The sequence below is a fragment of the Xenia sp. Carnegie-2017 genome, unplaced genomic scaffold, assembly GCF_021976095.1.
Source record: "Xenia sp. Carnegie-2017 unplaced genomic scaffold, XeniaSp_v1 HiC_scaffold_6, whole genome shotgun sequence".
Lineage (NCBI taxonomy): Eukaryota > Metazoa > Cnidaria > Anthozoa > Malacalcyonacea > Xeniidae > Xenia > Xenia sp. Carnegie-2017.
In genome coordinates this window covers 9,176,367-9,320,545 of record NW_025813526.1, presented here as the reverse complement: position 1 = coordinate 9,320,545, position 144,179 = coordinate 9,176,367, and the positions used below count along the sequence as shown (strand labels likewise).

General features: G+C 32.7%; 1 protein-coding gene and 3 long non-coding RNA genes across 4 annotated transcripts; 3 read left to right on the top strand and 1 right to left on the bottom strand.

Annotated features, from left to right (window-relative positions):
* Nucleotides 1-48,758: 48,758 nt before the first annotated feature.
* Nucleotides 48,759-133,579, top strand: LOC124458480. The gene is made up of 7 exons (XM_047008491.1): nt 48,759-48,830; nt 62,352-62,950; nt 89,302-89,433; nt 89,922-90,020; nt 93,242-93,729; nt 126,207-126,692; nt 133,213-133,579. Exons 2-7 carry the CDS (start codon nt 62,356-62,358, stop codon nt 133,423-133,425), a joined length of 2,013 nt encoding a protein of 670 aa, XP_046864447.1. The 5' UTR covers nt 48,759-48,830; nt 62,352-62,355; the 3' UTR covers nt 133,426-133,579.
* On the top strand, nt 74,926-76,587 carry LOC124458482. The gene is made up of 2 exons (XR_006953210.1): nt 74,926-75,998; nt 76,442-76,587. It is a non-coding gene; the product is annotated as an uncharacterized LOC124458482 (long non-coding RNA).
* LOC124458481 lies at nt 108,892-110,020 on the top strand. The gene is made up of 2 exons (XR_006953209.1): nt 108,892-109,050; nt 109,483-110,020. It is a non-coding gene; the product is annotated as an uncharacterized LOC124458481 (long non-coding RNA).
* Nucleotides 133,580-135,746: 2,167 nt separating the features above from the next.
* LOC124458483 lies at nt 135,747-136,106 on the bottom strand. The gene is made up of 2 exons (XR_006953211.1): nt 136,007-136,106; nt 135,747-135,927 (listed from the first exon to the last, which is right to left on the bottom strand). It is a non-coding gene; the product is annotated as an uncharacterized LOC124458483 (long non-coding RNA).
* Between the last annotated feature and the right edge of the window lie 8,073 nt (nt 136,107-144,179).

The window sequence follows — 144,179 nt, the reverse complement described above, 5'->3', positions numbered from 1 at the left end:
CTGAAATTCTTGAATGTGCTCTATGAATCAGAGGTTCTCTGCTGTCAACATGAAAATATGTCAGCAGTGCTTTAGATATTTAAGATATGAGTTTGTTATACTTATTAAAATATACAAAATGTGTGTTGTTTATAAAAGAGGAATTATCATTAGTTTTGAGGGCCGTTAAATTCTTTAACAATTGAAGTATTAAAACCCAGTTCATAAATTACAAGATATGGTTTATTTATTTGTGTAGCAATTTTCTCCTTTCCGCGTTATTACAAAGCATTTATGTGTCTGTCGATTCAATTTTGGGACTCTATACTATCCTACTGTACGCGCAGTCGACACAGTTCTCAATTTTACTCAATATAACTTTGCAGCATCACAGATAATCATAAAAATTTCAAGATTTTACATTCACAGCAATGAGAGAAGCACCTAACTTTCAACGTGTCATTACTAAAAAAGTATTAACATAAGTTTCTATTTCCGTTCTTCCATAAGTTTCTAGTATCAAATGAAAATTATCTAGTACTTATTTACACAAGTTCCGGCACATTCCCCCTTTTTGAGCGTTTAGGGTTGAACAAAACTTTTAATCGTCAACATACATCCAAAGCTGCTGCTCTTCTAGGTCTCCTTTGACTTTCTACACTGCTACCCTTTTTTGAAACTTTACCTCTGTCACTACTTTCTTGTTTCTCTATTTTTACATATCTGTCTTTCTTTTCCTTTGCATCCATCTCTAGTGGATACAGTTTCTGAAGAGGCCTGCTTATGTGCAGTGGCCTTCCATTGCTAACGATTTTGATTTCCGCTCCTCTGACTATATTTTCTTTTCCTATGATTAATCCCTCGATTCTCGCTATTTTCCAAAATCCTCTTTTTCAAACTTTCCTCAAACACAAGAACTACATCACCTACTTTAGGATCCACACTACCATTTACTTTGCGAACCTTATGACACTCTCTTAAACTTGTTAAGTATTCCTTGCTCCACATGCACAAAAAATGCTTTCGCAATCTCGCTACATACCTAAACTTACGCTTGACCTCTCCTGCATCTTCGTCATTAATAGTATGTAGAATTCCTTTGTCTCATATAAATGTTAATATTCTTCCAAACATAACAATTGCAGGAGTCAGTACATCATCTTTATGTACATAACTCATTGGTCTAGAGTTAAACCTACCTTGTACCTCAACTAATGTTGTTAGCAAATCTTCCTTGTTTAATTTAGCGATACCCAACACCTTCCTCAGACAACCTTTCACCAATGATATCATTCTTTTAAAAAATTCACCCACCAGGGTGTCTTCGCTAAATTAAACTTCCATATCAAACGATTACCTTCCATATATTATTTTCCCTCCTTACTTTTATGAGTCACCTTCAACGCTTTCTTGGTTGTTTTAATTATTTTGCCGTTGTCCAAAACTATTAGCAACGTGCACTTAAACTACCAGCTAAATCAAGATAAATTCCTCTTGTAAGTAGTTAACTAGTATATATATATATATATATACTAGTACCCTATATATATATAGGAAGTTTATAATTTAATTTCCGTATTAAACAGTGCTCGATGCCCGAGAGCAGAGCGTAAATATTGATAAGAAGAAGAAAATACACAAAAACTACAATTTCATCCCGACAAGCCTGTTTCGTGATTTCTCACTATTCAGGGGATTTAATGAATAAAATACTTAAATGCTTAAAATATATATACAAGATGATGACGGAAGTTAGTGTATTAATCAAGGTGTATAGTTTCAAGTTAGATGACGGAAGTTAGAGTATTAATTACGGTGTATGTTTACAAATTACATAGGAGTGTTTTGGATCTATGGCAACAAGAGGAAACAAGCTTGTTGCGTTTATTGAGGGATGATTTGGATGGTTGGTAGAGGATGAAGAATTTTTCTTTAAGGCAAAGGTTGCATCTTTTTATCGATTGTATCATTTTAGTCATGTCTTTCTCGAAATCTTTTAGGTCGTCGATCGGTGGAGGGTTTTTAGTACTCTTGAAGCCATAGGTGTCTTTATAATCGGTGGTATTATTCGGGTTGAGGAAGAAGTAAGCTTTCCAGCGCATATTACGAAGGAAGGTCTCAGATTTTTCAATAAGTATTCATTCGGTGATGGTAGAGGAATGTTCTTGATGCTGTAGTTGAAGTTGAATTTCTTCATAGCGGATTATCGTAGAATGCTCAACAAAAATTTATCTTGGAGCTTAATAGGAAGATTATAATTTATGATTTTCCGTATAAAACAGTGCTCGATGCCCGAGAGCAGAGCGTAAATATTGATAAGAAGAAGAAAATACACAAAAACTACAATTTCATCCCGACAAGCCTGTTTTCACCCCTACGACAACATCACAAACGCCGAAAAAAACATCATTATACACGCTAAGAATTCATTCCTTATACACAACCAACAACCCTGGAAAAGAAATATAACTCAACATTCGACGTCACAATGGGTAGCTTCGACGGAGCTGAGACATGCGAACTCGTAGGAAGCTACCTCCTTTCTCAACTACAAAACATCACAACAGACATAGGACTTTATCGAGACGACGGACTTGCCATTTCAAACACCACACCACGAGAAACAGAGAACATTAAAAAGGAAATATGCCGAATATTCAACAACAATGGACTACGCATAACTATTGAAGCAAACAAAAAAATCATCGACTTCCTTGACATCACCTTCAATCTTAACAATTTTTCATATCGCCCTTACACAAAACCCAACACTTCTCTGCAATTCGTCCACAGCGAAAAAACCATCCACCAACCATAACGAAGAACATGCCCAACGCCATTAACAAACGTCATTCTTCACTATCATCCGACAAAGCATCATTTCACCAAATAACTGCACCATACCAAAAAGCACTCGACGAAAACGGATACCGATACACACTAAAATTCGACTATAAAAGATTTCGAGAAAGACATGACGAAAATGATACAATCGATAAAGTTTAAAGACGTGAACAGCTCATTCCTTAACAAAATGAAAGACCACACCACTACCATGAAACACGAAATGAAGCTACTAATCGCTGCCGACAAAACAACAAATTTCTACAAACTAGACAAGCCATTAATGGATTAAAGGTGAGTTGGGTGGAGAAGTTGCTTTGTTTAAGAGCTTGGTTGTAAATTGGTGCGACATTTTCGAAGGTGTCTTTGCTAGATAAGAGTGTGTTAATTCGGTTGTTGATGGATGTGGGTAGTTGGCGTAAAACTGATGGTCGGGAGTTGGACGATCTGTGAATGTAGAGGGGCTCGTCGTTGGGTTTTCTATATGGTTGGTAGGTGTCGTTGCTAAGGTCAAAGGTTACGTCAAGGAAGTTTATGCGTTCATGGTTTGTCATCGCTGTGATTTTTAGTCCAAGCTAGTCAAATAGGTGTGAGAGGATTTTTCTTTCTTTGTCACAGACTCTTCCATATTTGGTATTTATGACTGCAAGGCCATCGTCACGGTATAAGCCGACGTTGTTTCCGTATCGGTGCTGTAGTTGGTCGAGTAAGAATAGCCCTACAAGCTCGCAAACTTCCGCTCCATCATAGCTGCCCATGGAGTAGTTAACTAATATATATTTATATATATATATATATATATATATATATATATATATATATATATATATATATATATCACCGCAAGCTCAAGTTTTTTTATTATAAAATGTATTATGTCTAAAAATAGTCATAATACATCTTATAATAAAAAAATACGGGAGGATCGTTTTTGAGGCAGTCAGCGGTAGTAAACATAAAAATAGAGAAGGGTGAGCCTGTGATAATATACATATATATATTAGAAAAGTGAATAAGAGTAATACAAAATATATAACAAGAAGATTTCATAAAAAAAAGATATATTAAAAAGAACAATACAAAATAATTACATTGATGAAAGTCCAAAGTCCAATTTTTAAAAAATGATAATATGGAAAGTCCAAAGTCCAATTTACTGAAGATACAAATTCTCTTGCTTCAATGCTTCATCTACAATAAAGAATCGATAAAATGAATCAACCTTTTCACCAAATTCTTCATCCCAAAACCAGTTAAGCCAATCTTCTATTTGTAAACAAAGACATGGATAAAAACTTGACCCAACTCGTATGTTACACATTCTAGATTTTCCCAAAGTCCAATTTACTGATGATATAAATTGTTTCGTTTTAATATATCATCGACAAGAAAGAATCGCAAATATGATTCAGTCTTTTCGCCAACTTTATCGTCCCAAAACCAATTAATCCAATCTTCTATTTGTACACAAACGCATGTAAAAGAATTTATAGAAGATAGTATGTCACACATTGTAAATGAGGGTTGTTTTTATTGCTTTGAGTTATTTCTTAAAAAACGAGTTCAAACGATTGCAAACACCAACTTATTCACATTCTAAATGCATTAACCATAAAAAAAGAATAGGGAACATATTTAACTTGACCTCTATTCGATTCATATGCAAATTTATAAAGTTGGTCTTCTCCATCATAATAAAGTTGATTCTGTTGAATTCTTTCTTCTCGATTATGCAACCAATGAACAATATTTCCTCTCCAAAGAAATTCATTTGCATTGTAGCTGTAAATACGACTTCTATTGGGATATTTCTTAGAGTTTTTTTTCAACATAGTTAATACAGTTCAGCGGTTTAGTATTTACTCTTGTATTTAGTCTTGATGCATTTACCAGTTTCTTTGACATCATGTAAATAATACCATGAAAGCAAGCTTCACAATGATTATTAGTAAGCAATCATTGCCACGCTTCCTTTTATGGTTTTTTTTTTATTTTTCTTTTTTATAAGTACAAACATTTTTACCCAAATAATTTTATTTTAAATTAATAAGAAATCTTTTTTTGTCTTTTTTTATTCTTTTATATCTTTTATATTGAACTCAAATTCCAATCTTACAAGATTTATAAATTCATCAATTTTCTCTGTAAGCTTTTCTTCAATATTTTTTATTTCCTCATTTATTAATGGTATTATTTTGTTAAATTCCGAAAAAACTTTTGATTCTACCGAAGATTCAATTTCACAATAGATACATTTTGTACATAATGATTGCTTACATCTTTTTAAAGGAGAAATATGATGTGAAGTAAACTTATGAAATTCACGAAATGACGACTTTCCAAATAATCCGCCTTTATTTTCAGAGGGGTAATACACATCATTTTTTTCCATCTTTCTTGTGTTTATCTTCCCTACATTGATATTAAGGATTTATATATTACACTTTTTTAATAAATAAATAAAAAAAATTCAACTTTTCTTATCTTTTATTGTAAAAAAACATATTTCTTATTTTTATAAAAAATTTCGAATTTCTCACTTTTTTAATCATATTTCTTTTTTCTTTTTTTAAAAAAATTCGAATTTCTTACCCTTTTTATCACTCTTTTATTGTAAAATCTTCAATAAATGATTTATTTTTCATTTGAATGTTTTGCTGTCTAATTGATAATGGTGAAATCCTCAAATCAAAGTATTACTTTTATATTTGAGCGCCATGAAGATTTTGATGAAGAAAAAGATTTAAGTCGAATTATTATGAAATCAGAATATACATCTAAATTCATTGATGGTGGTGGAATGATTATTTTTAATAAAGAAATTGAAAATGGAAGAAAATTTAATTTCAAATTATGCGATGAAGGGATGATAATCAGCGAAAAGAATAAAAAGATAGTATTGACATATTTATAGAAAAATTGGAAGACTACTCTTATTATCATGATGAAATAGAACCTTATAAGCATATTACACAATTGGATTTAATTAAAGTCTTTTATAAAAATATTATTGAAAAAATTGTAATAGTAACTATATGATATATATAAGATGGTAAAAGTACCGGGATATTGCATAGTATAATTTCTTACTGGTAATATGAGTGTTTTGTACAGAATTATTTTATTAATTGCTGAAATTTTGGAAAAAAGGGTGCGGTCTTCAAATGCAAATTTAAGATGGATAAAGTATTATATATATACCCGTAGTCATCAAGCGACAACCAGATCGCTTCAGTTTTTCAGATGACGTAGAAGATATATTTAAGAAGATGAAGTCTGATTGACATTTGAGTGTTAGATGTTTAGTATCATTTCTTCCTGATAATAATGGTGGATTGGCGAAGCAGAACTATAGTATTCTTAACTGATGATGAGTTCATTTCGAATAAAGTGTTTCTATCTTCAGATGTTATTTTGAGTTGGAAAAAGCAATTCGGGGTTTTTAAAATTATTGATGAATGTCAAGAAGATCAAATAAGAATGATTCTTGATGTATGTGAAAATAAATATGTGATTGAACAAAAATCTCTTATTGAAGCATTTATTAAAGTATTAAAAAATATTAGGATGAAAATGATGATGATCACCAACATTTTGAACAAATAAAAACACTTATGAACAGTAATGTTGAAAAAATAATTCTTTATATACCTGAATACGTTGAAGATGTGTGTGTACATATATAACTTATCCTTCCATGTAAAATCAGATTGATGGAAAAATGTCTAGTATACAAAAGTATCAATGTATGTTTACAAATTGTATACACTCTAAAAAAATTGTTCTTTTTACTTTAAATGTTGTGAAAGATTTTACCCATGTCATCATTGTCATAATAATAAAAATCATATATGCAATAAAAAAGTCAATCCAAAAGATATTTCCTGGATAATGTGTAATTATTGTGGGTATGAGCAAGGATTTCAACAGCATTGTATCAAGTGTAAGAAAAAGTTGGCTGACTATTTTTGTTGTAAATGTAAGGTTTACGATGATTATTCGAAAGATCCTTATTATGGTGTAAAATGTGGTGTTTGTAGAATTAAATTACATAGATCATATCATTGTGCTGCTTGTGGATCGTGTTTCGAAAAGGAAGAAGGAAAACATCATATATGCAAAAACGAACATGTTCAATGTATAATATGTTTGGAAGATACATTAACTGGAATCGGAATGTTAAAATGTGGCCATAAAATACATTTTGATTGTTTGACACAATTATTATTACAAGGATTTTCTAATTGTCCAATATGTAGAGCTGATTTATTAACATCAACAACCATCCCTCAATTAAGCGAACCTCTTTAAGACCGGTGTATGGTACAACCTGATACCACCCTCAATAAAATACAAAAACATGAATTTTTTATTATATGAAGTATTATATGAAGTATTAGATGAAGTATTTACAAATTTATGTATATAAACGAATTTTTAAGACATTTTTCTAAAAAAATACTCCATTGTGTTGTTTAAATTAATTCCTTGGTTGAGTTCTTTTAATTTATCAAGTAATTTTTTTCTTCTATCAAATAGATCAATTACAAAATTTGCCTCTTCCCCATTTTTACATTTGATATTTCCTTTTATAAGTGAATAAAATTGTCTATTAACACAATTTTGACCGGTGTTAAAAGATAACATATTACAAGAGTATTCAGGATTTTTACCGATTTCGTTGTTGTATTCTTCAAGTTTTTTTTTGGTCGGACGTCCTCTCTTTTTTCTATACTTTCACTACCATGCATTAATTGTCTTTTTTTTTCCTACCCATTCATTAAGATTATGAGGAGGACTTGTAAATACTAGATTGGGATGAGCAAATACTTGATCTTGATTCATTTGTTCAGGAAGAGGAGATGTATTTCCTTCCTTTTGATTCACAGTATTATTATTAGGAGGAGTTGTAAATCCTTGATTTTGTTGATCTTGATTAAATTCAACGTCTTCAAGTTTTCTTAAAATAATGCGCGGTGTGGGGATATTGTAATTTAAGAAAGACATCGTGGTTGGTGACATCATACTTGTAGTTGAGATTGGAGACATGATATTCATAAGAGTTGTATTTTTTTTAGTACGAGAATTTTTTGTTGAATATACATTATTAATTACGGGTAAAGGAGATGATTTTTGAATATTATCATGATAAGCATTCAAAGGGCTTTTACCATCACTCTTTTCTACTGTATCTTCATCCATACGTTGTGGGGAATCTGGTGATGATGATGCACGATTTTGATTTTCGATACAACTTGTCTCAGTATTTGTCCAATTCGGTATGGGTGTTTGTAGAGAAACATATTCATTATTCTCTTAAAATTGATTTTCTTCTTGAAATTGATTTTCTTCTTCATTTTCTTTTGCTTTTATTTGTTTTTCTTTATTTCTTTTTATAAAAATATCGAAGCGATTTTTGTTTCTTTTACCTTTCAAATAAAGTAAACAATCTTCATATGACACATTTGATGCCATTTTTTCTTTATAATACAGAAATTTTTAACGAACAAGCTCTTATATACTACTGGAATTTGATATAAAAATTGTATTTCCTTTCATTTAATCTATTTATGGTATGATTACCCTTGGGTGAACTTGCTACATACCCTTGATTGTACTTGGTACAATATGATACCATTTTTTGCTTAAATTTAGAATATAACCTTGACTTTTCAAGTTGATTGACATCACTGAGTGTCTAGAAGTTACTAATTGAGATGCTATGCATTTTTTGACGTCAATGAAGAATTACTACATGTTTTTATTACTATATATGGTTATTTTATGGTTATTGCATTGCTTAAATTTTTTTGATTTTTTTAATACAAAATTTTAAGAAATTTGTTGTTTTGCAAAAAAATCATTTATTGTTGATATATAAAAGACCTGTTGTTTGAAATTATATGCATTGAAGAACTAACGTGTAATATATTTGTTAAGTTTGTTTTTTAAAATGGAATCACCAGGATCAAACGCAAATACATCACACATTTCAACTCCAAATACATGTGAAGATGAAAGCCCAAACACATCGCATTGGCTCAAAAGAAAATTTTATTATTTAGCTGATAATGATGATGATGTAAATATCGAACTTAGCGAAAATTATAAAAAACTTGCCGAATTTAGAGAACAAATACTTGACTTGCAGAGTGAATTAGAGAAACGTAAGAGAAGCTAACACAAAATGAAGCAAAAATTAACGAATATTGAAAAGAAATTCAAGCTTTAAAAGATGAATTGAAAAAAAAGAAAGAGCAAAATGAAGCAAACCATATTGAATATTTAAAAGATGTTCGTGTTTTACAAGATGAATGCGATTGTTTAAACAATTCGTTAACTGATTATGAAAAAATAAAAGAAAATACTCAAGTAAAGCTAATATTAGCAAAAACTAAGTTGGATGAAGAACTTCAAAGTGATGAAATATAGTTCATATAAAAATTTAATATAACTCATCAAAAATTTTGTTTAGACGATTAGCATGCAGTTGTTATTCATTGTCAGACATGTCAACATCTAAAATATAAAGTCTAAATAATCTTTAGATTTTCTAATTACTTTTTCTTTTTTTCTTCTTTCTTCTTCTTCTATTTGTTTTTTATTTAGTTTGAAGATTTCTCAAAATTGTTTTGTTTCTTTTTCAATAAACTCTACCATCTCGTCGCAAACCTCTTTCCAAATATGACTGTATATTTTAATATATTTTATATGGCGTTGTTTCTTTTTTTCTTCGCGTCTTTTGTATCGTAGAACTCTTTCTTTTTGACATTTTCCCATCTTTTCTTTGTTTCACCGTTTTTTCTCACTGTCTTTGCGATAAGTGTATGCTTGCAAGTGAAGTAAACGAAACAAATACTTGAATTTTATAGATCAATTTTTTGCGCAAATATAACCTTTGACCCAGTGAAACATACTGTTGTTGCGTTTACTTGTTTCACATATGTTAAAACTTGCGATTTTTGTCATAACATAAACCGCATGGAGTATTCAATACATGAATGTGTTGAAAAAAAATTGGTATTTAGATTTTCTAATAAAACTTATATTTTTTATTTTGTTGAAGTTAGCAGTATCAGAATCCATCATTACCCATAAGATAATTGCTTAATAGATGTGATGACAGCAAATGGATTTTGTTTCAGTTATTATTAGTATTGTCTAAAATTTACATAATTCTGTTTTGGATTTATTTGTAAAAGAATTGTTTCTTTATATATTAAAACTTGCGTTTTTTTGTCACAACACAAAATGTATCGATTGTTGGTAGTTGAAGGTTAAAGTGTGTTTTGTAACTCGTGTATCATAATGGCTTTGACACCAGACGGTGATTGGTACAATATAATAGATGATAAGATATATAAATGTGAACATCGCATCGACACTCTCAAGGAATTTATAGAAGACATATTATAGATGATGTACTCTGAATTAAAAGAACAAAATTACGATCAAGTTAAAGTACATCGATATTTTCGAGTGTGTAAAGATGAAATCAAAGCAATCAAAGAATTACAAAAAGAACGCGAAAATCTGATAAATCTGATAAAGTTGTACAGAAAATGTTAGAATTTTACTAAATTTTAATACAAATCTTATATTTCGATTTTGTTGAAGATAATAGTTTAATAAATGTGATGACAGCAATGGAACATAATTTTTTAATAAATGTGACGACAGCAAATGGTCTTTGTTTGAGATATTATTAGTATTCTGTTTTGAATTTAGGTGTGATTCTATGTATTAAACATGCGTTTTTTATTATAAGATAAATCGTTTTGTTTATTAAAAACATTAAAGCGGTGAAAATAATTTTTTGCACCTTTTTTTAATGCAAAATGCATATTTTCGATTTTGTTGAAGTCAGTGTCAGATTGTACCAGTCACAGGTATTGAAGATAATTGCTTAATAGATGTGATGACAGCAAATAGATTTGTTTGTGATATTATTAGTATTCTCTAGAGTTTATGCAATTCTGTTTTGAATTTAGGTGTGATTTTATGTAATAAATCTTGCGATTTTTGTCATGGCACAATTAGCTTTGATTATTAAATACATTAAAGAGATGAAAACAATTTTTGTATCTTTCTTTATTACAAAACGTTCATTTTCGATTCTGTTGAAGTCAGTGTCAGATTATACCAGTCACAGGTATTTAATTGATATTTAATTGATATGATGACAGTAAACGGGTTTGTTTGTGTTCTCGAATGTTCAAGGGCAACTAGCAAACAAAGACACTGTGTATTAAGATGTAGATACGAACGTTCAAGGTGAAACGGAAACAAAGGTTATTTTGTTGTAACGAGAGTATTTAAGAACGCATAAATATCACAACTGCACCGAAGTTTCTCAAGCTCTGTTGAAGTTATCTTGTTGGAAATCGTTGACTACTCGTTATTTGTTGAGGAAAACGTGTACAGGTAAGATTTTAATATCATTTGCTAATTCTTACGTTAAAATCTGTTTATTGGAGACTCTCCTAAATACTATCCCGAAAGACTATACGTTGTTTGCAATAAAGGTAAGAATTTAATACTATTTGCTTTTATTTACGAGCTAATTTATTAATATCACAATTGCGTTAACGCTCTCTAGCTACGCTAAAGTTTGTTTATTGGAGACTCTTCCAAATGCTATTCCAAGGAGTATACGTTGTTTAAAATAAAGGTAAGAATTTAATACTATTTGCTTTTATTTACTTGCTAAATTTATTAATATCATAATTGCATTAACGTTTCTCTAGCTACGCTAAAATCTGTTTATTGGAGACTCTTCCAAACACTATTCCAAGGACTATACGTTGTTTAAAATAAAGGTAAGAATTTAAACTTTAATATTATTTGATTTTTTTTACGAAGTATGATTGTAAATTATTTTTTAGAAAAAATTATAGATGATCACACGGTATAGAAAACGATTAATGCTTCATTTGAAAGAGTATTTGTATCATACTGATGAAAATTTTTTTGGAGGGTGGGAATTTATCATAAAATTTTATTCTAAAGACTTATAGCAATTACCCGCAGAATTTTTAATAGCGATACAAAAACAATTTTTTTTAAAAGTCAGACAATATAAAAAGAACTTTCTTGATATTAAAGATCTTGATAAAGTTTTAAATATTTTTATTTGCATCATCCAAAAAATCAGGGTACGGGTCTTAAAAAGGTATAAGAGATTTTTATGTTAATTTTTGCTAGGAAAAAATTATGGTCTTTTCGAAAATAATAGAGTTATTGGCATATTTAAAGAACTCTGCCAAAATAAATTTCAGAACTTTCAAAAGTGCAATTATTGTGTAAGGTTCAAGTTAACCTTAGCAAAATTAATAGTGGATTATATTGAAGCTGATTTTTTCCATTTTATTCGTGGAAAGATACAAAGAAAGATTATTTTCAAATTAAAAACAAATTTCCGTTAAAAATATTGCGAAAAGGAAATATGGCTTGTACTTTATTAAACCCAGACTGATTGTTGGATAAAGTTTATATGAATTTAAAAAAAGACGGTAATGATGATATTGAAGAAGAAGAAGAATATGACAACAATATAATTGATTTTAATAAAAAGAAAGGTCAGAAACGAAAATTAATATCTGACAAAAAAGTTATGAAGCTAGTCAAACTAAGTTAATTACATTTTTTTATTAGTAATTTTTTGGAAATTGAATAATGGAAAGACATTACATCAAAAGTCATGTGCTGTTATAGATCATAATGGATATATTTTTTGTCGTGTCGGACATTTTGGTGGACATACTTGTAATTTTTATTATAATCAATATAAACCCAAGGTTGATATTAACTCTAACTATACAATGTATATAAATAAATATGCTATTAAAAATCAATTATTTCAATTTTCAATGGTTTTTTATTTTTTTTATAAGTATTTTTTGCAGATAACATAGTGACAAAGAATTTGGTTATATTTGATAGCGTTTTTTGTGGACTTTACCCATTACATAATCTCCAAAGAATTAACTGTTATTATACTTTTTTATAGCTCATTGATAGGGATTTTTTATCTATTCAAGTATTTGCCATTTCATTGAAGGAATATCCTAGACATCCATTGTTATATCCGTTGCATTTTGTATGCAGTTATTTATTAAAATTGAAAAGAAAACCCTCGCTAATGAAAGTGCTTAAAATTAAACCAACTGTAGAAGATTTAAAATATTCGCTTTATTTTAAATCTTTTTCAAATGATGAAAATTTCAAAACCATCTACAAAAATGTAGATTTTATTGAATTTCTATATGGTACAGTAGGGATAATACGTTGTTGGGAGAATGAAAATGCCGAACAACTTTATTTAATTTCGACTTATTGGCTACCCAAAGTTTATATGCAACATAAAAAATATTATTATTTAATGAAAATTTTTGTGTGCAGATATCATTATTTTAATGTAGATAAACAAACGAATAAAATTTTATATGATTTTTTCAACATTTATTTGCATGATTCTCAGGTTGTAAAAAAAGATAGTTTTCATTTAGGTTTAGAGTGTAATACGTTATATAGATATTTTATTTAATATGTTACCGATGTAAAAATTTATATATCTTGTAAAAAATTTTTTAATACAAATGAAAAAATTAAATTGAAAAATGTAAACAAAGATGTAATTTACAATTTTTTAAAAGAAAACGAAATTTATACAGATTATGAACGACATATATTATCTTGTAAATATTGTAGTATATTGTTTAATGACTTTATAACTTTACTTGTTATAAAATGTAAACAATTATAAAAACATAATTTTACATTAACAACGCGTAGTTATTTAACATTTGAACAATTGGGTTAATATTTGATAAAGACCCTAATTTTCATATATCAAATTGTGACGACATTTTATTTATTTTTAAAAAAAATGGTCTTCATAGATACAAATTATTTTTTCAAATTATAATGATTAATTAATTAAATACAAATTTTATATTTTTTCTATTTTCATTGATCATCGTCTTTAAATATCCAGTTCCCTTTTGTTTTATTTTTTTTTATTGATCCTCTTATACAATAATTTTTCCTTATTCTTTTTCTTTTACACATTTTTTGTCTCACCAGAAAAAAATTATTCCTTATTAATTTATTATTTAAATATTTTTTAACTACCCCGCCGGTTATAGCTTGAACAATTCCCTTTAATGCCAATCCTGCTAATCCACCAAAAATACCTCCTTTTCGTGCTTTTTTCCTATATTTTCTTTTTTTAATTCTATTTTGTTTTTTTTTATACATTTTTTTATTTTTATTTTTAAAAAATGACTAAATAAGTAAAATAAATAGTAAGCAAATTCAATAAATATATGCATGGAAAGCAATATCTGTTTATTTATGCAGAAGTTGTACAATTGTTATAATATATATGTAGATTTTTTTACAAAATCACAATTTAATTTTTGAAATAATATTTTTTTAAAATTACAAAAATAATGGGGAGACATCAAAGAGGAGGAAGACGACAAAAAGGAGGATTTATTAAGTTTTCTAAAACTCGCAATAAACTTAAATCTGGATTTAAAAAAGCATTAAGTAAAAAACATTTGGCGTTAAAATCTGCAAAAGCTGCCAGAGCTATAGCAAAATCAGGAATACTGGGTTCTAAAGCAAAAAAATTTGTAAATTCACCCTTAATGGATAAAGCATTTGAAATTGCAAATAATCAATTGGGTAAAGGTGCATATAGAGGGCAAATGTATGTAAGGAGTAAAAGAAGGAGGGATCAAAAAGGGGAATATTGCCTTTGCTAGCACCAATGTTGGGATCAATTTTTTAGTTGATATCAATTTGTGTACTTAATTAATTAATTAAAAAAACATTTATGTAAAAATATGTTTTATTCAATAATAAATATTATTTATTTACAAAACAATTTACTTTTTTACTTTTTTTTCCAATATTCTTTACCATAATTAGTAAATATTTCTTGGTGTGGTTTAATGTTTTTTGATGATTTTAAAAAATAATTAAATTTTTTCCCAAGTAAAAACGAGTTCTTTTTAAAGCGTGAGCCTCGAGCATCATTTGCATATCTCGGTGCGCCATCAGTTGCTTCATTAGCATCAACACATATTCCTTTATCGTAAATTGCATATTCTGCTAAACCATCACCATATTTTCTTATTACCTGACTTGAGGTAAGATGTCTTCCAGTATAATTTGCAATTTTTTTGTTTTTTGGAATTGTTTTTTGTATGCAAATAATCCTTTACCTCCGTTTGAAATGTTTGAAGTTTTAATTCTTAAATTGAATTTTTTTCCCAAGTGAATCCAACATAAATTAGTCATTGAAGTCTTTTTTCGACATCTTACATTTTTTAAGGTAATTCCATCACATTGTTGTATTTTCGTATACTTTGTTTCATTTTTAGTAAATTAATCTTATTCCAGCATAAAGTTCAATATTTGTTTCATTATATTCAATTAATTTCTCAATTTTAAAACAAATATCAGAATGACTTGATTCCAGATTATATATTTCTTTTTTTAAAAAAAGAAAATTCTTTTTTAATGAATTGACATCATAATACCTTACAGAATTATCGTCATTATCATCTGATTTCCAATCTTGAATTGATTGTTGAAATAAGAAAGGTGAGAATAAAATACATTTATCATTATCCAGTATTTGATAGGTACAATTAATACTTTCTCTTTCATTATTTTTTCTTTTTTCTTTTTCATTTTTATTTAAGAATAAATGAACTTCTATATAACATAGTGTTTCTCCAGCCATTTTATTAATTAATTTTAGCAATGGGTAATTCTATGTGTAAACCATCCAACGATACACCGCTTATAAAATTAAATCTAAACTGCATGTGTATAAAAGGTTCCGAAAATGAAATTGATTATCATGATAATGTAGACGGTGAAGAAAAAAAGATAAAGAAAAAGATAAAGAAAAAGAAAAATCATGTCAAACAGAAAAAATGAAGAAATTGAAGAAGAAAAAAAATGAAAATTATTTCAAATAATGAAATAATGAAAATAGTTAGTATGTTTCATTTAAAAATAGGTGAAAAAATTGAATACATCAAAAAAATAAAAAATAATAGATTTACAATATAAAAATACCATTTTTACATTAAATGGTGAAGTTAAGGATCTGATACATCAAATTTTTATAAAAAAAAGCAATTTCAACAATTTACCAGATTTTTTGAAACAATTTTCAAAAATATTACAATATTTGCTCAATATATAAAATTATCTGTAAATTCTGAGATTGATTTAATTAGATTTTTTTTCGAAAAAGTTCCGTTAAAATCTTTTTCGACATCCTTATTACCTTTAAAGGAATTTACTATAGAGAGATTATTAGATACTTTTGAACATAATTTACAAAGTAATATTTCAGAATTTTTAAATAATGTCTGGGAAACTAATGTATGTATTATAATTGTTCCACATAAATATAAAAATGAGAAAATCTCATTTAGGAAAAAAAGACCAATTCGGAAAAACAAAACAAAAAACGTATTTATAATTTAAATCCTGATGATGATAGTAGAGGGGGTGGTGGTAAAACAAATCGTCCAGTATTGAAACATCAAAGAGAAGTTAGAAATGGTATATTGCAAATTAAGTGTGACAAGTTGCAAGGTCAAGTTAAGAATTGTTGTTGTTCTGTGGCTGTATTACTTGGGAAAATATTTATTAATAATGATGAGAAACTAACTATTTAAAAAAAAATTTAAAGAAAACAGTTGATGAAATAATTACTCTAGACGAAGTTAAATCATTTTATAAAGAAGCTAAATTATCAGAAGGAAGTGTTGCCATTAACCAATTAAATTTAGTTTACGAAAACTGCTTAAAAAAGATAATTTTCATTTGGTGATTTTTTCTAAAGATAAATTAAATACAATAATTTATGACTCAAGAGTGAGTAATCATGATTCCTTTCACATAAGTGATAAAATTATTTTTTATGGTTAAATGATTCCCACTATGACTTAATCTTAAATTCTAAACTTTTTTCTAATTAAAAATTGGATTTATTTTGCTTTAAATGCATGCATTATTTGAAATTTGACAAGTATGCGGATTCTCATATTTGTAAAATGAAGACACGTGTTTAAAATTTCATTCAAACTGTAAAAAAGAAGCAAATTTTTCTATTCAATGCACTGAATGTTATATATTTTTTAAATCATCAGATTGTTTCCAGAAACATCTGTTTAATAAATTGTTTGAAAATAAGAATAGTATTAAAGTCAAAACATGTCAAAAATGTTTTTTTTGTAATACATTTAATAAAGTTGTTCCAAGATTTTTCTTTGTTAAAAAAAATAAGGTTGTTTTACATGATTGTTAAAAAAACATATTGTGCTCATTGTAGAAAACACTTGGACAAACAACATAAATGTCATATCAAACCCTTAGAATTTAATAAGTATAAGTCTACACCAACGTAATTTTTCTTTGATTTTGAAACAAAAACAGATGAAAATAATTTAATGATACCATTCTATTGCGTTGTTCAAAAAGTATGTCGTAAATGCGAGAAAATTCCTTTTCATAAAAATTTTGAGTATTTTTTACCTGATATGGATTATATTACTGAATGATCAGTTGATCCCTTTGGAAGTTGTGGTTATCGTCAATTTGTCTTTTATTGTAATAATGATGATGTAACATCACGATTAGCTCAGTTTATGTTAGAACAAAAAAATTCTGTTTGGACTGCACATAATGGTGGGAGATTTGACACAATATTTTTACTAAAATGCTTATTGACAGAAAAAAATTTAATTCCGGAAACTGTTATGAACGGGAATAAATTTTTATCTTTAAAAATAAAAGAAATTAATCAGCAAAATTATTGATAGTTTTCCATTTTTGTCTATGAAATTAGCAGACTTTCCACAATCATTTGAAATTGATAATATTGTAAAAGGATATCACCCATACAAATTTTTCGATCTGACGTATAGGGGAAATATGATTGATAAAAAATACTTCAATATTTCAGAAGATGATGAAAACGATTTTAACACATGGTATGACAAACAATGTGAAAAAGAATACGTATTTCGAGATGCAATTTATTATTATTGTAGTAATGATGTTAATATTCTAAGGCTTGGATGTATAAAATTTTCAAATTTAATCTACAACATTACAAATATTTTGCCTTTTTACGATACAACATGTATAACAATTGCTGGTTTAACACTAAAAATATTTAGAAGTAATTATTTACAAGATTATAAAATTGCACAAATTCCATCATTTGGGTACAGGATTAATACCATACAAAGTTTAAAAGCATTATGTTGGTTAAGTGAAGTTAAATCAGAATTAGATGAAATGGATTACACTTTAGAATACAAACTATTCATTTATGGAGAAAGGAAAATTCTAGGTAGATTTGTTGAAGGGTATTGTGAAGAAAACAATACTGTATATCAATTTCACGGATGTTTTTTCCATGGATGTAATAAATATTTTAATAATGATGATTATAATACATTGAAAAAAAAAAATGTATTTTTAAGAATGCAAACAAAACAGTTTTCAAAATAATTAATTCAAAATAATTATAATGTAGTCGGAATGTGGGAATGTGAATATTTAAAAGATAATAATATTAGTGACATAAAAAATAGAGGAATTTTTTTATTGTATTACCGTTACACCCACGTAATGCATTATATGGTGGTAGAACATCACCTTCATGTTTATATTATGAAGTGAAGGAAAATGAAAAGGTTAAATATATTGACTTTAGGTCGTTCATAGGTTAAAAAAAAGTATGATTATCCTCTAAATCATCCTGAAATATATTTAGAGGAAGAATTTTCAAATATTGATGTCGGTAGTGTGTTTGGGTTAATTAAATGTTGCATATTACCCCCTACTACACTTTTATTTCCTGTTTTACCCTCACGTATTGATAATAAATTGATATTTACACTGTGTTACACTTGTGTTAAGGAAAAAAATCAAAAATGTAATCATAATGATGAGAAGAGAGCATTAAGGGGTACATGGACTAGTGTTGAAATAAATAAAGCTATTGAATGTGGATATAGAATAATTAAAGTATATGAAATTTATCATTATAAAAATAAGGGAAAATTTTCGGGGGATTTGTACACAACTTTATGAAAATGAAACAAGAAAATAGCGGTATTCCTAAAGAATGTTATAATGAGGATGAAACTGTTAATGAAGAAAAATTAAATGAATTTATATTAGATTATTATGAGCACGAGTGAATTCAATTAGATAGAAGTAATATTAAGAAAAATATATGTATTCGTACCATTGTTGAAATGATTTTAAATTCATTATGGAAAAGTTTGCACAAAGTGATATTGCAGTTACAGTATTCTTTATTAATAACTTATATGATTAACTGTATTTAGCAAACAATCATACTAATGAATTAACTTCTTTAAATATCGTGTCTTCGGATATTTTAAGAACAACACATAAAAAAAATGAAACATGTTCGTCAATTTTACCCAATCGTAATGTTGTTATTCCTTCTTTTGTAACAAGTTATGCAAGATTAGAGCTTTTAAACATATTACATAAGTTACAAGACAAATTTTTATATTTTGATACCGATTCAATAATTTATATTAGTGTTGATGGAAATGATATTAAAACGGGTAATTACCTAGGTGACCTTACTAATGAATTAAAAATGGTGAACACATTGTATCATTTTGTTCTACAGGACCAAAAAGTTATTCTTTTAAAACAGATAAATATAATAAAATAGTGCATGCGAAAAGATTTTCTTTAAAGGGTGATGGGAAAAGAAAAAACACATTTGATTCGATAAATGAGTGTGTAAAAGATAATGAAAAATAATTGAAGTAATTTATAAAGAAAAAATATCACGTGATAACCAACAAAATGTATTTTTAAACAAAGAAGTGAAAAAGTTTGCATTCACTTTTGATAAACGTATTATATTAGATAATTTTTTTACAATTCCTTATGGTTATTTTTTAGATTGAAAATATGATATATAAACCAGTTGTAAAATTTCTACATCCTTTTATGATCATTATTTGTGGGCCATCACAATGTGGAAAAACACATTTTATAAAAGAATTGATAAAATATAATGATGAAATCTTTGAACCTCTATTTACAAAAATTTTATATTATTACTCGTCTAGTTATCAAGAAATGTTTGACGAAATAAAATCTATTATTAATGAACAAAAAAATACAGCACTGCAAAATTAGGAATTTATCAAATGCAAATTGCACATACCTTCTGTAACTGACATAAAACAAAAATTAGGAAATCTAACATTAATAATACTAGACGATTTGATGATGAATGCAACGGATAATAAAGATAATACAAAAAAATTGGATGAAATTGCTACACGAAACTGTCATCATGAGGATTTTTTTATCATATTTACATGTCAAAATTTAAATTACGGAAATACAAAATTAAAAACAGCCAGAACGAATAGTCAATACATTATTGTATTCAATAATGTAGGAGATAATAGGAATTAAAAAAAAATATTGTTTAATAAGGCTTTATCAAAAAATTTCATGGAATGTTTACTAGACGATATGAATGAGAATGATCATGGTTATATTGTTTTCGACAATCATATAAAAAGTAAACATAATGTAAGAATTAGGAAAGATATTGTTCCCAATGAACTGACAACAATATATGATGTAAATATTTAATTTTATTTTCTGAAATATATTTTTTATTAAATAAAGATAGTTCTTTTCGCTAAAATGACTTGTATAAATAGACAGTAAATTTTCCAATTATGTATTATACTTCTAACGAAAAACATCTTATTTAAAAAAATGATTATAACTTTTTTTCAGCATAATTACACTATTCCCATTTTTTAATTTTGGTGTAAATTTGATGTTTTTGAAGGCATAGTAAATGAAATAGGTAAAGAAAATGTAGAAGTCCCATTTGTCAACGAAAGGGAGGAAGATATATATATTGATGAAAACTTTGTCACATAAGTTTGGAGTTACTTTTTTCAAAATTCGTTGATTCCTGAGCGAGGTAAACATTTTGTTTGAATGTGATGAAAGATTTGAATTGCTTTCTTAAATGTTTTTTTTCTGAAGTTCTAAGCAAGTCTGATTTACGAATTACCGAACTTCGTGATTCATATAAAGATTTTGAAGAAGAAGAAAGGGAAAAGTAATGCCTGTCATAGTATGTTACAAGAACGATTATGAAAAAGAGCGTTTTACAATGAATGAAGTTGTATTCTCGCTATTTATCAGATTCATGATGCATTCCAAATTCAGTGATTATACAATTGATGAACTTTATGCTATGAAAGAGTTTGTTGAAAAGTTTTGGAAATTATGTATTAGACATGGTTATCTATGCAAAGATATTGATGTAATTCCTGATAAAATGGTGACAGTATAATTATACTTTTCAAATATATTTTTATAACTACAGCATATTTCAGTATTTTTCTTCTCATTTTTAAATTTTCGTGCATACAATTTTTTAATTTTTGGAAAAAACATTTTCGATAAATTTAACAATTTTTTATCATTTTCTAAAGTCAAATTATGATTAATTACGTTTAAAATATTCATTTTTAAACATTTTTGTAACAAAAAAAACAAACACTCCACAAGTGGTTGTATTAATATTTTGACGTCTTTCATAAGAAAATATTTCAAAATTTAATTTTTTATCAGTTGCAAATTTTTTCCATCTTTTATTTTTATAATGTTCTGGAGTTAATCCAAAACTATCAAAAAAATATAAAATTTTCTCATTTTTCCACTCTGCTACCAAATGTTGACCTGGTTTATTGCTAATATCTGTATTCCATATCCACCCACCTTCTTTAAAATTTATTTTCGGATAATAATCCGCTGGAAAAACACCTTTGAATTTTTTTTTAATAATTTCATTATTATTCCCTAAATTTATTAAATTATCAGTAGTTAAAAACTTTTCCAACATACAATTTATATCCGTTTTTTATATATCAATTTTTTACTTTCTCTCAATGATTTTCGTCGAGAAAAATTAGAAAAACGATAGGGTGTATAACTCCCTAAATTTACGGACGGATCAGGAGTTAATAATGGTGGTATACGTGTAGATGACGATGTTGATTTAGGATATAGTAGTGACGAAGGAGTATTAAAAAAGATAATCGTGAACTTCATCTTCTAGTATTGCTTGCATCAGAAATTATATACATCTCCTTAATTTTATTATTTTTAATATATGAAACTGGCATTCTTTTTCTTTTCAACTCAGGTAAAATAGATCTTAATTCCTGTTCTTTGAGATTTAATGTTTTTCTATTAGATATTAAATCATTAACTAAGTCAAAGTAGGCAAAATTAAATTTCTTCCCATTTATTTTTAAATCTTTTTTGTTTATGCCCTGATTATTTAAAATCTTGAAATTAAATTGTGATGTTGTGCTTTTGAGCCCCTTATTATTATTGGTGTTTTAAAGGGAGTACCCCACCATCTATATTTAGAGTATCACCATCATCCATTATATCATCTGTATCTACAGCGTCCTCGTTTTCAGCTAGTCTTAAATCACTCCCTTTATTCAAAAAATTAATTAAATTTCCTTTTCTTTCACTTTTTCTTTCTTTTTTTTAATATATTATATGCTTTATTACTTCATGTCTTTTTGTATTATTAGTTATCCCATTAATCAAATCATCTTCCTCGCGTCTTCTCTTCAATTCTGCTAATAATTTATTTATTTGACTTGTGTCAACAAGACCAAATTTCTCAACACTATCATTTACCATTATTTTTAATTATGTCATAAGCATCTTCTAATAAGTACCCTGTTTGAACATCTTCACATAATAAACATTTTATATCGTCACTATGTTTTTTTTTAAACTTCTTAATAACATTTTCTTATGATATGGATTTATTTCTTCATGCAAAATTATTTTATCATTTAAAATATTTTTTAAAATAAAAATCAAATTTTTAAATATATTCTTACTTTTAATTAATTTTACTCTATTTTCTACTCTAGAATTAATATATCGTTTTAAACTTGGAATAATGTCATTTTTTTCACTTTTTTTCTTTTGTTTTGAAAATTCAACTAATTTCACAATCGCTTTTAAGACCTCTTCATTTAAAATATTTTCTTCATCATCATCATCGTCATCTTCATCATCATTATTATCATCATCAAAATCATATTCATCATTATCATCAGAATCAAATTTTTCTTCATCAAATTTATTTTTTTCGTTAATTAAATTCTCTTCGTCTTTAACAATTTTTTCCACATTTTCTTTATTATCTTCATTTTCCATATCATATCTTCCCCATTCATTAACATTTTCTTTATCATCCATCATAAATAATTAGGATTTATTACTGGATCAACGTGTACAATTTGTTTTTTTAATGGAAAATCAATATCGATTACTTTTAAAGTTTTTCTTTTTAAATTTGTTTTATTTTTCTTTAATTTATATAATTTTTTTGTTCTTCTCATGTTGAATACACAACAATAATAACAAAATTAAAATCGATATTCAAAATATATAGGAATTTTATATCCATAATTCATTTGATTTCTAAATTCTCCAAAAAATATCATCGTGTGTGCTTCAGTCAATGCTGTTTTTAGATTAATATCAAATCCAAAATCCCCTGTGTTCTGACCCGATAAAATTTCGTTGAAACTAACTTGATTAGGAGATAAATCAAATCCAATAATTCCACATTCAGACTTAAATCGGGAGTAATCAAAATTCTTTTTTTCATTTTTTTTTATTTAAAATTTTCTTTAAATTCCAATATGCTTCTTTTCGCCCACGATACTCATGTGTTACTGCACGATTAGTACGTGCACAACAATAATGGAAATTCAATAATTTATATAAGTGACAATTGAGTTGATATGAAACATTAAATCTTGTTGTACTTTGAAAAACTATAAAAACTCTTGATGGTAATCCCCCTGTGATGACATCATAACAGTTGATTGCTCGGGATCCAATAGGAAGAGTTTTTGTAACAACTCTCATATTATTTACAAAATAAAGACACATTTTATTCTCTTGTATCAGTTTATTATTTATAGCTCTACTCAATTGTTCGTTTGTTTTAAACATTCTAGTATTTATCTTAAAATCTTTAAGATGAATATCGTAATTTTGGGGATTATTACCAGCTAATTACATCAAATAATTTGTTTTTTCTGCTCTTCCAAATTTAAATTTCAAATCACTAGCTGATGTAATCCATGTTGTTTTACCATATCCATTTATCAAAGTCATATCAAGTTGATCTATAATTTTGCAAGTCTTATTATTTATAAGCTTTACTCGTGCATTTTTTCCATTTAAATCAGCTTCCTCTTTTGCTGTCGTATTTGCCGCCATTTTATTTACTTCATCCATTTTTCCACTTCCATCCAATATATCTAGATTCACATCGCCTAAATCGCCACGTTATTCATATGGTGTATATAAAATATTTTTTAAATATGAAAATGTATTCTATATTGTATATAAAATATTTTTTAAATATGAAATCCATTACTGATTAGTAATGTTATTTACTAAAACATCTTTAATATATAAATTTATATTACACCACATGTTAGTTAGAGGCCTTGGATAAACGCATATGTTTAAATTATTAAATTTAGTACCACCAGCCATTAATTTTATTCTACCACTCATATCAAAGTCATCAGTTCTCAATAAACCATATTACGATTTTGACATTATACATTCGAATTTTTTTGCATAAGGTTCGTCAGTTTCGGGATTTAAATAGGCCTAAACTCTAAAAATGTGTGATTTCGAGGAACTGGTTGAAATAGATTTAAATTACTGCTTACAACATGATCATTTTTATCAATTTCATTTTCACTAATGCTTGCCATTTTTTTATTATTTTTGTTAGTTAGAAGTTTACACTACCAACAAAAGATATAAAATGAAATCATAATTTTTTAATAACTGATAAATATATATTATTTACAAGAAATTCAATTTATTTCTGTAAAAAATTCAATAAATCATCATCAATTCTTTTTCTTTTTATCTTTGGAAATCTTTTTTATTTTCCTTTTCTTTCTCTTTTACAGTATATTCTGATAATTTTTTTTTTAATAAATTATTAAGTGCAACATCAGTTAAGCCCGTGGGTGGACAAATTCCTTTTTTTTCAGTGATAGAACTAGATTTATATTTTATATAATCAAAATGTGGATTACAATATTTCATTCCATTATCCTCTAATACATTTTCATAATATTTATACAAATTATTTTTTCTTTCTTCATTCATTTTTTTCTTCAAATTTTAAGTCCAAAAATATATCTAGTTCTTTGTCGGTGATATAGTTATTATCTGAATCATCGTACGCCAATTCAAATAATATATATTTTGAAAATTGAATCGAAGGAGCTTTTTCATATTGCATTATCTGCATTGATTGTAAATTAAAAATAGCAACAGCATCTAATTTGCTAATCCTCCATTTAAATATAAAAAAACATTTTATGCAATAATAAAAAAAATTTAATATTATTCGACTCGTTATCACTATTTCTTATACTATCTGGTATACAATTTTTCACATTAGTTAAATCACCAAGATCTGGTATTTTTTGTACATTCCCACTTGTATTAATAGAAAAATCATATGGAATAACTGAATAGATATTTAATGTAAATCCTCCTTTTTTGAAATATTTTGGTTTTAAAATCTCTACTCGATATAAAATTTTATTGTTTTTACTAATTCCTGATGAATTAAATGGATATAATATATCTGTATCTGGCCAAAAAAAATTCGAGATAAAGCATGATTATGATTAGTTATTTTAATAGGTCGTAACTTAATTTCCATTTTTTCCATCAATTTGGCATTCCAACGTTATATTTCCAGAATCAAACGGTATTTAGTTGCCCTGATGATCCAACACTTTTATAGTTAAATCTTTAATAAATGAAGAAAGTAATTTTTTTTTATAATTGGAGGATTGTACACAAACAAGTCGTCTCCACTTTTATCTACATAATGTAAAGGGACAATACATAACAATTCACTTCTTGAATCACCAACAATTTCACTATCAATTTTATCACAATATATAAACATTTTATTTAACCCAATTGTCTCATCAGGAAGATATGCACAATGAAATAATTTCATTTTTTTAAAAAATTTACGTTCGCTAGAATCAAATCCAGAATCAAATGTATATTTTATTTCTTCTTTATCCAACCCCAGCATAAAACTTAATTTTTTTGAAAAAGTCAATTTAAATTCCAAGGTATTATTTCCTGTAGCATAATCAATATGTTCTATTTTGTTAATTACGGGTCGTGTCCAAGTATAATTTTTAAAATCATATTTTTACCATTTTTGATATAAGATTCTTTCCTCTGACCATAGTAACAAGTATATTCATTTGTTAAAATTATATTATTTTTTCCATTTTTATTATTAAAAAAAACATTAAAATCGTTTAAATAATCATTTAAAACGCTAAAACTTTTTTATTGTTATATATTCCAGATGGTATTTTAATTCTTGGTAAATTAAACTTCAAAATTGGATATAAACTTTTATCTATATTTTTAGTGGTATCATCCGTTTGAATAAAGTATTTTGAAAAATTTAATTCCAAATTACACCAGCATTCATCTTCATTAATATTTTTTGCTGTTTTTGGATAAAAAACATTTAACACAAATATATATTTTTTATTATTTATTGCATCAATTTGACCTGGTAATGTTGTGGTAAAATGATTAATATAATTTTCTTCACCATTTTTATTATTAACATTACTAATTAATGTAATATTTTTCATTTTTTAAACCTTTTTTAATTCTTCACGATAACACTTCCCTTCAATTTCCTCACCGCTGTTATCACAAAGCTTATAAGTAACAGGATCCGTCAACAAAACTTTATTTATATAAAAAATCTCATTAACCCACTGTCTTAAATTTTCATTTTCAAAAATATTATTTTTAATTCTTGAAATTTGCACTTTATCATTTTTTTTAATATATTTAAATTTTTATCTGTTTTTTTTGTTTAAAGTATTAGACATTCTTTTGATGTAATTTATTTTTTTCCACCTAAATAGACATCATATGGTGAAAGATTATCGGAAAGTAATCCACGATGAGGAGATTCGTTATATCTTTCCACAATTAAATGTAAGTATTTTTTATAATTAAAAATTTTTTTTTCGCTTCTCGTTTGCAACAAGTCAATAGTTCTTCTAATCATCTGTTTTATTGTTCGTATAAATCTTTCAGCATGAGTAGCTTTAATTTCACGATTATAAGTATTACAATTCTAAAATTATATTTTTTTGACAATTCTTTTCGAATCCCTTGAAATTCACTTCCCTCTTCCGATACTATTTTTTTAGGAAATTCTTTTTCTTTCAGTAAAATATCTTCAAATTTTTTCATAACATTTTTACTAGATTTATTTTGTAATAAACGGACAAATGCATATCTTGAATAAACATCAACTACACATAACAAATATCGTAAATTATCATTATATCTTGCCAAATCTTTCACTTCAGCTAAATCAATACTCCACAAATCATTTTTTTCCATATATTTATATTTAAACGATTATATTTTTTTTTTTTTGATACAAATTTTATATATTTTGTTCATTATCTTCTAAATGTTCACCTTTTAATATTCTTGCGGCTTTTTTCATAAAATTGTCATTAATTAAATTAGTCTTCTTCTTCGTTCTCATCGTCATCATTTACAATCGTTGGAAGAGGGGACGGTGATAATCAAGCACTGAAAGAAAAATGTCATTATATATTCTTTCGATTTCATCATTTTCATATTTTTTATAAATTTCTACAAAATCATATGTCTTTCCCATTTTTTCCTCTAAAATTTCATTCATAATTTCACTATGATAAACAACGCAATCATATATTGAAATATCTAATTTATTAGAAAACTCTTTCAACATATAAATAGCTTCAATATCATTGTCAATTTCAATGTCATTACCATTTTCAATATCATTTCCATTTTCATTCATTTTTCTTTTTTTTCTTGAAACGGTTTTCGACATTTCTTTTTTACTTCTTTTTCTTTAACTTCCTTTCCTTTGATTGATTTTCTCTTCTCATCTTCACTTTTTAATAAATCAAGACAAGATGCAACAAATTTTCGCAATTTTTGTGATATAGTTTTTAAGTTGTCATCTTTTCTGAAATACACTTTGTAAAATTCATCCGTCCAATCAATCAAGGAAATATCATTTAGATCACTTGGTTTGAAACATTCATCATACTCATCATTATCATCATCAACACAAATAGTTACACTTTCATCAACAGTACGAGATGATTTTTGTGTTTTTAAAATTAATTTTCCTGATTCACGTTCCAAAATAACATGTTTTTCGTTAGATGAAAACAAAACTTCATACAAATCTTCACCTTCATCTTTACTAGCAATTTTATTCAACACGCTTGCTAAGTTTTCACATGCTTGCAAATTCATTTGTAATTCGTCTTTGCAACACAACCCAACATTGTATGGAGAGTAAACAGATTTTGAAAAAAAACATAGCTTGCTAAAACGATTAAAACTGCATATTTTATTTCCAAGAATTGCTTTTCCATTAGTATAATTTTGTAAAACTGTTACCAAATCTCTAAAGGTTTTTTTGTAAATAGTAAACTCTTGAGCCATTTGTTTTATCTTTTCCTTAAAAACTTATACCGATATGTTGTTTGAAAGTATATGAAATCAAATGATGCAATACATGAAAAATAAGATGAATATATACCCTTCAAAAAATCAACATTTTTTTATTTTTTACAACAAAATCAACAAATTTTTTTTACAAAATTATCAACAAATGTTTTTCATTAATCCCATTCCATTTTTGTTATATTAATAAATGGTCCCTTAAAAAATATAAGTCTTTACCAATATTTTTTTCTATATATTTTTTTTCATTTATATAAATATAATTAAAAAACACTTGAGAAAAACGACGACTTTTTTTAAAGCAAACATGTTTCGACATTATCAGAATGCCATCTTCAGTGCAGAATGGTTAGAGTTAAGTAATATGATATGTAATATGATATGAATAAATTAATTACAATGAATAGGAATATGATTAAGTTACAAAATTATAAAATATTACAAAAAAGGAAAAGAAAAATAAGTATTAAGAACTTATAACAAAAAATATTATTATATAGTAAATATAATGTTGTAGTGGTGAACTTGGATATTTAAATCGGGATTAGTTTTATTAATGTGTAGAGCTTCCTTGATTTTGAGTGAGAAAGTGAATTGATCAGTGTCGATGATTTTAAAACAGGAATGTTAAAATTTGTTTTTACATGAAGGAGAGGCTTGAAGATGTTTGTAGATAGTGGAGTTTTGTCTGTGTGAGTATGTTCCTTTATCCTGGTAGATAATTGGCGAGGAGTTTCACCAATATAGCGGGAATTACATCCAGCACATGAAAACTGATAAACTACCATACATTTGGAAAGCTCGGGAAGTGGGTCTTTAAACGAAAATAAAGATTTTATTTTAAAAGGTGTGAAAATAAGTTTAACGTCAATGTCAGTGCAGTAGCGTTTAATGATTTGTGTGAGTTTGCGTTGTGTGTGTCGTGAGTAATCACCTATGTAAGGTAATTTGAAATAACGTTTATTGTCAGGTTGTTGTATATCGTTAGTGTTAGTTGTGGAGTTAGATGAGTCACTGCTTTTCTTGTTGTCCAAATAGTGTCCAAATATCCACACAAATCATTAAACGCTACTGCACTGACATTGACGTTAACCTTGTTTTCACACCTTTTAAAATAAAATCGTTATTTTCGTTTAAAGACCCACTTCCCGAACTTTCCAAATCTATGGTAGTTTATCAATTTTCATGTGCTGGATGTAATTCCCGCTATATTGGTGAAACTTCTCGTCAATTATCTACCAGGATAAAGGAACATACTCACACAGACAAAAACTCCACTATCTACAAACATCTTCAAGTCTCTCCTTCATGTAAAAACAAATTCTCACATTCCTGTTTTAAAATCATCGACACTGATCAATCCACTTTCTCACTCAAAATCAAGGAAGCTCTACACATTAATAAAACTAATCCCGATTTAAATATCCAAGTTCACCACTACAACACTATATTTACTTTATAATAATATTTTTGTTATAAGTTCTTAATACTTATTTTTCTTTTCCTTTTTTGTAAATATTTTATAATTTTGTAACTTAATCATATTCCTATTCATTGTAATTAATTTATTCATATCATATTACGTATCATATTACTTAACACTAACCATTCTTCACTGAAGATGGCATTCTGATAATTTCGAAACATGTTTGCTTTAAAAAAAAATCATCGTTTTTATCAAGTGTTTTTTAAAATTGCTGCTAATTAGAAATTATGGTAATAAATATTATTATACCCTCTGAGATTTGATTTATATTTTAAAATAAAAATATAAATTTTTGTTTGATCCGTAATTTTTAACTCATTATTCTTTGATAAAAAGTCAACAATATAATTTATAGAAAAAATTTTTTTAAAAAATTTTTCGTCGAATTGAAACAAATAAATTCCATTAAAATAACAATGAATTAACTTATACCCATTCATCATCACCTCCAATACAGATAGTTCCTTCTTCTAACAAATACGTATTTTTCATAAATTCCTGTATCTCGAGAATTTTCTTTTCTTGGTATTTTATCTTTTTCATAAATCCCTCTTCAATAATATAACAGTGATGACAAATGTACCACGAATAAACTAATGAAAAAACTAATAATGTCGCAAGAAATGTTATAATCATTTCATGTACGAGGACTTCCATCAAATAAAATCTTTAATTCCTTGATGTTTTCTTCCAACATGGATATAATGAAGTAAAGTCAATATATTTAACCTTTTCATTTTCCTTCACTTCAGCCATTTCTCCGTTTTTATTGCTCTTATTGCTCTTTATATAAACACACAAACAAAAAACTAATAAAAATAATAAAAAGTATAAACAAAAAACAATTAAAAACAACATCATGATTATTTTCCATTTTCATTCAATAGTCTTTTTCTTCTTCTATCAATTTCTCTAATATGTCACAAAAAATGTTATAATTATTTCATCTACAAGTACGTCCATCAAATAAAATCTTTAATTCCTTGATATTTTCTTCCAATATCTTTATCCTTGTATTAAAAAATTCCACTTTAGTTGAATGTATTTCGTTCAATTTAAGAAGAATACAACCAGATATAAGTAAAAGAAAAATGTAGGAATCATCAATTTCTCCGTTCTTATTGCTCTTATTGTTCTTTAGATAAACACCCAAACATAAACTAAAATAATAAAAATAGTACATAATATAAACAAAAAAATTATAAATTCCGTCAGCATGATGATTATTTTCCATTTTCATTCAATAATTTTTTCTTCTTCAATCAATTTCTCTAATTCAATAATTCTATTTTCTTTATCTTTTATGATAATATCTTGCTCTTTAATCTTGTGGATAAGAGTTTCAATCTCTACATTCAGTTTTTCAACATCTAATTTTAATACAATCACTTCTTGAGATTTTTCCTCAATTGTATTCAAAAAAAATAAAATAGAATCCATGTAAAATTGTTGTTTATTCACATCCGTCATCAATTGAATCGATAGTTATAAAATTTTCATGACGAAAATTTTTCCAAATAAATTCATGATAAAAATGATCATATTCCTTTTCTAATTTTTTTTATCTTGAAACTAATAAATGAATTTTGTTGAACATTTCCACATTTTTCTGCATCATGTTCATAGTTTTGAATATAACGCAATTTTTTTCTTAAAATTTATTTTCATTTTGAGTATATTTACATAATTTTTTTAATGCAAAAAACGTAAAACTTTCGTTAACATCATCCATCTCCAATAAAAAAATATAATAAAATTTTATTCTTAATACAGTTATGAGTATATATATGTAGCAATGAACTATCAACACATCGTCTTTTTCTTCAAGTTTTTTTAGCAATGTTTTATTTATATCAATCAATTCATTTTTTTTTCCACATAAAGATTTATTTACTATTCTCATTTCTTCATTAGTTTGAAATAATGTTTCTTCCCTTTCTACAAATTCTTTGTTCATTTCTTCAGCAAATCGAAGTCTTTCTTCTAAATCCTTTATCTTTTGTTCTGTGATATTTTTTTCCAACATGTAATTTGTGATACTAACTTGATTCCTATAATTTTCAAACGATATTTCAGCTATAATTTTTTTATCTTTTTCTCTTTCTTTAAGAGCTTTGAATTATTCTCCAAAAATGTATTGATTAATCTCACGAGATAAATCAAAAAATCTATTTATATCCCGTACAAAACTCTCTCCATTATCCATATTTAAAATATCTTTGTCTTCTCTAATAATTCCTTCAATGTATTTAAACCATGTCTTTTTCGTTTACAAATCCAAGCATTCTCTTTATATATACCAGTATCGTCTATAGATTGCATACATATTTTATAATAATCATATTGTTCATCATTTTTATGGTAAATTCTATAAAAATATTCGTTGGTTAAAACACTATCTACAAGTAAAAAGTTCTCATCCATTTTTGCTCATGTCTTCATTTGTTCGTTGATCTTTATACGTGGTATCAGAAAAGTCAAAAGGAAGATAAATTTGATTTTTTTCATTTTTCTTGAGTGGATTCACATACATTTGAGAATAACTTCCAACAATATTAGAGAATTTTAAATCCTCTCCACGCCATTTTTTTAAATCATTATATAAATCATATGAAACTAACAAATCGTTTAACAAATCGATATATCCATAAATTAATGAACATAGAGTAACTTCATTTTCTAACACCACTTCTTTTAAAAATTTTGTTCTCTCTCTTTCATTTTCCTCGTAAGCTTTATTTATTCTTTCCAAGCTTTCAGGAGGGATAAATGCCATTGATATCTTTATATACAATATATAAACCAAAACTTCAGGCAACGATACTATTGATATGATTGAATAGTAAATTTCGCAACAAATGCTTATAACAACAACCAAGCAAGTAAATAAATACTTCGTTATCTACGTTTTTCTTTAAAAAAAATCGGTGTTCATTTTCTTCATATTTATTTAAATCGAAAACCACTTCTTTGTTTTTTTCTTCATTATACCATGGAGTATTTCTTAAATCGTTGTACAATTATTCACTCTTAAAATATATCTAATAATCCGAATATAATCATTAATAGAAGAAGTCAATTTCTCTTTACAAACAAACATATCTTTTAAAAAGTCTTTCCTTCTTTTTTCGGATGTTCTTTCCCATTCAGAAAGATATGTTTGTGCTTGTTTTAAATTTTGTTCCATATTATATCAATAGAGTTAAGAGAAACAGCAAAAAGAACACACTTATATTTAAAATAAATTGGGTAAAAATGAAATAGGTAAAATTTATGAATTTTTAAATGAATTTAACTGTAGTAAATTTATATATATATCTATTTTTACCAAATCATTATAAATATGATAGTGAATTATCTTTTAATAATTTTATTACTAACCATATAAATCTTATTGAATACGAGAAAAAAATAAGTAAAAAAAAAATTCAAAAAAGAATTTAAAAAATGGAAAAAAGAAAAAAACACTTTATATTATTACAAAACTATATAAAGTCTGTAGTATAAAATTTTAAAATCAAAAATAGATATGGGATATGAACATATCTATAAACTATACAACAAATTACATTATAAATATTGTTTTTCTTGTTCATCGTGTCGAAGTCATAAAATTAATTAATTTGGTTTGTTCATACACCATTATCAAATGAAGATGCTATCAAGTATCATGCAGAATTTAGTTGTTAAAAAAATGAAGAATTAAAGAAAAAAGTTGAAGAAAAAATTAAATATATCGAAGAAGAAAAACAAGAAAGGAAAAAAAATAAAAGAATATAAAACAAAGAACTTAAAGAAATAAAAATGAAAAAATCCCTATTTAAAACCTCATGTAAATTTTTTTAAAAGAGAAAAAAAAACTTCAAATCAATAAAAATAGATGAAAATAAAAATAGTATTGCAAATGAAAGATATTGAAAATTATTTTACAAATATTGTTTTTATTGTCAAGAATGTCAAAGATATCAAGTGCAAGCTTTATATAGTGGTTCATTACTAAAAAATCCAACACATTGTGTTTTTCATCATTTATATGTTTGCTGTAAAGAAAAAGAAGAAATAAAAAAAATTGAGGAAGAAATTACTTTTATTGAAGAAGAAAGAAAAAGAAAATACAAAAAATAAAGGGAAGAAAAACTTAAAATCAATATGTCGTATAAAGTACACCAGATAGTATACAGCAAATTATTTTATAAATATTGTTATCATTGCGAGATATGTTATGATTACGAAATTTATTTCGATTTGAAAAATTTACCAGCACCAACTACAGCAGAAAGTATTGATTGTCATGCAAACGTTTGCTCTAAAGACAAAAAACAATTAAAAAGAAAAATTGAAGAAGAAATTCAATCAATAAAAGAAGAAGAAGAAGAAAAAAGGGAAAAGAATAAAACATATGTTAAGAAAGAAAAACACATTATTATATTTTGCTTTTTTATAAGAAATTTGAATTTTTGAATGGAACAAAATAAAAGTGATTATTTTCTTGAAAATAAAGTGATCATTTTCTGGAAAATGAAGATATAAAAAATTATTTTATAAATACTGTTTTTATTGTAAAAAATGTCAAAGATCTCAAAAGCTTTTAAATAACGCGTCATTACCTGTATATTCATCAGATTGTATTTTTATCATTTATATACTTGCTGTAAAGAAAAGATTAATTACAAAAAAAATTGAAAAAGAAGTTCATTTTATTCATAAAGAAAGAAAATATAAAACGGGAAGATATGTTATTATCAAAACTCAAATCAGAACATATTCATTTTTAATCAAACTTTTGTTATATTACAGAAAGAAAATACAAAAAAAAAGAAAAAATGAATGAAAATAGTAATATAAAAACAAGACTACAAGAAATATCTTCATTTATAAAAACAACAAATATTTTACTGCAAAAAGAAATAAAAGAAACAAATGATGTGATTACAAAAATGGAAAAAGAACAAATTTTACATTCTTACAAATTACTTGATAAAATTAACGAATTAGAAAAAAAAGATAAAAATGTTTTATCTTTAAAATCAACATCTGGTGAACCAACTGGTTTATTTGGTAAATCCAGTGCTCAAAAAACATTTAATTTACTTAGTAAAAAAGAAAAACCAGAAGCATTTTGTGAAGGTAAAAAACATTTGATTTACCTAGTAAGGAGGAAAATCTATTAGCATTTGGTGCATCTTGTCAATCAAGAATTGTTGGTGTGCCCATGGGCTCATTTATTTAAAAAGGGGAAAAACAACCACCATTTGGTGAACCCAGTGGTTTATTTAAAAAAATTTTTTTATTATAACATTTTAAATTGTAAAAACATGTAATAAATTGTTTTTTCTTGATTAAAACTGTTTTGCAATTTTTTTCTATTTTTTTTCATTTTTTTACATTTTTAAATTTAATTTTTTTTCAATTTTTTTCAACTTTTTACAATAAATTTCATTTTTTTACAATTTTCTCTATATTTATACTTTTTTCTATATCTACTTGTATCATAAACATTCAGTCGCTCAAAGAGAGAAGATGTCTTTCAAAAGTAGAATTAATTCAATTATTCAAGATCTGAAATTTTTTTGGAAATATGATGGTCAATACATCTTCATAACAGATCTTCTTCATATTGGACTTCTTTTCTGTCTTCATAACGCAACAACGTCTTTAGTTCAGCCTGTTAATATTGGTGTTTGTGATTAATTTTATCTCCACTTTTTTGGTAAGCATATTTTGATTTTTATTATTTATTAATATTATGACACTTACTTGTTTAACATCATTTTTTTAGAAAAAATTTTTTTAAAGATTAGAATGTGTAACATACAAGTTGGGTGAAGTTTTTATCCATGTCTTTGTTTACAAATTGAAGATTGGCTTAACTGGTTTTGGAATGAAGAATTTCGTGAAAGGTTGATTCATTTTATCGATTCTTTATTGTGGATGAAGCATTGAAGAAAGAGAATTTGTATCTTCAGTAAATTGGACATTGGACTTTCATCAATGTAATTATTTTTTATTGTTTTTTTCAATATATCTTCTTTTTATGAAATCTTCTTTGTTATAAATTTTGTATTACTCTTATTCACTTTTCTAATATATATATGTATATTATCACAGGCTCACCCTTCTCTATTTTTATGTTTACTACCGCTGATTGCCTCAAAAACGATCCCCCCGGTTTTTTTATTATAAAATGTATTCTGACTATTTTTACACATAATACATTTTATATTAAAAAAACTTGAGCCTGTGATGATATATATATATATATATATATATTAGTTAACTACTCATGGTTACATCAAACGTGCTGGTAGCGTTGCGTTTGGACCATGATTTGTTTTGGTGGAAAAGGAGTGATTTTCTTGCTTGTTTTATAATGGTGTGGTCTTTTTCTGTGATTGTTGTGTATTGTTTTGCCCACGCTAGGCATTTGTCCAGTAGGTGTTCGGTGATCGAAGGGTAAAAGTCAACTATGTCAAATGATATGAATGATTTTCTTTGTTTTTCGGTGATGGATTTAAACCAAGTTATAGCATCTGTTGTGTTGCGGCATTGGTTTAGTTTTAGTTCGTTTCGTATTACGTTGTTCATGTTGTCTTGGATGAATTTGCTGACTTTTCCGAGGTGGCTTTTTGCGGGGTTGATGAGGCGGCATTTGGGGTTGTTTTCAAAGTCTGGTTTGTGGTCCTTTAAAGATATGAATGCTGGAGTATGGATCCTGGTGTTTATTCTGTCGGCGATTTCTAGTTTGTCAGCGATTAGTTTTAGTTCGGAATTTATTTCTTCTACAGTACCTTCCTGCGTGTGTTTGTATGTCTTTGTCACATTCTCTGTTGGTAGTTTGTTGTAATTCGAGGCGTCCATTTCATAGATGTTTGTTGTTGTGTCGGCGAAGATGAAGACGTTGTTTGATGCGTTGATATTGTTCATGTCTTTGTGTAATGATTTTAGAAAACGTTGTGGATGTTGCGGAACTCGATGTTTTCGATTAACTGGGAAAGGTCGTCTTCAAAATGTTTTAAGGATGGAGCTGGTGGTTGATTTCGTTTTGTCTTTAAGCCATAAGTGTGCGGTCTTTGTGTGCGAAAGGCGTCGTCAGTGTGGCGGAGAAAGAAGTGGGCTTTCCATCTCATGCGTTGTACGAAGTCGTTGGTTTTGGTAATGAGGTTTCTGAGATAACTGTCTTTATCTGGTAGGCCAATGTTTTTCAGCGAATAGTTAAAGGTAATCTGTTGCATAATTGTCCTCGAGTTTTCAGGTTTATAACAGCGCTCAACTTCAGAAGGAGCGAATATATTACGGATAATAATCATGGATAAAAGAGCGCTCAATATTCTATATATTAGAAGAGCGTAAGATAAAATGAACTAAAATAAAATGAACAATTATTTGCTGTCGCTACTCGGAGTTTCACGCCGTAGAGCGATCTTCAGGCAACTGACAGATTATATTTTATGTGCTCACAATATACATCGGCTAAAAGGTGTTAAGTTACATGACGGCATGCACTAAACGTATCGGAACGTTTATTTAAAATGTTCTTTTTACGTCCTTTCAGGATAAGTAGCCTTTCTTCAATGCAAAGACGGCAGGTTCTTTGGTTTTTGTTCGGAGGTGGAAGTTGTTTGATGAAGTCCCATTAATGTTGTAGTTACGTTTGTTTTCTTTCAGTGTCCACGTGTATTTAGAAAGTTCTGTCTCGTTGCGGTATTTAATGTTCGTAATTGATTTAATGTGGTTTCAAAATCGTGTCTTGAAAGCGCATGCAGTAACACCTATATAAGTTTATGTTTCGTTGTTGTCAGTCGTTGTCACGTCGGCTTTGTAAATCACGTTGTGTTTCAGGCAATTGCCATTTGTCGGGAATAGGTGTTTCTGTCTGCAGTTACATTTCTTTGGGGAGTTGTTCTTGTCCTGGGTTGTTTCTTGTTCTGGGTTGTGTCTTTTTAAAATAGTCTTGTTGTGTCTGGTTATGAAAGTTTTCATGTTTTCGCCGCAGCTGTAGCTTACACGTATGGTTTGTCGGTTGAATATCTTGGAGAGTATAGTATTTGGTGGGAAATGTTTGTCCATAAGTTGTAGGAAGTCGTGGGCGATGTGCGTTCTTACGTTTTTGCTGTATGGTGGGTTAAGCCAAGTGACGTTACGTTTTCTGATCCATGTAGTGTTTCATCCTAGACAACATCAACAACGTAATACGAAACGAACTAAAACTAAACAAATGGCGCAACACAACAGATGCTATCACTTGGTTTAAATCCATCACCGAAAAACAAAGAAAATCATTCATATGATTTGACATAGTTGACTTTTACCCTTCCATCACCGAAAAACAAAGAAAATCATTCATATGATTTGACATAGTTGACTTTTACCCTTCCATCACCGAACACCTACTGGACAAATGCCTAGCGTGGGCAAAACAATACACAACAATCACAGAAAAACACCACACCATTATAAAACACGCAAGAAAATCACTTCTTTTCCACCAAAACAAATCATGGTCCAAACGCAACGCTACCAACACGTTTGATGTAACCATGGGCAGCTATGATGGAGCGGAAGTTTGCGAGCTTGTAGGGCTATTCTTACTCTACCAACTAAACCACCGATACGGAAAAAACGTCAGCTTATGCCATGACGATGGCCTTGCAGTCATAAATACCAAATCTGAAAGACTCTGCGACAATTTCGCAGAGTCTTTCAGATTTGGTAAAATCTTCAACAGAAACACTCTTAAACTAAGTTACAGTTGCATGCCAAACATCGATACAATAATCTCTACCCACAGTAAGACCGTTTTAACCAAAGAAGAAACGATGAAAAACGCCACAACAAACAGAAAATGCAGCTGCCGGAAGAAAGAGGAATGCCCACTAAAAGGAGAATGCCAAACCAAAGGGGTAGTCTACCAAGCCACAGTCACCAACACACTAACCAAACACAAAGAAACCTACATCGGTCTAACGGAGAACACTTTTAAAACACGCTACTTGAACCACACCAGCTCATTCCGAAATAAATCAAAACAACACTCCACAGAACTTAGCAAACACATATGGAAACTAAAAGACTCTAACACACCATACACCATCAACTGGAAAATTGTAAAGAAATCACAACCTTACTCAAACAAAACCAAACGCTGTAATTTATGCCTCTCGGAGAAATTCTTCATCATCTTCCACCCAGAACTCAGCTCGCTAAATAAACGAAACGAATTCATTTCCGCATGCCGCCATCGTAATAAACACTTACTAACGTCATTAATGTAATACTATATAACCTAAACACTTAATCATTCATCTTAGTGTATAAGCACAGAATAGATACATACAGAAGGGCCACTTCGCGAAAAATGCGGTCCTAAATTTTAATGCGCATGCGCCATTTCCGCCATGTTGGCAGCAAGATAAACTTGCTACACTAAATAAGGGTAGCAATGTACAACTCAAAAATCTTGGCGTTATTACTTGAAAAGTTGAAATATTTATCCTGAGACGACCAAATGAAAGCTTTGCAGAAATGGGAGCATACAATCAACATATTTTTATGCTTTTTCATGTACAACCAATGTGTACAATTCTATCGAGACCTGTATGAGAAATGCTGTGCCGTGGCCGTGTGGTCAAGGTTATTCGTATTTATTTATTTATAAAGAACGGAAGAGGAGAAGCGCTTAACGAACGTCTTTAAATCAGACTCAAGAAGGAACAATGTGAAATTTAACAACGGACGGGCTACACTAAAAAAGATATTTCGTATGACATTGGATTTGGTGCTCTACAATTCAGACAAATTTAGTCATATCCCGAACACACGATAAATGTTCATTGAGAAATTGCAAACTTATGCAATTGTATTTAATGCCAATGCCATATTGTGTTGGGAAAATTCCTATATTGTATGATTGTAGCTAACTTCCTGATGCTCTTAACTATATGTTCCTTATATTCGTCATGTTTTAGATAATTTAAAGTATTGATTTCGTTGTAAGGAAATAAAATTGTCCTCTTGCATCTATTAATATATGTATATTGTTATTTTCGTTACATCGCTGTCGCTGCATTAATTTTCAGATTAATTTTCAAGTTAAATATGCTGCACAAATATTCAGCCGCACCGTTGCTGCATCGATTGGCACATATTCATCAATTGGAGCACTACCACCATCAGCCTTGGGTACAGCTGAGTTGCTTTTCAAATTTGATTCGCTTTTCGATTGCGTCAATAGTTCCACACTGAAATTAGCAAAAGAACAAAGAAGTGCAATAAGCAACAGCAATAATCACATTGCTTTTCTCAAAGAAGCAATGTCCTTTATCCAGGGAATCAAAGTGGTAAAAGATGGTAAAAACATCACAGGCAGAATCAAATCACTGAAGGGATGGCTTATATCTATAAAGGCCATTATCTGTCTCTGGACCTATCTTCATGCCTCACATAATTTTGAATTCTTGCTTACCAGAAGATTAAACACAGATGCTCTAGAGAATTTTTTTGGAACAATACGCCAGCAAGGAGGTAATTCTGACAATCCCACGCCAATACAATTTATCAGAGCTTTTCAAAAGGTTTTTTTTAGTTCACTTTTGACCTCTTCCAAAGGAAACTGTTCTAAAGATATGGACACTTTGCTAACACAATTTAAAAAAAAAAGCCCAAACCATTTAGTATGCCACTTACCCATGCAAAAGTTCCAAGTAACTCACTGTTGATTGGTGAAAATGATTACCGAGAACAAAATATTGGCAACAATTTATTGCTCAAAAATGCTGCTGCCTATGTTTCAGGATATTTGCTAAGCAAAGCTTTCAAAATCCACAGCTATCTCCAATGTAAGAACGTTTTGACTTCAAATAACACAAACAATGATGGCAATTTGCTTTGCTATTTCAAGGCATATAAAGAACTCAACTTTGGTGGGCTGACTGCTCCTTCATCGTGCTATTTAAATTACAACATTATGCAACTTGAAGACACCTTCGTGGATTGCTTCTCAGTCATAACCAAAAATCGGAATGTTGGAAAGAGCATCTTGAAGAGTCTTAACATGATACCAGTGCCATTCCGTACATGTTCACAGTTTCCACTGCAATATTTGGTCAAACTTTTTTTAAGAATGCGAATTTATTACGGCATCAAATTTGCAAATCGCGAGTTTTCTTCTTCTAATAAAAGATCGCGAAAGTACATTAAAGTCAAGCATTTGTAACATTCTACAAACTTACTACAAGGAAAATTCCATAGACAAAGTTGATGATCCTTTTCATTGTAACTCGCAATACAAGCATAACCATGATTGAATGTTGGCAAGTTGGCAAAAGCATCAAACCACGATAACAAATTTTGACTCTAAAACGTGTATTCTAACGATGTGATTCGACCTAAGTTGTCAAAATTACCTTCTTTGACATTGCTCGTGATGGCATACACAAAACAAAAATGGAATAGCCATATAATTATCGAGGACGCGCCGAACTGTTTCTCATTACTATATTTTCTATTACGAACTTGCTGGAGTTATCTTGCTGCCAACATGGCGGCGATGCCTGATTGCGGGCTAAAAGTTGACAACAAAATCTTCAAAGTTTCCGACCAGAGTGGCCCTTCTGTAAGTATCTATTCTGTGGTATAAGTTCCGTTGTGCTATAGTGCTATATTTATTCTCCTGACGAGTGTGGCAAGTTAAATAACTGCCATACGAAACAGCTAAAGAAAATAAATTTCCATGAAGTAATTCGTGGTTTATTTTATTTTCAATTATACAGCTCTGCCGTGGCATTGAGCACTCTATCCGTGCGATTCTGTTTGCGATAGTTTCTAACACAAAATCCCATTATAGTTCATTTAGTTCATATAGTTCATATATAGTTCATTATAGTTCATTTTATTTTAGTTCATTTTATCTTACGCTCTTCTAGTATATAGAATATTGAGCGCTCTATTATCCAGGAATATTATCCGTACTATATATATATAAAAGATAAAAGTTTCTCCGGATTTTAAGTGATTTTTATTGAGATTTCTACTCGTTGCTTCGAGCCTTCATCAGAATGAGGATATTTATTTACACGTGCTTTTAGCTTGAAGACTTTTAGAGCGTCTAATTGGATTAGTGGGTGGATTAATGTGATTGGATGTGGTGAAATGCGTTGCCATGGGTTTTGGTGTATTGTTATTATGATTGGTGTTACTAATATTAGAGTGTAGTATTTTTGTTTTGGCGACGCTACCCAAAATCACTACCAGCAGAACATACCTACGATACCAACCACACATTTGATTGGACAAAAACACAACTTCTTGGACGCGCACAGACAAAACACGCACGAGAATTCAAAGAGGCAGCATGGTACAGCAAAGACAACAACACAATAAACAGACATATTGACATCCCCATCATCTATTCACAACTAAAGACAAAACCAAAGCAACAAACTAACAACACAGCGACTAAAATAAAACACTCGAATTTCATTAACGTATTCGATACACCCGAAACCATGACAATGCATCTTATACCATCCAATAATATCAACTCAACCACTAACCAACCAATCAGACGCTCCAAACGCCAACAAAATCTTTGTTACATAAATCCAGAGAATCCTTATCATCATCATAATATGCCTGGGTTACCAATTTTCAAATATATATATATGCAAATCTCACCTTTATAGGTTTGAGCACTGTGGTGACTCTACAATACAATCCATGCAATGTGTAACCGTACGTCCTGTGTCCCAAGTGCAGGAGTCACCGTTTTAAAGCGGTGATAGCCGGGAGGGCACATTGTATATACACTTTGTATATTACGCTCACTGCGCGTGCGTAGTTTGAGCACTGTCGGATTGTGTAGAGAGTCTCATATGGAGACGTTCACCGTGTTCGCGATATGCAAAGCTCACCTTTATAGGTTTGAGCACTGTGGTGACTCTACAATACAATCCATGCAATGTGTAACCGTACGTCCTGTGTCCCAAGTGCAGGAGTCACCGTTTTAAAGCGGTGATAGCCGGGAGGGCACATTGTATATACACTTTGTATATATATATATATATCTATATATATATATACTTGGAGACGTTTAGAGCGTCTAATTGGATAAATGGGTGGATTAATGTGATTGGATGTGGTGAAACGCGTTGCCATGGGTTTTGGTGTATTGTTAATATGATTGGTGTTAATAATATTACAGTGTAGTGTTTTAGATTTGGTGTTGTTTGTAGTTTTTTTGTCCTTTTTCTTTAGTTGTGAGTATATGATGGGTATGTCGATATGTCTATTTATTGTGTCGTTGTCTTTACTGTACCAAGCTTCTTTAAATTCGCGTGTGTGTTTAGTCTGTGCGCGTCCGAGTACTTTAGTTTCCGTCCAGTCAAATGTGTGGTTGTTTCCGTGGGTATGTTCTGCCGGTAGTGAGTTCGGATCTCGTCGTTTTATGGCGTTTTTGTTATCTGTGAGTCTTGTTTCAATTTTCGTTGATGTTTGTCCTATGTAGTGCTTTGAACAGTCTTTACATGGTATCATGTAGATCGCGTCAGTTGTATCATGAATTGTTGTTTTGTCTTTATGTTTAGTGAAACATGATTTGAGTTTTTGTGTAGGTTTGTGGGCGACGTTAATATTAAATGGTCGAAGAAGTCTGGCAGTCATTTCTGATGTTCCGTTTATGTATGGTAATGTGACGATTTTTACTGTTTCGTCCGGTTTTTTGTTGCTTTTCTCGGTTTGTGTTTTGTTTTGTATTTTATATATAGTTTTGTTTATGAAGTTTCTAGGGTAATTGTTTTTAATAATGTGGAGTATAAGTAGTTGCTTTCTGTTTTTTTGGCTTCTTCCGTATTACAATGAGTGTTTATCCTGTTGAAAGGTGTTCGAATGCAGCTTATTTTGTGTAGTGTTGGATGATTGCTGTTGAAATCGAGTATTTGGTCTGTGTGGGTGGTTTTGCGGTATACTTGGGTGTTTAGTGTACCGTCATCTGCTCTGGATAGTAGGATGTCGAGGAAGGTAGGTTATTTGTCGTGTTCTTCGTGTTTATAAAGGTAATGTTCTTTGTGGTATTGTTTATGGTGTGTAGGATTTGTTCAGTTTTCTCTTTCTTGACTATGGCAAAGATGTCGTCGACATATCTTTTCCATAGTCTAATGTTTGTGTTATTTGTGACTGATTGTGTTTCGAGGTGTTGCACGACAGCTTCTGGGAGGAAGGTAGATAGTGGTGATCCCATTGGTGTGCCTGAAATTTGTCTGTAGTATGTGTTTTGGAAGGTGAATTCAGTGGAGAGGCAAAGGTTGAGTAAGTCAGTCTAGGATGTCATTTTGTCTAGTTGTGTTGTAGCTTGCCAAGTTTTGTCGTTTGTGAGTAGTTCGTTTGTAATTTGTTTGGCAATGTCTAGTGGTATGGATGTGAAGAGTGATGTCACGTCGTACGATATCATGATTTCGTCTGGTCGTAGTTTAATGTTTTCAATACTGGCGAGGAAGGTGGTGGCATTTCTGATGGTGTGAGGTGAATTTTTGACTTATGGATACAGAATGTTATAAAGATATTTTGAAAGTTAATACGTAGGTGATACTGGAAGCGATACGATAGGTCGAAGTGGGTTGTTTTCTTTATGGATTTTTGGTAGTCCGTAGAATTTGGCGGTGGATGCGTCATTGGGACGGATTCTTCTGTAGTCGTTTTTGTTTAGTTTCTTTTTGTCTTTCAGTTGTTTCAGTTTCTGGTTGATGCGGTTGGTGTTCGTTTTGCTGGGGTCTGTGTGGAGAAGTTCGTAGGTGGTGGTGTCTTGTAGGAGAGTTTTGGCTTTGTCGATGTATTCTGATCTGTCCATGATAACTGTTTTGCGTCCTTGGTCAGCTCGTAATATGATTATTTCGTCGTCGTTTTGTAGGTTTTTAATTGTTCGTAGTTCTTCGTAGTTTAGGGTGACAGGTTGTTTGTGGCAGAGATTATTTGTGATTCGTCAAGAAGACATTCGTCACAAAATCCCAAATAACCTCTGCCAAAAACAACCTGTCGTACGACCAGACGAAATCATGATATCCTACGACGTGACATCACACTTCACATCCATTCCACTAGACATTGCCAAACAAGTTACAAACGAACTACTCACAAACGACAAACATCTAAGAAAATTGAAACAAGACTCACAGAACACAAAAACGCCATAAAACGACGAGATCCGAACTCACTACCGGCAGAACATACCCACGGAAACAACCACACATTCGACTGGAAAGAAAATAAAGTACTCGGACGCGCACTGACTAAACACGCACGCGAATTTAAAGAAGCTTGGTACAGTAAAGACAACGACACAATAAATAGACATATCGACATACCCATCATATACTCACAACTAAAGAAAAAGGACAAAAAAACTACAAACAACACCAAAACTAAAACACTACACTCTAATATTATTAACACCAATCGTATTAACAATACACCAAAACCCACGGCAACCCATTTCAACCCATCCAATCACATTAATCCACCCACTTATCCAATTAGACGCTCTAAACGTATCCAAGCTAAAAAGCACATGTAAATAAATATCCTCATTCTTATGAAGGCTCGAAGCAACGAGTCGAAAGCTCAATAAAATTCAATTAAAAATACGGAGAAACTTTTATCTTTTATGTATTCAATGCCTGGATTACAAATTTTCAAACTTATATATATATATGTAATTTGTAATCCAGGCATTTAATACATAAAAGATAAAAGTTTTTCCGGATTTTAAGTGATTTTTGTTGAGCTATATATATATATAACTAATTGGAAATAAAATAAACCCCCGAATTACTTCATCGAAATGTAGTCAAATTGTATAACAATGTACCCTCCCTGCTATCACCATTGTATAATGGTGACTCCTGCACATGGGACACAGGACGTAGGATTAAACATAATATAATAATCCTAACACCGTTTTTAATATGCACATGAAAAACATGTGACTTGGAGGAGATTTGAACTCGCACCCTCGGGATACTAGTCCGCCGCTCTACCTGTTGTGCTACCAAGCCCACAGGGATTGGAGACGAGTCAAATCTCATTTAAACTGCGTATGGACGAGAGATTCTCGCCACTATAACAGTCTACTGGATGGCACCGTGTTTCGACTTTATTCCAAAGCCAATGTCGGACTATTTTTAAAGTAAATTTAGGTACATTACGAATATTTGATATAAGGTGAAAATAATGAAGGGTTACAGCCTTCAGATGCTCAACTAGGTGCTGTTCAAATTGAACATGACCATGACATAATAAAGTCATTCTCTGTGGAAGATTTTATGTAGGTAGTATATTATTAATTCAGCTTAAATTTTTATTTTACATGTTTCTATGTGCTTTTTCTTCAGGCCTATGTGTTTTGATGGGAACAAAGCTGTTAAGGAGGCCATTAAAAAAGCTTAAATCAGCATGAATGTACAGAGAGTAATCATCTGATGATTACTACCCGTAGATCCTCCCCTGTGTTTCTCCACTTATAAGTCAAGGCACCCCATTCGGTAAGATATACGGTACTGTTAATATTTTATCGCCTTTTAAGTGAATGAATTTGAACCAAAATCTTAGAAAACTGAACTTAGACGATTAATGAGATGTCTCCTAGAGTAGTGTAGTCTCTTAGAACAGTAACGATCAAATTTTGAAGCTCATTTGAAAAATTGTGCTTTCTTTGCACATTGCAATTGTACGTAAGTCGCGTGACTTACTTGACTTTACCTAGATCCGCCCTTCCGATAAATTAGATTTTTTTGGATCAAAAAGTAACATGCAAAGGTTTACGGGTATTTGTATTTCAAATCCGATGGAAAAAAGTAAATGAAACGCGTGTGTCTAATTTAAGTACTTATGTGGAATGAAGTTGCATCGTATAGCGTATCGGAATACAGATAATCGCGTTCGTCAAAAACATTATCCTGATATGTTATTGAAGTTAATAGAGATAGTACTGATGGGCTTTGACGTCGAGATACATCTTGTTTGGTGAAAATTTTCAACCCGTTTGTGTGCCAAAAATATGAGTAAGATCACATTGCCATGAAACATGATATATCGACCAAAATGGATAAGTTTATCAACTTTGATTGAATTGTTCACCTTAGGAAATTTTTTTCTGTCAAATTGGGAGAGTAATTATTGTAAATACTTTAAAACAAATAAAAGTCTATTTTAAATATGCAAGGGATCTTTCAAGATGGTCATTCCAGAACCTTTAAACCCTTCTCTAACTCCATTGGGGAAATTTCTTGGTGTCGGTATTCTATGATAGATGATCAGCGCCTTCATCATTCGGTAATAAACTCTCCGGTGAAGCAGAATAATAAGAGAAAAGGGACAAGGCAGATAAAGAAGGATATACTCTTTAACTAAGCAAAATAGGAACCTTATTTGAAGCAGGAGCAGTTTAAACCCCAAGCCTAAACTGGCTAGGTGAACCCAAACTTTGCAGCTGATTTTCTCAATCTACCAATTTTAAGCTTTGGCCGAATATTTTTTTAGGATTTTTGAAGAAATATTAGACACATTGACCTGAAATTTTCACAGAAGATTTATGAGCATAAAAATTGTTCAAGGAACTAGGATCTTTGGGTTTGAACTTACCTAAACAAAGTACCCAGCCTTTAAGTCATTAAACTTATGCCGTTTTTCGTTACCTTATTTCAGTTTACTAATTTTACATGAAAGGATGGCCATATTAAGCTCATTCTATTTACTTGCACAGCCCACTGCTTTTTTATAATATGCCAAAGTTTTTGTAGCCATACCTAATATAAAACTGCCAATATTAAATTTCTTAATCTAAATTGTTTTAACCCGGGAGTATCGTTACATGTTTGTAAATGTAGATCGTCCAGTTTGGTATAGTCCTGAGAAGGACTGTTTTTGTTGTTGTTGACTGACGTTTCAACAATCTTAGCTGTAGTCATCTTCAGAGTCAAATGAGGAGTAAACGTCAGGTTAGCCGTATTTGTTGTCAGGTACTTACGCCTATGTATTATGTGTACAGGAAATGTGTGGGTGTCAATTGTGTTCAAATGTAACGTCATATTGTGGAGCTTTGCAACTCTTTCGCTGTTTCTTCATCCAGTTGATGGATTTCTGCTAAATTCGTAAAGAATAAGCATTCTTCTCTTTTCACCTTTCCCAAAAGACTTTACCTTGTTGAACAAGCTTGTCTGTGACGGGAGTTTTCTCTTGCTTTTGTCAACCATTTGTCGATATTAGCCGCCATTTTCATACATTGGATTGATTGTTGCCCAGACTTCAAAGTTGCTTACTCGACAACATTTGAAATGCAAAATATAGTTTTTTAAATTTTCGTCTTCACTTAAATAAGACGATCTACACAAAAGTCGTGACACATTGTCGCACGCACTAAAGCAAGTTAACAGGAAATAGAAACTTAGGAATTCATAATACCTTGATGTTTGACTTCGTTGTAATTTCATTGTTCCTTTTTTTCCGGAAAAAAATGACTCATATTTGTGACATTTTTGCTGCAGGATTTATATTAACTGGAGATAAATGTACTTGCAAAAAAATTACGTCGAAAAAGTTTCTAATTTCTGAAGATGTCATTCAATGATCACGCATTACTCTCGGGTTGGGAAAACAAAGAAAACGCACACACCATATCGACACAATACAAAGTCTTTTTGTTTAATTTGCACTTCGTTGGAGTCACAAACATTATTGGAGTCATACTTTTAGAGGGAACTCATAATATACAATATCAACGTCAAAGGTATTATAATTTTTGTCATAAAGTATTCTTTTAGTTAATGTCTTGTATTTTAACGATACTTTAGGTAATGTCTTGTATTTTAACGATACATTTATATGATATATTTACAGTAAAAGGACTAGCAATTGGAATGTGCTTGTGATCTCTTATAAAAATATTTATCTGCTGTTGTTTTACATTCGTCATATTAAATTGATGACCTGCATTACTGCATAGACTATGCCACGATTTTCAAGTTCAAATTCAATTTGTTGAACTTCATTTGAAACAAAAAAACTCGAAATAAAAACTTGTATGGTTTAACGCTGTAACATAATGCAACGATCTTTGTCTGGCTCAAATCGTATGCACAATTAAGCCTTGCTCACGCATAGTTAAATTATTGTAATTCTATCAGTGGTTGCAATGAATGTTTACAATAATGTTTACAACTATTAGAAGGGCGGATATTTGAAAAAATCGTTCGTTTTGTAAAGAAAGCACAAAATTTAGCAGAGAGGGATCTTATATTGTACTTTTAAGCTCCGTTTCAATATGATCGCTCCTTTTCTAAGGATCGTCTTTGTCGCTTAAAATTTGTAGAAGCAACAAAGACGATCATATGGAAAAGCCCGACTCTAACGACAAAAGCGATCCTTACGTTAGAAACCCTCCTTGCATATAGACCTTCGAGTTTGAGATAGACTCGATGAGTGCTATCCTTCCGATATAAACGATCGGAAACACCTCTTATGTGCGTATATTTTGTAATTGAAACGATTATATCAGAAGCTACTTGATCCACTCGATAAATTCCTTGATACCTCCGTATTTCCATGAGTGTAATTTCGTATTGAAAAATGGCAGCAAGCAACTTCAATTCTACCACTTCATTTATGGAAAAAGTAGAAATTTATGATTGTTTAAATAACAAATTATCAAAACATTAAAAAAAGAAGCACAGGGGAAAACGTAAGGGAAAAAAATCCGGAAAAATTTGCACTTCATTAGTTACTAAGAAAAAGAAGAAGAACAAAGGAGAAAGCCATGTTCGTTGTCTTAAAACAATTAAAAACGTTCCTTCTGGCTCTGAAAGGGACGCTGTGCCGAAACTTGGGAAGTTTGTTGTTTTGGAGTATCTAAATCAGCACACCAGTCTCAGGAAAGCTCATCAAACCTGCCCAACAAAGAAAGTGACAAAGAAGAAGAGGTAATTGATACTGAAGATATGAACACCAGCTCTTGTTAAAATGCCCGAATAGATCATAATAACTTAATAGATGTTGATGTACATAATACTGACTGTCAGAAATCTTACATTGCCACAACTCTGGAATCAACAAGCCCTAGGGATCTAGAGGAGACACCTCTAAAAAATAAATCATTCAGGGGCAGATCCAAAGTGTTGTCAAAGTTGCCATGGTAACAGACATGTTGTTACATATACATTAAGTTATGTGCTATATTATACGTTCAGCTCAAAGGTGCAGTAATTATATTTCTTTCGTTTTAAATATAATTTGATACACGTTCGCAGAATGACCTAAACAAAAAAAAAATAATACGATTATAAGTACATGTAAATTTGTATTATTTGTACTAGCTTTCGGGAAGAGCCCGCGTTGGTTAATTAGTTTGCGAGGTTTGCGCGAGTATGTACCGATTATCTTTTTAGGTTTTGAAAGGAGTTCGTAGATCTGCAACCACTCTTTTCGGGCAGCAGTCAGCAGCCTTTTTGTTGTTAAATTTAGCATGGTGGCAACAGTGTGGTGTTGTTAGCGAATCAAAAGTCGTTATTCTTATCAGATGACAATAGTTTGGAAACAGTGGGGAAGAGTTTTCCCTGAATTATTGCAAATCTGAATCTATACGCAAAAAACTCATAAGCTGTACGATGTAATGTAAAGAATATGTAATGTTTTGCTTATGCTTCGATAAGCGTCTTTTACAACAACTATAGAAAATTGAAGAGATATTTCTCCGCCAAGCAAAATCATGTTAAATAGTTGAAGCTTTTCAATTTCTTCAAGAGCAATGTGTAAATCATTTGTAGAATCTGTGGCGGCGTTACATTGAAAATTTGGGGTTATATTATTCACAGTGGCGTAGCTAAGTAAAATAATAACTACCGCCCATGTCGCACCTGTGGCCCCGAAAAGTTTTGAAATCCAGAGCCTTGAAAACAGCATTTACTGCGATTTGATGGGCAAATTATTTGTTGTGCAATAAGTAATACAAACTTGTTTTTACTAGCTGCATTCTTATTGTGGGTATTATCGAAATTGTATTAACCTATTTAAAAAAAGTACTAAAGGTGGCTCAGAGAAACGTTACGAAGGAGACAATTGTCGCCTAAGGCATAAATAGCTTCCTCAAATAGCTTTTTACTCTTTTTAAGCAAGAAAACGACCTCTTTACTGAAGCTCTTGCCACTGCCAAGACACCATTCAATTTTAACAAATTTGCAACTTGACGTAAACTCAACTGGAGATTAAATTTGTAGATGTATTTAAGCACCTCATTACTGCAATCTTTGGGAAAGTCATTGTTGTTCCAAATAGACTCTCTAAAGTTTGGATGTTAAAAGAGGTACTTATCTTTGAGAAGACTGATCTCCTGAGGAACTATGCCCTTCCATGTATTAAATACTTTAGGATTTACAAGATCTTAAAACTCGAATTTATTATATTTTGAAATCGTTGACTTAACATGTCTTTAATGGAATCAAAAATCTCAAAATAAAGCTGTTTGTAATTGTATCAACTATCTGCTCTGGTTGCTGGTGTGCCTAATTTTCTAGTGCAGTTCAGTAAAACTCAGTGAAAGCTTGATCTTTGCAAAGTGATAAAATAAACTTCTTTTAACTGTCAATCTTCTTATGCCATAATTAAAATGGGTTTCTCTATTTTGAAGAACGGAACACAAAACTGTGGACTGTTCTAAAATCCTGTAAAAAATATTCGCTAGAAAACAAAAGAGAAAGCAATCAAGATAATTGACCAACCATCTAGGTGGGATGGTGAATCATTAAAGGAGTAGTCAGACCTTAACACAGCTTTCACTCATATGAAAGTGTATATTGTTCTTACCTCTCTCGCGAAATCCTAGGTTTCCAATTCAGATGTAACTCGAGAAATAATGCCTTAAATGTGTGTATTTTTGCCTCTTGTTCGATCGCCATTGTGTACATGCAAGCGAAGCCTCAGTCCAGCAGCGGTTTTTCGTCGTTACCTCACTGCGCGGTGATCGTTGTCACACATTGAAAAAAATATACTAGCAATAGTAGAAATTACGCATAAGCATATTCATAGTTGCATTTTATTTTCTAAGTTTTTAAATTATTTTGCGCAATGGATACAGATTACTCAAACGATTCTCTAGTAATTATTCTGGAAGCAGTGTTTCAAACTACGAAGAAATGATTAACGATCAAAACATGATTCAACCATATGCTTAAGAGCCGATTGAAACAGACTCTAGCGACGAGCCTATGGACGACTCCGACGAAGTTCAGCTGTTTTAACAATGAATGAAGACTCAGCACAATTTGAGGGAATAGATACTCCGGACTGTATTACAGATAATCCTGTTTTTCGAAATCTTTGTTTAAATTATTGGGTATTACGACTGGCATGGAGTGAGTACAAACAACACTATGGTTCAAGAGCTGAAGAAGGACCTGAACACAAAAGACAAAGACATGTGGCGAATGAATTACTAATAAATAAAAATATAAATTGGATTTAGTAAATGAACAATAAATACAAATTATAATGGCCAAGCCAAACCAATTCTTTATTTGTTTCTTTATTTGTGCTATGCAAGGATTTTGGTGTACATAATTGAAAAGTTCCTTTGCTAATGAATTTGCATAGCAAAACAAAAAATTGGGCTACTTTACTATTAGAGATTCTCTTACTATTAATTATAAATATTGATATATACATAAACATTTTTGGGAGACTATTTACCCATTCTTGATTTGTGTGCTCGCATAACACTTTCTTTGTTTGGCTTTTCTATAGATGCAATATTTCTTGGAATGTTTGCTGGTAAAGAAATCTTCTTATGTACATTTTTTAAATTAAAACAGCAGACATCTTCCATCATACCTTGCACAAAGAATATGACTTACTCGCCATAATTGGCTTGGTTACCCAATTTTTTCGGCCTTTTGGGAACACAATAAGCACAAGTGGAAGGAGGGAAAATACTTTATTAAAAGTTCTTTTCGTATAAAGGTATGCTTGCAAGAACCAATTTGGCAGTGATAGACCACAATGTAAACACTGGCAGAAAACAAGCACAAGTTCAATGTGGAAAGCATCAAAGGGAAAAGCGATATAATATTGTGTTCCCAAAAAGGCGAAAAAATTGGGTAGCCATGCCAATTATGGGAAGTAAGTCATATTCTTTTGTGCAAGGTATGATGGAAGATGTCTGCTGTTTTAATGTAAAAAATGTACATAACAAGATTTATTTGCCAGCAAACATTCCAAGAAATATTGCATCTATAGAAAAGCCAAACAAAGAAAGTGTTATACAAGCAGAAAAATCAAGAATGGGTAAATAGTCCCCAAAAAATATTTATGTATATATCAATATTTATAATTAATAATAAGAGAATCTCTAATAGTTAAGTAGCCCAATTTTTTGTTTTGCTATGCAAATTCATTAGCAAAGGCACTTTCCAATTATGTACACCAAAATCCTTGCATAGCACAAATAAAGAAACAAATAAAGAATTGGTTTGGCTTGGCCATTATAATTTGTATTTATTGTTCATTTACTAAATCCAATTTACATTTTTATTTATTAGTAATTCATCATTAACGATACTTATAAATATGGCTATAATAATTTACATTCCATTATTATTCATCAGCGATTTTAAAACCCTCAAAGACAAAGTCCTCTTCTAGACCTGGTGGTTGGAAATGTGCTCGAATGCAGCTAACAGCACAAAATGGTAGTGGTACCCTAATTTCCTTGCTCAATACATTCCAGCACCATCGAAGCAGTTGCCTGTAAGCCACATGTCGTGGTCTTTTGTGTTCAGGTCCTTCTTCAGCTCTTGAACCATAGTGTTGTACTGTTGTTTGTACTCACTCCATGCCAGTCGTAATACCCAATAATTTCAACAAAGATTTCGAAAAACAGGATTATCTGTAATACAGTCCGGAGTATCTATTCCCTCAAATTGTGCTGAGTCTTCATTCATTGTTAAAACAGCTGAACTTCGTCGGAGTCGTCCATAGGCTCGTCGCTAGAGTCTGTTTCAATCGGCTCTTAAGCATATGGTTGAATCATGTTTTGATCGTTAATCATTTCTTCGTAGTTTGAAACACTGCTTCCAGAATAATTACTAGAGAATCGTTTGAGTAATCTGTATCCATTGCGCAAAATAATTTAAAAACTTAGAAAATAAAATGCAACTATGAATATGCTTATGCGTAATTTCTACTATTGCTAGTATATTTTTTCCAACGTGTGACAACGATCACCGCGCAGTGAGGTAACGACGAAAAACCGCTGCTGGACTGCGGCTTCGCTTGCATGTACACAATGGCGATCGAACAAGAGGCAAAAATACACACATTTAAGGCATTATTTCTCGAGTTACATTTGAATTTGAAACCTAGGATTCGCGATAGAGGTAAGAACAATATACACTTTCATATGAGTGAAAGTTGTGTTAAGGTCTGACTACTCCTTTAATGATTCACCATCCCACCCAGATGGTTGGTCAAGTACCCTCTCAAAATATCTAAAAGTTTTTATGGTGTTTTGCAATACATTGATCAATCGAGAGCGATAATACCATCTTGTTTCACACGTGGCAGAAGTCTCAAGGTTGTTTGATGTGAGAAAAGCTTTTCTTTTTGGAGCATTGCTTTTAAATGTGCTTAAAGTACCTACTTTAATGAAAAAGATTTTAACAGGAGAAATTAATAAGGCTAACTGGCATCCGATTATGTTCAATCTATGAGCTGCAGATTGAACAAAATGGCAAAAATATCGTCTTGTCGAACCAATGCTTGAACACCATTGATATGGCCAGACGTGACAAAAGCACCATCATATGCTTGCAAAACCAGTTTTTCTTTATATCAGAATACTCACCAAGATTATCTTTGACAGCTTGTGATCCTGCTGTGGTATTTCCGTTCATACTTAAGTCCAAAATCCTAATTGCCTCTCAATAATTTCACTTGGTCTTATTAAACAGAGCAATAACAGTTAGCTGCTCTTTGATGGACACTTGTATGTAAATTTGCGATTGTCCGTGATATGATGTACAGTGTAAGAGGAGTATCTGATTTTTTTTTGCAATTCTCAAAAACTAGTTATAGTGGTTGAAAATAATGAAAGAACATGTCCTCACTGCCCGCCGACAAAATTTTTTTGATGTTTGCCACACAAGATGAGTTTCCACAATAAATGGTTTGACCATATTCAAACAGTATTAACTGTGTGATCATAGCAGCTTTGGAAAAAATTCCACCAGAAGCATCATATTAGCAAGATTTTCGTTACAGAGCTTGTTGAATGGACAACGCCACTCAAAATTTAACTTCATTGTTTGTCTTGTTGTGATCAAGTCGTGTCTTCAATGCACTAAACCTTTGACTCTCCGGCTTCAATCCTCCTTTTTGGATGTTGGAAAGCTAGGGAAAAAGTTTCTCTTTTTATTAAACTTTAAATTATATGCGTGTTGGCGTTAATAGCAATGACAACCAGCTTTATGAAGCGGCTGTCAAGATTGCCTGCGAAGTAAACGTAGTTTTGGGGAAACCTAGAATTGCGGCACGACAGGTACACCGTAAAAAATCCATGCAAATTCTCTGTCAGAGTATTTGAAGATAGCAGTTACTATACCTTTCCTAGACGACATTGTCAGTCAGATAAAATCTTGCATTTGGAAGGGAAACTTGATATGCTAGATGCTATGTTTGTGATACCTTCTTTTGAGCTTTTCTTGCTTTCTTAAAGAGGACGAAGATTATTCGCTCAATTTGGATTTTGTAGAAAGCGATTTGCGAATGTGGCAACTGATCTGGTAACATAAGAAACAAGAAATCACATTAGCGATGTTATTCCTTTTATGACGAGTTTTATTTTCCAAATATCTTGCATTACGTTATATAAAAACTGATCTAATATGTTAGAGAAAATTTTGTTTTATTCCAAATTCAGGATTTTTGTATTTAATAGCATGTTAAAATGTTTCTGAAACTTTTTTTGCGTCTCCATGAGAACGAATATTTAAAAAAACATATTGGAAGGGGATGGAAAACTGTTATAAAGAGCCCATGTACGTGCTCAATACATTTTCCAACAGTCACGGAAAAAACTAGATCCTCCCCTCTCATGGGGGTTCTTCGTGAAACTAGAAGCGGCCATGGGCGACATCAAATCACGAGAAAGCGGAAAACACTAAAGTTATCGGCATGATTATGATTGAAATTCCTCGAAAATTGATAAAATTACCTACGCCAGATGTATGCGAAGATGACGAATATATGCATTTTGCAAAGAGCTTTGCCAAGAGACTGAAAAAAAAAAAACTTCCGAAACGAGCGTGAGGGTATGTGAGTGTCTGACTGCAAAAGTTGACGTTTGAATCTTAATTAAGAGCATTACCCCTTTCAACAGTTTTCTCCAGCACAAATTCACATGAGATTCAGTGAAACAATTAAATATCCAAATCAATATGGATGCAACAGTAATTTCACCAAAACCTTGATTCTCTATATTGGACTTCATTTAAGTAATTCTAGGTGGTATAAATGTTTTTTTTTAAATATTTGGCTGTAAAGGATGCATTTTTTATCACCATAAATATGAACTAATTATTATTACTGCATTTTGAATGTTGACAATATGAAATATTTTTATGAACAGACATCAGTTGTGTTGTAACAAAAAAGAAAATAGTCTTTATTTCTTTTTGTGATAATAACTTTTTACATGAACAACAAAACTAAGGATTTCAAAAGAATATTAAAATTTCCATTAAAGTTAAATAACTTTTTACAGACCCACAGCTTCTTACATTTTGAAGTTGCCATGGATAATCAACTTTACCCTTAGTATTATTAAAATGTGTACTGAAAGTATCATGCACATCATTTAATTGCTTTAACAGCATATCTATTCTCCCCAACACGACCTATTGCATATAATCAACTATTGCTTCTAGTGTCTCTCCAGTCTCATTGAAAATGCTGCCAATAATATCTTCACTCTCAATAAATCCAGCTGATGTATAAGTAGCGTTTTCTGTAAGCCGAAGATATAGTTATAAAGGCATACTGAGCTCTTGGTGATTTTGTCCACTAAATCAACATTGGCAATAATGGGCTTCGTAACAATTCTCTATTTTTAGAGGGAGAATTCGGAATGCGTATTTTCTTTCATTCTTCGCCTAGCTTATGAGGGCCTGTAATTGCACACCATTCGGTTTTCCTAAAGCCGTTTGCCAGGAAATGGTTTCATCAACCAACTCTTCTGTGGGAAAATGTTATCACTAATGAGCACAAGTGTCAGTTTCTGCAAATTTTTGTAACTGAAAGGTGTCGGTATCCTCAGTGTTTCTGAACCTTCATCAAATATCTGTCCAAAACCTGAATTTGCCAGAATATTTGCATCATTGGTGCTTCCATAATCACCAATGTTAACAAGAGTAAAACGATAGTTTGCATTACAAATTGCAAGAAGCTGAATGCAGTGGAAATTTTTATAAGTAAATCAAGCAAAACCTGCATCCTTGGGACATTCGACCATGATATGTTTACCATCTATTTCCCCAAGATAATGAGGGATTATTATTATTACAGTGATATAACATTTTGGTGTTACTTGGAATCAAGGATTAAGTGGCACGCGTGTGAGATCGGGTCGGGTCAACGTCAGGAAGTGAGAAAAGGTGTGAGATGTAGTTGGCATCTGGACAAATGAGTAAATGTTGTGAGATAGCACTAGAATTATTGTAATTAGTGGCATGTTGGGTTAGTCTTGTGTGTATGTTTCGTTCAATTTTGCCTATGTATGTATGACCACAACCTGGACATTTAAATTCATATACAACATTACCTTTAGACAATTTTGTCCTTTTTGGGACAGAAAATCGATGTCCTTTTTGTTTCATATATAACTATAGGTTTGATGGGAATTTTTAAGCTATGGCAAATTTTACGAGGAAGATTGAAAACCAAACGTTCACCTGTTTGCCTAGATATGGTATTCTAATGAAAATTTTACGAAGTTCATTCTCAGTATTTTGTTTGGGGGCTTATTTTTAGCTATGATTTTGGTTTTGAGTTTATGAATCAAGAATTTCAGGATTGTAAGAGGGAAACCATTCCATGGCATAAAAGACTTGTGTGTTTGAATTTGTTTTCGAATAATGTTTGTTTAAAGCAAATCTTAAATGCGCGAAAAAATAGGGAATTGTTCCAAGTAGATTTGCGGTTGAAAGGTTCGAAACTTGAAAAATGTGTATATTGGCCAGTATGAGATGTTATACGGGATATATCAATATCATTATTGGTTATTTCAAGGTCTATTGAGTGGACATGTGAGTAAGAAAATTCATCAAAAGTAAGTTTAAGATTTTTATCAAAATTATTAAATTTGGAAAGAACATGAGGAACGTCAGAATGTCACATAAGAACAAGAGTATCATCAACATAACGTCAATAAACTTAAGGACACCTGAGTCGATCAAATCAGCGACAATGATATTTTCAAACTCAGTGAGAATTATATTAGCTAATATGGGACCGAGATAAGACCCCATGGAAACGCCATCAAGTTGTTCATAAAGAATACCGTTGCAAGAAAATATAGTTTTGGTGCATAAATCAATAATAAGTTTTTTCAGTGTTGATCTTCGGAGTGTGGTATTAATAATATTTTGTTTGTAATTGCGATCTAGTACAATGTTGATGGTTTTACGCAAAGGCACGTAAAGAAATTCAACAAGAAAAGAGACAAACTTATAACCTTGGGAAAATAGATCTTTAGGTATAGATTTAATAACATCAGCAGCATCGAAGGATTCTTGTAATGAAAATTTATTTAAGTTGAGTGAATTCAAAAGGTTTGCAATGAATTTGCTTACGTTGTAGTGTGGTCTGTTTGTGATGTCAATTATTGGTCGTAACTTAGGTATTGTGCAAATTGTTTGTGCGTTTTAGGTAGTCCATGTGCTCTGGCAAAGTGCGCGTGAGTAGGTCGTAAGAAAGTATGTTCAGTTTCATTGATCTCACCCCGTTTTAGAAGTGTGCATAGATAGGACTGTAGAGTTGAGAGTCTACTAGAAGTAAGGTCGCTTGAAATACGCCTAAATTTACAGGGATTATCGAACAGCGAATTAAGAGAGTTGACATTATCAGATCGGTTTAACAAGACAACTCCATTGCCTTTGTCAGCTTTCAGAATGGCGTAATCACTATTGAGTTTCTTGAGTATACGAATACATTTGCTATCAATATGGCTACTCTTGTATTATCTTGAATATCAAGAAAACGAGATGTCCCTTTTTGGAATTTGTTTTATTTTGTATTACTTCATATTGTCTGCTTGTCGTGGTTATTAGCCATAATAACAGATTCGAAGACTGGAAAAAGGAAGCTCATTCGAAGCAAAATGGCGCTAAAAAAGAAAATGTACGTCATGAAATAATCCTGAAAAGGCTTTCCTTTAAGAAACAAGAAAAAGAACATCGACAGAGGACGAACAATAATATAAGCAAAAGTGTTTTGTGCCACGTTCAATTATGTTGCACATCAAAGGACTTCAAATGAACTACTACTCCAACGTATTCAGGAAGAAAGTAAATGGTTTGAACACTGGAGTATCATCACATGTTTTGGACATTCTGTTCGTATCGGTGCCATTGCGAAGTGCCGTCGCTTTTCTGCTGAATAAATCCCGCTTCATAGACTTCATAAGTATCTTGATTGCAGTATCGTAACAAAATACATTTAATTTTAGCAACAATTGAAAACATGAAAAGATAGGCTTATTCGTAATGGAAAAACTTCCCGTAGAACATTTAGGATCTAAATTCAAAACACAGCTCTACGAATTAACATGTAGATCATGAGCAAACTTTGTGAAATTTTGTCGCATGTCTTTTGACGGGGGTAATGTTTTTGCATTGATTCAAGTTTTCGTAAATAAACAATATGAAACATTTTCCTTCTACTTTACCCTACGAGTGAACTATGTACTACCTTTTTATAGACAACTCAATCCTACGCAAATATGCAATTAAAAAACAAAATCCATTTGTATCACACAAGAGGAATACATCTGTGAAAAAGACATCGTCCCCCGTGAAGAAAAATGTGACAGAATCTCACCAAGCTCACGCAAGATCTACGTGTTTTTTTAGAGCTGTGTTTTGAGCAAAATGCAATATATTTTGTTACGATAGTGCAGACAAGATCTTTATGACGTTTATGAAGCGGGGTTTATTGAGCGCTTTTGACGGCACTTCGCAATGGCGCAATATTAACAGGGTGTCCATGTACGAAATATCTAAGATAAAAGACACTGCACTGCATCCAAACTTGACAAAACTGGGTTTAAGATCTTATTTTGCAATCAGTAATCAAGAAAATGTACAAAATATGCCGAATACTTTTAAGATTCGGCGATAAAAAGCACACAAGACGGAAAAATATGGCTAAAAGCGGGTTAAGGAGGAAGGCATGCGAAATATATTCTATCGTATGCCAGCAAAAACAATGTCAAATGCTTGAAATAACGAATAATTAGAGTGAGTATGGTGTGGTTTTTCATCGTATATGATTTTTTCTTTTAAAATATGAAAATTCAATCTCTGCCAAGAATATTTCTCAATTTATGCAAAATTGGCATTTGGCTAATGCTCGTGTATGGTAATTTTCTCAGTAAATATTAAACTTTTGTAAATTTTTCCTCCCAAGACCACCCCTAAAATTGAATCTTCTAATCTGGAAGTTAGAGCTATATCGACACTGCCATTTCAGGGGGAGTCTCAATTTCATGATTTTCGTCCCGGATTGAGCGAATGGCACATATGCCATGTTGTTCGTCATTCTCATTTTACACAAAAACAGTTGAGATAACTTCCGGTAAAAGAGATGCACAAAAAATCGTATACAGATCCTAGAGTAGAGGCAAAATTCACTTTATCTGAATATAAAAGTAATCTTGCTATGATAGCTACCATCTGAATTCACTTTGCTTTCATGCTTAGCGAATTACTCCCCTTTTAAATAAATTTAAAGTTTAGCTTTGTAAGAAAATACATTGCAAAGAAAATATCACTTTTACACCGCCGTAAAGATTACTTAAAAGCTGCCTTGCAGCCAATCAGTTCAAGGAAATCGAAATAGCGCTTTGCACGCATAAATTCACTTATGAATACTTTTTTATTTTTTTCTTAATAAAAGTTAACTATGCCTATTGCAAGGAAATCATTTCAGGTTAAACTCCTAAATAATGTTTTTCATTTCTCAACTTAATAAGCGTATCATTTAAAACAATATCTGTAGAATTTCGGAGCTCCTAACTACTATGAACATTAAACATCAATGCAATTTACGGAGTCTAGTGGTTGTGACCAGTATGGTCATTTTGAAAGGTGAAAGATTTACTAAATTTTGTTTCCTGTTTGTTTTTCTTTCTTCAAATTGCCAGCGACAACTGAGATCAAAAGATGTTAGCCCATATAAATTTAAATAACATGTTTACGTTGTACGACACTAAAGAAACAAGAGACTTTATCCATGCGCTTACTGAAGCACTTACTCAATAAAGACTCGTTTTATTGCACCAGATACCATCAATTTTAATTTGTCGTGTAGCTCGTATTTTGTGATATTTTGTGTCTCGCTTGAACAATTTCTTTGTGATTTTTTCAGTAATTGGATTTGTGGTATTTTATAACTTATTCCAACTTTCCTTCGATATGCATTTAGTTCGGGCAGAAATGCTAGTTGGTCTTAAAGGGTTGCTCTTTATAAGTATGTGAATGGCCCATTAAAAATTATCTTAATAAAGCATTGTGTAATCGAACTGCTTCTCCAAAAAGAGAGTACTTTAAAATTCTTAAACATTCCAAAATGATTTAAAATTTCTGTATCTGAAATACATCTGCTGATTGCTGTTATACTAAAAAATGAAGAGCTTGTAAAACTCTATTACAAGCTGATAATCATTGACTTAAGTTGTTGAATATGAATAAAAAAGGCATAGGCATCGCTTTAAATTTCTTTGATAAACTCCATAAAAATTGCAAAACATCAAACTTCAAAATTAAAAAAATACTGAAGCTTTCAAAAATTTTTTGGTAATGCCAAACATGAAAAGCATATGACCTCTAGCATCTCCGTTTGGTATTTTATGTAGAAGTAATTCAACAACAGCACTTTTGATCATTTAAAAGTTTTAGAAATTTTTTAGATCTATATTCATGCCAATTTAACATAATATATGAATTGTTCGAGCGTTTCTATGAGAGTGTAAAAAAGCATCTTTTTTTAGCATAATGTCATTGGCATCAAAGTGGAATTTACTTTGTTTGTGTTTTATCGTCCTGATTTTCGTGCTAGTTTATGGCTTTCTGCATTTCAAGTTGGAATTTATTGGTGATCCAAGAACATCTCTACATGAATTTTTTTCTCGAGCGTTCCGTGGAGAAGAAAACACAAACTGTTCACTTGATTTCTCCAATCAATGGTCACGGATACACAAAGCTCGCACAGACTGGCAGAGCATTTTAAAACCATGCAAGGACCAGTTAATATGGGGCACGCACAAATCTGGTTGGGGTGAATTTAATCGAAGCTCTGGAAAAAATAGTTCAATTGGTTATATGGACATTCGACCTTCTGGACAGTTTTCACGAATTTTCATAGAAAGTCGAAATGCAAATGGAGACCTAAAGACAATTGGAGGTGACAATTGGATAGTGTATTTTATTGGACCGTCTAATGTCGCAGCAACAGTTTTTGATCACGAAAATGGCACTTATGAAGCAATTGCACTTCTTATGGAAGCTGGAACTTATACTGTTCAGGCTTATCTTGAATACAGTCTTTGTGATGGGCTGCGGGACCCACCAAGCAACTGGTTTATATTAGGTAAGCTTTGCGACTATAAAGCTTTTGTTCATAACAAGGTGGCTGTAATTACCACTTAATTCCATACCTTTTGCTTAAAATTTTAGCCTTTACTTTTACTTCAACTTTTCTCATAAAGTGAGAAATCCTGCAATAAACAGGAAAATAAACAATGTTATTTCAATATGCGTTTCCTAATTAACCTAAAACATGTTTTTCGTTTGCTACCAAATTATCTGTGGATTATATATATAATGGGGATGAATTATACTTTCATATTATAGGCTGAAACAAGTAGTAATCCTTTGTAAAAATTGATTTCAATGTAAACTAATTAATTAAGACATACATATATAACAATATAGATGACCCCCCAACAACAATCAAGATTATTTTAAAAAATATCATCGAAAGAGAAATTAAAAAGAGCATCCTTGAAATTGTTACAGGCGGTACGATCAACTGAAACAATCTAGCGAAAGAATACCAATAAAACTATTTTTTTATTCAAAAGTACAACTTTGCGCTTAGTTCTTAACTTTTAATTTTCAAATAGTTAATAATGACTGTGTGAACACCATAAAAACATGCTTGAATAATAAATAAAATATTTAAGGCTACAAGTGTACAGCTGATAATTATTTCCCTACACCAAGCATAAAATACAATTGCAGAAAGGGCTTTGATGAGTCAAACATTTAGGTAATAAACATGTTGTGAAAAATAGACTGGTGTGCATGAAATAAATCTTAATTCTGGAGGCAGATCAACCTCACAATTTAACGTGTCACCAAGTCAAGCCCATGGCACAAGCCGCTATTATATGTAAAGAAATGTTTAAAAGTTTAACCTTGAAAAGAGATATCTGTGTTTTGAATGGGGGAAATAGAAAGATCTAAGTCACAAACTCTTTCAACAACATCAGTGGGCATATCAAGAGCTTTCATTTTCATCATGAGGTAAAAAATTATATCTTTAAGACTAGAAAAGTTGTGTGGCTATATGAATAACTTAACAATTTTAAAGCAATCATTTTGTAAATGTGTTCTTCATTATTTTCTTCGAACTAACAGCTTTAATGGAAAATGAAAAGAATCATGTTATAATGAATTTATTGTGAGTGTAGGCGAAGGTAATGTATACACCCTTAGACAAGAATGTGTAATTTCTGAACTTATAATTGTTTCCTCAGTAAGCGCATACATATATTTTCTAATTACTTCTGTTGACTATAGAATGAGAGGGAGTTCCATAAATATAGATCACAATAATTTTCAGAAGAAGTAATTGCACCCGTTCTCGTGTTTTATTGAATTGAAGGTTGGCATGAGTAAAATCCTTCATTATCAAATAAATCTTTGATCATTGATTTAGCATAAAATACTAATTAAAATGATTTAAGGAAGTAAATTACAAATACGTAAATTTCATTTTCTTTAAGTTATAAAAAGTGTAAAATTTCAGTAATCGATGCATAATGCAATTTGGAAAATTTTGAGACAAAGTGATCAATAGAGTCTTTTCAGGGGCTGCCATGTTGATAGAAAAACCGGCATAATGAGAAGTTATATGTTTCTAAACGTAGACTGTCCAGGTTAGTATAATCCAGAGAAGGACTGTTTTCGTTCTAGTTGACTGACGTTTTGACAACCTTAGTGGTAGTCATCATCAGAGTAAAATGAGCAGTAAAGTTAAGGTTAGCCGTATTTTTTATCTGGTCTTTACGTCATTGTAATGTGTGTACAGGAAATGATTGGGTGTCAATTGTGTATTGTCATTGTGAATTAGTGTGAAGTGTAATGTTTTTAGTTGATCGTTTGTTTGTATTGTGAATAAGTCGCTTGTAAAGTGCCGTTAATTGCTGTGATCTGCTCAGGGGAGGGGGTTTCTAAGTTGGTATACCAACTTTCTAATGTGAACCGTTGCCTATAGTTAGTACTGTAAGTAATGCATTTTGACGATTCCCAGTCAATGTTGTGCTTTTTGATTCTGTGATGTTCGGCAATGTGATTACTTTTGTCCTGTTTCTTAGTAGCTCGTTTGTGTTCAGTAAGTCTTATGTTTGAGTTCCTGCCATTCTCTACGATATAGGAGGCGTGGCAGTCGGAGCAGTTTATTTTGTAAACTGCACCTTGTCGTTCTTTGGGTTGTTCTTTGTCCTTTATGTTCGTTAGTACTTGTCGTAACGTTGTGATTGGTTTATTTGCGACACGTATGTTGTATGGTCGCAAGATACGCGAGATAGTCTTATACGTACCTTTGATGTAAGCTATCGTTACTGTTGTCGCTGAGTTGTTCGTTTAGTCGGGCTCGTGGGGTTTGTAAGTGTTGCGTTTGATAAAGTCAGAGTTATAGTTGATTTTGTCAAAAACACGTATGAGATAGTTGTTTTTGTTGTGTAGAGCGTAGGGTGAATCACATATGATTTGTGCACGTCTTGTTAATTATCTGATTGTGGTAGCTTTGTGTGATGTAGGGTTGTAAGATGATTGGTAGTAGTTTGTTTGCGATAAACTGTTGTTCGTAGTTTTTGACAGTCTTGTTTTACCAACAGTCGAGAAAAGGAAGACTTCCGTTTTCTTTGACCAGCAGATGACTCATACGAGCACGGATTAACGCCTTTCACACACGAATCAACTATTACATCGAGCAACAAGAGCAAAGATTGAACAAATTGAAGGAGCTCATACCAACGACAGTAAGTGATACTTTACTTTCTACGATACAAAATATTGCAGAGAAACGAGCAAACAAGACAGAGACACAACACTAAATCAAACAACAACAAAAACTTTATTGTTTAAAACGCACTAAAACACGTACAAGACATAAACATGACGATAACTTGGTGAGGAATATTTCTTCCTGGTCATTAGACGAAACTGAAACACGACTACTGTCTTACCGACTAAAACACTCCATAACACCGGAACGAATCCCGACTGAGACAATAGTATCCGGTGTCGAGGGTGTCCTGGCGTATCAAAGAGACTTGTCAGAGACAACCAAAGACGAGATCAGAAGCAGAGTAGCCTCCTGTTTACAATCGTAATCTAAACGTGACAACAACTTCACAAAGGACGAGCAACACGCACTTAAACGACTAAAACACGACAAAAACATCGTCATTTTACCAGCAGACAAAGGACACGTGACTGTGGTCATAGATAGGAATGATTACTTCCAAAAAAGGGATACCCTTGTTGACGACAGACAAACGTACAAGCAACTCAAACGAGACCCAACACCATCACTAGTACGCAAGATTTTCTCTTTGACATCAAGATTTTCTATAAGAGAAAAACTATAATTATATCTCAACGTATATAGTATCGACTAATATGTTCAGTACCACGATCACCGAGACTTTAGGGACTACCAAAACATCACAAACAACAAATACCCATGCGATCTATTGCATCATTCTGTGGTTTGCCTACTTACGAACTGTCAAAGTACTTGACTGACGTATTGCAAATACTTACGAGGTAAAAACACAAGCTGCAAACCACTGAAACTTTCATTAAAAACTGAGCACTATACAAATGCCGGACAAATACATACTAATGTCGTTTGTTGTGAAATCACTGTTTACCAGGGTTCCACTATATCTGGCACCTACTTGTATAAAAACCCTCATTTGAAATACCACGGAAGTACAGCCATTACCAACAGAAGACATTATCGAGCTATTTGAGCTCTGCCTCACCTCAACTTACTACCAGTACAATAGTACACACTACAAACAATTACATGAATCAGCAATGGGCTCAACTGAAATGATGTACTTGCTGAAAATGTAATGCAATCTATAAAGGAATGGGCGCTCACGACTTACCAACAGGCATTACCTTTTAGGTTCCGTTACGTAGATGAGATGATCACAGCACTACATGCAGACGAGATTGATTACTTTCACTCTCAAATCAACGAACAGAACAGCTAAACATAATCAACGAAAGATAAAGACGTAAAAAAACGAAAAAAACTGATCTCTTCCTTTTCTTGACTGTCTGCTAAAACAGGAAAGTCAAAGACTAGAACGACAGTCTGTCGCAAACCAACACACACTGAACAACTACTAGTCCGATCATCTTACAACATTACACCACACAAAACCACCAAAATCAGAACATTCACAAGACGTGCACAAAACATATGTGATTCACCCGACGCTCTACACAACGAAAACAACTATCTCAAATGTGTTTTTGACAAAAACAACTATATCTCCAACTTCATCAAAAGCAACAACTACAAACACAACGAGCCCGACGAAACGAACATCTCAGCGACAACAGCAATGACACCTTGCATCAAATGTACGTCTGAGACTATCTCGCGTAACTTACGACCATACAAAATACGTCTCGCACATAAACCAATCACAACGTTATAATATACTAACGAAAATAAAAGACAAAGAACTATCCAAAGAATGACAAGGTGCAGTTTACTAAATAAAAAGTTTTACTGAACACAGACGAGCTACAAAAAAAAAAACAAGACGAAACTAATCACATTGCCGAACATTACCGACTCACAAAGCACAACATTGACTGGGACTTGTCAAAATGCGTTACTTACAGCACTGAGTATAGAGAGCAGTTTTAACTAGAAAGTTGGTATACCAACTTAGAAACCCCAGAGCAGATCACAGCAATTACCGTCACCTTGAACAAAGAACTTTACACTTCACACTAATTCACAATGACAATACACAATTGACACCCAAACATTTCCTGTACATACAATACAATGACGTAAGAACCAGATAATAAATACGGCTAACCTGATGTTTACTCCTTATTTTTCTCTGAAGATGACTATCGCGAAGGTTGTCGAAACGTCAGTCAGCAACAGCAAAAACAGTCCTTTTTAGGACTATACTAACCCAGACGATCTACATCTACAAACATGTAACGGTACTCCCGGGTTAAAACCATTTACTTTATAATGAGAAATATTGTAGTAATTGTGCCAATTCGGCCAATTCAATGTCTAATGAAAGCAATCCATCCATATATGAATAAATAACAACACGTGAGACCACCACAAATTTTAAAAAATACACAATTTATAACAATAAAAACTTGTGGCAGACATTTTCCACTTTTACAGATTGCATAAAAAAGCGACAATTATAACTAACTTCCTCTATCATTATGATGAAGGCTCGAAGCAACAATTCGAAAGCTCGATAATTTAAAAAATATCTGGAGAAACCCTAATTTTCTACAATATATATTATATATAGAGAGAGAGATGGGGAATATTCCTGGATGAAAGAGCGCTCAGTATCTCTATATATTAGAAGAGCGTAAGATAAAATGAAGTAAAATGGACAGGTTTTTACTTTCCCGACTCGTATACTATATATATATATGTGGAATGTGGAGTTGTGTTTCTTTTGCCAGGGTTGTTCGTTGTGAATGCAGTATGAATTCTTGGCATGTATGATAATGTTTCTCTCTTGGTTTGTGATGTTGTCGTAGGTTGAGGCGAATTCAAGTGCTTTGTTTAAGAGGTCTTGGTTGATAGACGGGTAGAGGTGAGCAATGCCAAAAGATATGAAGTTGAGACTTCGTTTGTGTTTAATGGAGTTGAACATAAGCGTCGACACAATACAAGCCATCCTCGCCGAAGACAAAAATATCACATAAACAACTAGGTGTATTTTACAGAGTACACTCCATCGCTAACAAAGACGCATTCATAACACTCCTCTCCCTACTACAACACATCATCACTAACATAGGACTCTATCGCGACGACGGACTAGCCATTACTAAAGCAACACCTAAAGAAACAGAGAAAATTAAAAACAAGATATGCCGCGTCTTCAAAAACAATGGACTACGCATAACTATCGAAGCAAACAAAAAAATCATCGACTTCCTTGAACTCACCTTAAATTGTAAGAATTCTTCCTATCGACCTTACACAAAGCCCAACACTTCTCTGCAATACGTCCACAGCGAAAGTAACCATCCACCAACAATAGCGAAGAACATAACCCGCCGCCATCAACAAACATCTATCATCCCTATCATCCGACAAAGAATCATTTCACCAAATAACTGCACCATACCAAAAAGCACTTGACGAAATCGGATACCGATGCACACTAAAATTCGACCCAGACGCTACTACCAAACGGAAAAACAGACTTTGACAAAATATACTTTGGTACAACCCTCCATTTAGCAAAATATTCCACACGAACATTGGCCACAAATTCCTTTCATTAATGGACAAACACTTCCCCATAGACTATAAATTCTGGAAAATATTCCACCGTAAGATCCTCAAACTCAGCTACAGCTGCATAAACAATGTCGACCAAATAATAAACAATCATAACAAACATATACAAAGAACATCAGACCAAACTAACGACATCACCACAAACAGAAAGACACATACAAAAGCATGGAACTGCCAACAAAAACAAAACTACTCACTTAACTGCCTTCAATCATCAGTCGTCTACCAAGCTACTGTGAAACAGAAGGACAATAACAGAACTGAGACGTACATCGGAATTACCGAAAATGAATTTAAGACTAGATATAGAAATCACACTGCCTCTTTCTGCTACAAAAAACTACGAAACTCGACCGAACTCAGTAAGCCCATTTCGACCCTTAAAGACAGTAATATTGACCACGACATCTCATGGAACATCATCACGTACAGCAAACCGTACAACTGCGCTAATAAAAGATGCAACCTTTGCCTCAAAGAAAAATTATTCATCCTCTACCAACTATCCAAATCATCCCTCAATAAACGCAACAAACTTGTTTCCTCTTGTCGCCAAAGATCCAAAACTCTCCTATGTAATTTGCAACTATACACCTTATATCATACACTAACTTCCCTGATCTAACTTGTAACTATACACCTTCATTAATATACTAACTTCCCTCATCTTGTACATATAATTCAAAAATTTAAGTATTTATTCATTAAATCCCCTGAAGAGTGAGAAATCACGAAACAGGCTTGTTAGGTTGAAACAGTAGTTTTTGTGATTTTTTCAACATCACTACATATACAATGTGCCTTCCCGGCTATCACAACTGTGCAATGCTGACTCCTGCACTTGAGACACAGGGCGTATGGTTACACATTGTATTGTTTATATTGTACAGTAACCATAGTGCTCAAAACTATAAAGGTGTGGTTTGTAAATCGCAAAAACTTTGAACGTCTCCGTATAAGACTCTCTACACAATCGAAGAGTGCTCAAACTACGCACGAACAGTGAGTGTAATACACAAAGTGTATATACAATGTGCCCTACCGCCCATCACCTGATTAAAATGGTGACTCCTGCACTTGGGACACAGGATGTATGGTTACACCTTGTATGGATTGTATTGTAGAGTCCCCACAGTGTTCAAACCTATAAAGGTGAGCTTTGCATATCGCGAACATGGTGAACGTCTCCATATGAGACTCTACACAATCAGACAGTGCTCAAACTACGCACGCGCAGTGAGCGTAATATACAAAGTGTATATACAATGCGCCTCCCGGCTATCACCTCTGTGTAATGATGACTCCTGCACATGGGATGCCAGACGTATGGTTACACAATGTATGGAATGTATTTTAGAGTCACCAAAGGGCTCAAACCTATAAAGGTGAGCATTGCATATATATGTATATATACATGATTTAAGATTGGTAATCCAGGAATATTTAATTTATAAAAAAAAAGATTCTCCGGATTGTATAAAATGATTTTTATTGAGCTTTCAACACGTTGTTTCTAGCCTTTATCCGAATGAGAAAACATTATTTACACTTCCTTTTAGCTTGTAAATGTTCAAACTTATCTAAGGCAACTGCTTTCAGTGACTCTTTCGTTGATGGATTGGATATATATCTGGATTCTTTGGTTGTTTTCGCAAATAGTTCGTTTTCTTTTACATGAGGATTTCGTCTGATGTGGACTTCTACTAAGCACCAACATAACTACAGCTTTCGTTTCATCACTTACAAGTGATCGTAAACTGTGTCAGTTGATTAACCAAGTCCTGTACTTTGTGGTAAGTAGGTTGACCACGTCCAATACGTTATAGTGGTTAACATACACATGAATGTATGAGTAAGGCGTTTTACAAAGAACACTAACTAGTTAACTAATAGTATATTTAAGTATATGACAATAATAAGTATAATTTACATGATTATGGATTATCATTTAACACCCTTCCCCATAAAAAAAGAAAGATTGAAAAGCTTTCTTTAAGATAATAATGTTCTAAGGTCGTGAGAGACTATCAGCGATGACGTTGTCTCTACCTTTAAGGTGTTTGATAACAAGGTTAATTTCAGATAATAATAGACTCCAACGGAGCAAAAGTTGATTGCTGGTCTTCATTTTATTGATGAAAACGAGAGGGTTGTGATCGTTAAAACTTCAAGCGGATTTCCACATGAAGAAACATAGACATCAAAGTGTTGTAGGGCCAAGATTAGAGCTAAACATTCCTTTTCAATACTGGAGTAATTTTGTTGATGAGTATTAAATTTTCTTGAAAAATAACATACCGGGTGATCGACACCATCATTGTATTCTTGTAACAAAACTGCTCCTGCTGCAACATCACTTGCATCGACAGCAAGTTTGAAGGGGCGTTTAAAATCTGGAGCGGACAAAACCGGGAAATTATGTAATAGGGCTTTTAGCTGGTCAAAAGCGTTCTGGCATGAGGTTGTCCAAGTAACATTGACATTTTTCCGTAGCAAATTGGTCAACGGTTCGGTTATTGTTGAAAAGTTTGGGCAAAATTTTCGATAATATTTAGCCATACCGAGAAAACGCATTGAGTTTTTTTTTGAAGTAGGCTGTGGAAATTTGGAGATCGCTTCGACCTTAGCATTGACTGGTTTTACTTGACCTTGTCCGACTATATGTCCAAGATATGTCACATGACCACATCGAAATTCGCTTTTCGCAAGGTTGATGGTGAGACGAGCCTCACATAACCTTCGAAAAACCTGCCGCATTATTTTCAGATGTTCTTCCCATATATCACTAAAGATAATTGCATCATCAATATACCCTTCACATCTTTTGATGTTCATTATAATGTGATTAATCAAACGTTGGAATGTCGCTGGAGAGTTTTTTATACCAAATGGCATGACTTTATACTGAAAAAGTCCCTTGGGTGTAACGAATGCAGATGTTTCTTTTGCTCTGTCACTCTATCGTATCTGCCAAAATGCTTTTAGAGGATCGAATTTGGAAACAAACTTTGCATTACCAATTTTGCCAACACAATCATCCATACGTGGAATGGGAAAGGTATCGGTTTTAGTAACAGTGTTTACTTTTCTATAATCCGTGCACATTCTATAAGTGCCATCAGGTTTGGGAACCAAAATACATGGTGAACACCAACTGCTGTGGCTGGGTTCATTTAAATCGTGCTCGAGTAGATATTCGATTTCTTTATTGAGGTCCTTTTCTTTTGTAGGGTTAAGACGGTATGGGTGCTGTTTTATAGGTACTGCATCGCCTACATCCACATCGTGCTCAATAAGGTGACTTCGGGAGGGCACATCAGGAAATAACTCGAGATGTTGGTTGAGGAGATTTTCTATATCAGCTTTCTGTGTTGAATAAAGATGAGTGAGTTTGGAAGGAATATTCTTCAAGATATCAGAGTTGCTCAGCTTACTTGCAGTGTCAGTTAAAGTTGAAAGTTATTCCTCAAATACATTACTCACTACACTTCCTACATTCTCTTTCCTTTCTCTTTTTTTATCGAAATAAGGCTTTAACATATTTACATGGCATAGCTGATTTTTCTTACGCCTATCTGGAGTTATGATGACATAATTCAAATCACTCACTTTCTTCTCAATAACATACGGACCATAATATCTAGTCTGAAGAGGTGTTCCTGGAATTTTCAGTAACGCAAGTACTTTGTCGCCAACATTGAAATTCCGCGTAATTGAATTTTTATCGTATTTTTCTTTTATGCAATTTTGAGCTGATTCAAGGTTTGTTCGAGCAATTTCGCATGCAGTGGTCAACTTGTTTCGGAAATCTGAAACATGAGTTAATAAATTCGTTGGATTATTTTACTTAGTTAAGAGTTTCTCCTTTAGAAGTTTTAGTGGTCCTCTGACCGTGTGTCCAAAAACAAGTTTAAATGGGGTGAAACCTAACGATTCTTGGACAGAATCACGAGCCGCAAACAGAAGGAAATAAACACCTTCATCTCAATCCTTTTCTTTATCTTGGCAATACATGCGAATCATATTTTTAAGTGTTTGATGAAAACGTTCTAACACTCCTTGACTTTCCGGATGATAGGCACTAGATTTGAATTGCGTTATATTTAATTTATGCATAACTTATTGGAATAAGCCGGACATGAAATTTGAGCCTTGATCTGACTGGATTGAGTTTGGAAGTCCAACAAGCGTAAAAAATTTGGTCAAAGCTTGCACAATAGTTTTAGCTCGAATATTTCGCAAAGGAATCGCTTCTGGGAATCTAGTTGAAGCGCACATAATAGTTAATAGATATTCATTTCCCTTTTTGGTTTTTGGTAGTGGTGCTACGCAATCAATGAGAACTCGACTGAGCGGTTCTTCAAATGCTAGAATTGGCTGTAGAGGTGCTTTTGGAATAGTTTGATTTGGTTTACCCACTACTTGACAGACATGGCAAGTCTTAATAAACTCTGCAACATCCTTCCTTAGTCCTGGCCAATAAAAATGTTTAATGATTTTATTATAAGTCTTATTTACCCTTAAATGTCCTAAAAGTAGGGTTTCATGCGCTAGACTAAGAATATCATGATGATATGCTTGAGTTGCAACTATCTAATATAGATACGCCCATTCATCGTTTACCGAAGTGTGTGGTGGTCGCCATTTCCTCATTACTACACCATTCCTGATATAATAACAAACGGGATCGCTTTTGACATCTGCTTCTTCCGAAGCCTTGTGATAAAGTGTTGAAACGTTGGGGTCATTTTGTTGTTTCTCGATAAGATAGGACTTAGATATACTTCCTTGCTGTATAAAGCTAATTTTCGAATTTTCGAAGGATTTTCGTTTTCAAAAATATCGTGAAGAAACGTGTTTTCTATTTGCATGTCCTTATTTTCCGTGTTTTTAAGATTTCCGTCTCGTCGTCGTTTTCTTAAAGCTCTTGTTATTGCACATGAAGGATATAAATCCGGGATTACTTGCTCAATGAGGTTGGATTGTTTTTTGAAAACTGGTTTGTTGCTTAAAACGGGACCTGCTTGTACATTTTCCCCTGCCAAATCGTTGCCTAGTAATAGATGAATTCCAGCAAAGGGCAAGGTGTTGATAACACCTATCACAACATCACCTTTTATAAGATCAGATTGCAATTTAATATTGTGTAAGGGAATTGATTCGTATTCAGTGGAACTTATGCCACGAATCAACACATTCTTTCCTGAGTATGACTGTTCGGAAAATGGCAAAGTATTGCCCAATATTACTGATTGTGAAGCTCCTGCATCTCGGAGTATTTTAATTGGAACATAAACTGGTTGACGGTTGGAGTTAATTGTGACATTACCATCATGAATAAAAGGTTTAAAAGTTTCCATATCACTGTCACTGAAATCTTTGTACTTGGTTGCTGTGATATTAATGTGTAGTGTTTCATGCGGTAATGCTTTGTTCGGATTCTCCTGTGCATTCTTACGAGTGGTTTTGTGTACAGATTTATTTGTGTTGTGTATATTTTGATCGGATCTTGAATGAATCCCCGTCGGTCTTAATGGTGGTCTGTTCGATTTCAACAAATAATATTCAGATTTTGTGTGCCCTTTTCGTTTGCAATTATTGCAAATTACTTGTCGAAATGGGGAATTACCGGGTGAATATTGCTTCCCTTGGTATTGCATGCTTTTGAAATTTTGTTTTGTTTGACCTCCGTTGCCTTGTAAGTTTTGTCTGCCTTATGCGTATTTGTTCGGTAACCGCGATGAAAATCCTGACGAATGTGTTTGTTTTCCATCAAGTGTGTTTTGAGTGTTTCTTTGTGAAAACGGATGTGGGTTAGTTTTAACTGCAAATTTATGAGTAAGCGAAAAATTATCAGCAAGACTGGCCGCTCACTAAGAGTCTTAGGATTTTGCTCGTTAAAGGACATGGGACATATATTTTTTCATGTCGCAATATCATTCATTGCAGTTTAGTATTCCGTTAAACATTATTTTTCCGGTTTGAAAACATATATTTAAAGCGCAATTTAGAATGAAAGTTTGCTTATTTCAAGGGCTGTTCCGCCATCTTGAAATGAGCAGCCAAAATAATTATATTTCATATGTGACGTCACAACAGGGAGACTTTGTCGCTGATGAATATTGTTTATATTGCAAATTGACAAGCATTCTCATTTATTACGCAAAGTTTGGGACTTTACACTGCTGTTACAGCACTCAAAATCGAAAATATTAACAAAGATGCTATGGTTCAGTCATATATGTTTGAGTCAATGCCAGATGAATTTGTAGAGAGTGAGAATTCTGACTCAGAAAGTTCTTCGTCGAGCGAAGTAGATGATCAGATAGACGAGGAGTTTGAAGCTATGTATAGTTGGCGTAAAACTTCACTCAGTTGCTGTAAATGCGGCCATTGTGAGTTTATGGCAAAAACGATTGAATGCTTTTGCTTTCATGAAAAAGCGGTTGAATATGACGAATATGATGGCAAACTTAAATCGGCACAGGATGCAGGCTTGTCTTGCGTGACTGAACTTGCTTTCTTCAATCAAAACATATCGGCAAACGTCCTTGAAATAGATACTTGGCAGTATATTGAAGAAAACAGTCCGTTAGGTGATGACGAACTTGCAGTCATACAAAAAATATACCGTCATGTTGCGTATCGAAGATGTTCGAGATGGATTTTCCATATTCTTGGCAAGAAATGTCGAAGGCCATTTCCATCTTGCATGTACAAATGCATACGAGAGAAGTATTGGTCATCTGATGCACTTTACACTCATTTCAAATATGCCAAGTAAATTGAAATTGGATTTGAGGTATTTGCGATTTCAAGGCTTTTAAATTTTCATCATGTATTGTTGCATTTCATGGTTTGGCAACCACAACTTTCCGTACATGGACGATTCTTATTCCTACAATAACATCGGCTTGTAGCACATTTTCCCTTGCAAAGACATACTTTGTCATTTATTTTATCGTCGGGCAAAGCAGGCGTTGTAAATCTACTGTGTCTGCGAAGAATGACTTCATTTTTTGGCTGCCTTTGCTTCCCACACAAGTATGTTTCCACAAGTGAGGGAGGTTCTTCCGGAAGCAATGTTTTTGCATTCTCCAATGCTATTTTTGTGGTGTTGAAATCTTTACGAAGTCTCAGACACTCAGTCAGAACATCTTGCACATAATCTGAAAATTTTAAATGTATTTTGCATTAACATTTTGTCATTAATGATTCTGATTTGTCTATTAATTCTTACTGTAGGTAGGACAGTCGCTTATTGGTTTGGCCACAGCTTTTTCTCCTTTGTGAGCTTTAGGGTATGCAACTGACCATCTTTTATCACCTTTTTGTGTTGTTGCTTGGGGTCTATTAGCATTTTCATAATAATGTAAATTTGCACAAAATAACCTGAAAAATTCACAATGGGTAACTGTATAGGCTGGAATAACACATTACTCTTTATTGGTCAAATCAACCCTTTTTTAAAGTAAAATATGTGAGAAAAAATGCATGTTTTCACCTGGCCATGATTGAGTGATATGGATAGTATGTATTTTTGATGCAAAAGATTATCAAGTGAATGTTTTGCCTCCAAGCCTGATGTTTGTTGGTGACTTGACAACTTTCTAACTGCACTTATCAATCTTGGTCTTGAAATAAGTTCAGTTAGTTTCTTATGAGCTGCACTACCTTAAAAAGTATAAAGAGGTCAGTCTTATGAATAGATTGATAGGAAGCAAGATTATAATATACATGCAAATGCTTCGAGACCTGTTAAAGAACAGGTGCCCCGTGCACTTATTTTTTTTGTGTATAGTGATGAAGTCTCCATGAATGAATTGGAGCTAGATACTACCCTTTACCTTTTTTTAACCATTGCCGTTTAGTAGCTTCATGCAAGCATTTGGTAAACACCTTGTTGTCTTCATGAGTATGAATATCAGCAATGTGATTTGCCAAACTTTTCCACTTTTCTTCTTTTTCAATTTCAGTGCTGCTGGAGCTTGCCACCCAATACAAATGATTTATGATGGACTGTTAGATAAAGTTTAAGATATAGCTACAAGTATCACTCATACTTCTCTGGAATGGCATGATATACATTTTTTAAATGTAGTTACCCCAATCCAAGGCTTAATTGCACAAAATTTCTTCTTTTTTGCAAGTTTAAGTAACCTCTTTTTCTCTCCTAAAAGGTTCAATTTAAATACATCATACTTAATCACATGATTCACAATTCTAGTGATTTGATCCACAACTGATGCACTTATATTTGAGTGATTAATACTTGCAAACAGAGAATTAGCTGCACCTTTGGCCACATGCCAAACATCATAAACATGTTCTATTTCTGGCTTCTCCTTAGCCATGTGTCTGTCAGTCACAAGCTTGGTAATTTTAACATCACCATTTTCGAGGTATGCAAGTTGACGCTTGATGGATTCTAGCTCCATGGCGTTGGAATTCTTGACTTCAGTGCTCTGAGTATTGATAAAGTATAGAGAAATATCATACGAAAGAAGACTATATTATATCAACGGAATATTTTCAGACGATCATTATAATATGTTAATAACCTCTGTCATTACCTTTATGATCTGTGTATCAAGTATGACATTGTTATCGACGTCCAAAGAACTCCCGGAACCAAACAACCCGCTGTGACCTGGGCTATCTACTCGCATATCTGACGCAATACAGCAAGTTTGTCCTTTTAGTTTTTTGTAACAATCTCTTTTTTCTCACCACCCCAAACATTGAACACGGCAGGTATAACATACGCCGATTGCAATCTTGATAATTCACGACGTGTGAAACATTTTATTTTCAATGCACTGAGAAGTCGAAGAACCTTAGCCCATTCTAGCCCTGTGGCCAAGATGCCTGAGGCCAGCATCAGGTGAAATACCGGTAGTCTATTACACAAGGGGCCTGTGCACCATGTAAAGCTATGGGTTTCGTCTAGTAAGCATTGAACAGATATTCTGGAAAAGGTTCCAATGGTGTTTGCTACGCTAACAAGGCATTTACTACCACATTTAGAGCAGCGATCGAAACATTCAACCAGGGAATCTTCAAACACAATAAATTTCCTTTGATCTTGCGGAAGCTTGTTGCGTGACAAAATCTTACTCGTGCATTTAGATTCTACATTGCTGTTAATATTGTCTTCGAACTCTGAGTCTTCACTATTTGTATCTCCAAGTACGAATTCTTCAGTATCTGTATCTTGCTCCTGATCATATTCATTTCTATCATTTTTGTCCACAGTTTTGGAAAATCTGTTATCGTCAAGACCAATATCAGATGTGCCAAATGGCAACTGTACACAACCCAGAGTGGCTTTTGTTTCATCTGTCTGTGAACTAGTGGATGTCATTTTTGCACTTTTTGTAAAAAGGTCTGCCTTTAGTCTCTCTGCCGTTATGAATGTTTGAACAGCGACACAACTGAGATATGCCTCCCAGTTGTGACGTCATTGCATAAATCTGCATATCACATTATATTCAAAACAAATCAAAATGGCCGCGGAACTTTTAAATTGGAGTCAGAAAAACCTTTGTTACATGAAGACAAAAACTTTGGTTGAACTAACAAAGGTATATTATAAGTCTATGCGATATTTCCCGTTAATTAAGTCTAACTTAAAATATACGTCCCATGTCCTTTAAGGAAAATTCGTGTTTCAGAGTGGATACAATATTTGAATTCTTCCAATAAAATTAACTGCCGTAAAGTTTCAAAATCTTGGACTTTTTCCGAAGTAACCATCGATCGAAAAGTTGAGCTTTTTGTTCAGCAAATTATTAGTCGGGACGTTTGTAACAAAATTGGGGGCCCACCCGGGAAAGAAATGTTTCAAGTTATTCAATTAAGCAGAAGTCAAAACGAAAAAGAAAATAGAATCCGAAACAAATCGAAATCATTTCAAAAACAAAATTTCACATCAATATTTTATAAACAACAAAAAGAGAAAAATCATTTATTAAAGTAAACTTGTGGACCAGTTGTTTCAACATGTCTCCATTTAACCCAGAAGAGTTTATGGTGGAACCAACATATGAGAAGATATGGAAATTAAGAAAAGATGATATAAAAGCTTTAGGGAAATATCTTAAGGTCGAATTAAACATTTCAATGTCTAAACACGAAATACAGCATGTAATTTCAAAAAGATTATGCAACGATTAACTCGTTGATAAAGCAGTTTTAGAAAACCTAAGTATTTTCATGCAAAATACAAGAGGTGAAGTAGATAGCATTGCACAAACAGATGTTAGTCAGGAAGAGTCAGACGAAAGACAATGCGAAGAGAGGAAGAAGAAATAAGGTGGAGAAAAAAACGCGAAAGTCTTGAATGGGATAATTGCTGATAATTTTTCGCATACTCATAAATTTGCAGTTAAAACTAACCCACATCCGTTTTCACCAAGAAACACTCCAAACACACTTGATGGAAAACAAATACATTCGTCACGATTTTCATCGCGGTTTCCGAACAATTACGCACAAGGCAGACAAAACTTACAAGGCAACGGAAGTCAAACAAAACAAAATTTCAAAAGCATGCAATACCAAGGAAAGCAATATTGACCCGGTAATTCCCCATTTCGACAAGTAATTTGCGATTATTGCAAACGAAAAGGACACACAAAATCTGAATGTTATTTGTTGAAATGGAACAGACCACCATCAAGACCGACGGGAGTTCTTTCAAGATCCGATAAAAATATACACAACACAAATATATCTGTACACAAAACCACTCGTAAGAATGCACAGGAGAATCCGAAGAAACCATTGCCGCATGAAACACTACACCATAATATCACAGCAAATAAGCGCAAAGATTTCAGTGACAGTGATATGGAAACTTTTAAACCTTTTATTCATGATGGTAATGTCACAGTTAACTCCAACCGTCAACCAGTTTATGTTCCAATTAAAATACTCCGAGATACAGCAGCTTCACAATCAGTAATATTGGGCAATACTTTGCCATTTTCCGAGTAGTCATACTCAGGAAAGAATGTGCTGATTCGTGGCATAAGTTCCGCTAAATACGAATCAATTCCCTTACACAATTTTAAATTGCAATCTGATCTTATAAAAGGTGATGTTGTGATAGGTGTTATCAACACCTTGCCCTTTGCTGGAATTCATCTATTACTAGGCAACAATTTGGCAGGGGAAAAGGTACAAGCAGGTCCCGTTTTAAGCAACAAACCAGTTTTCAAAAAACAATCCAACCTCACTGAGCAAGTAATCCCGGATTTATATCCTTCATGTGCAATAACAAGAGCTTTAAGAAAACGACGAGACGAAAATCTTAAAAACACGGAAAATAAGGACATACAAATAGAAAACACATTTCTTCACGATATTTTTGAAAACGAAAATCCTTCGAAAATTCGAAAATTAGCTTTATACAGCAAGGAAGTATATCTAAGTCCGATCTTATCGAGAAACAACAAAATGACCCCAACGTTTCAACACTTTATCACAAGGCTTCGGAAGAAGCAGATGTCAAAAGCGATCCCGTTTGTTATTATATCAGGAATGGTGTATTAATGAGGAAATGGCGACCACCACACACTTCGGTAAACGATGAATGGGCGTATCGATATCAGATAGTTGCAACTCAAGCATATCATCATGATATTCTTAGTCTAGCGCATGAAACCCTACTTTCAGGATATTTAGGGGTAAATAAGACTTATAATAAAATCATTACACATTTTTATTGGTCAGGACTAAGGAAGGATGTTGCAGAGTTTTGTAAGACTTGCCATGTCTGTCAAGTCATGGGTAAACCAAATCAAACTATTCCAAAAGCACCTCTACAGCCAATTCCAGCTTTTGAAGAACCGCTCAGTCGAGTTCTCACTGATTGCGTAGGACCACTACCAAAAACCAAAAAGGGAAATGAATATCTATTAACTATTATGTGCGCTTCAACTAGATTCCCAGAAGCGATTCCTTTGCGAAATATTCGAGCTAAAACTATTGTAAAAGCTTTGACCAAATTTTTTTACGCTTTTGGACTTCCAAACTCAATCCAATCATATTAAGGTCCAAATTTCATGTCCGGCTGATTCCAACAAGTTATGCATGAATTAAATATTACGCAATTCAAATCTAGTGGCCATCATCCAGAAAGTCAAGGAGCGTTAGAATGTTTTCATCAAACACTTAAAAGTATGTATCGCATTTATTGTCAAGATAAAGAAAAGGATTGCGATAAAGGTGTTCATTTCCTTCTGTTTGCGGCTCGTGATTCTGTCCAAGAATCGTTAGGTTTCACCCCATTTGAATTTGTTTTTGGACACACGGTCAGAGGACCACTAAAACTTCTCAAGGAGAACTCTTAAGTGAGGAAAATAATCCAACGAATCTATTAACTCAATTTTCAGATTTCCGAAATAAGTTGACCACTGCATGCGAAATTGCTCGAAAAAACCTTCAATCAGCTCAAAATTGCATGAAAGAAAAATACGATAAAAATTCAATTACGCGGAATTTCAAGGTTGGCGACAAAATACTTGCGTTACTGAAAATACCAGGAACACCGCTTTAGGCTAAATATTATGGTCCGTATGTTATTGAGAAGAAAGTGAGTGATTTGAATTATGTCATCGTAACTCCGGATAGGCGTAAGAAAAATCAGCTATGCCATGTAGATATGTTAAAGCCTTATTTCGATAAAAAGAGAAAGGAAAGAGAATGTAGGAAGTGTAGTAAGTAATGCATCTGAGGAAAACTTCCATCTTTAACTGACACTGCGAGTAAGCTAAGCAACTCTGAAATCTTGAAGAATATTCCTTCCAAACTCACTCATCTTAATCCAACACAGAAAGCTTATATAGAAAATCTTCTCAACCAACATCTCGAGTTATTTCCTGATGTGCCCTACCGAAGTCACTTTATTGTACACGATGTGGATGTAGGCGATGCAGTACCTATGAAACAGCACCCATACCGTTTTAACCCTACAAAAGAAAAAGACCTCAATAAAGAAATAGACTATCTACACGAGCACGATTTAATTGAACCCAGCCACAGCCGTCGGTGCTCACCATGTATTTTGGTACTTGTGCCAATCCTGATGGCACTTATAGAATGTGCAAGGATTATAGAAAAAGTAAACACTGCTACTAAAACCGATACCTTTCCCATTCCACGTATGGATGATTGTGTTGGCAAAATTGGTAATGCAAAGTTTGTTTCCAAATTCGATCCTCTAAAAGGATTTTGGCAGATACGATAGAGTGACAAAAGAAACATCTGCATTCGTTACACCCAAGGGACTTTTTCAGTATAAAGTCATGCCATTTGGTATAAAAAACTCTCCAGCGACATTCCAACGTTTGATTAATCACATTATAATGAACATCAAAAGATGTGAAGAAAATATTGATGATGCAATTATCTATAGTGATACATGGGAAGAACATTTGAAAATAATGCGGCAGTTTCTTCGAAAGTTATGTGAGGCTCGTCTCACCATCAATCTTGCGAAAAGCGAATTTCGATGTGTTAATGTGACATATCTTGGAGATGTAGTCGGACAAGGTCAAGTAAAACCAGTCAATGCTAAGGTCGAAGCGATCTCCAAATTTCCACATCCTACTTCAAAGAAACATTTAATGCGTTTTCTCGGTATGGCTAAATATTATCGAAAATTTTGCCCAAACTTTTCAACAATAACCGAACCGTTGACCAATTTGCTACGGAAAAATGTCAATTTTACTTGGACAACCTCATGTCAGAACCAGAACGCTTTTTACCAGCTAAAAGCCCTATTACATTATTTCCCGGTTTTGTCCATTCCAGATTTTCAACGCTCCATCAAAATTGCTGTCCATGCAAGTGATGTTGCAGCAGTGCAGTTTTGTTACAAGAAGACAATGATGGTGTCGATGAACCGGTATGTTATTTTTCAAGAAAATTTAATACTCATCAACAAAATTACTACACTATTGAAAAGGAATGTTTAGCTCTAATATTGGCCCTGCAACACTTTGATGTCTATGTTTCTTCATGTGGAAATCCTCTTGAAGTCTTAACGATCACAACCCTCTCGTTTTCATCAGTAAAATGAAGACCAACAATCAACGTTTGCTCCGTTGGAGTCTATTATTATCTGAAATTAACCTTGTTATCAAACACTTTAAAGGTAGAGACAACCTCATCGCTGATTGTCTCTCACGACCTTAGAACATTATTATCTTAAAGAAAGCTTTTCAATCTTTCTTTTTTTATGGGGAAGAGTGTTAAATGATAATCCGTAATCATGTAAATTATACTTATTATTGTCATATACTTAAATATACTATTAGTTAACTAGTTAGTGTTCTTTGTAAAACGCCTTACTCATACATTCATGTGTATGTTAACCACTAAAACAGGAAAAGCTTACGTATTGTACGTGGTCAACCTACTAACCACAGACAAAGTACAGGACTTGGTTAATCAACTGACCACAGTTTACGCACAAGCGGTTAATCCTACGTCATTGTACAATCACATATAAGCCGAGAATCGAAAGCTGTAGTTATGTTGGTGCTTAGTAGAAATCCACATCAGAAGAAAGCCTCATGTAAAAGAAAACGAACTATTTACGAAAACAACCAAAAATCCAGATATATATCCAATCCATCAACGGAAGAGTCACTGAAAGCAGTTGTCTTAGATAAGTTTGAACATTTACATATTTATTTTATAATGTTTATATCAAATTTATTAGTATATTAAATAAATATCTTAAGAATTGACAGCAACTTCTCCACAAAGTTTTACTCCTTTTGTACGAGCAATTGAACCAAAAGTGGCCATTTTATTATTAGTCTGGACGTTCGTAACAATATATACATGCTTAAAGATTGGTAATCCAGGCATATTTAATTTATAAAAAAAAGATTCTCCGGATTGTATAAAATGATTTTTATTGAGCTTTCGACTCGTTTTTTCGAGCCTTTATTAGAATGAGAAATTACTATTTACACTTTCTTTAACTTGTAGACGCTTAGATTGTCTAATTAGATTAGCAGGTGGATTAATGTGATTGGACGGAGTGAAATGCGTTGCCATGGGTTTTGGTGTATTGTGAATATGATCAGTGTTAATATTAATAGAGTGTTATGTTGTGGTTTTGGTGCTGTTTTTAGTTCCTTTGTCCTTTTTCTTCAGTTGTGAGTATATGATGGGTATGTCAATATGTCTGTTTATTGTGTCGTTGTCCCACCGTTCCAAGCTTCTTTAAATTCGAGTACGTGTTTAATATGTGCGCGTCCGTGTAGTTTAGTTTCCGTGCAGTCGAATTTGTGGTTGTTTCCGTGGGTATGTTCTGCCGGTAGTGAGTTTGGATCTCGTCGTTTTATGGCGTTTTTGTGTTCTGTGAGTCTAGTTTCGATTTTGTTTGATGCTTGTCCTATGTATTACTATGAGCTGTCTTTACATGATATCATGTGGATTGCGTCAGTTGTATCATAAATTAATGTTTTGTCTTTATGTTTGGTGAAACACAATTTGAGTTTTTGTGTAGGTTTGTGGGCGACGTTAATATTAAATGGTCGAAGAAATCTGGCAATCAGTTCTGCTGTTCCATTTATGTATGGTAATGTGACGAGTTTTACTGTTTCCTCCATTTTCTTGTTGCTTTTGTCGGCTTGTATTTTGTTTTGTATTTTGTTTATTGTTTTGTTTATGAAGTTTCTAGGGTAAATATTTTTAATAAATGTGTATTATACGTAGTTGCGTTCTGTTTTCTTGGCATCTTCAGTGTTACAATGATTGTTTATCCTGTTAAAATGTGTTAAAATGTAGCTTATTTTGTATTTTGTTGGGTGATTGCTGTTGAAATCGAGTATTTGGTATGTGTGGGTGGTTTTGCGATATACTTGTATATTTAGTGTACCTTCATCTGTTCTGGTTATTTGGATGTCGAGGAAAGTAAGTTGTTTGTCGTGCTCTTCGTCTCTAGTGAAGGTTTTGTTTTTTGTGGTATTGTTTATGGTGTGTAGGATTAACTAAGTTTTGTCTTTCTTGACTATGCAAAATATGTCGTCGACATATTATTTCCATAGTCCGATGTTTGTGTTGTTTGTGACTGATCCAATCACATTAATCCACCTGCTAATCTAAATAGACGCTCTAAGTGTCTAGAAGCTAAAAGCATGTTTAAATAATATTTCCTCATTTTGATGAAAGCTCGAAGCAACGAGTCAAGAGCTCAAAAAAAACCATTTCACACAATCCGGAGAATCTTTCATTTTTATATATTAAATGCCTGGATTACCAATATTTAAACTTATAGACTTTAAACTTCAGGGAAAGATCCCCTGAAGAAGATCCCCTATAAGCAATCTCTAAGCAGGCTTTTCTGGATGAATCTGTATTTTTCGTGAATTTTTTCAAATAAAATAAAATAAAATCAACAATATTTTGCTGATTCTACTCGGAGTTTTACGCCGTAAGGCAATCTTCATACAACTGACCAATTGTTTATTATTCACTGATTGGAAGCATGTTGAATCTGTTTAAAACATTGACGTGCAACATCTAAGTCGAGGTCCTTGCATCTTTTCCATCAACAAAGCGCACTCTTCAAAAGTTTTCCAAGATTGTTAGGGAAACGCATATTACCATTGTGTATTTATAACCTGACATGGATGCCATGAAAAATTATGTAATTGAAAGTATTTTGCAATTGAAATTTTGTTTGGCGAGAAAATTTGCCAGACTATATATAGCTCCCATTTCCAACAACTCCCTTCTTCCTGCAAGCTGTGCAAGTCTTTGTTTTCTTTTCCAGCTTCAACTAATTGTTTACGTGTGCAGTGTGATAATATTCACAATTGGGCTAGTTATTTTTCATAAACGTGGAGTACGTGTTGGTATATTCTGTTTTATTGGTTTCTTCGATGGTGCAGCGTGTGTGTGAATTTTGTAGAAACACTTTCTTATGCAGCTTGGTGTGGGAGGGTATTTTTGCTTAATTCTTGTGTGTTAATTCTTCTCTCATCTAATGGGCTTTCTTTGTAGTATAAGTTTTGAAAGGGGAATTCGGTGGAAAGGCAAAAAAAATAAACCGCTTCGATAGATCGTGTCTTCTTTAAAAGGATATAAGTATATCTCTCTTTTGAACAAGTATGTTTCAAATATTAATTTTGTTGCTCAAAACTGCATGTTTGAATCATAAAACAATGGAAGAAACATAAGGAAAGAAACAGAATTCAATTATGTAATCTGAGGCAAGGTATTAAACTTACTTCTTGGTGTTATAAGTAGCAAATACTATTTAAAGCGGCTAATGTAGGATTTTTAAAGACTTTTTTAGGGCTTTTGCATATCTAGTGGTCGGGTTAGGTTGGGACTACACTAGGAGTTTAAAAAGGCACTCACATCCTTTATCGAGTATGTGCAAAAATAATAAAAAATAGTATAATGGTTCTGACCTATAATTAACATTTTCTGTGTCACTAAAAGACACATTGCATTCAATTCGACTAAAAAAATTCAGTAAGTATACCCACCCAATATAGACAAATTTTAATTATATGTCTGAGTCATGTTCAAACTAATAGTATTTAACTTCCACTGTAGCCTGACCACTAGTCTATTAATGTAGCCCTAATGTCCTGACTACTAGTCTTTTATATACTATTTGTTACATATATTACCGAAAAGCAAATTCAATACCTTGCCTCTGATTATATACTTGAATTCAGCTTTTCTCCTTTTACTAAAAAGATTGTGTAGTTCTTGCATCTTTTGGAGTTTGTTTTACAATTTCAACCAGAAGTTTTCAGAATCCAAATTAATTTTCAAACATACTTGTTCCAAGGCAGGGTGCTCAATGAAACATCTCCCATCCATTTTCTCCACCATCATTTTTCTTTGTATGGCACAGTTTTTAAAATAACAAAGACACTCGCTATGCTTCATATTCTAAGTTCCTGTTGCCCCATTTTATACACGTACAAAGCTTGTAAGCACTCTAGTATTTATACAATAATATACAGAACACTCAGCAAAACACCGTACAATTGACTCTATATACAGACAAAATTACCAAGTATTGGTTGGTTTCTTTGCAGATAATTGTAAACATAGTTTTTAATTCTTCCTCTTACTTTTGTACGTGTAATTAACTGTTGTTAATATTCCATATGCTCCATACAAGTAGCTGTAGCCTACAAGTTTCATAAAAAAAACGCAAGCTTCACCAAATTTTTCTTCGTCTGTGTTTGCGCTAAGAGACGGCTCGGAAGACGATTTGGAGTCTACATTTGTTTCTAAACTTTTGTCAAATGTCATAATTTACAAAATATAATGCCAAAAATCAGAAAAGTATCTTTAAATTTCATATTACGAGGCTCAAGCGCACAGCATTTCAATTAAGAAATAAAAGACGTTTATTGTGTTTGCATAAGATTATGCAAACGGAGGAAGCCTTTAAGGAAGTTGAGAGCAGATCAGTGCATTCCCGAGACTGGAGGTTGAGGTTGCAAATGCTCGGTGGCTCTCACAAACATCTACGAGGCTTGCATAAGCCAGTGCATACACGAAAAACATCTTTTAGTTCTCTTATAAAATAAAATAATGCAAAAAGACAAATATTTTTATTTTTCCGCTAAAATGTTTTCATGAATGATTTGCAAATTATCTTTGACTGATTGATTGTTTTGATTGACTTAATTGGTTGAGCACAGATGTATTTGCTCAGGCTTATGCAAACACAGCTCTAGACCAATTAGCACACTCGTTTCATTGTGTTTTTTTATAATCTTAATTGTTGTGACTGGAACAATTTCCTTAAGTAAACAACGTTTTCATATCGGATAAATGTCCCGTTTTTTAATCCAATTTTTTATTTGAGGCCGTAAAATTGCAGGTTTGAATACAAAAAAAAACCTGGATAATGATAGAATTTTTCGTTAAAATTTGGCAGGTGTTTTTAATCAAATCTATATTTTATAAAATGCAATAAAATGATGACTCAATGTTTCGTCACGGGGTTATTTTAGCAAAATTCTTTGGCGGCATTATTGATTCGGAAAGGTTTTCAAATTTGAGTGATATTTAAGAAATTATTCTTTAAAGGTAGTTCAGAGTTGTAAAAAATATTTTGAAGAAAATAAAATTTTACATCACTACATTCATTTTACACTGATTAAAAGACCAAAAATAGGTCTTTGCCTTTAATAATTATTACTGAAGAAAGAAGTTCTAACAATCAGTTAAAACAGTTTGAATTTAAAATGTGTGTTAATGCGTTTTTGTGTTATGCATTGGAATATGCAGAATACAATTCAAAAAAACGGTTTATATATTTGCATATAAAAATTTAATAACTCCATGTATAAAAATGCAAGCACTTTTGGTCTTTGAAAACAATTTTAGCTACATAGTACAGATCGCTTTCGATACAATCCTCACTTTAGAATCAAGCAAGCACTTGGCTAGCAACTTGAAAATAGATTAGAAATCAATTATAAGCTTGGATGAGAAATTTATCAAGCAAAAATCTCTTTGAAGCAAAAAATAATAAAGGTAAAAAATTGGATACCTCCAGAATAAGATATAAATGCTTTATTTCACTATTATTAGTTATCATTCACAAACAAACATCACCATGATTATTGAATATTTTGGTTAGTTAGTTTTAGTGTTAAGTTTGACAGTATCATGTTGTTACATGAAATAGTGCATCGTTCGTATACAAGTAAATTTCTCTTCTTTTTCTATGAAGTATATCTTCATATTTACACCTGAAGTTTTAGTTTAGAACAGACGAGAACGCAAGAGATTCTACTTTCATACACATAACATTATTTACAGTTCAATGACTTACATTGAAATGGTTTATATTTTCTAATAAAAAGCCTTTACGTACTTGTTACCAATAGTCTATCATCTTATTTTTATCATGTTCTTTCACACAACCTTTCATAACCTTCCAAAATCTTTTGCGTAAGAGGCGACTAATATTCCAAAACTAATTTTTCCAATATAATTTATAAGACGCCAGCATCAAGAAACTTGCAAGAGTAATTCATTCCCTTCCTCTAAAGATCAATTTGTTTTAGTCTCCACTCAAAATATGATGTAATTTAAAGGAAACGGTCAAGGCCGAAATCAACGCAGTGGTATAATTGGGGACGTAACTCAACATATTCATGAAAGTCTTGAGGCTGCAGATAATATTGAGTTCAAAGTACACTCTAAAAAATGCACAACAAGACAAGCAGGTACTTATACAATTCTTAAATTTTCTTAAGATTGTTGATTTGCTATTTAAACTAGAAAACATACCTAATTCTAATGTGTTGAAATTTAAAACTTCTAACATTCATTGCAAAGATTTTTATTAACATTTTCTTAACAACGTGTTTCTCTAAATCTCAATTGTTCTAATGTTTATTTGACGATATTTAATTTTCATAGAATGTCATATTGAAAGAGTTTTGTTTTCATTTTGTTTTCGTTTTGCTTTCATCTTCGTTTATGTTTTTTTTTTTCTTTTTCTTGCAAAAGATGATAGTTGGTTTTCTTCGATCTTTTAATGACTTTTATAATTTTATAAATTAATTTCAAAATAATAAAGTCAACATTAGTTGTCATTAACTTGACCTTTATGATAATGTTTTTGTGTACATGATTTAAAGTAATTGGAATAAATCGTTTAATAGTTTTACTTATTTTAATGTATTCTTTCTACTTTGTGTAATTAATACAGGCAGTCTAATAAATGAAACAAAATGCAAAAAGACTTGTCAATGTCTTAATGAGAACTTTGGACGATGGAAAAACAATACGTGGCAACCATTTTACTCAGGTAAACTTTAGCAAAAACATTTTTAAAAGTTTGAATAGCAATAGTAAAAAATGCCAGTTGCCTGAATGCAGTCTTAGAACGAGATATTCAAACTCTTGCATTTCCGAAATATGATCTGTTTGTTTCTGAATGCCATAAAAAATAAGCTTTGGGCAATTTAGACATGCTGGTGTTTCTTTAACATCGGCCATGTACAAAAAATTACCCTAAAATTAAAAAAAGAATGTTATCAAGTAAAAAGATTTTAAATTTTAAATGACATTAATCTGTATGGTTTTTTTCTGAGATACCTTCTAGAAAAGTCAACAATGTACGTATTTTTCGTTAAATTAATAAGCGCAAGAGAACTTGAAAAACCTTTAATCCAAGTACTACTGCAGATTGAAGCAATTTTTATATAGATATTGTAAAAATAAAGGAGAATGCCAAAAAGTTACACGGCCTTTTGTACAATATATTCACCAGGATCTTTGGGCCGTGAGGGAATTAGCTCAGGTTGAACGCTTTCAATATCGTATTATGGATAATATAAAATAATAACTCCTCTCAATGCAATGATGAATCGATCCTATTACGATGTCTGCTCTCTGGAAAACGTTCTGCTTATCAGTGTTGTCTCTACTCGTGCTCTAATTATTTTATTGTTATGCTAATAAGTGAAATTGTTTTAGATTACTAGAGATTTAATTGCAACTTTTCTTTAGTTGATGAGACCATCGTCTTAGTTTGTACAATTTCTAGCCCATCATCTCGGATTCATTAATGTCACATGAGCAAGAGAGAAAGGAAAACTTTGTCATATAAGGGGATTAGGAAATTTATATCAAAACAGAATATAACAAAACATTTTGTTTATTTTCTTCTTCTTTTTAATTAATGGCATACACAATCGTTAAGTAAGCTAAAATTAGTACCGTAGTAAGGCTTGGTTTAAAAGAGTAAATGCTTTTTCGAACGCATATTCTCAACAAAAAGTTACATTCTTATGTGTGAGATTATTTAACGTCAAAGATATAGTTACAAAGTTCCAAACATATCTACGGTATTAATTTCCTAGCCCATAAAAGCTTTTGACCTCACATCGGCATTGGGATGGGGAAAAATCTTTGACGGCTGCTATTTTGTTCGGATCTGGCCGAATACAATTGGGAGGGACAACATGACCCAATATACAACTCTAGAACGGGAAAATGAAAACTTAATGGGCTTTAGTTTGCTATCTAACGAATGGAGCCTACCAAAAATATCGTTGATATGGATAAGATGATCATCAAATGAGCGTGAGTAGATAATAATATCCATCAAATAAACCAAATAAATTTGGTATTGGAGACATTGCGCGACAGTATGCATTAAGCGTTGAAATGTGGATGATGGGTTTACTAACCCAAAAAGCAATGGAAAAAATGCATATAGGCCACTATGTGTTGCCAAAGCAGTTTTTAATTTTGAGCTGCCAAATAGCCGGGCCACAGATGAAAGCAAGAAAAATACGAAGCTGCATGCAGACAGTCAAGGATGTTTGTTTTGTGCGGAATCGGATGAGAATGTCGTTGTTTGATCTTATTTAGCTTGCGGTAGTCCACACAGAAACGTTTTGTCCCATGTGCTTCAAGTGTAATATTTCTATTCATGACACTAACATCTTTGGTGCCATTAACATTTTCAATCTCGTCACAATTGTCTGCAATTTTTCCAACAGGAGAGTGGGAATTTTTATTAAAATTTGTGGAGTTATATTGCGATGGATGTACCTTCTTTCTCGACATTTCGCGTTAAATTGTTACTTCTTGGCTTCACGACCGTTTTGCTGTAAAGAAGAGTTCTTAGTTTCCCAACTGTGGCCAAAAAGGGTTGTTGTTGTGAGCATGATACTGATAATACTCAAAGGGAGGAACATCAGGCCAAATTTGTAAATCATATTGAGACACAAATAAATCACCCAGTAGGACGGATTGGAAAATTCTGATATAGACTATTGGGGTTGTATTTATCATCCATTCTACAGTTGTGAGCCTTATGAGCAACTATATGACAGTTGTTAAAAAATAGGTAATCTGGCCAACTGCTGTACGGTGGTTACGGCTAGAATGTATACCCAAATTTGACTGCATATACTACCTTGTCGGTATAAGTCATAAGCTAGCTTTGCCGAAAACTGGAGTTGTTCATCAACTCATGCAAATTGTACTACGTAAATATTTATCAAACATATCGTTGCATTTAACTAATCGTTGCTTTATTGCATGTGGATTGCATGTTACGTCATAGCCGCCATGTTGGTGGTCAAATATTTAGCATATTCACTTGAGCAAGTAAAACATCTGACACAGTCTTTTAGCTCGTCATAATGAAGCCATTTATAATCTTTGAACCAGGATGGATTAAAAGAACGATTCTATGATCCAAATCTACGTTGGGGTAACTTGAATTTTTTGGTAAATAGGCACTTAAACAGAAAAACGTCGTATTAACATTCTAATTAGTTATACAATCCTTTTAGATTTCATTTATTAAGGGCTTTGCAATTCTTCGAGACACTATACGTTAGTAAATTCACTATAAATATAAAGAGAACAAGAAAGAAAAACTGCAGGACATTTGACTTCTTCAGTAATTTTCATTATCAAAGCATGACTTTCAAAGCATGGGAGATATTCCCATGAAACAATTTAATAATAATATGTGAGTTTCTTACGCTTCTCTTTTACAGAAAGAGAAGACTAATTAATATAAGAACGTAGTCCATTTGTAAGAGACGAAATGCCTTTGATAATGTTGATACAGTGGAAAATCTAGTTTGTCACCATGGACAATTTATTTCTGTTATTGTATCTTTTTTGTGCAAACTAGATGATTGTTTTGAAGCGTTTGAATTGTGTTTAACGCTTCAACGAGGAATTTCACTATAATTTAAAATGAAATACAGGTATGATAAAAGATTGCTTCATGGTTGGTTTGTTTTTATAATTTTGTCTTGCACTTGTTTGGAAGTACACTCGTAAGAAGTGCACTCATTCACTACGCTCACTAGTTTGTTTTTAATACTTCTCAAATGGTGCATAAAAATCGTAATAACTCACTAACCATGAAGTAATCTATTATTTTCGCACGTGCCAGCATATAGTATTATGGCACAAAGAAGAAAAATCTCATGACACTTGCATTTACCTCAATGCAATGATTTTGGTTTGATTCTGATGAACTTTGTTTATTTTAAGATGAATGGAATATCAATTTGGAAGTTTCTAAAACACGACCAAAAAAAGTCAACAAAGGATACCTGTTTATATATGGAGATTCTGTTTCTTTCCGCTTTTGGGGTTCTATTAAACGAAAAGATGTTTGTAGGTCTTCATTCAAAGCTTGCAGAGTTTTTCGCCAATGGATATATCCTATTGGAAACACTGAGTTTTTAAAAATGGACGACTACGACTTTCGTCCCAACATTGTCATATATTACATAAAAAAGGTTCTAGGAAGTGAACTAATAAAAAGAAAGGAAAACGTGTTTATGTTAAACTTTGGACTTCATTACGTACGAAGTGTTAATTTTACGACATTTAAAAAGCTTGTTGATGATGTAATAGTTGTGTTGCAGAACCGTACAAAGGAGCTCAAAACCAATGCAACATTTGTTTGGAAAACTACAACAGCAATCCGTCAAGGACTTAGACACAACACTGCCTGGAGGTTTTACACACAACAGGTAAAACTTTAGAGTCTCATAATATTTCTCTCAGTTAAAAAAGTGTTTATATACAAAAATATTACCATAAATAGATAGATTTTAAAAAATTGTTTGTTGCAGCTACAACGTGCATTGTTTTTTATGTCATGAAAAGTAAATATTACACAATGTTTTTTTTCTTCTAATTTCAAATAGAAACACCCTCTATCATAAGGAAGACTATTAAAACAAACCAGCTTAGTGATTTTAAAAATAAGAAAATTCAGAAAACTATACAAGCATCACTTATTATACCATGCTTGACACGGTGCTTGTATCTTGTCTATTTCTGTATCAATACACGTTTTTTTCAGTATAGTAGCGAATATTATGCATATAATAGATATATATAGTATGATAGTTTCTACCATTGTTAGTAGCTTCTGTATAAATATTCCAATGAAATATTGTTTGGAGCAAATGATGAGTTTATTTACAAAATAAATAGAGTGAAAAAATTAAAGTTTAAGATTAGAGTCAGTTTTGTTTATGCATGTGAAGTGCTTCGTCGAGAAAGCAATATCGGCAGTGCCAATAATTTGAAAATAAGAGGATAATTATGGAATAAAGGTTATGTTAAAAGGGTGTCGATAAACACATGAGTTTTTGTCACTTTTGGGGTTGTTTTCCGTTCGCGTGAATTACATCATCGCTCGCACGATCGAATAAGTATACCACTAGAGATTTAACAGAATGTGGAGTAGGATCTTTCGATGAAAGGCAATTTTCTGTTTGAATGAAGTAAAAATTAGTACGATGTTAATGTCATTGCAGAAATGCTTCATAATGTTTGTAAGTCTGTGTTGTGTGTGTCGCGAATGATGTTCGTAATTTTTTGTGATGGTCGTTAAATGGGATGTTTTTATTTTAGCTTTGAACTTAATATTATTGTTGTCATGGAAATATATTTTGACTGTTTTATTGGTAAAGTAAAGCTAGAACGAGTTGTTTAATAAAATCAACGTGATGTTTCTTTTCCTGCTAAAAGCCGTTAATGGTGCTTTTAATAATGCTCTGTAACGGCAAGCCAAACACGTCAAAAGTGTTGTTTTAAAAAACGCTTGTTGACATCCAGTGTTTATGTCTTGAGATAAAGAAATTGATGTGCGAGAAAGATTTGCTTTACGAAAAAGAATAATGGTCGAGTTCGTATCCAGTCCATTAAAAAAACACAAAAGTGCAAATGCTGCCATTTTCAAAATAAAATTCGATTTCAAAATAAAATTCAATGTTTAGGAAAACATTGTCCATTTTCTGAAAATGATGCTCACTTTAGTCTGTTTTATGAGGTAAATAAGCAATAAACGTGCTTTTGAAGGAGCATTTTAATTGTCATGAATATTTTTAAATAATTTTAATTACAGAATACACAAAAATAGCTATCACGCTACGTCCGAAATTATTGGCGTAGCTAGCGGTCATGCTGGTCATGCTCAGCATGACTAAAACTTTCCACAAAAATTATTTCAAACAAAAACTTATTAGAGTCATTGTAGATTTATGATGACTGATTGTTTCTTTGAGATTAATTTATTAACATATAACATTTTGGAACGAAAATCAAATAAAGAATGGCTTTTTGCGTCTTAATAAAGTATTCTACTAAGATTTATCTTGCTACCAGGTAAAAGCGTAAACTAAAACTTATTTTACACTTATAAGCGTAAATCGGTCATGCTATCAAAAAATATTTTTGTATTCTGATTGGATAAGAGCCTCTGAGCATGGTAAAACACGACATTTTACGTCATCCGGTTATGCAAATTATCAAAGGCATGACCAAACTTAATCCCGCAAGTAATTTTCTATATAAGTGATTTGCAGTTTGTGTACATTCAAAACATTACAAAACACTATCTTTATAATCTATCATATATTTCCATACTTATATATGCTGCCGAAGGAGATATCATATAAGGCCAGTGACATTGCTAGCCTTGCCTATTGTCCTCGGGATTTAATGTTTCTCTTCACGTCATTGACGATGAAGGGCGTGAACTGTCGCTAGGGGGCATGCTCCCTGAGGAAATGTTTGAATTTTTGCTTTAGGAGGAGCGATTTCCAGCGATTTGGGAAAGGTCATTGAAAAATCGTAAGCATAAGTTTTCTCAAAAAAACCCATTTAATCTAAAATATAATCAAAAAATTTAAAATCGCACGCATCCCCGCATATTTTAGTTTGTATTATGTTACATATGAATATCAATATATGTGCTGTATGAGTAAAATGGCATCACAACGTGATCATGTATATGTTTTGAGGATTGTTTGTCGTTATCTAAGAGACTACATAGTTTCCATATAAAATACGCATGCATAAATGTCAATTTCCTTACTTTAAAACTCTTATTTCTTCACTTTGCCAATAACAGTAAAATGTTCACGAAGTAATATTTCGAATGACTTATCTCTCGCAATTTCCCTTTGAAAAGGGACTCCGAGGAGAGAATTTTGAAAGCCGAGTTGTGTTGACAAGAGCATGGCCAAAAATTTTTTGCTAACAGTTTGGTCAACAACCACCAGTCAGCATCTGTTCATAAAGAGGTTTTTAGAGGTTTCAATCGACCAGCTTAGTTGCATTCTTCCAGAAGTTCAAATTCAATCACCTTCTATTCTTTAAAATGAAATTTCCAAGGAAGATTAACGAGAAATAATAAAGGAAAAAGACCTATGGGGCTAAGTGGGCCATTTCTATGCGATGTGTTTTTATTAGGTAAGCAATAAGACAAGTTTGTCCCAACACAAGGTGTCGAGTATGGTTGTCTGCACATGGAAATGTTCTATCAGGACTTGAATTTCACAAAGAAGTGGTCAGCAGCCAAATTAAAAATTGCATGGTATTATGGTACATCATATATTCAAAGAAGGCCTTTTTTGTCAGACCAAAAGCTGAAATCCTTGATTCACACAGCCTTTCTTTGTCATCTCCTGACGAAGTCACCTCGTACATGTGTAGTACTTCCTATCCTTAAAATTTGATACGTGTAGCAAAATCTAAATTTTTTGCTAAATTTTCTTTGTAGTTTTATGCACACTCAATATATTTTGTGCATTCCATGTTTACTTTCAAAATTTTTTTTGATATTGATATCAACAATAAACTCAACCCTGTTAAAAACCTTTGGGATCATGATTGCAATGTTGTACAAACTGGCACTCAACAATATACAAAACGCAATGCATAGAGGAGTAGTTATTAAAGAGCCCAAGAGTCCACAATCCTCACGATAACGAAAAAAGTCAATGTAAACAGCTGAATTAACCTATTCACTTCAGCCCATAGGCTTTCAATCCTTTCAATGTAAACGCTACTCGTGCAATGAAGCTCCTCTGTTCAACCCACGCTGATAAACCATGTATTTTGCGACTTCCACATTTTCCATTCCACGATCTCTACGCATCCTCTTAGGAGAATCATACTATTCTACAACGCATTTAAAATATTCCAAGACTGATTGTTCTTTATTGTTGGTACAACATTGAAGGTTAATAGAGGCCCGACTAAAACCATCAATTTAGCCATGCATAACAATGCGCCAAGATATAAGTTTATGATTACAGTCGATGTGCCACAGGTTTTGGGGTTTTTACATTGTAAACTGTTTTGACAATTGGTTTTGCTGTCTTATAGCCCTTCGAACAGGGTCTACACGAATGAAAATCTCTCTAATTATAGCTCTTTGAATATTGATTCTTCTGCTTTTTAGAGCCCCTTAAATATAGGTTTCACGACTGTAAAGTGTTGATTATAACATATTATTTATAAGGCAGTCCAGAACATTGTCTTCCATAGATGCAAATGTCTCAGAAATATTCAACTCTAACCTAGAGTGATACAAAGTGCTGTCACGTATCCGTAGAGGTTCTGAAATCTCTCTGTATTTCGTCCCTAATTCATGGAGCTGCTATATTTGAGATGTTGCGATAGGTTATGCAGGTCTTAATCCGGTACATTGAGACACGCCCAGAATATGTTCAGTAAATTACGTGTTATCTAAAACGCTTCAATTGTCTCTAATTATATGCAGCTTTTCTTTAAATGTGTCGACTAGTTGCCAAAGCAAATTTCTCAGCGTAAATTCCTCATCCGGTTCACGCAAATCAGAGCAAAATTCTACAATTATTCAAAGGCTGTCGCCAACTTTCCTCTCGCAGATTTCTAGCTGAATGGAATCTATAAATTTGTAGCTTTGTCAACTTTGTGGAAGATTTCAATTAAAGTATCAAAAAATTCTCTTAATTCGTCTTCGCCATCATCCATTTTGATTTATTGAACTAAAAAAGATGGAAATACATTAATCTTAGGTCAATGTTTTGATTATATTCTAACGGAGGTGGCAAAAAAATCAAAATTGTGGCATATGCAGTTCCATATTTTTTAATGGACTGCTTACGAATTCAATCTTCTTTTTTTTTGAGATAAGAAATTTTTCTTGCCTTTCTCACGTCAATTTTTCGTCTCATACATCAATTTTTGTCTCCCACATCAATTTCTTCATCTCAAGAAATAAACACTATATTTCAACAAGTGGTTTTATAAAACAACACTTTTGACCTGTTTGGCTTGCCATACTCTGTCTGTGAGTATGCGTAATAATCCAGTCCTGTAAAAGTGGTGAAAACTGAAGTAGCTCAACAGTAGTCCTAGGTGGGTTGTGGCGTCCACGTTAAGCAGGTATCTTGTGATTTTGTTGATAAAATTGTTAAAAAAGCTAGTTTGTTTCAGTTTGTTTTGCAGCAACGGCACATTATAGCAAGCAGCTACATTTTCCGACAATTCTAACGTAACGGCGCATTACTGTAGCCTGCTTTACTGTCAGCTAGTTCTGCAACAACTGCACCTTACCACAATCAGTTTGGCTGTTTCCAATGTAAAAGAACATTGTTTTTCTACTTGTGATCTGCAGCTTTTTTGTTTAGTACAGTGGCACCTTGCCACTAGATTTTATTTAGAACTAGCAAAGCTTGAACTTTTGAAAGTCTTGTGAAAGTTTTGTGAAAGTTCACTTTTATGTCGATAATATGTCTTCATGTTAGGAAATCCTGCATAAAGAACTTAGACGACAATGACCCATGGTATTTCTTAAATAACTCAGCACTTTCTTTAAACAAGAGACTGATCTTTCAACAGATGCATTTCTTACTTACATATCATCATTCATCTTCATCAACTTTGCGAATTCACTAATACTAGATTGAAGATAGAACTCAAAACATATATTTCAGTAATTCTGCATATGAAATTTTTTTGAAAACTTTATCCCTAGATGAAAAGCAAAGCTGGCTGACGAGCATTGATGTATCAAAAAGATAAATATACATCTCCTTCGGTTGAAAAATTTTCTCTGAAGGACTTCATATGCTTTGTAAATCACTTTGGGTTTCAGGCAATTGCCGTTTGTCGGGTAAAGGTGTTTCTGTCTGCAGTTACATTTCTGTAGGGAGTTGTGATTGTTCTGGGTTGTTTCTGGGTTAAGTCTTTTTAAAATAGTCTTGTTGTGTCTGGTTATAGTCTTGTTGTTTTCTGGTTATGAAAACTTTCATAACGTACAGAATACGCCAATTTAAACTTTTTTTTATTTGAGCACGGCAATTGTGTAATATTTGACGGAAATTCTGCACTAATATACAATAAAAACATTATTACTCTGGAATCGACAGAGCAACAACGAAAGTTTTGGCCTTGTTCTTTCAAATATGTGTTAAAATATTTTACTTTGGTAATAACCTAAGAGATAGGTGAAACTAACCATAAATTTAGGTTATAACAATTAGAAATATGTAAATTTAACCATCAGTTATACATTGTAACTAAATTGTTATAGATAGTGGTGTACGTGATTTTTGCTTCTAGGAACTATATGAGACAACTTGATAGGACTTTTCACAGACTATATCTGTGTTTGAATGGCATTTTGTGAAGCAAAGTTTATGTTCGTAGGCATGCCAATGAGCTTTGACATTTGGCCAAAAAAGTCAAGCACTGTACACTTCGTTGTTTTTCAAAAAAACATACATGTTAGCAAAATGCATTGTTCTTACACAAAAGTGATAATAAAATTAGACAATTGCCATTCCTCTAAAAGGCTAAAAGTGCATTTCTGAAGCATTGAAAAATTAAAATTTTTCTAGGGAGTCTTAGGACCCTTTTACAAGGTGAACCCCTCATCCGTTCCATAACTGATGCAATGTGATTGAACCACGCTGCTGCAATAAAAGATACAAGGTTTTTTCAACTCGTAAACCTGATCCGAGAGTGGTCTCGTTTATAACATAAAGTACACAGATCCTAAATAAGCTTTTGAAATTACTAATCAAGTTGCTACTTTATACTTTATGGTTAGAAGTGAAGTGTGCAGTACTACTATTAATGGTCTTTATGTAAAACTAAGCTATGATTCTGCGTAAATTAATATATAAATTTACGCTTTTTTTAAGTTAGTTGTTTAATCAACCCCAATCCGTCTTTGAGCTTTTCTTACAAATTGTAAATTTGGTTTAATTTTTAGAGATTAACGCTTTTCGACGCGTACGCCATGTCAGAAATGTGTAAAGCTGGTTTCTACGTAGCTGACGTGTTTCCACTGAGTGCATCATATTTACCTGGACCATTTGATTCTACTCATTACCGTGACAATGTGTTTGAGTCGTTGGGAAGAGATTTAGAGCTTTTTTCGATTGCTGGTTTGGATTATCAACCAACAAGGGTGTGCATTGAATAAGACTTTCTCACAAGTACAGACAATCAAACGTATTTTTCTTAAATTTATACATGTTCTATCTTACAACTAATACTAGTGCTTATTAAAATGTATCAATTGATACCGTGCAAGTGCACATATCTTTTTGATTAATACAAAATAACTAGTGCAAAAAGAGTAGTTTCTTAAATGTTCAAAACGCAAACATTTTGTGTTAAAAAATATAATGATTGAATCATGATTTTGTAAGAGCAAAATAGTTATAAAACATTTAAAATACATGACAAATTTCTTAAGAACAAAAATATTTCGGCATACTTTATGCCATCTTCAGTGCGAAGTGAATCAATATAGGAAGTTTACACGATAATATATGTATTAATAAAGCGGAAGTATTAAATAGTTATCAATAATTATTTACAATTGAGTAGAGTGTTATAAAATGTTTGTGTTAGGCTTATTAAAAGAAAAGAAAAAACTTCAAAGAAAATGGATAATAAATGATAAAGTAATAAATGCTATTTACCAGTCGAAGACAATGTTAAAATGCTGCATTTGTTTGTTGAGGTTAGGTTTAAGTTTCTTGATGTAAGGGGCTTCTTTGAGTTTAAGAGCGAAAGGAGTGTGAGCGAGTAGTCTCCCACCTTTCCACACTGATTAAAGAACATAGAACCACGGAGTCACACATAATCACCACACTGCAAAAATAATCACACACAATCCTGCTTCCGTATCTTAGACACCGCTCAAACTCATTTTGCCCTTAAACTCAAAGAAGGCCTTTATATCAAGAAACGTAAAAATAACCTCTAGAAACAAATGAGCATTTTAACATTGTCTTCGATTTGTAAAAAACAATTATTACTTTGTCAGTTATTATCCATACATTTTCTTCGTACTTTTTTCGTTTCTTTTATAAAACCTGACACAAACAATTTATAGCACTTTACTCAACTGTAAATAATTATTCATAACGATTCGATACTTCCGCTCTATTACTATATACAAATTATGATGTAAACTTTTTATATACATTAATTTCGCCCTGAAGATGGCATAAAGTATTCCGAAACATGTTTGATCCAAAGAAATCTGTTTGAATTGTGCATTGAAATTAAACGAAAAATTTTTTTTATTGTTATAAAGAAGTTTTGACTAACATTAAGTCATCAGTAGATAACGTGCAGCCTTGTAACACTTTGTCACGGAGCTCTAAAAAATGTCAGTTAGTTTCCAGACTTCCGAAGTTAATCGGAGGGCGCAGTTTTAAACCGGAAACAAGGTAATTGAACGAGACTTGTCGCTGGATAACATATTTAATCAGAAACACGTCAAAGTTAAAAGATGCATGCTATTGTCAAAGTAACTTTATAGTTCAATTTCCTTTTTCATTCTAAGGTAAAACAACCGATAAATAACGAGGTAAAAGACATTTTCAAGGTTAGCGCAGTCATATTGCAGGGGTGCAAAACAATGGGCCGAGCGCACTGTCACCCATGGCGCCCATATAAATTACTAATAAATGTGCAAAATTTAACCTTATACATACAGGCCATTTCTTTTAAAAATATTTCTAAACAAGTCAATTTTAATATTCAAATTATTAATTGCGATTTTTATACGTTTGAGTCCAATTTTGTGGTAGTCAAATAGCGGAAAATTTAAGAAAATATTTGTTTTCTTTCAACAACGTGACCGTCATGACTGTTTTGAGTTCGCAAATATACAGAACTCATAAGCCAAGTCAAACAAGCTAACCACTTAATTACCCAAGTAGCCGCAAGCAAAGGTAAATGATGCACGTTGTGCAGTTGGATGGTGCGATACTGATAAACTCTATCCTGATTATCAAGTTAAGAGGTCCCACGTAGAAAAGTTAGTTTTTCATACAAGTGTCCCAAAGAGCAAGCACTTGATGAAATTTGGCGAAAACAAGTTGAAAACAGCATAGCCGATAATGTTAAAGTGCCTACATTATGAATTTTAGCCCCTCCCCCCTTTTTTATGATCTTAATTGAAAATTTGGATTATTTGAAGAACTATGATATGTCGTTGGACTTAAACAGATAAATATAAGTTCCTTAACTTTGCCTCCAAATTCGGGTATTATTTGCAATTTTTTTACAACGCCATATTGATACTTGTGACGTAGATAGTTGAGCAAGTCTGTTTTTATTAATGTAATATTATATTATGGGAGGTGATTTTGTTGTCGTTTTTCTTGTCTTAAAAACAAATAATGACAGTATTTTCAATAAAATATTAAAAAACAAGTTTTTCGATAAGTATGGCCTCAAATCAGTGCTCAGATAATTCGAATTCGACATCTGAATGCGTATCTGATTCGAGCTCGGAATCGGTGGGTTATGTCAAGCATTTAAAAGACTTCACATACGACGATGAACCGCTTGCAGGAGATGGTGATGAAGTGCATACTCAGATGATCCCGATGTAATTCTCCTGCGACATTAAAACAACGAAGTGATGGCGTAATTCCACTCAGTGAATGGTAAGTTGTTGTTTTCTCCTGTTAGTAATATACATAAAGTTACTTTATAAACCACAATGCTCCCACGTTTCAGGTGTAATTGTCAATGCTGTCATACCAATTTGTTAGAAGGCGCATTAGAGTACAGATGCTGTAAGGTAATAGGACTAGCTTTGCAGAAAATGACATTCGATGGCATCATTGAGAAAATATCATGCATAACACAGCATGCCAAATTTGGGCCATTTGTTCATGAAAACTGTCCTTGAAAAGATCGTGCTGTCCTTGAAAACATCGGGCCACTATTGAGGTATAGGAATGGACGTGCTTATCGCCGCCAAGCCTCGCAATCATTAAATATGAATGATTGTAAATTGTATCAGAAACAATGTTATAATCAACATTGCTTCACCAACAATAAATAGTCCAACATTTTTGTTAACATGATACAATATAACATAAAGTATTTAATTTGTAAAGTTAATGTTATTTCAGTTCTTTAGTTATAGATCAGTGGACACGTGACAATCGTACGATCTTACATACTTCGTGTGCATGTACATATATATTTTGTTGTTGTAAAATCAATTTTTTTTCTTCTTTGAATAAAGCTCATAATCTAAAAGGTTATGGGCCCAGGAAGCTCAGAAGTAGCCCAGATAGCCCAGGGATAGCCCATAAATAGCTCAGCAATAGCACAGAAATAGTACAAGACCGTATTTATGGATAGTCAAACAATAAAGTGGCTTGTATTCGATGGAACAGCCGAGAACTATCCGGCATGGAGCACAAAGTTTACTGCTTATATGCAAACAAAAGGTTTGTACAAAGCTCTCATTGGGAGAGAAGTCATAACTCAAGAAGTTACACCGTTAACAGTCGACGCTACAAGTGAGCAAAGGGCCGAATGGGAAACAAAAGTACGGGAGAGAAATCAACAAATTGATGAAATCAAAGAAAGAAACAACACAGTATGGTGTCATATTGCATTAGCTCTTGACAACAACAGCCTTTTATACATACGACATGACTGTTTGTCGCCAGATGGTGTTGGAGACGGAGTAAAAGCGTGGCGTCTACTGCAACAAAGATTTTCTAACGTAGAAAAACCAACTGTAATAAGTCTAGTTCGACAAATATCTTGATTACAATTAGGTGAAAGTGAAAAGTTATCCGAATATTTCATACGATCACAAGAATTAATGTCTCGAATCACTGAAGCCGGAGAAAATATATCAGAAACATTATTTAATGCTCGTGTCATTAATGGACTTCCAGAAAAAATTTGAACACTTCGTGGTTCGAGAAAGTTTCAACCCAGCAGCTAACTTCTCAGAACTGAGACTCGTTTACAGAATTACGAGGATAGTCGGATTCAAAGAAAGCAAGAAGAAGATAGCGCAATAGCAATGCATTCTGGAAATGCATCAGGCAAAAACAAAGCCCCAATCAAGCAAAAAGGAACTTGTTATGTTTATGGACTCCCTGGTCATTTTGCCAAGCAATGTAGTAAAAGAAGTTCAGCTTTCTGTTCATAGTGCAAGAAAAAGGAACATCTATCAAGAGCATGTAGGAGTCAGAATAAAACCGAAGAACCTTCAACAAGAGTACCAAATTCGTTCTCATCATACTCTCAATGCATGAACAGTGGCACTGGAATAAATAGTGACAGTAGAAGATTGAATTATATCATCATTGATACCGGTTGCACAGATCACATCATTACAAAAAAGGAACTATTCGACAACTTAAAACCATGCAATACTAAAAATGTTAAGGATCCAAAGGGAAAATTAACACCTATCGAAGGTATTGGTGACGTACCAGTAAAGCTTTTATTGAACGATGGAGAAGAAGTAGAGATGGTACTGCGAAACGTCCTTTATGTGCCAAATTATGAAGTCAACCGAGCTCTCAAATTTGGACATAAGTTCGTATTCAAAGAGAGTGAAGCAAAGTTGATGTTAAATCATGGTCCAGAAATTGCTCTAAACAAAAATGCAGGTTTATTTTATCTGGAGATCATATTCCAAAATCCAGTTCCTGTAATTCCATTACAAGCAACCAGAATAAAAGATAAATGAAAGGAGATTTTCAACTGTGGCATCAACGCCTCGGACATTTGAACAAAGATGATGTCAAACGCACAGTTTACTGCGAAGACAAATTAAAGAAAGTGTGTGTAACATGCGCACTTGGAAAGCAATCATGCAAACCTGTACCTAAAGAAGCGCACAATAAGTCCCAGAAACCACTCGAACTGGTATACACAAATATTCTTGGTCCATTTGAAGTGCCTAGCCTCAGTGGATGCAGATATGCAATTACCTTTGTGGACGAATACTCGAAGTACGCAGTCGTTAAATTCATGAGCAAGAAAGCACAAGCGTTTGAAAAATTTAAAGAGTACGTAGCAGAATCAGGATTACCTCGAAAATTGAGAAGCGACAATGGAGCAGAGTATACATCGAAGCAATTCAAAGCTTACTGCATAGAATCAAAAATAAAGCAGGAATTTACAGTACCTGAAACCCCGCAACAAAATGGAGTTGCCGAACGCTATAATGGAACTCTAGTTGAAATGGGACGATGTCTATTAATCCAAGCACAGTTACCAAAACGTTATTGGGTAAGAGCCTTATCAACAGCATCTCATATCAGAAATCTCACCGTTACTGCCAACAGCGAACAAGGTAAAAGTCCTTTTGAGCTATTCACCGAAAAACCCCAAGATTAAATCATCTACGCACTTTTGGCTGCTCAGCATACGTCATGAAAAGGAAGATCAACCTAAAGAAATTGGATTCAAGATCTGTGAAAGCAAAATTTATTGGTTACGATGACAAAAGCACGGCTTACATTCTGCAAGAATTCGAATCAATGAAAGTCATCAAAGCACGCAATGTTGTCTTCAAAGAAAGTGAAATTCAACCTTTTTCAGCAAAAGATACGACAAATCCAGAACAACCAAATCTTATGAGCCCCAACATGGATTTCGACGACGATCGTTCGAAAGATGAGAAAGCAAAAGAACCGATTAAAGATGAAGTGGGGGAAAATAATGCACCGATACCTGCTGTTCAACATCAGCAAGAAGATGAAGAAAATCCAGAGGAAGAAATCTCGCTTCCTAGAGAAAGCAGAAATCGGCGGCCACCAGAAAGGTATGGATTATACAATACGTTCAACAAAACTAATGAAGAAAGTGTGCAAGAACCCAAGTCTTATCATGAAGCAATTAATACACCACACGCTGAAAACTGGAGAAAAGCGATGAAAGCAGAATATGATTCACTAATGGACAATAACACATGGACAATAGTGAACGAACCAGAGAATGTGCAAGTCTTACCAGGAAAATGGGTATATAAAGTAAAGTATGGAGCAGATAATCAAATCGACAAATTTAAAGCAAGATATGTAGCCAAGGGTTATGCTTAAGTCGAAGGCTTAGACTTTTTCGATACTTACGCTCAAACATGTAAACCCGAAACTTTTCGAATCCTGCTCGCAATGACAGCACAAAAAGGTCTACATATTGACCAGATGGATGTTAAATCAGCATACCTTCACACCAACATATAAGAAGAAATTTACCTAGAACAACCAGAAGGTTTTACCAAGAAAGCAAAATCAGGACGAAAGCAAGTTTGCAAGCTAAACAAATCAATCTATGGATTGAAACAAGCGGCAAAGAATTGGTATGAAGCACTGGCTAGTCTACTTATTAAAGAAAAATTCAAACGTAGCTGCAACGATTATTGTTTATTTGTGAGAAAAGAAGAAGATGGAACATCCTCATACGTATTAGTTTGGGTAGACGATATTATAGTGGCTGGTACTAGTGAAAAAGCAGTTAATCATATCAAAGCAATGTTAAGCAAAAATTTTAAGATGGACGACCGTGGCACACTGCACTGGTTCTTAGGAATGCGAATTCTACGATCTCACGACAAGATTACCGTTGACCAAAAGAAATACATCGAATCTGTTCTTCAACAATTCAATATGAGTGATTGTAAAGCAGCAGCAACGCCTGGAGAAGTAAATCTGAAACTAATCAAAAGCAACGACGATCAGAAGTTAGTCGATGCGAAGTTATATAGAAGTTTAGTTGGTTCATTACTATTTATTGGTGAACAAACCCGTCCAGATATCCTTCACATTGCTAATCTGCTATCAAGATTCCTAGATAAACCAGACATTTCACATTGGAAAGCAGCAAAGCACGTATTAAGATATCTTAAAGGAACTATCGATTTACAATTAACATTCTTGAAGAATTCCAATCTCGATATCGTTGGTGATTCAGACGCAGATTGGAGTGGTGATCTCAATGATCGCAAATCAACTACAGGATATTACTTCAAATTTGAAGGGAACGGAGGTGCAATCAGCTGGGAAGTGAAGAAGCAGGCAACTGTAGCACTTTCGTCAACCGAAGCCGAATATCAAGCTATGGCGGCAGCTGTACAAGAAGCAATATACCTACGAGCACTAATGAAAGATTTAGGTTATCCAATGAAGAAACCAACCAACATTGGAGAAGATAACAATCTTGTATAAAGATGTGTCACAATCCCGTAATGCATAAACGATCAAAGCACATTGATACGAAACTACATTTCATTCGAGAAAGAGTACAAAGCAAGGAAATAAAGATCAGTTACGTTCCAACCGAAGAAATGACAGCAGACATTCTTACAAAGTCATTATCTCGTGTCAAAGTAGAAAAACATCGAGCAACACTTTTAGGGATTTAGTTAACCACATAGCAGACTCATCATGAGCAAGCTGAGTCTGAGTGGGGGTGTTAACATGATACAATATAACATAAAGTATTTAATTTGTAAAGTTAATGTTATTTCAGCTCTTTAGTTATAGTTCAGTGGACACGTGACAATCGTACGATCTTACATACTTCCTGTGCATGTACATATATATATTGTTGTTGTAAAATCAATACTTACCTTCTTTGAATAAAGTTCATAATCTAACAAATCATACCATAAATAGATGAAATGAAAGGAAGTACAATTTTTGATATCAAATTCGAGTAGTATATAAGAGCATGCTCGTTAAAAATTTCTTTATTATAAAGAAAAAATGGAAACAAACGTGTCATATGAAATTTTTTTACTTTTTCATTTGAAAGATAAAAGAAACAAAATTCGTTTTCAGCAGTTTATAAAGAAAAATAAAGAAATAAATTTAAAAACAAAAGAAAATCAAGAAGAAAATAAAGAAGAAAATCAATTTCAAGATTTTCAGTTTAGTATTCCGTTAAACATTATTTTTCCGGTTTGAAAACATATATTTAAAGCGCAATTTAGAATGAAAGTTTGCTTATTTCAAGGGCTGTTCCGCCATCTTGAAATGAGCAGCCAAAATAATTATATTTCATATGATGACGTCACAACAGGGACTTTGTCGCTGATGAATATTATTTATATTGCAAATTGACAAGCATTCTCATTTATTACGCAAAGTTTGGGACTTTACACTGCTGTTACAGCACTCAAAATCGAAAATATTAACAAAGATGCTATGGTTCAGTCATATATGTTTGAGTCAATGCCAGATGAATTTGTAGAGTGAAATTCTGACTCAGAAAGTTCTTCGTCGAGCGAAGTAGATGATCAGATAGATTTAAAGCTATGTATAGTTGGCGTAAAACTTCACTCAGTTGCTGTAAATGCAAGCCATTGTGAGTTTATGGCAAAACGATTGAATGCTTTTGCTCATGAAAAAGCGGTTGAATATGACGAATATGATGGCAAACTTAAATCGGCACAGGATGCAGGCTTGTCTTGCGTGACTGAACTTGCTTTCTTCAATCAAAACATATCGGCAAACGTCCTTGAAATAGATACTTGGCAGTATATTGAAGAAAACAGTCCGTTAGGTGATGACGAACTTGCAGTCATACAAAAATATACCAATCATGTTGCGTATCGAAGATGTTCGAGATGGATTTTCCATATTCTTGGCAAGAAATGTCGAAGGCCATTTCCATCTTGCATGTACAAATGCATACGAGGGAAGTATTGGTCATCTGATGCACTTTACACTCATTTCAAATATGCCAAGTAAATTGAAATTGGATTTGAGGTATTTGCGATTTCAAGGCTTTTAAATTTTCATCATGTATTGTTGCATTTCATGGTTTGGCAACCACAACTTTCCGTACATGGACGATTCTTATTCCTACAATAACATCGGTAGCACATTTTTCCTTATAAGACATACTTTGTCATTTATTTTATCGTCGGGCAAAGCAGGCGTTGTAAATCTACTGTGTCTGCGAAGAATGACTTCATTTTTGGCTGCCTTTGCTTCCCACAGTATGTTTCCACAAGTGAGAGGTTCTTCCGGAAGCAATGTTTTTGCATTCTCCAATGCTATTTTTGTGGTGTTGAAATCTTTACGAAGTCTCAGACACTCAGTCAGAACATCTTGCACATAATCTGAAAATTTTAAATGTATTTTGCATTAACATTTTGTCATTAATGATTCTGATTTGTCTATTAATTCTTACTGTAGGTAGGACAGTCGCTTATTGGTTTGGCCACAGCTTTTTCTCCTTTGTGAGCTTTAGGGTATGCAACTGACCATCTTTTATCACCTTTTTGTGTTGTTGCTTGGGGTCTATTAGCATTTTCATAATAATGTAAATTTGCACAAAATAACCTGAAAAATTCACAATGGGTAACTGTATAGGCTGGAATAACACATTACTCTTTATTGGTCAAATCAACCCTTTTTTAAAGTAAAATATGTGAGAAAAAATGCATGTTTTCACCTGGCCATGATTGAGTGATATGGATAGTATGTATTTTTTGATGCAAAAAGATTATCAAGTGAATGTTTTGCCTCCAAGCCTGATGTTTGTTGGTGACTTGACAACTTTCTAACTGCACTTATCAATCTTGGTCTTGAAATAAGTTCAGTTAGTTTCTTATGAGCTGCACTACCTTAAAAAGTATAAAGAGGTCAGTCTTATGAATAGATTGATAGGAAGCAAGATTATAATATACATGCAAATGCTTCGAGACCTGTTAAAGAACAGGTGCCCCGTGCACTTATTTTTTTTGTGTATAGTGATGAAGTCTCCATGAATGAATTGGAGCTAGATACTACCTTACCTTTTTAACCATTGCCGTTTAGTAGCTTCATGCAAGCATTTGGTAAACACCTTGTTGTCTTCATGAGTATGAATATCAGCAATGTGATTTGCCAAACTTTTCCATTTCTTCTTTTCAATTTCAGTGCTGCTGGAGCTTGCCACCCAATACAAATGATTTATGATGGACTGTTAGATAAAGTTTAAGATATAGCTACAAGTATCACTCATACTTCTCTGGAATGGCATGATATACATTTTTAAATGTAGTTACCCCAATCAAGGCTTAATTGCACAAAATTTCTTCTTTTTGCAAGTTTAAGTAACCTCTTTCTCTCCTAAAGGTTCAATTTAAATACATCATACTTAATCACATGATTCACAATTCTAGTGATTTGATCCACAACTGATGCACTTATATTTGAGTGATTAATACTTGCAAACAGAGAATTAGCTGCACCTTTGGCCACATGCCAAACATCATAAACATGTTCTATTTCTGGCTTCTCCTTAGCCATGTAAGATGTAACTTGGATGTGTCACAGTCACAAGCTTGGTAATTTTAACATCACCATTTTCGAGGTATGCAAGTTGACGCTTGATGGATTCTAGCTCCATGGCGTTGGAATTCTTGACTTCAGTGCTCTGAGTATTGATAAAGTATAGAAATATCATACGAAAGAAGACTATATTATATCAACGGAATATTTTCAGACGATCATTATAATATGTTAATAACCTCTGTCATTACCTTTATGATCTGTGTATCAAGTATGACATTGTTATCGACGTCCAAAGAACTCCCTGAACCAAACAACCCGCTGTGACCTGGGCTATCTACTCGCATATCTGACGCAATACAGCAAGTTTGTCCTTTTAGTTTTGTAACAATCTCTTTTCTCACCACCCCAAACATTGAACACGGCAGGTATAACATACGCCGATTGCAATCTTGATAATTCACGACGTGTGAAACATTTTTTTCAATGCACTGAGAGTCGAAGAACCTTAGCCCATTCTAGCCCTGTGGCCAAGATGCCTGAGGCCAGCATCAGGTGAAATACCGGTAGTCTATTACACAAGGGGCCTGTGCACCATGTAAAGCTATGGGTTTCGTCTAGTAAGCATTGAACAGATATTCTGGAAAAGGTTCCAATGGTGTTTGCTACGCTAACAAGGCATTTACTACCACATTTAGAGCAGCGATCGAAACATTCAACCAGGAATCTTCAAACACAATAAATTTCCTTTGATCTTGCGGAAGCTTGTTGCGTGACAAAATCTTACTCGTGCATTTAGATTCTACATTGCTGTTAATATTGTCTTCGAACTCTGAGTCTTCACTATTTGTATCTCCAAGTACGAATTCTTCAGTATCTGTATCTTGCTCCTGATCATATTCATTTCTATCATTTTTGTCCACAGTTTTGGAAAATCTGTTATCGTCAAGACCAATATCAGATGTGCCAAATGGCAACTGTACACAACCCAGAGTGGCTTTGTTTCATCTGTCTGTGAACTAGTGGATGTCATTTTTGCACTTTTTGTAAAAAGGTCTGCCTTTAGTCTCTCTGCCGTTATGAATGTTTGAACAGCGACACAACTGAGATATGCCTCCCAGTTGTGACGTCGTTGCATAAATCTGCATATCACATTATATTCAAAACAAATCAAAATGGCCGCGGAACTTTTAAATTGGAGTCAGAAACCTTTGTTACATGAAGACAAAAACTTTGGTTGAACTAACAAAGGTATATTATAAGTCTATGCGATATTTCCCGTTAATTAAGTCTAACTTAAAATATACGTCCATGTCCTTTAAGGAAAATTCGTGTTTCAGAGTGGATACAATATTTGAATTCTTCCAATAAAATTAACTGCCGTAAAGTTTCAAAATCTTGGACTTTTTCCGAAGTAACCATCGATCGAAAAGTTGAGCTTTTTGTTCAGCAAATTATTAGTCGGGACGTTCGTAACAAATTGGGGCCCACCCGGGAAAGAAATGTTTCAAGTTATTCAATTAAGCAGAAGTCAAAACGAAAAAGAAAATAGAATCCGAAACAAATCGAAATCATTTCAAAAACAAAATTTCACATCAATATTTTATAAACAACAAAAAGAGAAAAATCATTTATTAAAGTAAACTTGTGGACCAGTTGTTTCAACATGTCTCCATTTAACCCAGAAGAGTTTATGGTGGAACCAACATATGAGAAGATATGGAAATTAAGAAAAGATGATATAAAAGCTTTAGGGAAATATCTTAAGGTCGAATTAAACATTTCAATGTCTAAACGCGAAATACAGCATGTAATTTCAAAAAGATTATGCAACGATTAACTCGTTGATAAAGCAGTTTTAGAAAACCTAAGTATTTTCATGCAAAATACAAGAGGTGAAGTAGATAGCATTGCAAACAGATGTTAGTCAGGAAGAGTCAGACGAAAGACAATGCGAAGAGAGAAGAAGAAATAAGGTGGAGAAAAAACGCGAAAGTCTTGAATGGGATAATTGCTGATAATTTTTCGCATACTCATAAATTTGCAGTTAAAACTAACCCACATCCGTTTTCACCAAGAAACACTTAAACACACTTGATGGAAAACAAATATTCGTCACGATTTTCATCGCGGTTTCCGAACAATTACGCACAAGGCAGACAAAACTTACAAGGCAACGGAAGTCAAACAAAACAAAATTTCAAAAGCATGCAATACCAAGGAAAGCAATATTGACCCGGTAATTCCCCATTTCGACAAGTAATTTGCGATTATTGCAAACGAAAAGGACACACAAAATCTGAATGTTATTTGTTGAAATGGAACAGACCACCATCAAGACCGACGGGAGTTCTTTCAAGATCCGATAAAAATATACACAACACAAATATATCTGTACACAAAACCACTCGTAAGAATGCACAGGAGAATCCGAAGAAACCATTGCCGCATGAAACACTACACCATAATATCACAGCAAATAAGCGCAAAGATTTCAGTGACAGTGATATGGAAACTTTTAAACCTTTTATTCATGATGGTAATGTCACAGTTAACTCCAACCGTCAACCAGTTTATGTTCCAATTAAAATACTCCGAGATACAGCAGCTTCACAATCAGTAATATTGGGCAATATTTGCCATTTTCCGAGTAGTCATACTCAGGAAAGAATGTGCTGATTCGTGGCATAAGTTCCGCTAAATACGAATCAATTCCTTACACAATTTTAAATTGCAATCTGATCTTATAAAAGGTGATGTTGTGATAGGTGTTATCAACACCTTGCCCTTTGCTGGAATTCATCTATTACTAGGCAACAATTTGGCAGGGGAAAAGGTACAAGCAGGTCCCGTTTTAAGCAACAAACCAGTTTTCAAAAAACAATCCAACCTCACTGAGCAAGTAATCCCGGATTTATATCCTTCATGTGCAATAACAAGAGCTTTAAGAAAACGACGAGACGAAAATCTTAAAAACACGGAAAATAAGGACATACAAATAGAAAACACATTTCTTCACGATATTTTTGAAAACGAAAATCCTTCGAAAATTCGAAAATTAGCTTTATACAGCAAGGAAGTATATCTAAGTCCGATCTTATCGAGAAACAACAAAATGACCCCAACGTTTCAACACTTTATCACAAGGCTTCGGAAGAAGCAGATGTCAAAAGCGATCCCGTTTGTTATTATATCAGGAATGGTGTATTAATGAGGAAATGGCGACCACCACACACTTCGGTAAACGATGAATGGGCGTATCGATATCAGATAGTTGCAACTCAAGCATATCATCATGATATTCTTAGTCTAGCGCATGAAACCCTACTTTCAGGATATTTAGGGGTAAATAAGACTTATAATAAAATCATTACACATTTTTATTGGTCAGGACTAAGGAAGGATGTTGCAGAGTTTTGTAAGACTTGCCATGTCTGTCAAGTCATGGGTAAACCAAATCAAACTATTCCAAAAGCACCTCTACAGCCAATTCCAGCTTTTGAAGAACCGCTCAGTCGAGTTCTCACTGATTGCGTAGGACCACTACCAAAAACCAAAAAGGGAAATGAATATCTATTAACTATTATGTGCGCTTCAACTAGATTCCCAGAAGCGATTCCTTTGCGAAATATTCGAGCTAAAACTATTGTAAAAGCTTTGACCAAATTTTTTTACGCTTTTGGACTTCCAAACTCAATCCAATCATATTAAGGTCCAAATTTCATGTCCGGCTGATTCAACAAGTTATGCATGAATTAAATATTACGCAATTCAAATCTAGTGGCCATCATCCAGAAAGTCAAGGAGCGTTAGAATGTTTTCATCAAACACTTAAAAGTATGTATCGCATTTATTGTCAAGATAAAGAAAAGGATTGCGATAAAGGTGTTCATTTCCTTCTGTTTGCGGCTCGTGATTCTGTCCAAGAATCGTTAGGTTTCACCCATTTGAATTTGTTTTGGACACACGGTCAGAGGACCACTAAAACTTCTCAAGGAGAACTCTTAAGTGAGGAAAATAATCCAACGAATCTATTAACTCAATTTTCAGATTTCCGAAATAAGTTGACCACTGCATGCGAAATTGCTCGAAAAAACCTTCAATCAGCTCAAAATTGCATGAAAGAAAAATACGATAAAAATTCAATTACGCGGAATTTCAAGGTTGGCGACAAAATACTTGCGTTACTGAAAATACCAGGAACACCGCTTTAGGCTAAATATTATGGTCCGTATGTTATTGAGAAGAAAGTGAGTGATTTGAATTATGTCATCGTAACTCCGGATAGGCGTAAGAAAAATCAGCTATGCCATGTAGATATGTTAAAGCCTTATTTCGATAAAAGAAGAAAGAAATGTAGGAAGTGTAGTAAGTAATGCATCTGAGGAAAAACTTCCATCTTTAACTGACACTGCGAGTAAGCTAAGCAACTCTGAAATCTTGAAGAATATTCCTTCCAAACTCACTCATCTTAATCCAACACAGAAAGCTTATATAGAAAATCTTCTCAACCAACATCTCGAGTTATTTCCTGATGTGCCCTACCGAAGTCACTTTATTGTACACGATGTGGATGTAGGCGATGCAGTACCTATGAAACAGCACCCACACCGTTTTAACCCTACAAAAGAAAAAGACCTCAATAAAGAAATAGACTATCTACACGAGCACGATTTAATTGAACCCAGCCACAGCCGTCGGTGCTCACCATGTATTTTGGTTTCCAATCCTGATGGCACTTATAGAATGTGCAAGGATTATAGAAAAAGTAAACACTGCTACTAAAACCGATACCTTTCCCATTCCACGTATGGATGATTGTGTTGGCAAAATTGGTAATGCAAAGTTTGTTTCCAAATTCGATCCTCTAAAAGGATTTTGGCAGATACGATAGAGTGACAAAAGAAACATCTGCATTCGTTACACCCAAGGGACTTTTTCAGTATAAAGTCATGCCATTTGGTATAAAAAACTCTCCAGCGACATTCCAACGTTTGATTAATCACATTATAATGAACATCAAAGGTGTGAAGAAAATATTGATGATGCAATTATCTATAGTGATACATGGGAAGAACATTTGAAAATAATGCGGCAGTTTCTTCGAAAGTTATGTGAGGCTCGTCTCACCATCAATCTTGCGAAAAGCGAATTTCGATGTGTTAATGTGACATATCTTGGAGATGTAGTCGGACAAGGTCAAGTAAAACCAGTCAATGCTAAGGTCGAAGCGATCTCCAAATTTCCACATCCTACTTCAAAGAAACATTTAATGCGTTTTCTCGGTATGGCTAAATATTATCGAAAATTTTGCCCAAACTTTTCAACAATAACCGAACCGTTGACCAATTTGCTACGGAAAAATGTCAATTTTACTTGGACAACCTCATGTCAGAACCAGAACGCTTTTTACCAGCTAAAAGCCCTATTACATTATTTCCCGGTTTTGTCCATTCCAGATTTTCAACGCTCCATCAAAATTGCTGTCCATGCAAGTGATGTTGCAGCAGTGCAGTTTTGTTACAAGAAGACAATGATGGTGTCGATGAACCGGTATGTTATTTTTCAAGAAAATTTAATACTCATCAACAAAATTACTACACTATTGAAAGGAATGTTTAGCTCTAATATTGGCCCTACAACACTTTGATGTCTATGTTTCTTCATGTGGAAATCCTCTTGAAGTCTTAACGATCACAACCCTCTCGTTTTCATCAGTAAAATGAAGACCAACAATCAACGTTTGCTCCGTTGGAGTCTATTATTATCTGAAATTAACCTTGTTATCAAACACTTTAAAGGTAGAGACAACCTCATCGCTGATTGTCTCTCACGACCTTAGAACATTATTATCTTAAAAAGCTTTTCAATCTTTCTTTTGGGAAAGTGTTAAATGATAATCCGTAATCATGTAAATTATACTTATTATTGTCATATACTTAAATATACTATTAGTTAACTAGTTAGTGTTCTTTGTAAAACGCCTTACTCATACATTCATGTGTATGTTAACCACTAAAACAGGAAAAGCTTACGTATTGTACGTGGTCAACCTACTAACCACAGACAAAGTACAGGACTTGGTTAATCAACTGACCACAGTTTACGCACAAGCGGTTAATCCTACGTCATTGTACAATCACATATAAGCCGAGAATCGAAAGCTGTAGTTATGTTGGTGCTTAGTAGAAATCCACATCAGAAGAAAGCCTCATGTAAAAGAAAACGAACTATTTACGAAAACAACCAAAGAATCCAGATATATATCCAATCCATCAACGGAAGAGTCACTGAAAGCAGTTGTCTTAGATAAGTTTGAACATTTACATATTTATTTTATAATGTTTATATCAAATTTATTAGTATATTAAATAAATATCTTAAGAATTGACAGCAACTTCTCCACAAAGTTTTACTCCTTTTGTACGAGCAATTGAACCAAAAGTGGCCATTTTATTATTAGTCTGGACGTTCGTAACAATATATACATGCTTAAAGATTGGTAATCCAGGCATATTTAATTTATAAAAAAAAGATTCTCCGGATTGTATAAAATGATTTTTATTGAGCTTTCGACTCGTTTTTTCGAGCCTTTATTAGAATGAGAAATTACTATTTACACTTTCTTTAACTTGTAGACGCTTAGATTGTCTAATTAGATTAGCAGGTGGATTAATGTGATTGGACGGAGTGAAATGCGTTGCCATGGGTTTTGGTGTATTGTGAATATGATCAGTGTTAATATTAATAGAGTGTTATGTTGTGGTTTTGGTGCTGTTTTTAGTTCCTTTGTCCTTTTTCTTTAGTTGTGAGTATATGATGGGTATGTAAATATGTCTGTTTATTGTGTCGTTGTCCCACCGTTCCAAGCTTCTTTAAATTCGAGTGCGTGTTTAATATGTGCGCGTCCGTGTAGTTTAGTTTCCGTGCAGTCGAATTTGTGGTTGTTTCCGTGGGTATGTTCTGCCGGTAGTGAGTTTGGATCTCGTCGTTTTATGGCGTTTTTGTGTTCTGTGAGTCTAGTTTCGATTTTGTTTGATGCTTGTCCTATGTATTACTATGAGCTGTCTTTACATGATATCATGTGGATTGCGTCAGTTGTATCATAAATTAATGTTTTGTCTTTATGTTTGGTGAAACACAATTTGAGTTTTGTGTAGGTTTGTGGGCGACGTTAATATTAAATGGTCGAAGAAATCTGGCAATCAGTTCTGCTGTTCCATTTATGTATGGTAATGTGACGAGTTTTACTGTTTCCTCCATTTTCTTGTTGCTTTTGTCGGCTTGTATTTTGTTTTGTATTTTGTTTATTGTTTTGTTTATGAAGTTTCTAGGGTAAATATTTTTAATAAATGTGTATTATACGTAGTTGCGTTCTGTTTTCTTGGCATCTTCAGTGTTACAATGATTGTTTATCCTGTTAAAATGTGTTAAAATGTAGCTTATTTTGTATTTTGTTGGGTGATTGCTGTTGAAATCGAGTATTTGGTATGTGTGGGTGGTTTTGCGATATACTTGTATATTTAGTGTACCTTCATCTGTTCTGGTTATTTGGATGTCGAGGAAAGTAAGTTGTTTGTCGTGCTCTTCGTCTCTAGTGAAGGTTTTGTTTTTTGTGGTATTGTTTATGGTGTGTAGGATTAACTAAGTTTTGTCTTTCTTGACTATGCAAAATATGTCGTCGACATATTATTTCCATAGTCCGATGTTTGTGTTGTTTGTGACTGATCCAATCACATTAATCCACCTGCTAATCTAAATAGACGCTCTAAGTGTCTAGAAGCTAAAAGCATGTTTAAATAATATTTCCTCATTTTGATGAAAGCTCGAAGCAACGAGTCAAGAGCTCAAAAAACCATTTCACACAATCCGAGAATCTTTCATTTTATATATTAAATGCCTGGATTACCAATATTTAAACTTATAGACTTTAAACTTCAGGGAAAGATCCCCTGAAGAAGATCCCCTATAAGCAATCTCTAAGCAGGCTTTTCTGGATGAATCTGTATTTTTCGTGAATTTTTTCAAATAAAATAAAATAAAATCAACAATATTTTGCTGATTCTACTCGGAGTTTTACGCCGTAAGGCAATCTTCATACAACTGACCAATTGTTTATTATTCACTGATTGGAAGCATGTTGAATCTGTTTAAAACATTGACGTGCAACATCTAAGTCGAGGTCCTTGCATCTTTTCCATCAACAAAGCGCACTCTTCAAAAGTTTTCCAAGATTGTTAGGGAAACGCATATTACCATTGTGTATTTATAACCTGACATGGATGCCATGAAAAATTATGTAATTGAAAGTATTTTGCAATTGAAATTTTGTTTGGCGAGAAAATTTGCCAGACTATATATAGCTCCCATTTCCAACAACTCCCTTCTTCCTGCAAGCTGTGCAAGTCTTTGTTTTCTTTTCCAGCTTCAACTAATTGTTTACGTGTGCAGTGTGATAATATTCACAATTGGGCTAGTTATTTTTCATAAACGTGGAGTACGTGTTGGTATATTCTGTTTTATTGGTTTCTTCGATGGTGCAGCGTGTGTGTGAATTTTGTAGAAACACTTTCTTATGCAGCTTGGTGTGGGAGGGTATTTTTGCTTAATTCTTGTGTGTTAATTCTTCTCTCATCTAATGGGCTTTCTTTGTAGTATAAGTTTTGAAAGGGGAATTCGGTGGAAAGGCAAAAAAAATAAACCGCTTCGATAGATCGTGTCTTCTTTAAAAGGATATAAGTATATCTCTCTTTTGAACAAGTATGTTTCAAATATTAATTTTGTTGCTCAAAACTGCATGTTTGAATCATAAAACAATGGAAGAAACATAAGGAAAGAAACAGAATTCAATTATGTAATCTGAGGCAAGGTATTAAACTTACTTCTTGGTGTTATAAGTAGCAAATACTATTTAAAGCGGCTAATGTAGGATTTTTAAAGACTTTTTAGGGCTTTTGCATATCTAGTGGTCGGGTTAGGTTGGGACTACACTAGGAGTTTAAAAAGGCACTCACATCCTTTATCGAGTATGTGCAAAAATAACAAAAAATAGTATAATGGTTCTGACCTATAATTAACATTTTCTGTGTCACTAAAAGACACATTGCATTCAATTCGACTAAAAAATTCAGTAAGTATACCCACCCAATATAGACAAATTTTAATTATATGTCTGAGTCATGTTCAAACTAATAGTATTTAACTTCCACTGTAGCCTGACCACTAGTCTATTAATGTAGCCCTAATGTCCTGACTACTAGTCTTTTATATACTATTTGTTACATATATTACCGAAAAGCAAATTCAATACCTTGCCTCTGATTATATACTTGAATTCAGCTTTTCTCCTTTTACTAAAAAAGATTGTGTAGTTCTTGCATCTTTTGGAGTTTGTTTTACAATTTCAACCAGAAGTTTTCAGAATCCAAATTAATTTTCAAACATACTTGTTCCAAGGCAGGGTGCTCAATGAAACATCTCCCATCCATTTTCTCCACCATCATTTTTTCTTTGTATGGCACAGTTTTTAAAATAACAAAGACACTCGCTATGCTTCATATTCTAAGTTCCTGTTGCCCCATTTTATACACGTACAAAGCTTGTAAGCACTCTAGTATTTATACAATAATATACAGAACACTCAGCAAAACACCGTACAATTGACTCTATATACAGACAAAATTACCAAGTATTGGTTGGTTTCTTTGCAGATAATTGTAAACATAGTTTTAATTCTTCCTCTTACTTTTGTACGTGTAATTAACTGTTGTTAATATTCCATATGCTCCATACAAGTAGCTGTAGCCTACAAGTTTCATAAAAACGCAAGCTTCACCAAATTTTTCTTCGTCTGTGTTTGCGCTAAGAGACGGCTCGGAAGACGATTTGGAGTCTACATTTGTTTCTAAACTTTTGTCAAATGTCATAATTTACAAAATATAATGCCAAAATCAGAAAAGTATCTTTAAATTTCATATTACGAGGCTCAAGCGCACAGCATTTCAATTAAGAAATAAAAGACGTTTATTGTGTTTGCATAAGATTATGCAAACGGAGGAAGCCTTTAAGGAAGTTGAGAGCAGATCAGTGCATTCCCGAGACTGGAGGTTGAGGTTGCAAATGCTCGGTGGCTCTCACAAACATCTACGAGGCTTGCATAAGCCAGTGCATACACGAAAAACATCTTTTAGTTCTTTTATAAAATAAAATAATGCAAAAAGACAAACATTTTTATTTTTCCGCTAAAATGTTTTCATGAATGATTTGCAAATTATCTTTGACTGATTGATTGTTTTGAATGAATTAATTGGTTGAGCACAGATGTATTTGCTCAGGCTTATGCAAACACAGTTCTAGACCAATTAGCACACTCGTTTCATTGTGTTTTTTTTTATAATCTTAATTGTTGTGACTGGGACAATTTCCTTAAGTAAACAACGTTTTCATATCGAATAAATGTCCCGTTTTTTAATCCAATTTTTTATTTGAGGCCGTAAAATTGCAGGTTTGAATACAAAAAACCTGGATAATGATAGAGTTTTTCGTTGAAATTTGGCAGGTGTTTTAATCAAATCTATATTTTATAAAAATGCAATAAAATGATGACTCAATGTTTCGTCACGGGGTTATTTAAGCAAAATTCTTTGGCGGCATTATTGATTCGGAAAGGTTTTCAAATTTGAGTGATATTTAAGAAATTATTGTTTAAAGGTAGTTCAGAGTTGTAAAAAAATAGTTTGAAGAAAATAAAATTTTACATCACTACATTCATTTTACACTGATTAAAAGACCAAAAATAGGTCTTTGCCTTTAATAATTATTACTGAAGAAAGAAGTTCTAACAATCAGTTAAAACAGTTTTAATTTAAAACGTGTGTTAGTGCGTTTTTGTGTTATGCAGTGGAATATGCAGAATACAATTCAAAAAAACGGTTTATATTTTTGCATATAAAAATTTAATAACTCCATGTATAAAAATGCAAGCACTTTTGGTGTTTGAAAAAAATTTTAGCTACATAGTACAGGTCGCTTGCGATACAATCCTCACTTTAGAATCAAGCAAGCACTTGGCTAGCAACTTGAAAATAGATTACAAATCAATTATAAGTTTGGATGATAAATTTATCAGGCAAAAATCTCTTTGAAGCAAAAAATAATAAAGGTACAAAATTGGATACCTCCAGAATAAGATATAAATGCTTTATTTCACTATTATTAGTTATCATTTACAAACAAACATCACCATGATTATTGAATATTTTGGTTAGTTAGTTTTAGTGTTAAGTTTGACAGTATCATGTTGTTACATGAAATAGTGCATCGTTCGTATACAAGTAAATTTCTCTTCTTTTTCTATGAAGTACATCTTCATATTTACACCTGAAGTTTTAGTTTAGAACAGACGAGAACGCAAGAGATTCTACTTTCATACACATAACATTATTTACAGTTCAATGACTTACATTGAAATGGTTTATATTTTCTAATAAAAAGCCTTTACGTACTTGTTACCAATAGTCTATCATCTTATTTTTATCATGTTCTTTCACACAACCTTTCATAACCTTCCAAAATCTTTTGCGTAAGAGGCGACTAATATTCCAAAACTAATTTTTTCCAATATAATTTATAAGACGCCAGCATCAAGAAACTTGCAAGAGTAATTCATTCCCTTCCTCTAAAGATCAATTTGTTTTAGTCTCCACTCAAAATATGATGTAATTTAAAGGAAACGGTCAAGGCCGAAATCAACGCAGTGGTATAATTGGGGACGTAACTCAACATATTCATGAAAGTCTTGAGGCTGCAGATAATATTGAGTTCAAAGTACACTCTAAAAAATGCACAACAAGACAAGCAGGTACTTATACAATTCTTAAATTTTCTTAAGATTGTTGATTTGCTATTTAAACTAGAAAACATACCTAATTCTAATGTGTTGAAATTTAAAACTTCTAACATTCATTGCAAAGATTTTTATTAACATTTTCTTAACAACGTGTTTCTCTAAATCTCAATTGTTCTAATGTTTATTTGACGATATTTAATTTTCATAGAATGTCATATTGAAAGAGTTTTGTTTTCATTTTTGTTTTCGTTTTTGCTTTCATCTTCGTTTATGTTTTTTTTTTCTTTTTCTTGCAAAGATGATAGTTGGTTTTCTTCGATCTTTTAATGACTTTTATAATTTTATAAATTAATTTCAAAATAATAAAGTCAACATTAGTTGTCATTAACTTGACCTTTATGATAATGTTTTTGTGTACATGATTTAAAGTAATTGGAATAAATCGTTTAATAGTTTTACTTATTTTAATGTATTCTTTCTACTTTGTGTAATTAATACAGGCAGTCTAATAAATGAAACAAAATGCAAAAAGACTTGTCAATGTCTTAATGAGAACTTTGGACGATGGAAAAACAATACGTGGCAACCATTTTACTCAGGTAAACTTTAGCAAAAACATTTTTAAAAGTTTGAATAGCAATAGTAAAAAATGCCAGTTGCCTGAATGCAGTCTTAGAACGAGATATTCAAACTCTTGCATTTCCGAAATATGATCTGTTTGTTTCTGAATGCCATAAAAAATAAGCTTTGGGCAATTTAGACATGCTGGTGTTTCTTTAACATCGGCCATGTACAAAAAATTACCCTAAAATTAAAAAAAGAATGTTATCAAGTAAAAGATTTTAAATTTTAAATGACATTAATCTGTATGGTTTTTCTGAGATACCTTCTAGAGTCAACAATGTGTATTTTTCGTTAAATTAATAAGCGCAAGAGAACTTCAAAAACCTTAATCCAAGTACTACTGCAGATTGAAGCAATTTTTATATAGATATTGTAAAAATTAAAGGAGAATGCCAAAAAAGTTACACGACCTTTTTGTACAATATATTCACCTGGATCTTTGGGCCGTGAGGGAATTAGCTCAGTTGAACGCTTTCAATATCGTATTATGGATAATATAAAATAATAACTCCTCTCAATGCAATGATGAATCTATCCTATTACGATGTCTGCTCTCTGGAAAACGTTCTGCTTATCAGTGTTGTCTCTACTCGTGCTCTAATTATTTTATTGTTATGCTAATAAGTGAAATTGTTTTAGATTACTAGAGATTTAATTGCAACTTTTCTTTAGTTGATGAGACCATCGTCTTAGTTTGTACAATTTCTAGCCCATCATCTCGGATTCATTAATGTCACATGAGCAAAGAGAAAGGAAAACTTTGTCATATAAGGGGATTAGGAAATTTATATCAAAACAGAATATAACAAAACATTTTGTTTATTTTCTTCTTCTTTTAATTAATGGCATACACAATCGTTAAGTAAGCTAAAATTAGTACCGTAGTAAGGCTTGGTTTAAAAGAGTAAATGCTTTTTCGAACGCATATTCTCAACAAAAAGTTACATTCTTATGTGTGAGATTATTTAACGTCAAAGATATAGTTACAAAGTTCCAAACATATCTACGGTATTAATTTCCTAGCCCATAAAAGCTTTGACCTCACATCGGCATTGGGATGGGAAAAATCTTTGACGGCTGCTATTTTGTTCGGATCTGGCCGAATACAATTGAGAGGACAACATGACCCAATATACAACTCTAGAACGGGAAAATGAAAACTTAATGGGCTTTAGTTTGCTATCTAACGAATGGAACCTACCAAAAATATCGTTGATATGGATAAGATGATCATCAAATGAGCGTGAGTAGATAATAATATCCATCAAATAAACCAAATAAATTTGGTATTGGAGACATTGCACGACAGTATGCATTAAGCGTTGAAATGTGGATGATGGGTTTACTAACCCAAAAAGCAATGGAAAAAATGCATATAGGCCACTATGTGTTGCCAAAGCAGTTTTTGATTTTGAGCTGCCAAATAGCCGGACCACAGATCAAAGCAAGAAAAATACGAAGCTGCATGCAGACAGTCAAGGATGTTTGTTTTGTGCGGAATCGGATGAGAATGTCGTTGTTTGATCTTATTTAGCTTGCGGTAGTCCACACAGAAACGTTTTGTCCCATGTGCTTCAAGTGTAATATTTCTATTCATGACACTAACATCTTTGGTGCCATTAACATTTTCAATCTCGTCACAATTGTCTGCAATTTTTCCAACAGGAGAGTGGGAATTTTTATTAAAATTTGTGGAGTTATATTGCGATGGATGTACCTTCTTTCTCGACATTTCGCGTTAAATTGTTACTTCTTGGCTTCACGACCGTTTTGCTGTAAAGAAGAGTTCTTAGTTTCCCAACTGTGGCCAAAAAGGGTTGTTGTTGTGAGCATGATACTGATAATACTCAAAGGGAGGAACATCAGGCCAAATTTGTAAATCATATTGAGACACAAATAAATCACCCAGTAGGACGGATTGGAAAATTCTGATATAGACTATTGGGGTTGTATTTATCATCCATTCTACAGTTGTGAGCCTTATGAGCAACTATATGACAGTTGTTAAAATAGGTAATCTGGCCAACTGCTGTACGGTGGTTACGGCTAGAATGTATACCCAAATTTGACTGCATATACTACCTTGTCGGTATAAGTCATAAGCTAGCTTTGCCGAAAACTGGAGTTGTTCATCAACTCATGCAAATTGTACTACGTAAATATTTATCAAACATATCGTTGCATTTAACTAATCGTTGCTTTATTGCATGTGGATTGCATGTTACGTCATAGCCGCCATGTTGGTGGTCAAATATTTAGCATATTCACTTGAGCAAGTAAAACATCTGACACAGTCTTTTAGCTCGTCATAATGAAGCCATTTATAATCTTTGAACCAGGATGGATTAAAAGAACGATTCTATGATCCAAATCTACGTTGGGGTAACTTGAATTTTTTTTGGTAAATAGGCACTTAAACAGAAAAACGTCGTATTAACATTCTAATTAGTTATACAATCCTTTTAGATTTCATTTATTAAGGGCTTTGCAATTCTTCGAGACACTATACGTTAGTAAATTCACTATAAATATAAAGAGAACAAGAAAGAAAAACTGCAGGACATTTGACTTCTTCAGTAATTTTCATTATCAAAGCATGACTTTCAAAGCATGGGAGATATTCCCATGAAACAATTTAATAATAATATGTGAGTTTCTCTTTTACAGAAAGAAGACTAATTAATATAAGAACGTAGTCCATTTGTAAGAGACGAAATGCCTTTGATAATGTTGATACAGTGGAAAATCTAGTTTGTCACCATGGACAATTTATTTCTGTTATTGTATCTTTTTTGTGCAAACTAGATGATTGTTTTGAAGCGTTTGAATTGTGTTTAACGCTTCAACGAGGAATTTCACTATAATTTAAAATGAAATACAGGTATGATAAAAAGATTGCTTCATGGTTGGTTTGTTTTTTATAATTTTTCTTGCACTTGTTTGGAAGTACACTCGTAAGAAGTGCACTCATTCACTACGCTCACTAGTTTGTTTTAATACTTCTCAAATGGTGCATAAAATCGTAATAACTCACTAACCATGAAGTAATCTATTATTTTCGCACGTGCCAGCATATAGTATTATGGCACAAAGAAGAAAAATCTCATGACACTTGCATTTACCTCAATGCAATGATTTTGGTTTGATTCTGATGAACTTTGTTTATTTTAAGATGAATGGAATATCAATTTGGAAGTTTCTAAAACACGACCAAAAAAAGTCAACAAAGGATACCTGTTTATATATGGAGATTCTGTTTCTTTCCGCTTTTGGGGTTCTATTAAACGAAAAGATGTTTGTAGGTCTTCATTCAAAGCTTGCAGAGTTTTTCGCCAATGGATATATCCTATTGGAAACACTGAGTTTTAAAATGGACGACTACGACTTTCGTCCCAACATTGTCATATATTACATAAAAAAGGTTCTAGGAAGTGAACTAATAAAAAGAAAGGAAAACGTGTTTATGTTAAACTTTGGACTTCATTACGTACGAAGTGTTAATTTTACGACATTTAAAAAGCTTGTTGATGATGTAATAGTTGTGTTGCAGAACCGTACAAAGGAGCTCAAAACCAATGCAACATTTGTTTGGAAAACTACAACAGCAATCCGTCAAGGACTTAGACACAACACTGCCTGGAGGTTTTACACACAACAGGTAAAACTTTAGAGTCTCATAATATTTCTCTCAGTTAAAAAAGTGTTTATATACAAAAATATTACCATAAATAGATAGATTTTAAAAAATTGTTTGTTGCAGCTACAACGTGCATTGTTTTTATGTCATGAAAAGTAAATATTACACAATGTTTTTTCTTCTAATTTCAAATAGAAACACCCTCTATCATAAGGAAGACTATTAAAACAAACCAGCTTAGTGATTTTAAAATAAGAAAATTCAGAAAACTATACAAGCATCACTTATTATACCATGCTTGACACGGTGCTTGTATCTTGTCTATTTCTGTATCAATACACGTTTTTTTCAGTATAGTAGCGAATATTATGCATATAATAGATATATATAGTATGATAGTTTCTACCATTGTTAGTAGCTTCTGTATAAATATTCCAATGAAATATTGTTTGGAGCAAATGATGAGTTTATTTACAAAATAAATAGAGTGAAAAAATTAAAGTTTAAGATTAGAGTCAGTTTTGTTTATGCATGTGAAGTGCTTCGTCGAGAAAGCAATATCGGCAGTGCCAATAATTTGAAAATAAGAGGATAATTATGGAATAAAGGTTATGTTAAAAGGGTGTCGATAAACACATGAGTTTTTGTCACTTTTGGGGTTGTTTTCCGTTCGCGTGAATTACATCATCGCTCGCACGATCGAATAAGTATACCACTAGAGATTTAACAGAATGTGGAGTAGGATCTTTCGATGAAAGGCAATTTTCTGTTTGAATGAAGTAAAAATTAGTACGATGTTAATGTCATTGCAGAAATGCTTCATAATGTTTGTAAGTCTGTGTTGTGTGTGTCGCGAATGATGTTCGTAATTTTTTTGTGATGGTCGTTAAATGGGATGTTTTTATTTTAGCTTTGAACTTAATATTATTGTTGTCATGGAAATATATTTTGACTGTTTTATTGGTAAAGTAAAGCTAGAACGAGTTGTTTAATAAAATCAACGTGATGTTTCTTTTCCTGCTAAAAGCCGTTAATGGTGCTTTTAATAATGCTCTGTAACGGCAAGCCAAACACGTCAAAAGTGTTGTTTTAAAAAACGCTTGTTGACATCCAGTGTTTATGTCTTGAGATAAAGAAATTGATGTGCGAGAAAGAGAAAATTTGCTTTACGAAAAAGAATAATGGTCGAGTTCGTATCCAGTCCATTAAAAAAACACAAAAGTGCAAATGCTGCCATTTTCAAAATAAAATTCGATTTCAAAATAAAATTCAATGTTTAGGAAAACATTGTCCATTTTCTGAAAATGATGCTCACTTTAGTCTGTTTTATGAGGTAAATAAGCAATAAACGTGCTTTTGAAGGAGCATTTTAATTGTCATGAATATTTTTAAATAATTTTAATTACAGAATACACAAAAATAGCTATCACGCTACGTCCGAAATTATTGGCGTAGCTAGCAGTCATGCTGGTCATGCTCAGCATGACTAAAACTTTCCACAAAAATTATTTCAAACAAAACTTATTAGAGTCATTGTAGATTTATGATGACTGATTGTTTCTTTGAGATTAATTTATTAACATATAACATTTTGGAACGAAAATCAAATAAAGAATGGCTTTTGCGTCTTAATAAAGTATTCTACTAAGATTTATCTTGCTACCAGGTAAAAGCGTAAACTAAAACTTATTTTACACTTATAAGCGTAAATCGGTCATGCTATCAAAAATATTTTGTATTCTGATTGGATAAGAGCCTCTGAGCATGGTAAAACACGACATTTTACGTCATCCGGTTATGCAAATTATCAAAGGCATGACCAAACTTAATCCCGCAAGTAATTTTCTATATAAGTGATTTGCAGTTTGTGTACATTCAAAACATTACAAAACACTATCTTTATAATCTATCATATATTTCCATACTTATATATGCTGCCGAAGGAGATATCATATAAGGCCAGTGACATTGCTAGCCTTGCCTATTGTCCTCGGGATTTAATGTTTCTCTTCACGTCATTGACGATGAAGGGCGTGAACTGTCGCTAGGGGGCATGCTCCCTGAGGAAATGTTTGAATTTTGCTTTAGGAGGAGCGATTTCCAGCGATTTGGGAAAGGTCATTGAAAAATCGTAAGCATAAGTTTTCTCAAAAAAACCCATTTAATCTAAAATATAATCAAAAAATTTAAAATCGCACGCATCCCCGCATATTTTAGTTTGTATTATGTTACATATGAATATCAATATATGTGCTGTATGAGTAAAATGGCATCACAACGTGATCATGTATATGTTTTGAGGATTGTTTGTCGTTATCTAAGAGACTACATAGTTTCCATATAAAATACGCATGCATAAATGTCAATTTCCTTACTTTAAAACTCTTATTTCTTCACTTTGCCAATAACAGTAAAATGTTCACGAAGTAATATTTCGAATGACTTATCTCGCAATTTCCTTTGAAAAGGGACTCCGAGGAGAGAATTTTGAAAGCCGAGTTGTGTTGACAAGAGCATGGCCAAAAATTTTTTGCTAACAGTTTGGTCAACAACCACCAGTCAGCATCTGTTCATAAAGAGGTTTTTAGAGGTTTCAATCGACCAGCTTAGTTGCATTCTTCCAGAAGTTCAAATTCAATCACCTTCTATTCTTTAAAATGAAATTTCCAAGGAAGATTAACGAGAAATAATAAAGGAAAAAGACCTATGGGGCTAAGTGGGCCATTTCTATGCGATGTGTTTTATTAGGTAAGCAATAAGACAAGTTTGTCCCAACACAAGGTGTCGAGTATGGTTGTCTGCACATGGAAATGTTCTATCAGGACTTGAATTTCACAAAGAAGTGGTCAGCAGCCAAATTAAAAATTGCATGGTATTATGGTACATCATATATTCAAAGAAGGCCTTTTGTCAGACCAAAGCTGAAATCCTTGATTCACACAGCCTTTCTTTGTCATCTCCTGACGAAGTCACCTCGTACATGTGTAGTACTTCCTATCCTTAAAATTTGATACGTGTAGCAAAATCTAAATTTTTTGCTAAATTTTCTTTGTAGTTTTATGCACACTCAATATATTTTGTGCATTCCATGTTTACTTTCAAAATTTTTTTTGATATTGATATCAACAATAAACTCAACCCTGTTAAAAACCTTTGGGATCATGATTGCAATGTTGTACAAACTGGCACTCAACAATATACAAAACGCAATGCATAGAGGAGTAGTTATTAAAGAGCCCAAGAGTCCACAATCCTCACGATAACGAAAAAAGTCAATGTAAACAGCTGAATTAACCTATTCACTTCAGCCCATAGGCTTTCAATCCTTTCAATGTAAACGCTACTCGTGCAATGAAGCTCCCTCTGTTCAACCCACGCTGATAAACCATGTATTTTGCGACTTCCACATTTTCCATTCCACGATCTCTACGCATCCTCTTAGGAGAATCATACTATTCTACAACGCATTTAAAATATTCCAAGACTGATTGTTCTTTATTGTTGGTACAACATTGAAGGTTAATAGAGGCCCGACTAAAACCATCAATTTAGCCATGCATAACAATGCGCCAAGATATAAGTTTATGATTACAGTCGATGTGCCACAGGTTTTGGGGTTTTTACATTGTAAACTGTTTTGACAATTGGTTTTGCTGTCTTATAGCCCTTCGAACAGGGTCTACACGAATGAAAATCTCTCTAATTATAGCTCTTTGAATATTGATTCTTCTGCTTTTTAGAGCCCCTTAAATATAGGTTTCACGACTGTAAAGTGTTGATTATAACATATTATTTATAAGGCAGTCCAGAACATTGTCTTCCATAGATGCAAATGTCTCAGAAATATTCAACTCTAACCTAGAGTGATACAAAGTGCTGTCACGTATCCGTAGAGGTTCTGAAATCTCTCTGTATTTCGTCCCTAATTCATGGAGCTGCTATATTTGAGATGTTGCGATAGGTTATGCAGGTCTTAATCCGGTACATTGAGACACGCCCAGAATATGTTCAGTAAATTACGTGTTATCTAAAACGCTTCAATTGTCTCTAATTATATGCAGCTTTTTCTTTAAATGTGTCGACTAGTTGCCAAAGCAAATTTCTCAGCGTAAATTCCTCATCCGGTTCACGCAAATCAGAGCAAAATTCTACAATTATTCAAAGGCTGTCGCCAACTTTCCTCTCGCAGATTTCTAGCTGAATGGAATCTATAAATTTGTAGCTTTGTCAACTTTGTGGAAGATTTCAATTAAAGTACCAAAAAATTCTCTTAATTCGTCTTCGCCATCATCCATTTTGATTTATTGAACTAAAAAAGATGGAAATACATTAATCTTAGGTCAATGTTTTGATTATATTCTAACGGAGGTGGCAAAAAAATCAAAATTGTGGCATATGCAGTTCCATATTTTTTAATGGACTGCTTACGAATTCAATCTTCTTTTTTTTTGAGATAAGAAATTTTTTCTTGCCTTTCTCACACGTCAATTTTTTCGTCTCATACATCAATTTTTTGTCTCCCACATCAATTTCTTCATCTCAAGAAATAAACACTATATTTCAACAAGTGGTTTTATAAAACAACACTTTTGACCTGTTTGGCTTGCCATACTCTGTCTGTGAGTATGCGTAATAATCCAGTCCTGTAAAAGTGGTGAAAAACTGAAGTAGCTCAACAGTAGTCCTAGGTGGGTTGTGGCGTCCACGTTAAGCAGGTATCTTGTGATTTTGTTGATAAAATTGTTAAAAAAGCTAGTTTGTTTCAGTTTGTTTTGCAGCAACGGCACATTATAGCAAGCAGCTACATTTTCCGACAATTCTAACGTAACGGCGCATTACTGTAGCCTGCTTTACTGTCAGCTAGTTCTGCAACAACTGCACCTTACCACAATCAGTTTGGCTGTTTCCAATGTAAAGAACATTGTTTTTCTACTTGTGATCTGCAGCTTTTTGTTTACAGTGGCACCTTGCCACTAGATTTTATTTAGAACTAGCAAAGCTTGAACTTTTGAAAGTCTTGTGAAAGTTTTGTGAAAGTTCACTTTTATGTCGTTAATATGTCTTCATGTTAGGAAATCCTGCATAAAGAACTTAGACGACAATGACCCATGGTATTTCTTAAATAACTCAGCACTTTCTTTAAACAAGAGACTGATCTTTCAACAGATGCATTTCTTACTTACATATCATCATTCATCTTCATCAACTTTGCGAATTCACTAATACTAGATTGAAGATAGAACTCAAAACATATATTTCAGTAATTCTGCATATGAAATTTTTTTGAAAACTTTATCCCTAGATGAAAAGAAAAGCTGGCTGACGAGCATTGATGTATCAAAAAGATAAATATACATCTCCTTCGGTTGAAAAATTTTCTGAAGGACTTCATATGCTTTGTAAATCACTTTGGGTTTCAGGCAATTGCCGTTTGTCGGGTAAAGGTGTTTCTGTCTGCAGTTACATTTCTGTAGGGAGTTGTGATTGTTCTGGGTTGTTTCTGGGTTAAGTCTTTTTAAAATAGTCTTGTTGTGTCTGGTTGTGTCTGGTTATAGTCTTGTTGTTTTCTGGTTATGAAAACTTTCATAACGTACAGAATACGCCAATTTAAACTTTTTTTTGTTTGAGCACGGCAATTGTGTAATATTTGACGGAAATTCTGCACTAATATACAATAAAACATTATTACTCTGGAATCGACAGAGCAACAACGAAAGTTTTGGCCTTGTTCTTTCAAATATGTGTTAAAATATTTTACTTTGGTAATAACCTAAGAGATAGGTGAAACTAACCATAAATTTAGGTTATAACAATTAGAAATATGTAAATTTAACCATCAGTTATACATTGTAACTAAATTGTTATAGATAGTGGTGTACGTGATTTTTGCTTCTAGGAACTATATGAGACAACTTGATAGGACTTTTCACAGACTATATCTGTGTTTGAATGGCATTTTGTGAAGCAAAGTTTATGTTCGTAGGCATGCCAATGAGCTTTGACATTTGGCCAAAAAAGTCAAGCACTGTACACTTCGTTGTTTTCAAAAACATGTTAGCAAAATGCATTGTTCTTACACAAAAGTGATAATAAAATTAGACAATTGCCATTCCTCTAAAAGGCTAAAAGTGCATTTCTGAAGCATTGAAAATTAAAATTTTTCTAGGGAGTCTTAGGACCCTTTTACAAGGTGAACCCTCATCCGTTCCATAACTGATGCAATGTGATTGAACCACGCTGCTGCAATAAAAGATACAAGGTTTTTTCAACTCGTAAACCTGATCCGAGAGTGGTCTCGTTTATAACATAAAGTACACAGATCCTAAATAAGCTTTTGAAATTACTAATCAAGTTGCTACTTTATACTTTATGGTTAGAAGTGAAGTGTGCAGTACTACTATTAATGGTCTTTATGTAAAACTAAGCTATGATTCTGCGTAAATTAATATATAAATTTACGCTTTTTTTAAGTTAGTTGTTTAATCAACCCCAATCCGTCTTTGAGCTTTTCTTACAAATTGTAAATTTGGTTTAATTTTAGAGATTAACGCTTTTCGACGCGTACGCCATGTCAGAAATGTGTAAAGCTGGTTTCTACGTAGCTGACGTGTTTCCACTGAGTGCATCATATTTACCTGGACCATTTGATTCTACTCATTACCGTGACAATGTGTTTGAGTCGTTGGGAAGAGATTTAGAGCTTTTTTCGATTGCTGGTTTGGATTATCAACCAACAAGGGTGTGCATTGAATAAGACTTTCTCACAAGTACAGACAATCAAACGTATTTTTCTTAAATTTATACATGTTCTATCTTACAACTAATACTAGTGCTTATTAAAATGTATCAATTGATACCGTGCAAGTGCACATATCTTTTTGATTAATACAAAATAACTAGTGCAAAAAGAGTAGTTTCTTAAATGTTCAAAACGCAAACATTTTGTGTTAAAAAATATAATGATTGAATCATGATTTTGTAAGAGCAAAATAGTTATAAAACATTTAAAATACATGACAAATTTCTTAAGAACAAAAATATTTCGGCATACTTTATGCCATCTTCAGTCGAAGTGAATCAATATAGGAAGTTTACACGATAATATATGTATTAATAAAGCGGAAGTATTAAATAGTTATCAATAATTATTTACAATTGAGTAGAGTGTTATAAAATGTTTGTGTTAGGCTTATTAAAAGAAAAAAAAACTTCAAAGAAAATGGATAATAAATGATAAAGTAATAAATGCTATTTACCAGTCGAAGACAATGTTAAAATGCTGCATTTGTTTGTTGAGGTTAGGTTTAAGTTTCTTGATGTAAGGGGCTTCTTTGAGTTTAAGAGCGAAAGGAGTGTGAGCGAGTAGTCTCCCACCTTTCACACTGATTAAAGAACATAGAACCACGGAGTCACACATAATCACCACACTGCAAAAATAATCACACACAATCCTGCTTCCGTATCTTAGACACCGCTCAAACTCATTTTGCCCTTAAACTCAAAGAAGGCCTTTATATCAAGAAACGTAAAAATAACCTCTAGAAACAAATGAGCATTTTAACATTGTCTTCGATTTGTAAAAAACAATTATTACTTTGTCAGTTATTATCCATACATTTTCTTCGTACTTTTTTCGTTTCTTTTATAAAACCTGACACAAACAATTTATAGCACTTTACTCAACTGTAAATAATTATTCATAACGATTCGATACTTCCGCTCTATTACTATATACAAATTATGATGTAAACTTTTATATACATTAATTTCGCCCTGAAGATGGCATAAAGTATTCCGAAACATGTTTGATCCAAAGAAATCTGTTTGAATTGTGCATTGAAATTAAACGAAAAATTTTTTTTATTGTTATAAAGAAGTTTTGACTAACATTAAGTCATCAGTAGATAACGTGCAGCCTTGTAACACTTTGTCACGGAGCTCTAAAAAATGTCAGTTAGTTTCCAGACTTCCGAAGTTAATCGGAGGGCGCAGTTTTAAACCGGAAACAAGGTAATTGAACGAGACTTGTCGCTGGATAACATATTTAATCAGAAACACGTCAAAGTTAAAAGATGCATGCTATTGTCAAAGTAACTTTATAGTTCAATTTCCTTTTTCATTCTAAGGTAAAACAACCGATAAATAACGAGGTAAAAGACATTTTCAAGGTTAGCGCAGTCATATTGCAGGGGGTGCAAAAACAATGGGCCGAGCGCACTGTCACCCATGGCGCCCATATAAATTACTAATAAATGTGCAAAATTTAACCTTATACATACAGGCCATTTCTTTTAAAAATATTTCTAAACAAGTCAATTTTAATATTCAAATTATTAATTGCGATTTTTATACGTTTGAGTCCAATTTTGTGGTAGTCAAATAGCGGAAAATTTAAGAAAATATTTGTTTTCTTTCAACAACGTGACCGTCATGACTGTTTTGAGTTCGCAAATATACAGAACTCATAAGCCAAGTCAAACAAGCTAACCACTTAATTACCCAAGTAGCCGCAAGCAAAGGTAAATGATGCACGTTGTGCAGTTGGATGGTGCGATACTGATAAACTCTATCCTGATTATCAAGTTAAGAGGTCCCACGTAGAAAAGTTAGTTTTTCATACAAGTGTCCCAAAGAGCAAGCACTTGATGAAATTTGGCGAAAACAAGTTGCAAACAGCATAGCCGATAATGTTAAAGTGCCTACATTATGAATTTTAGCCCCTCCCCTTTTTATGATCTTAATTGAAAATTTGGATTATTTGAAGAACTATGATATGTCGTTGGACTTAAACAGATAAATATAAGTTCCTTAACTTTGCCTCCAAATTCGGGTATTATTTGCAATTTTTTTACAACGCCATATTGATAATTGTGACGTAGATAGTTGAGCAAGTCTGTTTTTATTAATGTAATATTATATTATGGGAGGTGATTTTGTTGTCGTTTTTCTTGTCTTAAAAACAAATAATGACAGTATTTTCAATAAAATATTAAAAAACAAGTTTTTCGATAAGTATGGCCTCAAATCAGTGCTCAGATAATTCGAATTCGACATCTGAATGCGTATCTGATTCGAGCTCGGAATCGGTGGGTTATGTCAAGCATTTAAAAGACTTCACATACGACGATGAACCGCTTGCAGGAGATGGTGATGAAGTGCATACTCCAGATGATCCCGATGTAATTCTCCCTGCGACATTAAAACAACGAAGTGATGGCGTAATTCCACTCAGTGAATGGTAAGTTGTTGTTTTCTCCTGTTAGTAATATACATAAAGTTACTTTATAAACCACAATGCTCCCACGTTTCAGGTGTAATTGTCAATGCTGTCATACCAATTTGTTAGAAGGCGCATTAGAGTACAGATGCTGTAAGGTAATAGGACTAGCTTTGCAGAAAATGACATTCGATGGCATCATTGAGAAAATATCATGCATAACACAGCATGCCAAATTTGGGCCATTTGTTCATGAAAACTGTCCTTGAAAAGATCGTGCTGTCCTTGAAAACATCGGGCCACTATTGAGGTATAGGAATGGACGTGCTTATCGCCGCCAAGCCTCGCAATCATTAAATATGAATGATTGTAAATTGTATCAGAAACAATGTTATAATCAACATTGCTTCACCAACAATAAATAGTCCAACATTTTGTTAACATGATACAATATAACATAAAGTATTTAATTTGTAAAGTTAATGTTATTTCAGTTCTTTAGTTATAGATCAGTGGACACGTGACAATCGTACGATCTTACATACTTCGTGTGCATGTACATATATATTTTGTTGTTGTAAAATCAATTTTTTCTTCTTTGAATAAAGCTCATAATCTAAAGGTTATGGGCCCAGGAAGCTCAGAAGTAGCCCAGATAGCCCAGGATAGCCCATAAATAGCTCAGCAATAGCACAGAAATAGTACAAGACCGTATTTATGGATAGTCAAACAATAAAGTGGCTTGTATTCGATGGAACAGCCGAGAACTATCCGGCATGGAGCACAAAGTTTACTGCTTATTTGCAAACGAAAGGTTTGTACAAAGCTCTCATTGGGAGAGAAGTCATACCTCAAGAAGTTACACCGTTAACAGTCGACGCTACAAGTGAGCAAAGGGCCGAATGGGAAACAAAAGTACGGGAGAGAAATCAACAAATTGATGAAATCAAAGAAAGAAACAACACAGTATGGTGTCATATTGCATTAGCTCTTGACAACAACAGCCTTTTATACATACGACATGACTGTTTGTCGCCAGATGGTGTTGGAGACGGAGTAAAAGCGTGGCGTCTACTGCAACAAAGATTTTCTAACGTAGAAAAACCAACTGTAATAAGTCTAGTTCGACAAATATCTTGATTACAATTAGGTGAAAGTGAAAATTTATCCGAATATTTCATACGATCACAAGAATTAATGTCTCGAATCACTGAAGCCGGAGAAAATATATCAGAAACATTATTTAATGCTCGTGTCATTAATGGACTTCCAGAAAAATTTGAACACTTCGTGGTTCGAGAAAGTTTCAACCCAGCAGCTAACTTCTCAGAACTGAGACTCGTTTACAGAATTACGAGGATAGTCGGATTCAAAGAAAGCAAGAAGAAGATAGCGCAATAGCAATGCATTCTGGAAATGCATCAGGCAAAAACAAAGCCCCAATCAAGCAAAAAGGAACTTGTTATGTTTATGGACTCCCTGGTCATTTTGCCAAGCAATGTAGTAAAAGAAGTTCAGCTTTCTGTTCATAGTGCAAGAAAAAGGAACATCTATCAAGAGCATGTAGGAGTCAGAATAAAACCGAAGAACCTTCAACAAGAGTACCAAATTCGTTCTCATCATACTCTCAATGCATGAACAGTGGCACTGGAATAAATAGTGACAGTAGAAGATTGAATTATATCATCATTGATACCGGTTGCACAGATCACATCATTACAAAAAAAGGAACTATTCGACAACTTAAAACCATGCAATACTAAAAATGTTAAGGATCCAAAGGGAAAATTAACACCTATCGAAGGTATTGGTGACGTACCAGTAAAGCTTTTATTGAACGATGGAGAAGAAGTAGAGATGGTACTGCGAAACGTCCTTTATGTGCCAAATTATGAAGTCAACCGAGCTCTCAAATTTGGACATAAGTTCGTATTCAAAGAGAGTGAAGCAAAGTTGATGTTAAATCATGGTCCAGAAATTGCTCTAAACAAAAATGCAGGTTTATTTTATCTGGAGATCATATTCCAAAAATCCAGTTCCTGTAATTCCATTACAAGCAACCAGAATAAAAGATAAATGAAAGGAGATTTTCAACTGTGGCATCAACGCCTCGGACATTTGAACAAAGATGATGTCAAACGCACAGTTTACTGCGAAGACAAATTAAAGAAAGTGTGTGTAACATGCGCACTTGGAAAGCAATCATGCAAACCTGTACCTAAAGAAGCGCACAATAAGTCCCAGAAACCACTCGAACTGGTATACACAAATATTCTTGGTCCATTTGAAGTGCCTAGCCTCAGTGGATGCAGATATGCAATTACCTTTGTGGACGAATACTCGAAGTACGCAGTCGTTAAATTCATGAGCAAGAAAGCACAAGCGTTTGAAAAATTTAAAGAGTACGTAGCAGAATCAGGATTACCTCGAAAATTGAGAAGCGACAATGGAGCAGAGTATACATCGAAGCAATTCAAAGCTTACTGCATAGAATCAAAAATAAAGCAGGAATTTACAGTACCTGAAACCCCGCAACAAAATGGAGTTGCCGAACGCTATAATGGAACTCTAGTTGAAATGGGACGATGTCTATTAATCCAAGCACAGTTACCAAAACGTTATTGGGTAAGAGCCTTATCAACAGCATCTCATATCAGAAATCTCACCGTTACTGCCAACAGCGAACAAGGTAAAAGTCCTTTGAGCTATTCACCGAAAAACCCCAAGATTAAATCATCTACGCACTTTTGGCTGCTCAGCATACGTCATGAAAAGGAAGATCAACCTAAAGAAATTGGATTCAAGATCTGTGAAAGCAAAATTTATTGGTTACGATGACAAAAGCACGGCTTACATTCTGCAAGAATTCGAATCAATGAAAGTCATCAAAGCACGCAATGTTGTCTTCAAAGAAAGTGAAATTCAACCTTTTTCAGCAAAAGATACGACAAATCCAGAACAACCAAATCTTATGAGCCCCAACATGGATTTCGACGACGATCGTTCGAAAGATGAGAAAACAAAAGAACCGATTAAAGATGAAGTGGGGGAAAATAATGCACCGATACCTGCTGTTCAACATCAGCAAGAAGATGAAGAAAATCCAGAGGAAGAAATCTCGCTTCCTAGAGAAAGCAGAAATCGGCGGCCACCAGAAAGGTATGGATTATACAATACGTTCAACAAAACTAATGAAGAAAGTGTGCAAGAACCCAAGTCTTATCATGAAGCAATTAATACACCACACGCTGAAAACTGGAGAAAAGCGATGAAAGCAGAATATGATTCACTAATGGACAATAACACATGGACAATAGTGAACGAACCAGAGAATGTGCAAGTCTTACCAGGAAAATGGGTATATAAAGTAAAGTATGGAGCAGATAATCAAATCGACAAATTTAAAGCAAGATATGTAGCCAAGGGTTATGCTTAAGTCGAAGGCTTAGACTTTTTCGATACTTACGCTCAAACATGTAAACCCGAAACTTTTCGAATCCTGCTCGCAATGACAGCACAAAAAGGTCTACATATTGACCAGATGGATGTTAAATCAGCATACCTTCACACCAACATATAAGAAGAAATTTATCTAGAACAACCAGAAGGTTTTACCAAGAAAGCAAAATCAGGACGAAAGCAAGTTTGCAAGCTAAACAAATCAATCTATGGATTGAAACAAGCGGCAAAGAATTGGTATGAAGCACTGGCTAGTCTACTTATTAAAGAAAAATTCAAACGTAGCTGCAACGATTATTGTTTATTTGTGAGAAAAGAAGAAGATGGAACATCCTCATACGTATTAGTTTGGGTAGACGATATTATAGTGGCTGGTACTAGTGAAAAAGCAGTTAATCATATCAAAGCAATGTTAAGCAAAAATTTTAAGATGGACGACCGTGGCACACTGCACTGGTTCTTAGGAATGCGAATTCTACGATCTCACGACAAGATTACCGTTGACCAAAAGAAATACATCGAATCTGTTCTTCAACAATTCAATATGAGTGATTGTAAAGCAGCAGCAACGCCTGGAGAAGTAAATCTGAAACTAATCAAAAGCAACGACGATCAGAAGTTAGTCGATGCGAAGTTATATAGAAGTTTAGTTGGTTCATTACTATTTATTGGTGAACAAACCCGTCCAGATATCCTTCACATTGCTAATCTGCTATCAAGATTCCTAGATAAACCAGACATTTCACATTGGAAAGCAGCAAAGCACGTATTAAGATATCTTAAAGGAACTATCGATTTACAATTAACATTCTTGAAGAATTCCAATCTCGATATCGTTGGTGATTCAGACGCAGATTGGAGTGGTGATCTCAATGATCGCAAATCAACTACAGGATATTACTTCAAATTTGAAGGGAACGGAGGTGCAATCAGCTGGGAAGTGAAGAAGCAGGCAACTGTAGCACTTTCGTCAACCGAAGCCGAATATCAAGCTATGGCGGCAGCTGTACAAGAAGCAATATACCTACGAGCACTAATGAAAGATTTAGGTTATCCAATGAAGAAACCAACCAACATTGGAGAAGATAACAATCTTGTATAAAGATGTGTCACAATCCCGTAATGCATAAACGATCAAAGCACATTGATACGAAACTACATTTCATTCGAGAAAGAGTACAAAGCAAGGAAATAAAGATCAGTTACGTTCCAACCGAAGAAATGACAGCAGACATTCTTACAAAGTCATTATCTCGTGTCAAAGTAGAAAAACATCGAGCAACACTTTTAGGGATTTAGTTAACCACATAGCAGACTCATCATGAGCAAGCTGAGTCTGAGTGGGGGTGTTAACATGATACAATATAACATAAAGTATTTAATTTGTAAAGTTAATGTTATTTCAGCTCTTTAGTTATAGTTCAGTGGACACGTGACAATCGTACGATCTTACATACTTCTTCCTGTGCATGTACATATATATATTGTTGTTGTAAAATCAATACTTACCGTCTTTGAATAAAGTTCATAATCTAACAAATCATACCATAAATAGATGAAATGAAAGGAAGTACAATTTTTGATATCAAATTCGAGTAGTATATAAGAGCATGCTCGTTAAAAATTTCTTTATTATAAAGAAAAAATGGAAACAAACGTGTCATATGAAATTTTTTTACTTTTTCATTTGAAAGATAAAAGAAACAAAATTCGTTTTCAGCAGTTTATAAAGAAAAATAAAGAAATAAATTTAAAAACAAAAGAAAATCAAGAAGAAAATAAAGAAGAAAATCAATTTCAAGAGAATATGAACATGTTTCTCTACAAACACCAATACCGAATCGGACAAATACTGAGACAAACACCGAGACAAATTCTGAGACAACCGGCATCGAAAACCAAAATTGTGCATCATCATCACCTTCTCCAGATTCTCCACAGCCCATGGATGATGATACAGTAGAAAGAATTGATGGTAAAACTCGTTTGAATATTTATCATGATGATATTCAAAAATCATCTCCTTTAACCATAATTAATAATGTATATTCATCAAAATATTCTCCTACTAAAATACAACTCTTATGAATTTTATGTCTCCAATCTCAACTACAAGTATGATGTCACCAAGCACGATTTTTTTCTTAAATTACAATATCCCCACACCGCGCACGATTTTAAGAGAACTTGAATACGTTGAATTTAATCAAGATCAAAGATTTACAACTCCTCCTAATAATAATAGTACTGTGAATCAAAATCAAGGAAATACATCTTCTCCTCCTGAACAAATGAACCAAGATCAAGGATTTGCAACTCCTCCTATTAATACTGTGAATCAAGATCAAGTATCTGCTCTTCCCAATCTAGTATTTGCAAGTCCTCCTCATAATGTTAATGAATGGAAAGGAAAAAAGGCAATTAATGGATAGTACTGAAAGTATAAAATAAAAGAGAGGACGTCCGACCAAAAAAAAAAAAACTTGAAGAATACAACAACGAGATCGCTAAAAATACTGAATACACTTGTAATATGATATCTTTAAACACTGAATAAAATTGTGTTAACAGACAATTTTATTTACTTATAAAAGGGAATATCATATGTAAAAATGAGGAAGAAGCAAATTTTTTATTTGACCTATTAGAGAGAAGAAAAAAAATTACTTGATCAATTAAAAGAACTCGACCAAGAAATTAAATTAAACAACACAATGGAGTATTTTTTAGAAAAATGTCTTAAAATTCGGTTATATATATTTCAATTTGTAAATATTTCATATAATACTTCATATAATACTTCATATAATAAAAAAATCATGTTTTTGTATCAGATGGTACCAGACTCGGATCAGATGGTACCAGACAAAGATGCCGCTTTAATTGATGGGATGGGAGTTCGTGTCAATAAAACAGCTCTAAATATCGGACAATTAGAAAATCCTTTCAATAATAATTGTCTCAAACAATCAAGATGTATTTTGTGTCCACATTTTAACATTCCAGTTAATATATCTTCTAAACATATCATACATTGATCGTGTACACTATCGTTTTTGTATATATGATATTGATTTTTCCTTTTTCTTTTTCGAAACACAATCCAGAAGTATCACAATGAAATGTTCTATGTAATTTAATTCTACAAACACCACATTTTACACAATGATAAGGATCTTTCGAATACTCATCGTAAACCCTACATTCGCCACAAAATTAGTCAGCCAACTTTTTCTTACACTTGATACAATGCTGTTGAAATCCTTGCTCAAGCCCACAATAATTACACATTATCCAGGAAATATATTTTGGATTGAATTTTTTATTGGAAAAATGATCTTTATTATCACGATGATGACATGGGTAAAATCTTTCACAACATTGAAAATAAAAAGGACAATTTTTTTTAGATTGTATACAATTTGTAAACATACGTTTATACTTCTGTATCGTAATGTTGATGATTATCATCAGTTTCATCCAAATGTTTTTTTTAATACTTTAATAAATGCTTCAATAAGAGATTTTTGCTCCAAGATATATTTATTTTCATACGAATCAAAAATCATTCTTAAATTATTTTTTTTACATTCATCAATAACTTCAAAAAGCCCGCACTGCTTTTTCCAACTAAAAATGACATCTGAAGATAGAAACACTTTACTCGAAGTTTCAACATCATCAGTTTTGAATATTATAGTTCTACTACGCCAATCCACCATTATCACCAGCAAGAAATGATACTAAACATATAACACTCAAATGTCAATTAAATTCATCTTCTTAAATATATCTTCTATATCATCTGGAAAACTGAAGCGATCTGGTTGTCACTTGATGACTGCGAAAGTATATATATTGCTTTATCCATCTTAAATTTGCATTTGAAGACCGCAACCATTTTTCCAAAATTTTTACAATTAATACAATAATTCTGTACAAAACTATCATCTTACCAGTAAGAAATTATATTATGCAATATCCAGTACTTTTTCCATCTTATATATATCATATAGTTACTATTACAATTTTTTCAATAATGTTTCCATAATTTCGTAAAAGCACTATTGCCAGTACACATTTAATATAAACGACAACTTTTTTGAAAATAGACATATTTCGACATCTCATGATGCCATCTTCAGTATGAGTGAAATAATAGGTGATACAGGGTTTATATAAAAGTAATATGGTACATAAATTACAACAATAAAAAGGAAATAAGATAAATTAATGAGGAGCGTCCGAGCGTATTATAAACTAAATATTGTATTGAATTTAAAAACTTGAACATTGAGGTCAGGGTTAGTTTTGTTAATGTGGAGTGCTTCTTTGATTTTAAGGGTGAATGAGGTGTCGGCAGTGTCGATGATTTTGAAACAAGAGGGTGAATAGTTGGTTTTGCATGAGTGAGATTTAAGAAGGTGTCGGTAGATGTGAGAGTTTTTGTCTGTTGTGGTATGTTCCCTGATTCTGGTGGATAAATGGCGCGAAGTTTCGCCAATGTATTGGGAATTACATCCCGATACATTCGCAACAATCCAAACATTATCATTCTCAAACCGGACAAAGGCAACGGCGTTGTAATCATGGATCGTCAAATGCATCGTAACTCCTGCCTTAAAATCATTAACAATACAGCAAAGTTTACCCCACTCAAAGGAGACGTCACAATACCATGTGAAGCCAAACTACAACGACTGTTAAGGAAGCCTCTAAAGAAAGACTCTATTAGCAAAAAAGTTTATAATAATATCTTCCCCAGAGGTTCTCAACCCTCACGCTTCTTTGGCTTACCGAAACTTCACAAGAAACGAGAACCAGAACAATCG

Bases quoted from the DNA above. Each gene is read 5' to 3' on its own strand.
- LOC124458480 (XM_047008491.1), top strand. From the start codon at position 62,356: ATGTCATTGGCATCAAAGTGGAATTTACTTTGTTTGTGTTTTATCGTC. The intron at 62,951-89,301 runs GTAAGCTTTGCG...TGTAATTTAAAG, and splicing joins AAGCAACTGGTTTATATTAG to GAAACGGTCAAGGCCGAAAT. The intron at 126,693-133,212 runs GTAAAACTTTAG...GTTTAATTTTAG, and splicing joins GGAGGTTTTACACACAACAG to AGATTAACGCTTTTCGACGC.